The sequence below is a fragment of the Eulemur rufifrons genome, chromosome 30 (genome assembly GCF_041146395.1).
Source record: "Eulemur rufifrons isolate Redbay chromosome 30, OSU_ERuf_1, whole genome shotgun sequence".
NCBI classification, from domain to species: domain Eukaryota; kingdom Metazoa; phylum Chordata; class Mammalia; order Primates; family Lemuridae; genus Eulemur; species Eulemur rufifrons.
The window spans coordinates 111,934,934-112,079,112 of NC_091012.1; the positions used below are offsets into that span (position 1 = coordinate 111,934,934).

General features: G+C 37.3%; 1 protein-coding gene and 1 non-coding gene across 2 annotated transcripts; both read right to left on the minus strand.

Moving 5' to 3' along the window:
- Window positions 1–10,830: 10,830 nt before the first annotated feature.
- LOC138379334 (small nucleolar RNA SNORA16B/SNORA16A family) lies at window positions 10,831–10,965 on the minus strand. The gene has a single exon (XR_011232101.1). It is a non-coding gene; the product is annotated as a small nucleolar RNA SNORA16B/SNORA16A family (small nucleolar RNA).
- Window positions 10,966–23,631: 12,666 nt separating this feature from the next.
- Window positions 23,632–119,150, minus strand: SYTL5 (synaptotagmin like 5). Its single transcript, XM_069463933.1, has 16 exons — window positions 119,032–119,150; window positions 96,035–96,244; window positions 83,966–84,081; window positions 82,206–82,314; window positions 79,196–79,330; window positions 67,412–67,553; window positions 63,571–63,700; window positions 61,760–61,866; window positions 47,186–47,278; window positions 43,286–43,464; window positions 41,340–41,439; window positions 39,569–39,730; window positions 29,247–29,360; window positions 27,895–28,025; window positions 24,875–25,083; window positions 23,632–23,774 (listed from the first exon to the last, which is right to left on the minus strand). Exons 1-16 carry the CDS (start codon window positions 119,148–119,150, stop codon window positions 23,632–23,634), a joined length of 2,199 nt encoding a protein of 732 aa, XP_069320034.1.
- Window positions 119,151–144,179: the final 25,029 nt, after the last annotated feature.

A 144,179-nucleotide genomic window follows, 5' to 3' on the forward strand; every position in this document is an offset into this window, starting at 1 on the left:
CTCGTAGCCTGAAAGGTCCAAGCCTTGAAGATGAGCTGACATTTAAGGAACTGCTCTGATTTGTTCAAACCAGCCTTCCTGATGAACTTGGAATATTACATGCACTTTGTCCAACAAGGTACACAGACTATTTGAAGATGAATGAATGCACTGTGGTATTTAAAAATCAAATACACTACATCACAGTTTGGGGGCATTTCTAAAGATTAATTAATAGGCTCTTTCCAGAGAACTGGTGTCTCACTGGAAATCTCAGAGGACTTTTCTATGTACCTTTCAGACTGCATAAAAACAATCCCCAGTTCTGCTTGCTCATGCTGTTTGATACAGCAGAATTTTTACGTGTGTGTGTGTGTGTGTGTGTGTGTGTAGTGAAGGGGGAGGCAGTTAAGTGAGCTGAATTCACATGAAAAACTGTCTCCACTTCTGTAAATGGCTGCTGAAATCTCAGTTCGGTTTTTTTAACCTTAGCTGAACTGCTTGGAATCTGCACCCACTGCCAGTCTGCACATGCATGGTTCAGCAATTAGTCAGAAATGTAGGCAGCTTATACACAGAATTTGAGGCTCCCATGTCTGGCTATCTCCTTTCTAAGATTTCCCTCCTCACGTCTCAATTGCTATATCTTCCCCTACTCTCTCCTCTGGTTCTCCAAACCAGTAACACTGAACACTTTCTATCTTTATTTAAGCCTCGTACCTCCCCCAACCCCAGTTTGGTGCATACTGCAGCCTGCCCTTAGGCAAAACTCCCCAAAACCTGATGACTCATCAAGTTTATTTACCTTCTGCCAAGTGACGACTGCCTTCCATGATCTGCCTGCTTTTTGGTCTCTCTCCAATGTCTTCAGGTAGTTTTTTTTTTTAAATATGTATTTTGGTCAGATATAGTTGTTGTCTGTGCACGGTTTGTCCAATAGGAGTCACTATCAGAAAGCTAGTGAAGGATGAACCAGAAGGTGGAAGAGTCTAGGCCATTCCCAGAGAACTACAGAAACTTCACCTCTACAAACTCTCAACTCTTGAGCTTGAGACTAAATAATTGGTGAAGTATAAAAGAGAAGAAAGGCAATGAGGTCATCCAAAGCACACTGAAGAAAGGATTAATGCCCAGGTTGCTGAGAACAGTATTATTCATCTGTTCCTGCATTAAAAATTACCCCAAAACATAGTGGTTTAAAACATCAACAACATTTATTATCTCTCGCAATTGGGGAGATTTGGGAGCAGCTTATTTGGCTAATTTTGGCTTGAAGGCTCTCAGTTGCAGTCATACGTCAGCCAGGACTGTAGTCATCTAAAGACTTGACCAGGGCTAGAGGATCCATTTCCATTGTGGCTCACTTGCATGACTGGCAAGTTGGTGCTGGTTGTTGGAAGAGACCTCTGTACTTCCTCACATGGACTTCTGCACAGAGTGTTGCATGAGTGCTCTCATAACACATGACAATTGGTTTCTTCTGGTGGAAATGATCCAAGAGAGAGCAAAGTGGAAGTGATAATATATTTTATGACAGAATCTCAAAAGGCTCACTGTTACTTCCATGATATCTTATTGGTAACACAGGTTGGCCCCATTGAATATGGGAGAGGGCTACAGACGGGCATGGATACCAAGAGGCAAGGATCACTGGGGGCCATTTTGAAGGCTGGCTTCCACTGGTTGTCAAAGCTGGTGGCAACTTTTTAATAGGGGGCCATGGCATCTTGATAGTAGCAGACATGGAGTGGTTCTGCCATAAGCAAAAATAATTGGGATTTCCCAATTTGGTGGGCAAATTCCTAATTTTACAGCTTCTTAGCAGCTCCCTTGGAAGTCCCAAGTGGTTTAGGGAGTTGTTCTTGGAAGCTCAACACAAAGTATATTTCTTCAGCCCTCCACCAGATAAGAAGAGAATCCTTTCTCCTTAAAACTAGCTGGTGTTGATTCTATTCTCTGCAATTTAGTCCTGAGTGACACAGACAGCAAAATTAAAAGTGTAGTCTTCCAACATTGGATTTCTTGGACTTTCTTTCCTTGTAATTCTAGAGTTAATAGATATAGTCAAGTACCTCTTAGAGAAATATATTATAAGCCTGATGAAATCATTCAGCACAATTGACCATTTCTCTCCATCACTGCTTAGTCACAGGTAGAGGGCTAGAGAAGGCATATTGGATGGAGGACTAATCTAGGGGTGGATGATTATGGCAAAGTTGTGGTGGCAAGACAAAGGTGAGGGAATTGATTGCAATATTGAGAAAATGGATCATGTGATGACCACAAGGACCAGGATCAGCATGAAAAGCGATAAGAACGATAGTGGGACTGATATATTGAAAGAATCTAGAGAAGGGATAGCAATCCAAATGTGGTTGAAGAGTGAGTATAATGAGCATAAATATAGGAGAAATTTGGAAGTAGAAAGAAAACATCACTGTAGTTGGGATGTTAGGGAGTTGCATGGGTTATACACATGGATGATGAGACCTTCCAGGATACTGGCAAGAGTTAAGGCAGAGGAGATGTGAGAGTCAGGTTCCAAGGGTATATATCAGAGTGGAGGAGAGAACTGAGTGTAAATAGGTAACTATAAGGGGAAAGTGGTGGAGAGTGATATGGTAGATGGCAGGAATCTCAGGGAGGGTCTTTTGATTAAGAAGGGGCAGTGGGCAACATCATACAGAATGGGGAAATGTTGAACACATTCCCCCTAAGAACTGGAACAAGACAAGTGTGCCCACTGTTACCACTTCTATTCAACATAGTACTAGAAGTCCTAGCCAGAGCAATTGGACAAGAGAGAAATAAAAGGGTATACAAATCAGGAAAGAGGAGGTCAAATTATTGCATTTCGCTGACAATATGATCTTGTATCTAGAAAATCCCAAAGGTTCCACTAAGAGACTACTAGAATTGATAAATTCAATGAAGTCTCAGGTTATAAAATCAATGTACACAAATTAGTAGCATTTCTATATATCAATAACAGTAAGGCTGACAGTCAAATCAAAGACTCAATACCATTCACAATAGCTACAAAGAAAATAAAATACTTAAGAATATATTTAACCAGGAAGATGAAAGACCTCTACAAAACACTGAGGAAAGAAATCGCAGATGACACAAAAAAATGGAAAAACATATCATGCTTATGGATTGGTAGAATCAACATTGTTAAAATGTCCCTACTGCCCAAAGTGATTTACACATTCAACACACTCCCTATCAAATTACCAACATCATATTTCACAGATCTAGAAAAAATAATTCTACACTTCGTTTGGAACCAAAAAAGAACCTGAGTAGCCAAAGCAATCTTAAACAAAAAGAACAAATCTCTCACATAACCTGACTTCAAACTATACTACAAGTCTATAGTAACCAAAATAGCATGGTGTTGGTACAAAATTAGAGACACAGACCAATGGAAGAGAACAGACCCAGATATAAAACCATCTACCTAAAACCAACTGATCTTTGACAAAGCAGACAGCAACATACACTGGGGAAGGAAGCCCTATTCAATAAATGGTGCTGGGAAAATTGGATAGCCAAATGCAGAAGAATGAACAGGACTACTATCTCTCACCACTCACAAAAATTAATTCAAGATGGATAAAAGACTTAAATGTAAGGCATGAAACCATAAAAATTCTGGAAGAAAATATAGGAAAAACTCTTCCAGATATTGGCGTAGGGCAAAAATTTATGACTAAGACCCCAAAGGCAATTACAGCAACAACAAAAATAAATAAATGAGATTTGATTCAATTAAAAACTCTCACACAGCTAAGGAAATAAACAACAGAGCAAACAGACAACCTACAGAATGGGAGAAAATATTCTCAAACTATACATCTGATAAAGAACAGATATCCAGAATCTACAAAGATCTCAAATTAGCAAGAAAAAACAAACAACCCCATTAAAAAGTGGGCAAGAGACATGAACAGAAGTTTTTCAAAAGAAGATAGACAAATGGCCAAACAAACATGAAAAAATGCTCACCGTCACTAATCATCAGGGAAATGCAAATCAAAACCGCAATGAGATATCACTTAACTCCAGTGAGAATGGCTATTACTAAAAAGTCAAGGCTGGGTGCAGTAGCTCACACCTGTAATCCTAGCACTCTGGGAGGCTGAGGTGGGAGGATCGCTCAGGAGTTCCAGACCAGCCTGAGCAAGAGTGAAACCCTATTGCTACTAAAAATAGAAAACATGAGCAAGGCATGGTGGCATGTACCTGTAGTCCCAGCTACTGGGGAGGCTGAGGCAGGAGGATTACTTGAGCCCAGGAGTCTGAGGTTGAGTTTGCTGTGAGCTAGGCTGACACCAGGGCAATCTAGCCTGGGCAACAGAGCGAGACTGTCTTAAAAAAAAAAAAAAGAAGTCAAAAAACAACAGATGTTGGCATGGATGCAGAGAGAAAGGAATGCTTATACACTGTTGGTGGACCTGCAAACTAGTACAACCTCTATGGAAAACAATATGGAGATTCCTCAAAGAAGTAAAAGTAGACCTACCATTTGATCCAGCATTCCCACTACTGGGTATCTACCCAAAGGAAAATAAGTAATTTTATCAAAAAGACACCTGCACTCAAATGTTTATTGTGGCACAATTCACAATTGCAAATATGTGGAATCAACCCAAGTGCCCATCAATTCATCAGCAGATTAATAAAATGTGGTATATGTATACCATGGAGTACTACTCAGTCATAAAAATATGATGAACTACTTATTGTATTATCCTGGATGGAGCAGGAGCCCATTCTTCTAAGTGAAGTATCACAAGAATAGAAAAAGAAACAGAATATGTATTCACCATTACATTGGTACTAATTGATGAACACTAATATGCACATACGGGAAGTAACATTCATAGGGTGTTGGCCAGGTAGGGGGAAAGAGGGGATGGGTAAATTCACACCTAACAGATGCAGTGCACACCATCTGCAGGATGGGCACTGTTGTTGGGTGGTGCAAAGGCAATTTATGTAACCAAAGCATTTATACGCCTGAAATACTCTGAAATTTAAAAAAAATAAATAAAAATTTTAAAAAGTCAAAACTGGAAATATCCCATCAATAGCAGTATGGATAATCATTGTATATTTGTATTCATACAAAAGAATTCTATTCAGTAATAAAAAGGAAATAAATTAAAAACACATGGATGAACCAAAAAGGTATTATGCTCCATGAAAGTAGCCTTAAGAAAAGAGCACCACTTCATGATTTCAATGGAAGTTTTAGAGGAGTGAAAATTGAAGTATGCTGGAAAAAAATCAGAAAAGCGACTGTCTCAGGGGAGTGGTGTAGATATTGCCTGTAAAGAAGCAGGAGCAAATATTCTGAAGTGATGACAATGTTTTATATCTTGACAGGTAGTTGGGTTACACAGTTGTGTCAAAACTCATCAAGTCATATACTTAAGATTTGTTAATTTTGTTTTATGTAAATTTTACCTGAACATAAAAAAGAACTATAAACATAAAAAGGAACTTATTACATGTTAATATAAATAACATATTTTTGAACAAAACTAAATGTGGTTTGAAAAATAAAAATGAGATGAGCAGCATTATTTTATATTTTTGCAGGTTTCTTCAAAGTCTGGCATAATAGAAGATAGCTAGATTCTCATTTATTTTTTCCCATTCAGTCTCTTGCAATATGTTATTTTGATTGAAGTATAAGAATAAAATCTGGCTTCACAGAGATGTATATTACATATACATATTTGGAAAAGTGAAGAGTATTTTAATAGCATATTTATATAACTGTGGATTTTTTTTGAAACTTCACCAAAACTCAGTAAGTGGTAGTTCCTTAAAGATTAATGGCAATATGGAAAACTTTTGGACTCTGTTGCATTAAAATCCATTGGTCTATCTTGTACTTTGAATGGATTTTTTTATCCATGCATAATTTTGTAACTCAAACATTGGTTGTTTAGAAAACATTGGTTCACTGAGTTATGCAAATCTTCCAAAGTTTGATAAATTTTGTTATACAATATTGGGAAATGACATTAGATGATGTCATCACCAATCTCATCACAAAAGTGTATAAGTACTGGGAAGCAGTAACGCTCACAATGGTGGATACAAATTTTCCAAAATTCTAATTTTTGCTTCACAGTTTGAATTTTATCATTGGCAACAAATATTATCAGTTGTTTTCCCTGAAGTGACAGGCTCACTTTGTTCATTTTTCAGAAAATGTCTGCCAAATTCTGAAGCCCGAATAACCATTCCTTATCTGTCATTTGTTCTTTTTAAAATAAAAAGAATGGTGAAAATGCATTGTACTTTGGTATGTGTGGAAAATATTAAAAACACATGCACTTAAGGGTCAAAATTTAATAATAATAAATTTTACAGTTTCATCAAGGATATTCTTAAATAAAATTGGTATTTTTTTTGCCATGAGTGCGTGAAGGTAAATAAATATGCTGCCTGAATTCACGCTAAAGTGTTGCAGTTTTACACAGTGAAAAGAGCAAATAAGGAAGATAGTTTTGACTTTGCTGACCCCTTGTAAAGGTCTTTGGACACGCAGGGGTCTGAAGACCAAATATTGTGCTACCTTAAACTGAAGAGAATTGATTGTTAATATAATTCTGGAATGGTGATGGAACTTTGAGTAGAAAGGAGTGGAAGAAAAAAATTTGGCTTTCTCAACTCTGGAAGGACTCATGGAGACCATCTCTAATAGTGGTGTGTCTTGTCGAGACCCCGTGTACAAGGGGAAACTTGAAATTTACTGCATCTGCTCCTATTCTCTGCAGCTATCTTTCTTTTGATAAGTTCTATTAGCTAAATTAATCAGAAATGAATAGCAGGTGTGAGTGGACTCTTTGGCCCATCAACGTACTGTCTAGGGGATGGACATATTTGAAGCTCTGACTGGGGGGGGGGGGCAAGGGCAATATACGTAACCTAAACTTTTGTACCCCCACAATATGCTGAAATAAGAATAAAAAAAGAATCCAAACTGTAACACTGCACTCACATTATCTCATTTAATCTTCACAAGCAGTTACAAATATTTCCTCTTCTCCCATCTTTACTTGCTTTTTAACAGCAAGTTGGGACTTAAAGTAACAGAAGAAGGGACACCGTTTCTCATGTGGCTATATCCCAAGTGTTGCCAGTAAGGAGGGTGTCTGTGCCAGCAAGACCTGCAACCACCACACCATTGGCCCGCCAGTCCTCTTAATACCCTTTATATCCCTTTATGTCTTAACATTGGATGTGCATCAGAATTACTTGGGGAGCTTTGAAAAATACTAATGGCTTGCTGTTACCCCCCCCAACCCCCAGAGATTATGATGTAATTGGTTCAGGTGCAAACAGGATTTGGGGGATTTTAAAAACTTCCAAGGGGATTCTCATGTGCAGCCAAGGGTGATATCAACTATTACAGGTGAAATGAGAAGAATGATGGGTATAACCAATGATAGGAACACTCCCTACCCCTTTGGAGAAACACTTACCAGTCATTGCTTCTCTGCCTTTGCCAATGTTCAGTCTTTGCATCACAAGGTTGGAATTATGCTCTACTTATTTAAAATATAGCACATGTTTCTTCCTAGGGAAAAGGCACAGGAATGATGCAAAGTGCCTAGCTTTGTTAATCAGAAGCAATTTTACTGGTGAATGTGCAGCGTGCAGGTGCACTTCCATTGCTATGGTGTCATTTCTGAAGACGCTTAACAGTTTAAGGATCTGTTTTTCCGTTTGCTCTACGGCTACGTTGGAGCTTGAAGGAAATTTAATTTATGTGCACAGCGTTAGAAATTTTGTGTTGTTTCTCTTTCTCTCTCTCTCTCTCTCCATATATATATCAGAAACGACAAGTTTCCATGAAAAATTGTGTTGTGTTTAGGCAGCAGTGCTCTGAGACTAACAAATTGATTTCAAAAGGAACTGAAGTGCTATCATCTGTCTGGTCACAGATCAAATCTGAATCTCTCTCTCTCTCTCTCTCTCTCTCTCTTGCGTATCTTCCAATGTGTCTCTTTGTTTCATGAAATTCCATCTGACTCTTGGGCTCGTGTTAAGTGGATTTCTGATGCCCTCTGAGACTAAACACGGAGAAAGGTATTACCTTTCTCTTGGAAAACCAGAAAGGGAAGAAATGCTCTTATTTCTCAACAAGTGGCAGCAATTTAGAAGGTAGACTTGTGAAGAGACTGAGCTTCAAGACCCTCTAGAGCCATGCTCCTCAGAGTCTGGTCCTCTCACTGGTTGCTAGTCCCTGGACAATTTGTTACTGGTTCACAAAGAGATAAGGAGCTTACCCAAGAATGTAAATGAACAATTTCAATAAACACATTTTGTTCTGCTGATGTTTTTGGATAGCAAAACTTTCTCAGTGAAGGAAGCAGCACATTGATTTACATTCTGATGACAACTCTATCTTCTCATGTGCCAGCCCCCTGAGTAGCATTTTCCCTAGAAGAGCGCCAGAAGTGAGACACTTGTTCCTTTGTCTCTACAGGGACAATTAGGATATTAGGAATTAATAAAGAAATTGCAATAGACTTTTTAAAAGGCACAGTAGCTCTTGTTGTAGACTCAGTCATTACTGTTTTGTTTTGTTTTTTTTTTTTTTTTGGTAATAAGACAACCTGTGCAGTTCTGATTGGTAGTTTTGCTAAAGGGTTGGTAAATTCTAGACGAGAAGCCTAGACTAAGTAATGTCTTAGAAACAAAGGCAGTAAGCAGGACCCATGTCTGTTAAAATTCTGGCTTGGCCAGAATATCTGCCAGTTGTCTCACAGGGCAGTGAGTGTGAGTTAACTGCAACCCTGAGGTATGTGATGTGTTCCCAAACTAGTGGACCATTCTCTTCCTGCAGAAAGTTCTGAACTCAGTTCATGAAGAGTCAAAAACAACAGTAAACTTGTATTGCTCCGCAAAAAGCAAAATTGTACCCATGTTGGTAGCATTTGCTTTGGAATCATCTCATTTTATGAGACATGGAATGACTAAACAGCATTTTAATGCTTTGGGCCTGGTATGAAAACTAGGAGTCCTGGGGAAGGCCATGACTTTCTCATTAGTCACCAGAATCAAGTCTGAGAAAGAGCATAGAAGTACTTAGGAAGAAGCAGTATTGAATCTGATTTTTGAAGTTCATTCTGAACAACACTTAATCCATCACACCACTATACTGTATCGGTGTTTGAGATGAGCTGCACTGTTAATGCTAGTCCCTCATTCATTCATTCATTCATCAGGAATATATTGCCAACTAGCATAGTTCATTGATCCTAAGGGGCACTTTTTTTCACATTTTAATATCTCAGAAGTGGGGAGTGTCTTACAATTAGTGACATCCTTCTCTGTCAAGGCCCTGATGGAAAACATGACAGAATTAAATGGGAATTGAGGAAGGCATAATGAAAGGATTATTTATAATAGTGTGGGGTGGTAAAAATAACTCAATAAGTGGTGTTGAAACACTTCAAAGCTAGTAACATCACAGGATATTTTCCACCCTAGGCCTGAAGGGCAAGGGGAGGGAGTGATTACTGGAACCCAGAGAGAGCTATAGGTATAGTTTTAGGGGAGACCACCTGAGAGGAGCTGTGGCAGGGGAACACAGTCTTTAACAACCTTCCACCCAGCAGGGAGGGAGCATGGGAAATAAATGCCCTGACCTTTCTCTCCTGCCGTCCTCTGATCTCCTGCTATTGCCTGTAATTGGTCAAACTTGACCGAAAAACAGGGGGCAAAGGAACAAAATACAGAGCAGCTTGGAAAATTGTAGAGAGTGGGTCTGGTGGGGCAAAGAGAGAATATCCATCACGGTTTATCTGTTTTGCCCTCAGCATCTACTCTTTTCTTTTGTCTTAATAAAAATCTCGTGACCCCAGTACAGGGAACACAGAATTTCCCCATCATCTGCTTCAGAAGTCAGCAAACTACAGCCCACAGGCTGGCCATCTGTTTTTGCAAGTAAAGTTTTCATTGGAACACAGTCATACACATTCTTTCACTCATTGTTTATGGCTGCTTTTGTGCTACAACAGCAGAGATGAGTAGCTGTGACAAAGACCACATGGCCCATAAAGCCTGAACTATTTATTATCTAACCCTTTAAGAAAATTTTCTGAGCTGTGACTATTGTATCATTGCAAGATAATATTAGTTTGGTTACACTCCCCTATGAAACCTAAAACTTTAACTACCACCAGTTCTCTTCACATACGATAGCTGGGGAAGAAAGAGGTTGGAAGAATCAGTTAATCAACATAAAACAGAGATGTTTCAGTCCCACTTCTGAGGCTGGGATCCGAGCTGATAATCATTTCATATTCTTCTTTACTCCTTTAGTTGGATTTCTTTACTTGGGGGATTGACCCAAATCTTCATTCCTGTAGGACATGATTCCTTAATGGCCTTGTTTTTTTTTTTATATTTTTTTACTTCCAGAGTCTTTTATTGATCATCTATAGTTCAATATCAGACACAGACAGCATTAGCAAAAAACAAAGATCTGTGCTTGGAGTTCAGTTTCCACCTAAAATAACCTGTTATCTTTTTGCCTGCCTCTTCTCATAGCGATTCTCTCCCGACTCAGTAGCTCCATAATCATAGGTGAGGACAGCTTTACTGTTAACCCAGATCTTAAAGCACAGCCCTAGAAAAACGTGTTGGTCTCTCCAGTATCAGATACTGCCAGGAAACTTGGGGATAATCCAGGTGTCCTCAGATTGTTCTGTTTCATCACAGTCATGACCCCTGGAGTCCTCACGCCACCCCCCCAAATCAACTTCAGTCATCTTGGAATCTTCAGCTGGCACAGCTGAGAAATGGCAGGTGCAATGAAACTGTATTTTCCCAAAATGTTGCAGATCAGTTACAGCAAACAGAATGGCGACCGCCAAGGAAAACTGTCACTCTGGGCTCCTTTTTGACCACAGCAGCTATGTGGAAGCAGCTGCAGCTTTGATAAGGGTAATAGCCCTGCTTTTAATGGTTGTTGCAGTTTCTCACTGGCCAGGATTATTGATCAAAGGAGTGGTAGAGATACCTCAGTAAATATCCTGACCTTTAGACATAGTTCTCTTTGTAACCATTGTGTGTTAGCAACCCAATTTCCTCTTGATAATCACTCCAGCAAATACAGGTAACTATTTCTCTACCTATAGGTTCAGTGACATGAAGAATCCCAAATTGCTAAGAGGCATTCTCAGATTCCAATGAAATAGAGCCATGATTGTTTCCTATGTAAGTTTTCCTTCCTTGGGCATTGGAACATTTAGACACATTGAACCCAAGTTTATGGAGATATGTAGGAAAAATTCCTTAAGTAGGCTATTAGGCATAATCATAAGAGGGGTCATTTCCAGCTCTATATCTTGGTCCCTGAACCCATGCCTTTTGGCTATGAGGGAGACAGCACTATATATTGGCTGCTGGTTTAAAGCACATACTACATCACATAAGTTGTCACCCCAGCCTCACTAAATATTGTCTATCAGCTGACTCTGTAACTAAGCTTTGAGCAAGCCATGCCATTGTTCCATCAAACTAGCTATTTTGGGGTCATGAGGTATTCAGTAAGACCAATGAATTCCATAGCATGAGCTCACAGATGTGCTTTCTTCACTGTAAAATGAGTTTGTTGGTCAGAGGCAGTATTGTGTAAGATTTTCTTTGAGTCTAAGTATGCTGGTGAATTCACATGACAGTGAATTCACATGACAGTGAGAACAGTATATCATCTTTCCTATCTAAAGACCTATCATCTCTCTTGCCCTTTGTTATAATGTACTCCAGAGGGAACTTGATTGTCTTTATATAGAGAATAGCATGGTGATCCATCATGTTGATGACATTTTGAAGTTCCAGATGTGGTATCTTTACCAGAGCAAAACAATAAAGTCCCTAGTACATGGTGTCCATCTAATGACTGGAAAAATGCTTTATTTTTAATTCCCATCAGTAAAGGTAATCAGAATCAGGATGTCTGCTTTAGAGAGCACAGAAATCTTTTTGAGAGAACATATATCTTTAAATGATAATCTTTGCACATTCTAGGAAACCTACAAGGGAAATATCTCTTGATTTTTGGCTACATGATAATTCTTCCAGTGAACAGAGGCATGAAGATTGGAAGGTTTTTGTTTGTTTGTTTTTCATTCAGACACACTAACATTTACTAAGCACCTATTACTGTGCCAAGTGCTGAGAATGCTTCTCAAATATGTGAGCAATACAATCCTAAAATTGTATTTGGAGAGCCTGCTTCCTGGGAATACTTCTGATACAAATTACTGTATCAATTAGGGTTCCAACAGGGAAAAAAATGGAACACTTACTGTGGCTATGACATATAGGAAAGATTAATAGAAGGACTATTTATAAAGATGTGGTCAGAGTTAAGGGAGGGTAATAAGGAATGGTGAAGTTAGCAACAGCTAGGAGTCTTTATCACTAGTAGTCCTGAGGGGGTGAAGAGAAGGAGTGATTACTGTAGCTCTAGCTATAGGAGAAGGCCACCTGATAAGAACTGTAGTCTTGGTAGAGGAATGTAGCCTCTGTCATTGTGTGACCCAGCAGGAGCAAGCCAAGGGAATAACTATATAAATCTCACTTTGCTCCCACCATTCAATCTCCTACTGATACCTTCCTTTGTCCAAACCCAACCAAAATCCAGAGGGTAGGAGAGCCCCATGGAAGCACTTCATTAAGGCTCACCTCTTGGGGAATAGAACTATATGAAGAAAAACAAAGAGAAAATATTCTGGAATGGATGTAGAATATCCAGAACAACATTTTACAATTGGTAGCATTTGTTTCTTTCTTAGTGGTATGTAAAATAAGGCTGCATCTTACAATCATAAATGATATTTAACAGTAAATTAATTCCAGCACATGTTAGAATGTTAGAGCTTATAGGGAACTTGGATATCATCTAGTTCAAGTTCCCCATTTTATAGATGAGAAAATTGAGGCTCAGAGAGAGGAAATGTCTTGTTCAAAATCCACAGCAAGTAGCAGAGCTGGGAGAAGGAGGAGAAGGAGCTAGGTCTCTTAACTATCAACCCAGTGTTTTGTTTTGTTTTGTTTTGTTTTTTACATCACCTTCTTTAAAGGCTGAGTTAACACAAATGTAGTCCTGAGTCAGGCCTCACATTTTGCACTGGCCTAAGCCAAATTGGTATCCAAATGCTTTTCTCTATGACTGGTCATCAGCAGCAACACAAACACTGAATCTTAACTGAAAATAGAAGACGCAAGCTAGGAGATGTTTTATTAGTACTATGGAATAAAGCTTTCATAACAAAGACTAGTATTATGGAATAAAGACTCTATTTCCTCAGGTTTAAAGGAGATTGTATCCAGATTCAGTTGGTCCTTATTGTATTAGGCAAGTTGGCACAATCATTTAGAATAAAAAATATCCAGGTCTTTCATTCCAAGAACTCTGAAATGAGGTCAGACTATATGCCTAGGGAATGTCTTCAGGATAGCCGCAGGAGAACACACACACACACACACACACACATACACACACACACACACACAAAGGAAATTAGTAATCAAGCATGTGTATGTGGGGAGAAATCAAAACTGAGCAATAAAAAAGCCTCAAAGACTAGAAAATGGGGTGTCTTGGGCCAATGTTCACATCGACTAAAACTAACAGGCAATAGTTTTAAGGATCAAGATCAATTTTGCCATTTTCTCTACACTAATGCTTCTCCAACTTAATTTTTCCTGAGAATCAACTAAAGATCTTATCATAATTAGGATTCAATTCAGTGAGTGTGGGCTGGGGCCCCACATTCTGCATTTCCTAGTATTTATTAGCTCCCAGGGGATGCCAGTGCTGTTGGTTCGTGAATCACACTTTTAGAAGCAAGTCTCCAGATCATGACAGACACAAAATATCTATCTGGGTTGCAGTTTGGTGAAATGCAAAGAGAACGGGCTTTGGGATCAGACTAGGAAGCTCCATGTGGAGTGGGGCTCTATTCAATACTATCTTCGTAACTGTAGTGAGTAACAACTTCTCTGAGCCTCTTAGGTCTTTTTTAATCTTTTGTGTCTTAAAATACAGCTTTAAATTAGTTAACAATTTGTAAAGCACTTGACACATAGTAGGTGCTTAATAAATGTCACTTCTGATCCCTTCCCTTGTCACTACCTATGACTTACTGAAGGGAGGGCAAAGGGAATGATGGTGTCAGAGTTCAGGTTTATGAGAAGATAAGTGAACAGAAACCAAAATGAGGGGCAGACTCCATAGCTGAGCACCAAGAAGAGTTGTTCAATATTGTTCTAGCCTTAAAACCAGAAGTCAGACAGTTATCCAATCTGTGTGTCAATTTAGCAAAGACAAATAAGTATAAAAGCAGGAGGAACAAGTGACATATAAGGACATAGAATCCATCTTTAACACATTGACTGCTACACTAGAAAAAAATTTTTTTACCCCGTTGGGCCAACCATGTTTTATTACAAAAATAGAATAAGAACTTTGAAAACAAAATGATCCTTTCTAATTTAATGAAAAATTTGTTATTTTTTACTGTTTTCTGTGAGTTACATGCAACTTGAAAAATAGTTCAGGCGGCTTCCAAGTTGAAGAGACATATGAGTTACATATGCTTCATGAGGTCCCGGGCTCAAAACTAGCATGAGTTAAATACAACTCACATCGCAGTTAATGTGTTAAGAACTCAGAATAATTCATAATAAAACATGTTAGAGATAGGAAAGTGAATTTAATGCAAAAAACATTACAATTGCAGCAAATACAAGGTGGCACAAAGCTTTGGTCAGGGATACATATTCTATACCGAAGATTAGCAGTAGGCATGTTAAACATTTTAAGTATTGCTACTAATTTTGCACTAAACATGGTAATACAAGCAAATAGGAACAGTTGTTTGTAGCCAGCAATAACAAAAAACCACTAGCAAAATGAATGCAGATCTTCTATCATCTCTTGTGATTAAAAAAAAATGTTATTTCTTCCTCAGAGTTCTTCCATCCTTTCTTTTCTCTCTTCTTAAAAACAAACAAAAATACTATATTGTACACTTAAAAATTTGTTAAGAGGGTAGATCTCATATTAAGTGTTCTTACCACAGTAAACAAACAAATGAGCTATCAAGCCACAAAAAGATGTGGAGGAACCTTAAATACATATTGATAAGTAAAAAAAGCAAGTCTGTTAAGGCTACATGCCATATAATCTAACTATATAACTTTCTGAAAAAAGGTAAAACTATGGGGAGAGTAAAAAGACCAGGGGTTGCCAGGGTTTAAAGCACACGGGATTTTTAGGGTTGTGAAACAATTCCGCATGATAATGTAATTGTGTATATATGATAGTATGAATTTGTCAAAACCTACAGAACTGTAAAACACAAAGAATGAACCCTAATGTAAACTATGGTCTTTAATAAATCACGTTTCAATATTGGTTCATCAATTGTAACAAATGTACCAATGCAAGCAAGGTGTTAATAACAGGAGAAACTTGAGGGGGAGGGTAATATATGAGCACTATTTGTATTTTCTGCTCAATGTTTTCTGTCAACCTAATACTTCTCTAAGAAATAAAGCCTATTATCTAAACACAAACAAATAAAAGCAAGCAACTTACTATAAGAGCAAGAGTTTAGGAGAGTAAACTGGCAGCTAAAGCAGGTGGGTGCTGGAAGATAGCAGAAATGAACATACTCATGTGTAGGTGACCCAGCCTATGGCAGAATTTGGAAAATTACCACTCTCATTGCTTCCAAAGGAGAGCCCCCATTTCAATGTCCCAGTGACCCAATGATTCTTAGATGTTCTTAGTTATTGAAAGTATGTCCTCCTTCTCCAGCCCACTAAAACCCCTGGGCTCATCTTCAGGCCCCAGAGAAAACCCAGTGTGCTCATGACCATGACTACTCTGATCAATCCAGGAATGGAGACCTAGTGCACTCACAGAGCTAGGCCAATACTTGGGCTGATGATGTGGTGCACTTCTCAGATGCTATTTAGGGATTTACACATTTATTTTGGGGTGTACCTACCTGGTGGAAGGGATACAAAGGAAGTCCCCAGTGAAGGCAAATGGCCCTTTTTCCTATGTTCTTACCAATTCATGTCTGGCCCAAACTTGCATGCCCCATTCAGCAAAACAAAAGTCCCACCTCCATCCAGACCTGTTCTTAGAAGGCAATTTATCAACCATCAACTGCTCTTCAGGTATGGGGTTCCCACCTCATTTATCTACTCAAGCAGACATTATTTCTTCCTGCTAATACCATATTCTCCTGAGAGTTCTCCACCTCATTACATTGCCAGAGACATTTAGTCCCCTTATACTTTGGCACTCTGGGAAGCTGCCAGGGAAGCCCACCCCTCAACTTGGCTCTGCACATTCAGATGCTTTGTAAGCAAATGACTGTAACAGAGCTGGGTTCCGAGGTGACAGGAAAAAGGTGAAAATGAAGAATAACATTTCCATAAACTCATGTGGAAAAAGCATTAAGGGTATCTCCTAAGGTTCTGGTGTGCACCCCATCAGCCAGAGGAACAATGTAAGAAGATATTTAGATATTAGGGAGGACAAATTAATTGGGAATGGTGGGGAAGGTTAAAGGTAAGAATATTCAAGAAAAGCCCAGATATCTCTTTCATCACATCAACTAAAGCCAATGATCTGCCTTCAAAAACATCCACTTATGAATAATGAATACTGGGACAGGATAGAAATGAAAATATATTCCCAATCCCCAATCATTCCAACTATGGTTCAACCATAAATGATCGACATGACTGCTTTGTGATGGCTCCTTTCCTTCTTTCCAAATGAGAAAGGTTTAAAAATAAGTTTTATTGTTGGGACACATCAATTCCTGTGGATTGACACAAAAAAGGTTCAACTTTCTGAAGACAAAATGAACCATTGGCTAAGTAGAAAAAATGCTTGGAAAGAGCAATCAGATTCCTTCCCAAAAGTAAGTGTATCTAACAATAAAGACATAAAAATGAAAATATACAGATTTAAACACATATTTAATTATCTGCCCTCCTATAAGGAGACATCTTTTCCTCAGCAAATTCCAATGATTTAAACTTTTGCTTTAATTATTATAATAAAATATTTAATTTTAGTGCTGTGTTAATTTTTGCCTCATTCAGAGAAAAAGGAAAGCAGAGGCAAGTATTGTGCTAAAATACTGGAGAGAAAAGTATGATCTATCTTACACGAGTGTTTTGACATTTAAAGGTGAAACTAACTATATGTGCTACTTTCCTTTTCCAAGTATGAAAGGACCCCTCTGCCAGAATAGTTCAATAAATTCCAGTGAGGTAAATGAGGGACAATTGATAATCTTTGAAATGCTATGCATTACTCATAGTGATAACAGGATTTTGTTTTTTTATCTGATTTGTTTTGACAGAATGGTAAATTTCCTTCCATACATAAAAAGCAGATTTCTGAACAACATTCCTGTGAGGAAGGCAGGTTTCATCTCCCTGACGTAAGGGATAGGGAATGGGCCATAGAAAGAGATGGTCATTACACTAGAAGACAGTGTTGAGGAAAGATGGTTTGCTTGCAGGTTCCACAATCTGTGGACAAAAACTGCCCACAGCTTTTCTCTCCATTAAATTAAACATTTTCTATAGTATTCCTTATTTAATCAGATGAAGTATGAAATTCCAAGCTAAAAATAAATTACTATCACTCAGAATGAGAATAAGAAAAATGTGTTTTTCTTTAATTTTTACCCAGAAGTATCTACATTATCATTTTTTTAAGTAGTGTTTGGTATACTCTGGAGACCACTTCATTGTACCTAAAATGCTTAAGACCTAACCCAGCAACCGGGAAAAGAAGGTCATAAAAGAGATTATGAGCCACAGAGTACTATAACTATCTCACTAATAATGATATTTTTTGTACAGTGGGTTAGAATTTACAAAGCATATATATATGTATTACCTCATTTGAGATCTTCAATTACTCCCAGGCAACCCAATTATTCCTATTTCATAGGCAAATATGCCAAGGCCTAGATTGGATAATTGACTGAGGTCACAGTTTTGGTAGGTAATTAAATCAAGAGTTGATATAATATCCTCTGAGTCAAAGGTTAGCCTCTTTCCACCTCACCATGGTTACCCTGCAATTAATAATCTCTGGGTTATCCAAAAGAGAGACTATTCCAAAGCCAAATCCAAGCAACTGTCATGACATAGAGTTGGTCCGAATAATATAGTTGAGATAATTTGTCCTCTAATGCCGTGTTTCTCAAACTGTGATCCACTTGTACTAGAATAACTCAAGAAGCTTGACAAAAATGATGGAGATTCCTGGAGACTTTGTTTAGTAGGCTTGGAACAATGCTCTGAAATCACTGTGTTAAATTTATACACCAGATGATTCAGATAATCCTTTGGAATCCTTGATATAGTGATACTTCCCTGGCTATTGTTTAAATCTTGTCAGATCCTATTTTTATTATACTTTTGTCTTTATAAACTGCCACCTACTATTTATTTTCTTTAATTTCAGAGACCATAAACAACAGGATTGTGGGAGGAAAATCCTTCTGCCAACTTTGAGAGGCAATGTTATGTTTAATGTGAAATATTAATATCTACATGGAAGGAAAAAAAATATTGATCACAGCCCCAAATGCTACAGGTTCTCCTTTTACATGCTTCTGGGACTTGATATTTTGATCCATTTTGTTTCTAAAAGTGGGGTTTACCCTTATTTTTCCCATGACTTTCTCCTCTCCCACCAAATGGAAACCTTGATGTATCAGGTGATGATGGGACTAATAGGACTGTGAATCAGGTGGGCATAATTCATTCATTAGTTACTTATGTATTTAATGATAATTAGTCATACATTTGTGTATGTTTCTTAAGGGAAAGGAGGCCAAGAATTTGAAGTTTCATCAAAATAACTTTGTTTTCAGTGTTTTGTGACCTGGAAAATGTAGATACTGATTAATCCTGTGACAGTAACAGCATAAGTGAAATGAGAGCTGATTACCTGAATCTTCCGTGGCCTGCAATTTACATACTGCATGGATAAAGTCAGGCTTTTGAGCTTGCCCCTGTCCCTTTATAACATGTTTGATTCAACCGAGGGGAAAAAATGAGAGTTTAGATCTCCAAACAAAAAGTACGCTGTTACAGGCAAGACCGTGGTCTCTTCTTCAGAGAAACTGACATGCTGGGCTGGAGAAAGCACACTTTGTGCTTTGATCTATGCTGAGGTAAGCTGAGGTTAACTACAGTATTTGTAGAAAGGTTGCTTTTTAAAAATTTCATTTACTTTTTAATTGACAAATAATAATTGTATATATTATGGGGTACAATATGGTGTTTTGATACATGTGTACATTGTGGAATGATCAAATCAGGCTAATTAACATATCCATTGCCTCAAATATTTATCATTTCTTTGTGGTGAGAGCATTTAAAATCCTCTCTTTTAGCTGTTTTGAAATATACAATACATTATTATTAACTATAGTCACCATGCTGTGCAACATGGTGACTACAGCAAACTTACTTTTAAAAGACCAATCAGTAAACAAATTCAGAGATTTTTCTTGATCTTTGTGGGCCCCAATTTCCTTATCTGTTCATTGGGAGTTAATCTGTTAATTGGGAAAATGGCAGTTTCTAAGGATGCCTTACTGATCTAACCTTCTATGATGTTACTTCTTTTTGTCTTCACTTATTGCACAAATATTTTTTGATTACGTACTCTGAGCTCAGCTCTGAGTATATAGCTGTGAAAAATTATAAATATTGTCTCTGTCCCTCTGAATTTTACATTCTAGGGACATGGCAGGGAGGGAACAGACACAAACATTAATGGATTCATTACATGAATAATTTATTATAATTATGATGTGTGCAGTGAAGAGGAAATAGAGGCAGGCTGCTATGACCTAGTTCAGCAGGGTGATCAGGGGAGGTTTCCCTGAGGAAGTAACATTTAAGACCTGGTTAGTTCATGGGAATCAGACTGATGAGGAGAAAGACCAAGAGGCATTCCTGGCAAAGGCCATGGGGTGGGATCAAGCCTGGCACAATTGAGAAGCAGAAAAATGCCCTTTGTGTCTGAAGAGAAGGGGAGGGGACACACGGCCTGGGACAAGCTGGAGAGGAGGCGGTGGCCATCTTATGCAGGGCCAAGAGCAAGAATTTACATTTTATTCTCACGAGAATGGGAAGCCATGGAAGGTTCTAAAGATCACTCTGGGGATGGACAGATAGATCGATAATGATAAGCAAGTATAGTCAAATGCCAGTGGTAGAGCTGAATTTAAGTGGCGGGTATAAGGGTGTTCACTAGAAAATTCTTTCAACTTTTCTGTATGTTTGAACATTTTTTAATAACATGTTGGGACAAATCACTCTGGCTATAGTAAGGAGAATGGATTGAGGGAGGACCAATTAGGCTGCATAGACAGCAGCTGGGAGACTGTTGCAATAATCGCAGGCAGGGGTGATGGTGGCTTGGACTAGAGTGGTGCTATGGAGATGGTGAGACCTGGGCAGGCCCTAGAGATATTTAGAAGGTAGAATCAATAGATCTCCTGATTGATTTTGCCTCAGGGTAAGGGAGAGGCAGAAATCAAAGATCACTACCAAGTGTCTGGTTACTATAACTGAATGGATGATGGTACCAAAACAAAAAAAAAAAAAATGAGGAGCATTAAAGAAGGCCTCTATTGGTGGGTTTTTGAGTTGTTTCCAATATCTTGCAATGAATGCCCTTGTATGTACTCATTTCTCATATATTCATCTATCTCTATAAGGTAAATACCCAGAAGTGGAATGGCTGGGTAAAATACATACTTAATTTTAAATTTCAAAGTGTTTACCTTTGAAAGAAAAGATTGCTTAGAAAAGCCACTGAATAAAGATAGTTTAGTTAACCATATTTAATGTACAACTGATAGGACTGAATAAATAAATTTGATATATCCCTATAATGTAATACCCTGTAGGCATAAAAAAGAATGAGACTTTCAATATGCTCTAATATGGAAGGGGAGAGATTTACTTTTCACAATTTTGAACTATTTGAATTCTGTGCTATTCACATATATTACATATACTTAAAAATATTATTTGTAACTCTAGACCATACTTTGTAAAAGAGAGTGACCTAAAGATCAATTTGCCTTTTATTTCCAAGAGCAACACCAACAGGTTTCTGATAGACTTTTGCATGCTTGGGTTTTGTGTTATGGAAATACCTAGTTAGATGTTGGATTTTATGAAACCATGATACAAAGAATTGTTCTAAACCATGATACAAAGATCTTAACACATAAAGTTCATGCTCTTTTTGAGTTCAAGTTATACATTTTGAAATTTATTATTTTGCTAAATTTATTATTAGGAATAAATTCACTTTGTTTTATCTACATCAGAGATGTCTCCAGACTTCACCATCACCACCCTCTCACCTCCCCTAAAAATGTCACTGAAGACAGAACAAATCACATCAAGTCTGAAGACAATTTATTTTTCCTGTGTGAGAAGTGGTGATGATCTAACACTTTTTGTTTTCTGTTTTTAAGAAGGGCAGCATAGGGGTATGAGTGTGAATTTAAAAAAAAAAGTACCATACTTATTAAGCTATAGTAGACTAAAAACTTCAATTTTCTAGAATTAGATGGCCTATTTCTAAATAATATTGAAGATGGATTACTTATTCCCTTACTAATAGCACAAATATATTCTGAAACTAGTTTTCAAAGTTCAAGAAGATGTCTAGAAATATGGAACAACTAGCTAGAATAAGCCTGAAGTTCATTCTAGCTCTCCTAATACTAAAAATCAGCTTCTACACTTTTAAAGGTTTTATATGAATTCAAGTGAAAAAAATGGGCTGAGGGGCTAGAATGTGACTCCAGAACATACCTGAGCCAGGTATGTTCATGCTCAAGTAATCAGACTCTGTCCCGCCTTTCTTGACATATGCCGTCCTATCTATCTTGATAAGCATAGGATCATGCCAAGGACTGCAGTGAAAAGAACACTGGCCTAAGAGTCACACCCCAGATTTAAGTCTGGATCCAGTAACAGCCTCTATATGACCTTGGGCAAGTTATCTCAGCTCTCTGGGGTTCAGATTTGGAATCTGCAAAATGAGGAACTAGGTCTGAGGTCCCTTCTAGCTTTAACTATCTTTGCATGTAAGTTTGGTGGCTCAAGCTTCTGGAATTCCAGGTGACAGAAGGTATGATAGATTGAACCACTGGCCCAAATTCTGCCCCCTTCCTATGTGCTTACCATTCATGGCTTCATTATGGGCATAGCATATTTCCCTGCCTCTTGATTTTGAGCTTGGCCATCTGACTTCCTTTGACCAATGAGTATCAATAGACATGACACAACCAGGGGCTGAAAATGTACTCAAGCAGTGGGGCTCATCTTATTGCACCTCTGTCATCATCATGCTCTGGCTATTCCTTTGGCCTAAGGAGGATGAGACATGAGCAGCCAACCTAGACCTCCATGTCTGTAGCAGGAAGCAGAGATGCCCTAGCCAACCTCTGTAACCATGAGAAGAAAGGATTGTAATTTAAAGCACTGACAATTGGGGTGGTTTGTCATTCAGCATTATTGTCGAAATAGATAACCACTACAAAAGGAGATAACAAAAACTCAGGGAAGGAGAAAATAGGGGAGAGAGAGCAAATAGAATCCATGACTCTTTCCCTTAACGGGGGAGAGGAGAAACAGAAGTGAAACAGGAGTAGTATCTCTCTTTCATTAAACTAGTCTCATCAGTGAACAAAATGTGAAAAGGTGTATCAATTGACCATTATTTCTTATTCCTTTTTGATTAATGGCTTAGAACTTTTTATAAAATAAATGTTTACAACAGAGCTCTCTAATAGCTAAGGTCATCAGTAGGTGACCCTACATCCAATTTTCCCAGGTCAATCCTAGTTTACATCTGTTATTCTGGTATAATTACTTAGCTCTCTTCACTCTCAAAAGTAGGCTGATTTAGATGATAAATTTTTCAGTCATCACAGAAAGCGCTGTCAGTCCATTCTGAGACGTTACCTGGTTAATCCACAAGTTTACTACAATAACAGGACCACCCCCTGACCCCAGAAACCATCCCCACCATGTCTTCCTTGAATCACAGGCATTCCTAGGGAGAAAAGGGTAGCCAGTAGTATCCTTCCTCTTACTCTTCAAGTGATCTATCTTTTCAGTGGTCCCCTTTCTCCTCAAAGCGTTTGAGGAAATGTAAAGTAACTCATAATTAGAAAAAGCTTGGGGACCCCAAATCTCAATTGTAGTTTCAAATGAGCTTGTGCCATTTCTCTTATGGTATAAACCCTATGAGCCATTGCACAATTTTCTTGTTGATAGGACAGTGTAGTACACTTTCTGTCATCTATTTAAGAAGGCCCTCATGGACATATAGAGGTACATGTATTTTTAGGCACTCGGCAAGACCCTAAATGTTCATACTGACATCTTTTCCCTCATGTTCCAATACCGTCAGGTGAGAAATGGCAGGGAAGCAGAGTCCTAGGTCCCAGCTTGCTACTGGTAGGAAATGGCAGCCAGGTAGTCCCCAGAGGCCTCATTCTTGGAGAACTGGTCCCTTCAGAGCCTACGCTTCCCCATGCTGGAACGGAGCATGAGTACACCCTCGGCAGGAGTCCCAGGGTTGTTGGCCATCTTTTGCCAAAGGCGTTGCTCTTCCCCCTGGGAGTCCATCCAATCCACATTCTTCCCATGGCTCACACCTGAAGAAGGGAAAGTGGAGCATTACACATCACAGATGAAATGTTTTGATCTCCTAAAAGGCATCTATCAACCTCTGAGGGGGCCTTTCGACCAGAGAGCCTTTCACTGGCTTGTTCTCACTTAGCATATCTAGTGAGTGGTGGTAGAATGGAATCAATCCTGTGCAGCCTGCACTACTCTCTTCTGTCTAGATGACATGACACAAATAAGCATGGCCCTGGTGACTCATTTCCTCCCCACTTTGGTAGTTTAGCAGAGAGCTGGCTCATCTGGACTGAGTTAACATGACAGAAGAACAGGCTGAACTGGGCTCTGAGGCTCTCTTTTTCTAAAAAGGCCACTTTTCTGATCTGGGGGTATTTCATTTTAAGGGCATAGATACCCCTGGCTCCCCTTAATCTATAAACAAGTAAAGCATCATAGGGGTGGCATATTTCACAGCAGAAATGGTGACCATGGGACATGAAGACCATCTATGTCTGGCCTAAGCCATGGGGTAATGAGAGTTTGGGAGACTGCACATGACCTACTACTGTAATCCCCCCTCCCAATTCACCCTCTTATAGCTGTGTCTTGTGGCACCAGTGGTGGATTTCCTTGACCTGTTTTAACAATATTAGATGTTACTTTTTTAAGGAAAAAAATGGATTTCATTTCAATTCAACCAGTGTGAATAATAGCTGCAAGTCTTGAACAGAAATGAGAAGATGATGAAGCAAAGTTGGTCTTGCAAGTTCATCTCTCGCTGTCAGAAGACTGTGCTGTCTTGGTGAACCTCTCCCAAGCAAAACCTGAAGCGAGGCCCAAGAAAGTACTTGAAATTCACTTAGCCTAAAGTATAAATGTTAGTCTATGACAGGAATAAATATAAACATTATACCTCCCAAACTTCTAGACTAGGGATAAAAAGTCACAGTAGTAATGTTTGTATTTTAACAATGAACAGATCCTTAGCTAAAGAAACGGAATGTCTGTGGTAGTTTTGGGATTCAGCTACAGATAAAACTACATATACATCTATTGCACATCACACTTGCAGGAATCATGCCCCTGCTCCATGCCCAGTCACAGACCATCATAGGGTCCCCAAATCCCTCACCGCTTCCGGAATTCAAACGAACTCCTCCTAGAAAGATGTTGCTGGAAAAGGCCTCCTTGTCCCAGATGGTAAGTTCTAGGCAAACATTCTTTAAGTCCTGGAGATGCAGGCCACTGAACATGAAAGTATGATTCCACTGAGGGTTAACACTCTTTTTTATTACCAGAGTTTTGTGCTTGGTGGCTTTGTTATCATCAGGGAGCAGATAGCTGCAGGGGAAAAAACAATCAAGCCACCAGTGAGATAGTAGGCAGGACATGTCATCCTTGAGTAGTCATTTGAATTTACCATTATTCCTTGTGTGTGTGCGCAAGTGTGATATGTGTATTTGATTTTCTCTCCTAGGTTCGTATACACTCAAATCTGGATTTACTTAGAGGAATGGCTTATTATCTCTTTCAAGAGGGGCAAAAGTAAAATGCTCTCCTTTCTAATCCTATTTTGAGTCTTCTCCCCGTCTTGAAAAGAAAATATCTCCTGTGGTAGACACTATTGAATGCTCTGCTTCATATCTTCTTGGCCCTCCTGTGAGTTTATTTGTAGCCAAGATAGGCAGTTCCTGCATACTCTCAGCTGCCCACCTCAAGCACCTCTGTCTCTTGGCTTCTCTAATTAAGGATTTTCTCTGGTGTTGCATGAGCTCTTCTCAGCTCATGTGAGGGGAACTCAGAGATTTAATGCCCCTAGCAGCAACCAATAACCAATAAGTTTTGGAAATTGGTGGATGAATCCCCTAGCTTCCCTGTCCCTCAAAGGGACAATCCTAAGGTATATTCCACAGAGTTCCTCATTGCTTCCCCAGTGGAATTAAGCCCCAGTTGCCCACAGTGGTAACTTGCCCATTAACATATCTTTTTATCAGCTTCCCTCCCTTCCTTGTCTCATTTTTTTTCCCACTCTCTCACTGGTGTTTCCTGAAATTTCTTCCCAAATAAAATACCTGTACCCCAGGCCTTCTCTATTACGGTTGAAATACTGTACTCATCTCTAGGTTATGTGACGAATATAGACTTTTCCCTCCTTTAGGGAGCATATTTTAGGGAAGAAGTCAGATATATGTATGGAATAAGTACATGAAACAAAAATGAAAAATACCACAAGCAAATGACTTTACAATAAAGATACATTAGGTCACTTAAGATTTCATTTAATGTAGCAAGCAGAGATTGCTTATCTCCTAATATCTATTTTCCCCTTATTTTTCTCTAAAAAATATCCCTATGTTTTTATTTGGGTACAAGGTTGTCCAGAATAAAGACTATATCCTCCAGCCTCCTTTGCAGCTAGTATAGCCATGTGACTGAGCTCTGGCCAATGAGGTATAAGAAGTAGGTCTGTATAAAACTTCTGGGAAGTATTTTGCCAGCTAGAATTTGGATGGAATAGCTGAAACTTGAGCAGCTATCCTGGCCCATGAGGTGGATGTGATAATGATATAGCAAAAAACTGGGTGCCTGATAATCATGGTGTCATGATGTTTCCATACCTGCCCTGGATACCTTACTTTCAGTCTTTGTCTACATGTGTGAGAAAAAACTTTTGTCTTGCTTATACCACTGTTTTTTTGGCTCTCAGACAGATGTAATGTTAACTGATATATTTTGTAATATTAAACTTTACAGAAGGGTCTATTCTTGCTCTCTTACTCTTTCTTCTTTTTTTAAATTCTCAGGTCCTTTTAAAATCACATTAGTGTTTAAGTATAACTAAAGAGAGCACTAGAAAGTTACTTCCTTTTTTTCTTTCTAGAACAAAGATGCTGTCCTTTATTTTTTTTCTACTTCATAGATTTTCAACACGATAAAGTGAAAACTATTTCAGAAGATGTTAAGTACTCCTGCAAGGCCACAGTGGGGCCACAGGCCAGGAGCCATCCCCTCATCCCACCAAGCAGTGAGCATCAGAGGCCTGAACTGAATGGGGGGACTGCTGAGGCCAATTGCAATGGTAGGATCCAAAGAAAGCATTTTTCCATGCCTATGTCTACTGCAAGAAAGAGTGAAGGCCAGATGGATGGGGTTGCAGGCACTACACTCACCAGTGGGGGAAGCCCCTCAGACATCTGCCTCTCCTCACTACTGGCTTTACCAAAGTTAGAACAGGTGAGGGTTAAGGACTGACTCATTTTCTTGTAGGGAAAATACACTTTTCTAAGACAGCTTGAGGAGAGAAACAATATTATCCTTTGACTCAAAGAATGAACCTCATGGTCTGGCATCATGGGAATTTGTTTTACCTCATGTGCTTTATAGTGCTCCATGAGGGCAGGGATTATATCATATTTATTTTTGAAATCACAGCACCTGGTGCTTGGTACATATGCATTTGTGTGGTTATTTGAATGAATGAAAAATATCGTTCTAGTCCTAGTTCCTCTAATTCCAAGAGAAAAATCTCCAATAGTCAGAGATCAAGAGGGATTTACTGTTTGGGTTGCCTATAATTGGGCAAGAATATCCATTTAAAGGGCTGTATTCCCTCAGGAAACTTCCCTGTGCTCCACAAAGTGGACACGAATGCTCAGCAGGCAGTCCCAGAGCCTCTGCAAAGAACTCTCCAGTGGATAAGTCCAGGGAGAATGCTCTGACATCTCCATTTTTTACAATATTCCCCAAGAGAACAAAACATCAAGAATCTGGTATTTTGGTTGTTGTTGCATATTGCCAGTAACAAATGATAACAACACACAACATGTAGAAAAATTACACGTAGAAAAGCATACTTGCCCCCGCCCCCCCTTTGAGAAATGAATCTCACAGGAAAATTGCCAGTCTTGAGGGTGAGAGTGATGGGAACTCCTGAAATATGTTGGAAACAGAGTGACAGAATAGGCAGTTCCCTTCACCCTTGTATTGTTTTAGAGTAAAAGCCAGCATTTAAGGGTATTTCTCTCCCAATACATTTCCAGTAAGCAGAACATAAAAGACTCACAGCCATCATTGGCTTCTGGATCACAGATCGTTTTTTTTTTTTTTTATCTCCTATTAAGTATCATCTGAAATGAGCTAAAACAAAATTACCCCTTCACAAAGCTATCAGAAGTGCCTCCTGATTTCACTGCTGTCAAATTCTTTGCTTCTTTGATGAATACTTCTAGTATTCCTCCAGAGATTACAGGCGATTCCTTCTTCTTTCCTTTCTTAAAGGTCTTCTTTCCTGCATCAGCCACCAAAATGAGATAAGGATAGAGAGATGAGAGAGATGAGAGACAGACAGAGAGAGAGAGATAAATATCATGGGTTCTACTTCAAAATTTACAAAAATCATCTCCAAAGATTCACTTCATTTGCTGACAAAATCAGGCCTTTACATTATTGTATATTTTGTATTCATTTAAATGTTTTTTATCCCATGGGTTTCCTTCTGGATAGATCTTTCATTTGTGTTTGTTGAAAAAAACTGAACAAAAAAATTTAAAACTTTAAACACTCCCCTACAAGGCCTATCTTTTCACAGGGTATAAAGTTACGGAATGCAAAGGACCCTAAGAGTTTCCTAGGGTATCATTCCTGCTCTTACTGAGAAATAGCTATGATGAGAGCCACATACAAGTGACAAGACTCCAAAAAAGAAAATTCCTTGACTCCCTTCTTTGATATTTTAGTCTGGTAAATTGTTAGTTTCAGTTAGGGCCAGCTCTAGAGGCTACATCCCAGGCACAATGACGTTTTAGGGTAAGAGAAAACTGTTTCCCATCTCAAATTTTTATTCTGATGAAATATGCTCCACATGAATAATATCAACCACCACCATGACCACCACCTTTATTTAGTACTGTTTTAAGCACTTTACATGTATGAATCTATTTAATCCTCACACCAGCCCTTTGAGGTGAGGAAACTGAGGCCAAGAGACAGTAAGTTACTTGCACAGTGTCAAACTGAAGAGGGTGACAGTGAATGCGAGGACAGAGGAGGCTGCCTGCAGGAGCTGATGGAAAAAGAAGGGCAAGAGGGAGTTATAAGTTTACTCCATCTGGATTTTTCCCTTTGCATTCTGTGTTCTAGGTCAGCTTCCTCCTCAAGCCTCCCTGAATAGCTGTCAATGTCTTAAATCCATACAGCAGCTTCCTATACCCTTCTCCCAGCAGACTGTTCCCCATCCTCGGGGAAGATCCTATATGTCTGGGACTAACATAAAAAAAAAAAAAATCTCACCATCAAGGCTGGTTTCTAAGTATGAACTTTGTCCTTTCCTTGAAAGAATCCTGTGCCCTTCCCTATCCTTTTCAAATCTCCACAAAAGAGAGTGATTCCTAAACTTTTATGTTTCGTTTGTATAATGTGAAAGTAACATAGTCCAAATAATTTCTGATCCCCATTCCCATAGTTCTAGAAACAGAATGTCATTGATCAAAATCATTGATTTTTACACTACCTTGAAGTTGTTCTAGTGGAAACATCAGGTTCTCCTCTGGGGGAATGTAACGTAAAACAACTGTCAGCTCTCCTTTGTATTGAAGGCCAATATCAGGAGCAAACTCCACCTGGCCAACGGGAGACAGTTGAAAAGAAAGAGTGAGACTGCCTGGCTTAGTATGTTGCAGCCCCCATGTGAATGTACAATATTTACTTGGTGGCTTAAATGTGACCATTCATCCTCATTTCAACTATGTTGGCTCTTACTAGTTTTAAGAGATGCCTTAGGTATGAGAAAAGAGAGGCTAGAAAACTCTTTGAAAGCATTTGCATATAACTTTTAACATTAAAGTGAAAGGAATTTGAAAGAAGAAATATAACACAAATTTGGTCAGTCAATAGATATTGAGTGCCTGTCACTGAGCATACACATATAGTTTGGGATATGAGCAGGAATGAAGATTCCCACTGAAAGTACCTCCAGAAGTTACTTTTCCCTTGTATGTCTTTGATGTTTCAAAGCTTTCCTAAATGACCAAGGTGGGATTTATGTTGGGCTGCCAGCCACCAATTATTAAAAGCAATGTTGGTAATTCACATCATGAAAATTCAATGTAGAGAAAGTGGTTCACTCATATATTGCTGGTGGGGATGTAAAATTGTGCAGTCACTCTTGAAAACAGTTTGGTAGTTTCTTGTAAGACTAAACAGCCAACTACCATACAACTCAAAAATTGTACTCTTGGGCATTTATCCTAGAGAAATGAAAAATTATATCCATACAAAACTTGTACGCTAATATTTGTGTCAGCTTTATTTGTAATAGTAAAAATCTAAAAACAACTAGATGTCCTTCAACAGGTGAATGGTTAAACAAACTGTAGTACATCCATACCATGGAATGCCACCCAGCAATAAAATAAACAGAATATTGATACATGCAACAACTTGAATGAATCTCTAGAGAATTATGCCAGGTGAAAAAAAGCCAGTCTTAACAGGATATTACTGTATGATTCCATTTATGTGACATTCTTGAAATGACAAAATTATAGAGATGGAGAACAGATTAGTAGTTGCTAGAAGTTAGGAACAGGAAGAATGGGAGGAAGAGAGGTTTGGTTATGAAAGATCAACCTGATGGACACATGTGAAATTGTTCTGTAGCTTGACTGTGGTGATGGTTACACAAATCTACCCAGGTGATAAAATTTCCTAGAACTAAATATACACACACAAATAAGTATAAGTAAAACTGGGAAATCTGAATAAAATTGGTGGATCATATCAATGTCAATATCTTGGTTATGATATCATACTACAGCTTTGCAATATGTTACCATTGGGGAAAATTGGGTAATGGGTACATGGAATCTCTTTGTATTATTTCTTATACATGTGGATTTGTAATCATCTCAAAATAAAAGTTCAAGTTAAAAAATTCAATGTGCACATACACTCACAGTTTCTGTTATGTAGGTCTCCCACTTGACATTGAGTCAATTAAATGTTGAGTTTTCATACATAGAGTAGGAAAGGTAGAATATTTTCTTAGGCTTTTCCTTCAGGGATCTGACTTCTGAATCAAGGGCAGAGAACTGCTCTTCTCTAAGAGAGGGCAGACTGAAAGAGTTCAGAAACCCAGCCCACTCATAGCAAAGCCAAAGGCTATTTGAAGTTCAGCAATCAATCAATCAATAAATGAGTGAGTGAGTGAGTGAGTGAGTAAATAAATAAGTAAGTAAGTAAGTAAACTGAGACCATTGCAAAGAAAAGGAATCCTTGCCTGACATTCATTCTTTTTCATTCCTGTTGTTGGTGGTAAAAATTTATTAGTAAGGGTAGGAAAAATACTTAAAATATTTTATTCAACCTTCTTACCAGGGCAAAAATGAGATTGGTGATATGGTGAAATAGACTATTCATCTAATATTTAATCTGACTTATTTTAGATCAAGTTCCTTGTAAAAGGGCTTTTTCATGATAATTTCAGTAAATTTTAGTTTATATGAATGTCATCAATAGAAAATTATGATGGATATTATGGTATTATATATTCAAGATGGTTACTACTTTTTTGATACTATCATCAATGAGAGCTGGGTATTTGTCCCCTGTCTTTGGGTCTGAGTGGGCTCTATGACTGCTTTGACTAGGACAATACCACAGAAATGACAATGTGCCACTTTGGGGGTCTAGGCCTTAATATTGACAACTTCTACTTTATTTCTTGGAATGGATATTCCTGATATCCGTCTGGGAACCTATGCTGTGAGATTAAGCCGCAGAGAGAAGCCACAGGTATGTGCTCCAGTTGGCAAGTCTAGCTGAGTTGGCCAGCCAGCAGCCAACATCATATATGTGAAATGGGAGTGAGCCAACTTGAACAATCAGCCTAGTTGAGCCTTCAGATGATGTCAGACTCAGTCTGGCTACAATTGTATGACACACCCCAAGTGAGAACTACCTAAATGAGTCCAGTAAACCCACAGAATCATGAAAGATAATAATAAATTGTTGTTTTAAGCCGCTAAGGTTTAGGGTACTTTGCTATATAGCAATAGTTAGCCAAAGCAGGCTCTATTTGCTTTTGGGTGAGATCTTTGGGGTAGGATAATATGTTGGTAGGAAAAAACGGTATATGTAGGTGTCACATACTAATATATAGTATGTTAGTAGGGATCAAAAACTTAGAGTTTGGAAATTTATTAATGTTCCATTTGTTTTTAGCTTCAATTAAAATATATTGGTGACTTTGTATAAATATAGACCTCAAGTCTCATGAAAGTAGAACATAATAAAGATGAAGCCCTATGGCATTATATTCACACAGAAATGACATTTAAATGGGGGAGTCATCTTGTAGCCTGCATATATCTAATGTTTTGGGCTATTTTTGGTACTTTTACAAAAAAATGCAAGACAACACCCTCTCCGGGCATACTGCCTTTTCATTATCCAATCAGCTGCTGCTCAGAAAAACATAGTGGAATTCAATTCAACTCTACCAGCATATATGGAATGTTTACTTTTTTATGATGTACTTTGCTAAGTGCTATGGGGACATGTAGACACAGGCTCTGCTTTCAGTGAGTTTTCATTCTATCCAGGAGACATATTTGCAGTAAAAGCTCTATTAATCCACCCTTATTTAATGGACTCATCAGATTAATTAATGTTCTCCATCCCCAATGAATAGTAGGATCCTCTCTACAAAGAACACTTGTGTCTGCTTCCATCAGTTGAATTGTATGCTCACCAAGAGTCAGCTGCATTAGTCCTCCAAGCTCTTTATGCCAGACATAACTGTGGTTATAATTATATAATTTAATATTATGCAAATTGAGTGCAAAAAGATAGCTGTTATTATAAAAATTAGGCTGAATACTTTAGGAGAATTAAAGATTTGAAACAAAGTTGCTATTGGATTATATGTGAGCTTGAAGCTGTAAAATACTAGAAAAAAAATCATGAATATTTAAAAAGATTTTGAATTTTTTTTTGACAGAGTTGCTCTGTTGCCCGGGCTAGAGTACCATGGCATCAGCCTTGCTCACAGCAACCTCAAACTCCTGGGCTCAAGTGATCCTCCTGCCTCAGCCTCCCAGGTGGCTGGGACTATAAGCAGACACCACCATGCCCAGCTAATTTTTTCTATTTTTAGTTACTTGGCTAATTTTTTTTCTATTTTTAGTAGAGGCAGGGTCTTGCTCTTGCTCAGGCTGGTCTCGAACTCCTGAGCTCAAGCGATCCTCCTGGCTCTGTCTCCCAGAGTGCTAGGATTACAGGCGTGAGCCACCACACCTGGCCCATTTGGTTTATTTTGAAAGTATTCTTATATTCTTGTTTCACTTTAGAAAATCTCAAAATAGAGACTACTGATGATGCATTAGGGCTAGAATTTATGCCAAGAATATATGGCAGAATTTTAACCAATATTCAAACAAAATTAATTGTCTCTATATCAGAAGACTTACAAACAAATGTACATTTATTTGTTTTAAGATCTCTAAGGTATACATTGGGAAGTTATAGTAATCAAAACAGCATGGTACTGGCATGAGAAAAGACACATAAACCCATGAAACAGAATAGAAAGCCCAGAAATAAAGCCACACATTTATGGCAAATTGATTTTTAACAAAGGTGCCAATAACACACAATGGTGAAAGGACAGTCTCTTCAATAAATAGTGTTGGGAAAACTGCCATCTACAAGCAGAAGAATAAAATTGGACCTTTATCCCACACCATATATAAAAAATCAACTCAAAATGGATTAAAGGCTTAAATGTAAGCCATGAAACTGTAAAGCTAATAGAAGAAAACATAGGGGAAATGCTCCATGACATTGGTCTGGGCAATGAATTTTTGGATATGATTCCCAAAGCACAGGTAACAAAAGCAGAAATAGACAAAAGGGATTGCACCAGACTAAAAAACTTCTGCATAGCACAGGGAACAATCAACAGAGTGAAGAGATAACCTATGGAATGGGAGAAAATATTTGCAAATCATACATCTGATACAGGGTTAATATCCAAAATACAGAAGGAACTCAAACAACTCAGTAGTAAGAAAACAGCCCAGATTAAAAATGGGCAAAGGATCTGAACAGAGAGTTCTCAAAAGAAGACATACAAATAGCCAACAGGTATATGAAAAAATGCTCAACATCACTAATCATCAGGTTAATGCAAATTAAAACCACAATGAGATATCACGTCACACTTGCTAGAATGGGTATTATCAAAAAGACAAGTGTTGGAGAAAATGTGGGGGAAAGGGAACACTGGTACACTAATGGTGAGAATGTAAATTAGTACAGCCACTATGGAAAACAGTATAGAGCTTCCTCAAAAAATAAAACATAGAACTACCATATATATGATCCAGCAATCCCACTGCTGGGTATATATCCAAAGGAAATGATATCAGTATCTTGAACAGATATCTACAGTCTCATGTTCATTGCAGCATTGTTCACAATAGCTAAGATATATAATCAACCTAAGTGTTCATCAATTTATGAATAAATAAAGAAAATATGATATATACACACAATGAAATACTATTCAGCCATACAAAGGAAGGAAATACTGTCATTTGTGACAATGTGAATGAACCTGGAGGACATTATGTTGACTGAAATAAACCAGGCACAGAAAGACAAATACTGCATGATCTCACTTAGATGTGACATCTAAAAACATTGAACTAGTAGAAGTGGGGTGGGGGTTGGGGAGATGTTGGTCAAACTATACAAAATTTCAGTTAGACAGTCTGAGATGTCTATTATACAACACAGTGACTACAGTTAATATTAATAACAATGTATTGTATCCTTGAAAATTGCTGAGAGTAGATTTTATGTGTTCTCACCACAAAAATAAATATTTGAAGTAATGCATATGTTAATTAGATTGATTTAGCTATTCCACAATGTATACTTATTTTAAAACAATGTGTTTTATGTGAAAACATATACTAATATAATTTTTATGTGTCAATTCAAAATAATGAAACATGTTAAAAATAAAAAGAAATGCATTGGATGAATGTGTTTGTATGTAGGTGATTTCTGTGACTTTCTCTCTTAACTGACCTACTATTGGTCATGATTGCTGGGAGAAGAGAGCTTTTACTACACAGAAAGTTCAACGTCACACAAATGGTGACAGTTGCTCCAACACAAGTACAAAGAAACTACTGTGGGAAGAGGAAGATTAATCCAAATTGGTATAAGGAGGTGGCCCTTGCCTGGTCCCTAAAGGATGGGAGAGATGATGACAGATGAACATGGGTTGCGAAGAAGGTTACTCCGAGTTGAGAAGGCTGTAGGACCAAAATATGGTGGGGACTGTGTTGAGTGTGTTTATGGATTGGCAGAAAGTCAAATGTGATTAGGGGAATGTGTGTAGGTAGGCAGTAGCAAGGAGGATAGAAATAAGGTGTCTACTCTGGGTTCCCTAGAAGACCCTAAGGCATGAATTTAATTTATAGCATTTTGTTAGGAAGGATAGTGCGGAAGTGGGACTGACAGTGAAGGAAGCTTAAGGGTATGATATCAGGTGAAGTTCCATGGAGAGTAGCTTTTGTTCAGTCTCATAGGGGAACTCTGGAGATATGACAGATCACACCTCAGAGCTGTTCCACTCAGAGGCAAGGGAGTGGGGATGTTTATACTCCTTCACATAGGCAGTCATTGATCAAGGGCTATGCCCACTTCCAGGAGACCTAAATACTCAGAACACTCTGGCTTTTCACTCCCACAGACCAAGCCCACTCCGGCAGCCTGAGGTCTCCCCTCCTGCAATGATTGGCAGGGGTTGACTGGTGAGAGTGAAAGCCATGGGGAGCCATGTTTGCATGGATAGAGCACTGACATCTTCAGCTGCTGCAGAGGGCTAGGCCATATCAAGGGAGAACTGAGTGCCAGGTGAGGGTTAGAATTTATTCAAACCATATCCAAAAAGCAGTAGGGAAGCATTAAGACTATCTGAGCAAATGTGTGAAATAAGCAGATGGCTCCCACTATCTTCTGCTTTCTGAAAAGAGAGAGCCACTTTCCATCAGAGTAAGAAAGAGATCTCCAGTGCATTTACAGGTGTAAGGTGGAGTATGAAATTACAGACAACAGTCTACCAAAATTGTCAAATAAAGACACAGTCTTTAATCTAGGTAATAATTCCACAAGAACTTATATTTTCTCTCTGCCTGAAGGAAGAATAAAAGAATGTTTCCTTGAAAAACCACTGAAGTTTGCTGTTGATTTTCAGAAGTCCTCATTTTTATAATAGCACATTCTGGGAAAGCATGAAAAGCAATTCATACTGACAAACACTTCTTCTCTAACTACCTGTCTTTCAGAAAGATAATGAGTTATAGCAAATAAAATAATCTCGTGTCATGCAGCAAAATGGAAGTTATACTGTGAAAGTACTTTACAGTATGTTTGGCATCTCCAGTTCTTTCTCTGTCTGTACCAGCCTTCTCACTTGTTTAGTGTTGTAAGATGTAACCCATACAAAGGTAGGTATTTAGAGACTTTCACTAACACAGAGTTAATAAGCAATAAGGCGTTATGTCTTTCCAGCACTCTTACTGCAAAACGATGTCAGTATTTCTGAATGCTTAAGGACTATTAATTCTGATCTCCTATTACTAGGGAAATGAGTGCCTGTAGCTCACCCTTCATCTCCTCAGCTGAATAATCTACAAGAAACATCAAATCTCAGGGCTGCTTGTACTACATCTGCAGCTGATGGAGTGAATATTGCATTGAACAACTAAGACAAGAGACTGAGAATGAAGTGACACTTCACATAGCTGGCTAATAATGAACCACACAGAGCCCAGCTCAGTCTAAGGATGAGCCACGAATGAAGCATGAGGCAGCATAGAGAGCATGCCTTTGCACTGGACCTTCCCATTTTTGGAAGACATATTATCTAAGCAAGTCTGAGGCTTCAGCCTTTCCTCCATGTGTCAGAGGAAGGTTAGCAGAGGAAGATGGTGAGAATTAGAGACTCTAACTTCTGCTGTGTTTCCCAGAAGCAGAATCTAAGGTGAGGATTCTTATGCAAACGATTTACTAAGGAAGTGCTCCCCAGAGAGATAAATGAAGGGGTGGGGAAAGCATGGCAGGGATGCCACAGTCTTGGGCAAAGTTCCATCAATTCAGCCCGATCTTGCAGGGGTGCTCTGGAGTATAACTAGCACCTCTGAGTTTTTCCCACTCTCAGTAAGGGAAGTGGGCCTTCATACTCCCCCCACCTATCTGTTATTGACTAAGGGTTATCTTGTGGCAGAGGGTAGAAAAGCTCCCAGACTTCTGGCTGTCTGCTCATGTGAACAAAAAGCTACAGTAACCTGAAGGCAGGCTTCTAAAGAGAGTCTAAGGTGGAGCCTGCGGTTGGCCAATCTCCTAACAGACGTGGTTAGGAGTCTGAGGGGATCTGGCAGAGGACTAATGGTGTTCCACAGACAGTGAACACAATCAGAACTTTTCTACCTTCGGCAGGCTCAGAGAGACCCCGAGCTGCTTCTCTCTCATGGTAGAAAGTGAACCACACAATGGTAATGTGGAGGTGATTACTGTGGAAAATTGTTGGTCCCTAAGCACAAAGGATGCCTGGGAGAGGTCTGGGAGAGTCTAGATATCATTCCAGCAGAGTCTTTCAACCATTTCCAGGAAGCTGACTGGAAGGGTACTGTTTTTCCTTCAAAACTGGTTTCCAAAGAGCCCCTATGTGCTTTAATGTTAACTTCATGACAGATAAATTAATTTTATGTGCTAAGATGCATGTTACTTGTCCATCATCTGTGTCATGCATCATATGATGTCTTAGACATTTTCTAAATATGATACTCGTTCTAATACACAAAAGGAAGTGACTGACAGGAGACTGCAAAGTCATATGAAGTGCTATCTTTTATGGTGAGGCTTTTCATTCAGTTCCAAGAGACTTTATGCTGTAATGGCCAAATATTTTTTATATTTAAAGTCAGGGGAATAATATGCTGTTGTGGACACATTTGTTTTTAATATTGAACTTCCCATCTCTGTCACATTTATGTTGATCATGAGCTTGCAGTTATCTTATGCTTAAGGATTTTTTATTATATTTTATTATCAATTTTATTCATAGCCTAAAATGTACCTCCTAGAGATTTTCCATGAGTTATTTATAGCAAGTTTCAGGCCAATAGTTACAAAACCCCACCAGCAAGTTGTATTTAACTTCTGAGTCTCAGTTTCCTCATCTATAAAATGGGAATAATGACACTTACCTCATAGGGTTGTTATAACCGTTACATAAGAACAATGCTGTTGTTGATGATATGGAGGGCGTCATTTGTTTTTGCTGTCTAGTATCCCTCACCATTCCTTTAGTACCTGGATTTCCTTTGGGGAAATCTACCTTCAGGACCAGAGTACTTTCTTATTATCTTAAGCCAGCTAATGTAGTTTGCCACCCTGGCCACAGTCATTAACTCAAGATAGGCAGTGATATAATTAGAATTAGGAGAACCAGACCCAAGGCACTGGTTTGACTGTTGGAGGAGGAGGAACTTTCTCCTCTCCTGGACAGTGTGGTGTAAGGATGAGAAGCTTGCAGCCACTGTAGCCAGTAGTGCCCAGGAGAGACATGCCTGGAACTGGTGAGGGAGGCTAACACTGCATGGATCCTGAAAATGAAGCTAAAAAAGAGGAGAAGAGGCACGAAGAGACTCCAAGGTCTTGATAAGATTTGAGCATATGGATCAAGCCCTACCTGATCACCACTTGCCAATAATCTCCCTTTATTTTTTGAGCACTATGAGCTGGGCTTTCTGTCAATTGAAATACAATGACTCTTAAGTAAGATGTATACTGTTTAACATTTATCAAGAGCTTACAATGTTCCTGAGAGAAGGCTGACAGCCTCACATAAAATGCTTATTTAAGCCTCACAGCAGCCCTAAAAGCTACTGTAATGATTATATTACAAATAAGAACACCAAGGCCTAGGAAGTTAAGTAATTTGCCCAAGGTTACATAGGCAGTCACAGAGCCAGGATTGAACCAAGTAAGTGTGATTTGAGTCTACCATCTTTACCATAATGTTCTTTTGCCTCTCTGAATATAAAGAACAATTTTTGGCTTCACAAATGTGACCATTGTTCACCTCCCTATTGACTTAAAAAATTACTTTAAATGTAGACAGACTCCAGTTGCTTAGAATGAATCCAAGGCATTATTGGTTTAGATTAGAAAATGGTACATAATATTAACATTTAATGTCTAAGAGCCATGTCTAAGATTGTTTTTCTGAATATACTATGACTCAAGACCCAGGTTATGAATCCCAAAACTAGGAATGTAAAAAACCAGATACTTTAGCTACAGGTAACTCCCTCATGTGAGCCAAGGCAAGACCACTCCTGCTTGTGGTCTGAATTGTGGAGAATGAGAAATAATGTTTTGAGATTGGTCATGTTCTATGGATTTGGTTTTGCCTATGTGAAAATAAAGGTTTTCTCCTCCTAATAGGATCATATAATGTGTTCCTTTTGGTTATCCATAGAGAACTTCAAATGATTAATAAATTTTTAGTAAGAAAAATTAATGATACATATGCTTATATGGCTTGCATTATACAATCTATATTGACAGTTTCCAAAACAATGAATTTATAGTTATTATAATATTATTCCAAAATTTGCTGCACTGATTTTTGTAGATTATCACTTGAAATTTGGAAGTCTTCAGATTCTTTAGGCTTGTGACATCAATTTCACTCATAACTTGTCTCATTGCACAACTGTTTGACTAATCAGGAAGCATTTCCTACCTTGGGCTGAAGCACAAACCACTCGTCACTTGGATTATCAAAGTTCCATGAGTCAAAAGGAATCTCTACCTCCCCAAGGAAGCTGTTACGTCCAAATCGATCATAGTGCCAGACCGAGAGCTGCAGAGTTCTTGTTTCCAGCTGGGTATGGCTGATGGTATACTGCAAATGAGATTTATAACATCACACTCCACAAGAAGGGCTCCATCCAGTTCTAGGACAGGTTGAAATCCAACCATTCCAACATCTTTCAGATCATATGCATTAGTAATATAAACATAAAGAAAAGACTTTCTTTTTCTTTGTTTTTGCTACAACTGAGATTCAATTCCATAAACTCATTTTGTGCCAGACCTAGCACTGAAAGATATATAAACACATTATTTGAGGGGGAGATAAACTCCAGATGCTGTATAAAACAGTGTTAGGTAATGAAGCTTATCTTCTTTCCAATTATACCTGTTTTTCATTTGCCTAATTACTTTTCTTTCACATCTACTTTGTAAGCTCAAGATTTAAATCTCCAACTTCTCTTATTTTATTCATAGTGAGAACCCTCAAATCCAGAAAAGTATTGACAATGAGAAATTTGCAAACACCAAATTTCATAAAGACTGGCCTAAGTGCAGAGGTGAAAAGATGTACTCGTAGATTGAGCAGAAAGAAGATATTGCTGGGCTTGCTTTTTCTTTTTGAACAGAACGTTATCCAGAGCCACATGCCCATATACCCTCCAACCTTCTGCTTGTTCTATGCAACCACCATCTGGGACACACTTCAGACTGACTGATTCCTGATCTTGGATTTGTGTCTATTCCTGTCCTTGCCATTACTATCATGATTAACCTTGGCTCCCTGCTGCCTGAATTTACCCTCTCACTGTGCTTACCTGTTCTGCTTAGGCTCATCTTTGCTAGCCTGTTATGGCCATTGAATTTGCCCTCTGCCTGTATTTATTCATTTTCAGTTTATCTGTCTTAATATTGGCTCTGCTTCCATACATGCTCCCACTGACACATGTAGGCACATGGCTTTCTGCCTTCACCAACTTCCTCCTATAGTCGACTCTGATTCTATCACTCTGGGGCATTAAACTCATAAATTTCCCTAGGATTCATAATAACTTCCATATTCCATTCTCCCTGGATCTTTCTTATCACGCCAGATTGGTCCAGGGTGAGAGAAAGGGTTGTTATGTGGAAGCTCACTGGAAATGGAAATTTCTGTAGGAATAGGTCATATTTTATCTAGGCCATTCTCTCTGAGATTTCTCAAATCTGACCCTGCATCTCCACAGTTCATTAACCACACACCTAAATTTAGCCAAATTCCGAAACCCTAACAAAACCCAGCACATATCCATGCTGTGTTAGCAGAACAATGAATGTGTGCAAAGCGACTCATTAAGTTGTTGTCAAAACTGTGACAAATTTCTTTTAAGGGGGTCAGAAAAAGCACAGTTTGCCCAAGGGTAAAACATACTTTTTGACAAGCTGCATCAGCTGGGATGTAATTTTGCTGGATCCTCTCTACTTAAGGTACAAATTCAGCAGCAGCAGCAGAGAAGTTAACAGAATAAGAGTGGTTTACATTATTTTTTCCCAAAAGACGTTAGGAAAGCCAGGCGTATTATGATAATTTATTCAAATTCCAATTTTCTAAAACATATACAAGCCTTGACATACAAACAAAAGATTATCTGTAGTTACTTCTAAACCAGTGAGGTTATGAACAGTATCACATGAGTTACTATGAGAGAGTATTTATTTACCTTGAGCGTTTCATTGAATTCTGGATTGGTGCCTGTTCTGATTTTGGTCTTGCGCTTATTGTTTCGGGACTTGTCAGGAAGAAGGTATGACTTGACATAACTGTAGATAATAAAATATTAAAGTAATTATTGGGGAATATCTATTTGTAAGAAATGCTCAGGGACTTAAGTGAATAAAAGAGGCAAAAGGCCAGTGATCATAAGAGACAGGACCAAAGAGAATGTGGTCTATATAATAGGATAGCTTAAAATATAACTCTGGCCTTCCATTAGAAAGAAGCAATAAAGTGCAGTGGTAAAAGAGTGTAGGCTCTGGAGTCAAGCCAACTGTCTTTGACTCAATCCATGCCTCATAGGTTTTGGTGACTTCAAGATTTTACTTAACCTCTCTGTGCCTCAGTTTCCTTATCTGTAAAACTGGGATAATAACAGTGTGTAACTCATGGCATTGTGAGTATTAAATTAGTTGACACATATAAGGAGCTGCCATATTGTATTAATACTACTCAATAAATGTAGTCTATTATTATTAGCAATGGTCTCATAAACTTCTCTGGGGTTATATATCTCTCCATTCCTAGTCCTGCCTTCTGATGTCAGGGAGTAGGGTCAATGGTAATAGGTGAATAAAAGAAAATAGTGAAAAAGAAGAAATAGAAAACAACCTGAAGTCAAGATAGCGATTCTACCCAATACCTTAGCTTGAACTATCTCAGGAGCCTCTCAGAGTAGGGGCATCAAAGTAGGCTCAGAAAGGTATAGGATGTGCATGATTGAAATGTACAAGATGCTACCAGAGTTCTGAACCATATCTGCTGGGGTTTTAGATGATACCATTCCATGTGAGTCAAAATAATTATATTGGTCCTGTAGCCCTCTGAAATTTAGTTAAGGAGGCAGGTGAACCAATCTGTAGTCAGAATCCATCTATTTGTCTGTCTCAAGACCCAGCTTCACTGAGTTATTTATTGCACCTAGGCCATCTATTGTACAGAAAAGATTGAACATGGCAGGACTGAGACTGCTATCCTTCTAAATGCCTGTTTGCAAGGTTGGCCCCTGGGTGGTGCCTGGGAACTTGGATTTTGGGAGGGTTCCTACCATTCCCAGAACGGATAAAAGTGGCTCACTGTGCCTAAATTGTTTATACAAACAGTATGGCTTATTCTGAACAGATTTCCTTCTGGGAAACTGGAAGTTTGGTATATGATGAGCGAAGTTTCTAACAAGCTTCCCTGGTAGACAGCATTTAACAAGTGTAGTCATGGCTCGTTGCTGGGGGAATTAAGTGCATCCTAGGTGACTCTGCTAGGAGAGAACCCTTGGAAGCTTGAGCCTAGTGATCTCAGGCCTTCATTCCATATACCTTTTCCCTTTGCTGATTACAACTACATACAGAGTCCTGTGAGACCTTCTAGTGAATCACTGAACCTGGCAGTGGTCTTGGGGACCCCTGACACATCTTTATATCTAGCTTCTCTCCAATGTACCATGGTCCATACCTGACCTCCTAGGCTGATCCTTAGAATCCTGACAGCCTCACAATTGACCTTTTGAGTTGTTCGATTGGGTAACAGCTTGGTAATTTTCTCTGGAGGATTTCCCAGAACAAAAATCAACAGGATACTTTTGTACAACCTGGGTATTCCAAAATGTCTGTCACCCTTCTACCTCAAAGAGCTACCTCTGTGCAAACTACAATGATGTCAGTGCTGAATCCTGTTGAGTAAGGGCCTTATAAGAATCAGGTAACCAAGGACACAACCGTTATACATGTATTTTATAGAATACTAGAAGTGTGGTATAGGAGGAAAATGAAGTGACAATCAACTCTCTGAGAAGGCTCTGAATCAAGAGGAATGCTAAGATTTTTCTGAAAAAGAAACACACATACAGACCAAGAAGGCAGTGAGTGAAATAGTCTGAGGAACATGCTATGTGCTTACGCATCTGTCCTTTGTTTCCTTTCATCTCCTATGGCCAGATTCCTGCAATTCTTGACAAAAATGTAGAGCCCTCCAGTTTTGTAGCAGTAGCTGATATGGAGAAGGATTTCACCACTGACCTTCACGTTGCCATAGTCTCCTGTTTCACTGTAAACACTCATCATGCTGTTAAGGCTACTCTGGAATAAATAAACAAGATGAAAAAAAGGCATCCAGTGTTATTCTAATGATCTCTTCACAGAATCAACCCCCTTCATTCAATTACAATTCCTGTTCTTTATAAGGTGCAGGGAAGCCTAGAGTGAGGAAAGAAAGCAAAAGTCACTTGTTTTGTTTGTATTGTACAGAATCCCAGCCTGAGAAAAGACAACAGATCCAGTACCATTGATAAGGAAGGCAGGAAATTTGCTGAGAGCGGAAGCATGGCCATTTTGGGTTAGTGAATACCCTTTGTTTATTTACTTCTAATGAATACAGGGTCATTGAGGCATTTCCAATTCCACTTCTCCATCCCTGCAGCTTTCTCCTTTTTCACTGGTAGACTCAAGTTCAATCTACTTTAAGGTCTAGAAGACATTGATCAGAACAAAGAATAATTTATCTCATGCTCTGTGCTAGCAGGAGTCCCATGCACCCAGAGGGAGCATCCTATCAGTCTCTGGGGAGCCATGGCTGCAGCTTTAACAAAGACATACCAGGAGAACATCATATACACACAGTTGCCATGATTTCCCTTTAAATGAGTAGCTGTGCAGCCACATGAATAGTTGAGACTAAGGCTTTGTAAATCTCTGTAAAATTGCAGCCCACAAAATATAACACTGAATAATAAAATCACATACCAACAAATCAGCAAAATAATAAAAAAAAACCCCAGTCCAAATCTACCAAAATGATTGAGGCTTTTGACAAGACACTAATGATATGAGACATATTTTAAATTATAGTAGTCCCTCTTATCCACAGTTTCACTTTCCATGGTTTCAGTTACCTGTAGTCAACAAAAGTCCAAAGATATTAAATTGAAAATTCTAGAAATAAACAATTCATAAGTTTTCAACTGCATGCTCTTTTGAGTAGCATGATGAAATATTGCTCTGTCCTGCTTCATCCTGCCCAGGATATGAATCATCCTTTTGTCCAATGGATCCATGCTATAGATGCTGCCCATCTGTAACTTAGCTGTCTGAATTATCAGATCGACTGTGCTACTACTGTAGTGCTTGTGTTCAAGTCACCCTTATTTTACTTAATAATGGCTCTAAAACTCAGGAGTAGTGATGCTGGCAATTCAGATATATTAAAGAGAAGCCAAAAAGTGCTTCCTGTGAGTGAAAAGGTGACCTTGGAGGTCCTTGGCTAGGGTTCAGTACTATACATGGTTTCAGGCATCCACTGGGGGAGGGTCTTGGAACATATCCCCTGCAGATAAGGGTGACTACTGTAAATGTAATAAAATTATCCTTTAGCACTAGAAGCAAAAACTCTATGTCTTAGTAACTGCCACAAAAGACCACCTGGAAGGCTTTCGTGAATGACCTAGTAGTTTCAAAACCCCTCTTCTATGAACCACTGGGAAGAATGGTGAGTGCAAAAACAGCTCAGACTTTCTATATTTTCATTTTTTTTTTTTTTTGTAAAAGCCATTATGTCCCTCCAATTGCTCAGGGTTGAGATTGGTCAAAGAATAGGATGCGATGATGTGGCTCATATCTCTTCTAAGCTTAAGTCAAGGGCAAGAGCAAACCAAGAATTCCATAATTATTTGAAAATTACAGCTTAAAAAGAGCCAGTGAGTGCCTAATTTGTCTTTCTTATTCCTAAAAAAAAGCAATAGAATTTTCATGTTTAGCCAGTGGCTTTGAGCGGTGCTTTTCAAACTTTAATTGCTTATATATCACCTGGGGATCTTTTTAAAATGAAGATTCTGATCTCTTCAGACTGGGGTGGGGTATGAGCTTCTGCTTTTCTAAAATATTCCTAAGTCTGCAGTTCCTAAACTGTGTGTTGAGGTAGTCCAGAGCACCACAGCAAACTCACAAGGGCACCATAGAATATTTGAGATTTTTGAGGGAAACACAAGGACATATATAAGACACCATCTAAACTACTAACTAGTAGACAATGTTAACATTAAATCACATTTAATTCTTTTCAATGAACTCCTATCTGTGTGAAGCTGAGTTTTTGGCAGTTACCGCAAGGAAAAGCAAATATTGCACAAAAATCAACATGAAATGGGAAATGAAAGTGGTGATGTCCAATCAGACTGTAAGATTTAAGAAACTGTGTAGTGCTCAGTAAGCATACATATCCTATTAGTAAGTAATTAGGGCTATTTAGGAATGAAATAAAAATATTATTTTTCTTTTAATGTACCCGTATTATTTTTTTTCAAAGGCTACTAAGTTGTTAGGATATAAGTGCTTATCAAATTGTTTGGATCTATTCTTAAAGCCTCTGATACTCAAAACATGGTCAGGTAGTATTTTTGGCCCAGAAGTGGCATGAGAGAATTACTGAGACACTTGGGGCTTCATGAACTGAGAAAGTTTTGGAGTTTCTGTTCCAGGTGATGGAATGTTGCTGGTCCGTGGACCATGCTTTGAGTATCAAAGGCTTTAAGAATAAACTCCAACCTCTCATGTTATGAAAAAACTCTGGCTCATAAAAATTTTAGGCAGTTTAAAGACATAAAGCAAGATATCCAGGTTTCTAGTCTGAAGACCTTCCCACCATACCTCACTACCTCTTTATATCACTGACTTGTGTCTACACCACATCCCCTCTATAGCCACATCTTCAAAGAGGATCCTCTGTAAGTAGAGGGCCCCTATTGATAGAAGGCAATTTAAGAACACACAGATGCTGAGGCTTGGGAGAAATTAAGGCAGATATGGCAATTTTACTACTAACCAAACTTTATGCTCTTATCCAAGCCAAAGCTACAATTTAAAATAGAGATATTTACTCCAAAGGTCTTGTTAATGGTAAATCATTTTAGACCGTGTATCTTTTGACTGGCACTCAGATTCTAATGTTTAATGAATTGGAATACTTGGGCTCTGATAACCTCATTAATTTTTAAAAAGGGAATCTCTGGTTAATTGTATCCAAGTCAGAAAAAGATAAACGTGGGAAGAATTGCCCACCTAATCATGTTTCTCAGACCATGAAATTTACAAAGTGTGGTTGGTAAGAAGGAAAAGGAAAGGTTGAAAACTCACAGTGTCTGAGTCAGCATCAGGCACATTTAGGTAGGTCCACTTCCTGTCAGAGCCTGCTTGAGAATTCTTTAAAGAAGTTGTCCAAAGATCAAAAGAAAAAGAGAGTATTAGAGCAACAGAAACCAGAGAAGCCAAGAAAAAGACTTACAGACATATAGATAGATACAAGGACACAGGGGCTCCTAAAGCCTTCCTCTCAAGAAAGGCCCTGAACAATACAGTAAGAAAGGGCTTTATGTTGTAGGCAGTGAGAAGCTATGGATGGTTTTTTAATGGGATAGATACCAGACTGTGTATATGTTTTAGGAAAATGACCAACAATAGTGTGGAGAATGGTTGGAATGTTGAGAAAATGGCGTCAGGGTAGTTTATCAGCAGAAAAATGAAATAATTTACAGGCTTGAGCGGACCAAGCCTGAACTAGGGAGTAAACTCTGGATGAGGACTGTGGAAGGAGAAATAAAGAATGAATCAGAAGCCTTAGAAAAAGCCCATACAAAATTAGACTGAAAAGTACTCTGTGGGCAAATGGCAAGCAGGCACCTACAATAACTTTTAACTCATGATCACACGTTTTCCCAAGACCATTCATATCTCTTTTGGAAATGCATAGAAAATCAATAACAGAGAGAGAAGGAATTTTCTTTTCTGTTGGTGCTGGAGAACTGCTTACGGTTGACAAGCCGCTTGCCAGACTGTAGGTGTTTGCAGAAAACCGAGAGGACACTAAGGTATCAACACCTTTTTCAGCCTCTTCCAAGGAGTCCTAAGAAAGTAGGAAAAAATTGGTGGTTTGGTTTATTTCTTTCCTAGAAAGTCTTTTCAATTGAAAAACCACTTTCTTTCATAAATATCTGAAAATCAGATAAAAATATCAATAAATTATTCCTAGGTTTTTCTCTTTTCCTCCAATCTTTTTATTTCAATTTCAAAATATTAAGGGGGTACAAATGTTTTAGATTACATGGATTGTTTTTGTAATACTTGAGTCCTGGCTATAGGTGTGCCCGTCACCCCAATCATGTTCATAGTACCCATTAGGTTGGTTTATTCCCCTCCCCTCCTCTCCCCTCTTCCCTGGTTGCTTTCCACAGAATTTTATTTCCCTCTGTGCACATGTGTGCTCATTGGGTAGTTCTAATTTAATAATGAGTACATGTGGTGTTTGTTTTTCCATTCTTGAGATACTTCACTTAGGAGAATGGTCTCCAGTTCCATCCAGATTATCGCAAAAGGTATTAATTCATCTTCCCCTCCACTCAATCTTGACTATATCTTCAGAGGAGTGAGCAAGGGTTGGGGATGGGTGGAGAGTGAGGTTTCCTAACGGTGCTTGCTTTATGGAAAGAACATGAAATTTGGAATTATACAGACCTAGGTTCAATTCATACCTCCCTGACCTCTAAGGTGATTTCATGTTGGTTTTTGAAGAAAAACTAGCAAAATGAATAATCTTTGAGAAGATTTAATAAGGAAAAAGAGAGGGCAAAAATAAATATTATGAATAAAATGGAACATAACTACAGATAAAATAGATTCAAAAGCTAATATCAACAATTATATGCCAAAAACTTTGAAAACTGAGATGAAATGAACAAATTTCTAGAAAACTATAATTAGCCAAATCTGATTCAAGAAGAAATTTTTTTAAACCTGAAATTTTTTGACATGATTAATAAAATTAAAACAGTAGTTTATTGATGTGGGATTTCACTCAGGGCCTCACAGCCTTGAAGGAATCTGTGGGCGTGTTAGTTTACAGATTCCTTCAAGGCAAAGCCCTGCAAAACCCCTGAAACCTTTCATGTCTCTTAGCCCTATTTCCTAATAGTTCATGATCTTTTCACAAAGAAAAATTGAGACTTTACTGGCAAGCTCCATGAAACTTGCAAGGACATTATTATCCTAAATATTATACAAACTTTTTTACTGTGGTAAAATATACGTAACACAAAATTTACCATTTTACCTATATTTAAGTGTACAGTTTTGTGGCATAAATTATATTCATATTGTTGTACAACCATCACCATCATCCATCCCTGGAACTTTTCTCATTTTTTCATTTGTTTTGTTGTTCTCTATTTTATATTTATTTTGTAGTTGATTTCTGTTCTTAATTGTATCTCTTGGTTTTTTTTTTTTTTTTTGGTATCTTTCTTTTAACTTCAAGTTTAGTATGTTATTCTCCTAACTAAAAAGTTAAATTCATAATGAATAGTTATCAGCCCTTTTTCCTGTATTATATAAATATTTAAAGCTATAAAATTTCCCTTGAAGTAAGACTTTTTGCCGCATCCTGTATGTTTTTTGTAGTATTTTTATTTTCATGTTGTTCTTGGTTTTTTATACATTCATTATGATTTATGCTTTAAACCAACAATTATTTAGCAGTGTGTTTTTACTTTGCTAATTTGTGGGTATTTTTAACTTATGTTTTTGTTATTAATGCCTAACATAATTGTGTTGTGGTCAGAGAACATGCCGAGTATGATTTTTAATAGAATTTAAAGTTTGTATTATTGTGTATATATCCTCTCATTTTCATTTCTTTGATCTTAGACTTATATTTATTAAGACAACAACTTTACCAACTTATGTAATCATCTCTACTTTTTATATCCCTTCCAACAGTTCCTGGATTTCATTCTCCTCTTAAGTATTTCATTCAAAAATGTTTTCAATGTGGGTTTTTGTGCAGCAAGGTTTGGAAATCTTGCATTCTTTTTAAATGGCTGTAAAATTCTATTATATGTTCAAAATTGTTCTCCTTCAATACTTTAAAAACATTACTCCTTTTCACCTTGTATGAAGAATTGCTGTGAAAAACTCTGATATTAATTTGATTCTTGTTTATTTGTATGTAATAGAATTTGTCTCTAGAAATTTTAAAAAATTTCACTTGTATGTAATATGCTTAGATTTCACTATAATGTGCTTAGGCGTGAGTTGTTATTTATGTCTCATATTTGATGCTTTCAAACTGAGTCATACCTTTCTTTAATTCTGAGAAATATATTCCTATTATTTTTTCAAATAATCCCTTTTCTATATTTTTATGTTTGCTCTTTCTGGGTGTGCATTACCCAAAGCTAGCACATAAACTACCAAGATTACTTTCTTTTTAAAAAAAGGATATTATGAAAAATTTCAAACATTCACAAAAATAGAAGGAATAGTATAATGAACTCTTGTAACTTATTACCCAAGCTTTAAAAATTATCAATATTTTGCCAAACTTTTTCGAGTTATTTTCCTCATTGTTTACTTTTTCCACAAGTTTATTGAGGTATAATTTCCATACCACAAAATTTACCCATTGTATGTATACAATTCGGTGATTTTTAGCAAATTTATACTTTTGCAAACATCACTATAATTCAGTTTTATCACATATATACCAATCCATTAAGTTCCCCCATGCCTGTTTGCAGTCAATATCAACTTCCCCACTCCCTAGCAACCATTAATCTGCTTAATTTCTCTATCAATTTTCCTTTTCTTGACATTTCATATAAATATAATCAAGCTTGTTTCATTTAGCATAATGTTTTTAAGGTTCAGTACTTTGTTTTTGTTTTGCTGAATAATACAATGGAATATTTTATCTATTCACCAATTGATGGACACTGTTATTTCCACTTTCTGGTTATTATGAGTAATGCTGCTATGAACATTTGTGTGTTTGTGTGGACATATGTTTTCATTTCTCTTGGGTAGATACCTGGGATTGGAGTTGCTGCATCATATAGTAAGTTTATGTTGAACTTTTAAAGAAATTGCCAAACTTTTTTCCAGAGTAGCAATGTTTGAAGGTTCCTTCCAATTTCTCCACATCTTCAACGCTTATTAATATGTCTTTTTCACTATAGCCATTCTAGTGAGTGTGAAGTGATATCTCATTGTGATTTTAATTTTCATTTCTCTAATGACTAATGGTACTGAGCATATTTTCACATAGTTATTAGGCATTTGTAAATCTTTTTTGATGAAATATCTATTTAAATCTTTTACCCATTATCTACTATGATTATTTGTCTTTATAATATTTAATGTAAGAATTCTTTATATATTCTAGATACAAATCCTTTATCAAATATATGATTTGTAAATACTTTTCCAGTCTGTGGCTTGACTTTTCATTTCTATTATGCTGTTTTCTAAAGTGCAAACATTTTTAATTTTGATGAAATTCAATTTATCAGTTTTTTCTTTCTTTTTTTATTTTATTTCAGGATATTATTGCTTTGTTTGGGTGCCATATCTAAGAGCTCTTTGCCTAACCCAAAGTCACAGAGATTTTCTCCCAGGTTTTCTTATAGAATTTTAAGGGTTTAGTTCTTATGTTTAGGTATATAGTCCATTTTTTAGTTTGTTAGTTTTTGTGCATTCTGTATGGTAAGAACCAAAGTTCTTGTGTGTGTGTGCATGTGTGTGTGTGTCATTGGGATATCCAATTGTCCCAGTATAATTTGTTGAAAAGATTATCCTTTCCCTATTGAAGTGCTAAAAGGCAATTGGCCATAAATGTAAGGGTTTATTTCTGGACTCTCAATTCTGTTCCATTGATTGCCTATGCTTATGCCAGTACAGTGTTTTACTGAATACTGTAACTGCATAGTACGTTTTGAAATCTAGTAGTATAAGTCTTCCAAATTTGCTCTTCAAAATTGATTTTCTTATTCTGGGTGTCATGCATCTTCATGTAAGTTTTAGAACCATAGTATCCATTTCTACAAAACATCTTTGGATTTTGGTCAAAATTGTGTTGTCTATAGATTTATTTGGAGAGAATTTCCATCTTAGAAATATTGAGTCTTCTAATCCATTAACATAGAATATCTCTTCATTTATTTAGGTCTCCTTTAATTTAATATTTTTATACATGTCTTATACTGTTAAAATAAATTTATTCCTTAGTTTTGAAATTATTTTTCATGGTATTGTGAATGAAATTATATTCTTAATTTCATTTTCCAATTTTTCATTGCTAGTATATAAAAATACAATTGATTTATATATATTGATTTTATTTCCTGAAACCTTGCTGAACTTGTTTATTAGTTCTAGTCATATTTTTGCAGCTCCTTTAGGATTTTATTTTTTTTCCTTTAGGATTTTCTACATACAGAATCATGTCATCTGCAAATAAAGAAGATATTACTTCTTTCTTTCCAATAAGGTGCCTTCCTTTCCCTTTTCCTGGTTCTTTCTTTTTTTCCTTTTCCTCTTTTCTTTATTTTCTTTCTCCCTTCCCTACTTCACTGGCTAGAAACTCCCATACAACGTTGAATAGAAGTGGTGAAAGTAGAACTCCTTGATTTGTTCCTACACTTAGGGGAAAAGCATTTCGTCCTTTTTGCCATTAAGTCTGATGCCACCAGGTAGGAATTTATAGATGCCCTTTATTAGACTGAGGAAATTTACTTTATTCCTAGTTTGTTGAGAGTTTTATTATGAATGGATGTTGGATTTTGTCAAATAATTTTTTTCTGCATTTACTGAGATGACGTGGTTATTGTCTTCTATTCTATTGATATGTTGTATTACATTAATTTATTTTTGAATGTTAAATCAACCTTATATCCCTGGAATAAAGCCCACTTGGTCATAGTATACAGCCTTTTTATGTTACTGGACTTAGTTTACAGATATTTTATTAAGGATTTTTTTCCATCTATATTCATGATGAATATTGGTCTATATATTTTTTTTCTTGTGATGTCTTTGTCTAGCTTTGGTATTAGTGTAATACCGACCTCATAAAATGAGTTGGAACTATTTCCTCCTCAATTATCAGAACAAATTTGTGAACTATTGTTATTACTTCTTTTTCAACTATTTGATAGAATTCATTAGTGAAGCCATCTGTACCTGGGCTTTTCTTCAAGGGGAGATTTTAAATAACTAATTTAATATCTTTACTTACAGATCTAATTTTTTAATCAATTTTGGTAATTTGTGTCTTCCTAGAATTTGTCCATTTCATCTTTGTGTTGACATACAGTTGTTTGTAGTATTACCTTATAATCATTAATATTTCTGTTATATTGGTAGTGGTGTACCTTCTTTTATTCCTGACTTTGGTAATTTGTGTCCTCTCACTTTTGTATCGGCTAGTCTAGCTCAGTGATTTTTCATCTGGGAGGGATTTTGTACTCCAGGGAACATTTGGTAATACCTGGAGATATTTTTGGTTTTTACAACTGGGGGAGTGCTACTGGCATCTAGTGGGTAAAGACAAGGGATGCTTCCAGACAGCCCCCCATAACAAAGAATTATACAGCCCAAAATGTCAATAGTGCCTAGACTGAAAAATCCTGGCTAGCTAAGGTTTGTCAATTTTGTTGATCATCTCAAAGCACCAATATTTACCTTCATAAGAACTCTGACTTCTGATTATTTTTACCCCTGAAGGTTGTTGTTGTTGCTTTTCTGTTTGTGTGGGTTTTGGCTTCTTTAATGACTTGCCTAGACTAATCTGCAGAATCTGTTTCCTGCCCTATATGTGTCTGCTAATGTCTCTATTCATTTTACTTTTTTACTTTTTTTTTTTATATTTTAATTTTTTTAATACATTCCAGAGACAGTGGAACGGGTCAGGCTCCAGGAGTGGAGAAACCCCTTTTTTTTTTTTTTTCTTTTTTGTATATTTTAATTTTTTTCTTTTTTTAAAAAATATATTCCAGAGAGAGTGGAATGGACTTTTTGTTTTTATTTTTAAGCCATACCTCTTATGAATCACCGCTGTGTGTGCATAGTTTAGAGGCCAGTTAGTGATTATGAATAGATTGTACTCAAGCACCTCAAGCCACTCTTTTTCAATGGATCTGTGTGTTGTTATTAGAATGCATTCAAAATCAGGCAGTTTTCAAGTTTCCTCAGCTGTTAGTTGCCACTGGGAATTCGCATGTCTGATTTGTGCATATGCTCAGGCCCATGGTGAGCCAGAGATGACTAAATAGTTTGGGCCTACTAGTTTTTTTTTATTCCCAACCCCATTAATAAATGCTTGGAGAGCTTATCAAGGCCACATATAACTGTCATTGATTGGATTTCCTGTTAAATTTCTGGCCAATTCACGGGTCTATTGCTTGACTATAAACTCAGATTACTTGAGCTGCTGGTCTTCCCAAATTGTCTTATTAATTCTAGTAGATTTTGGTACTAAATCACCTAGAGTTTTCTCGGTATACAAGCATATTATTAGTAAAAATGTATAATTTGATATCTTATTTAATATTTATAAAGATCATTACATTTTCTTACTGCATTTCCAGAGCCTTCTAAACAATGTTAACTGGTAATAGTAATAATAGGAATCCCTGTTTTGTTCTTGATTTTAATGGCAATGGCTTTATCACATCAATATTTAAAATGACATATGCTGTGGCTTTTTGAAATTTAGTATTTTTAAAGTTTTATTTAAATGATTTCTATTCATTTTAAATATTTTAATTAGGTATGGCTAATTTTGACAAAAGTTTTCAGCATCTATTGACAGTTTTCATTTTCTTCTTTAATATATTAATATAATAAATTATATTAATAGATATTCTTATATAGATTAATTCTTCCATTCATACATAGAATAACATTTACTTATTCTTATTGCAATTTTTTATTCACTGCTAGATTTTACTCAATATTATATTTCAAGTTTTGCATATACATTCATAAATTAGTGTGACTTGTAATTTTATTTTTTAAACTAATTTTAAAACCAGGTCTGAGTATTAAGATTATACTAAGCAACATATGTAACATGCAATTCTGTATCACCCATAACAAGATGAAATAAAAAAAAAAAAAATCAGACAGCCAAAAATGCAGAACAAGAGGAGTGCTATAAACAGCTAATTAATTAAAATATTGTCTTTTCCTCAGTTTTGTGATATTTTTGTCAGTTTTTCAAAATTTGTGATAAATAAAAATTTATTATAATTTATTTTTATAATTCAAAATAATTAACTTTTATGCTTAATAAAAAAAAGTACTTAAATAAATGTCAGGATTAATTTCACTAATCTATTACTATACTTAACTATTGTTTCCCACAATAATGTAATTATTCCATTCTTTAGTCATACATGGCAACTAGTTTTAATATTAAATAAATCACCTTAAATAAAAAAAAGATTATACTATATCCACACTATAAATCTAAAAATGGTTTTTTATGATCAGGAATAGTTTAATAACATTGAAATTGGCAGTTCTTTAATGGCTGAGCACAAGTAAACTTTGAAATCATTTGATTCCATTGTCTACCTCCCTTTTTTAGAGTAGGAATTAGGAATTTTAATTTCCCAGTTTTTTTTGTACTACGGAAAGAACTATTTCATTTTAGAACTCTAAATTTCCTGGTTTGCCTTGGAAAAAAATGTTAATAGCATTTAATATTCGTGCTATATATTTCTTCCAAGGAGTTCAAATTTTATTATAACAATTATAGAAATCAGAACATCAGAATATTATCATGGGAAAGAATCTTAACAATAATATAATTTAACCTTCTCATTTTATAAATGAGCTCACTGAAACATTAATTTTCACATAATTTAGTCTTAGTTAAGAAGGCAGTTTATTGGAGGTAACCTGAGATATAACAATGTTCACATAAAATACATAGATAAATCTAATAATAAATATTTGGCTTAGGAAATGTTGGAATCCCTTGTTTCCCAGGTTGATATTAAGTGATAAGCCTTTAGCCAAAAATTGAAATCTCCAGCAGGTGTTTTAGAGATAATCTTCACTCACTAACCTGATTACCTGTAACCTTTTCTAAATCATTCTTTCTTTATACAATAGAAATGCAAAAGCTATGTAAGTAATTGTACTGTATTTTTTATTTGTATTATTTTTAATTGTTATAATATATTGTTATTTTTTTCCATTTAAAAAAATTTCAAAACATTAAAGGGGGGCCGGGCGCAGTGGCTCACGCCTGTAATCCTAGCACTCTGGGAGGCCGAGGCGGGTGGATCGCTCGAGGTCAGGAGTTCGAGACCAGCCTGAGCAAGAGTGAGACCCCGTCTCTACAAAAATTAGAAAGAAATTATATGGACAACTAAAATATATATATATATATACAAAAAAATTAGCCGGGCATGGTGGCGCATGCCTGTAGTCCCAGCTACTCGGGAGGCTGAGGCAGTAGGATCGCTTAAGCCCAGGAGTTTGAGGTTGCTGTGAGCTAGACTGACGCCACGGCACTCACTCTAGCCCGGGCAACAGAGTGAGACTCTGTCTCAAAAAAAAAAAAAAAAAAAAAAAAAAAAAAAAAAACATTAAAGGGGTACAAATGTTTTTGTATCATGGATACCTTTTATAATGCTTAAGTTGGGGCTTTTAGTGTGTCCATCAGCAGAATAGTATTCATTGAACTGGATAGGTAGTTTTTACCCCTCACTCCATACCCCCCTCCCCCATTCTTGGTTTCTAATGGCCTTTACATCTTTTTGTGCCCATGTGTGCCCATAATGTAGCTCCCAATTATTAAAAAGTACATGTGGCGTTTGTTTTTCCATCCCTGAGATACTTAACTTAGGGTAATGATCTCTAGTTCCATTCAAATTGCTGAAAAAGACATTATTCCATTCCTTTTTATAGCTGACTAGTACTCAATTGTGTGAGTGTGTGTCTGTGTGTACCTCACATTTTCTTTATCCACTCAAGAATTGATGGGCACTTAGAATAATTCCACATTGTTGCAATTGTGAATTATGCCACAATAAACATTTGAGTGCAAGTGTCTTTTTGAGGAAATGATTTATTTTCCTTTTGAGTACATACTTAGCAGTAGGATTGCTGGATTGAATGGTAATGCTATATTAATTTCTTTAAGGAATCTTCTTACTGTTTTCCATAGAGGTTGTACTAATTTGCAGTCCCACCGACAGTGTATAAGCAAGCACTCATTTCACTGTGCATCCATGCCAGTATCTATTGTTTCTGACTTTTAATAATGGTAATTCTGGCAGGGGTAAGGTGGTATCTAATTGTGGATTTAATTTGCATTTCTTTGGTGATTAGTGATGTTAAGCATTTTTTCATACTTTTTTTTGACATTTATCTATCTTCTTTTGATAAACTTCTGTTCATGTCTTTTGCCCATTTTTTGATGGATTTTTTCTTGCTGATTTGTTTAACGTTTTTATAGATTCCGGATATTAGCCCTTTACTGGATGTAAAGTTTGTGAATATTTTTCTCCCATTCTGTAGGTTGCCTGTTAACTCTGTTGATCATTTTTTTGTATACAGAAGCTTTTTAATTTTATTAAGCCACATTTATTTATTTTTGTTGTTGCTGTATTTGCTTTTAGGGTCAAAGTCATAAATTCTTTGCCTAAGCTGATGTCTAGAAGAGTTTTCCCTGTGTTTTCTTCTAGAATTTTCATGGTTTCATGTCTTACATTTAGGTCTGTTATCCATCTTGAATTAATTTTTGTATATGGCAATAGATGAGAGTCCTGTCTGATACTTCTGCATGTGGCTATCCAGTTTTCCCAGCACCATTTATTCAGTAGGGCTTCCTTTCTCCAGTGCATGTTGTTGTCTGCTTTGTTAAAGATCAGTTGGCTGTAGGTAGATGGTTTTATTTCTGAGTTCTCTATTTTGTTTCATTGGTCTATGTGTTTACTTTTATACCACTAACAGGCTGTTTTAGTTACTGTAGCCTTGTAGTATAATTTGAAGTCAGGTAATGTGATGCTTCCAGATTTGTTCTTTTTGCTTAAGATTAATTTGGCTATTGGGGCTGTTTTGGGTTCCAAATGAGGTGTACAATTATTTTTTCTAGATCTGTGAAATATGACTTTGGTATTTGGATGAAGATTGCATTGAATCTGTGAATCACTTTGGGCAGTATGGACATTTTAATAATGTTGATTCTACCAATCCATGAGCATGAGATGTTTTTCCATTTTTTTCGTGTGTCATCTGTGACTGCTCTCAACAGTGTTTTGTAAATCTCATTGTAGAGATCTTTCACCTCTTTGGTTAAGTATATTTCTAGGTATCTTATTTTCTTTGCAGCTATTGTATACGATATTGAGTAGTTGATTTGACTCTCAGGTTGATTGTTATTAGTATATAGAAAGGCTACCAATTTGTATAAATTCATTTTGTAACATGAGACTTTGCTGAATTTATTTATCAATTCTGAGAGTCTTTTGGAAGAGTATTTAGGGTTTTCTAGGTACAAGATCATATCGTCAGAGAACAGAGATAGTTTTTACTCCTCTTTCCTGATTTGGATACAATTTATTTATTTCTCTGATTGTTCTGGCCAGGACTTGCAGTACTGTGTTGAATAGAAGTGATGACAGTGGGCATCCTTGTCTTGTTCCAGTTCTTGGGAACTGAAAGAATTCTAGAAGTGCTTTCAAATTTTCTCCATTCAGTATGATGTTGTCTGTTGCTTTGTCATATATGGCTTTTATATTTTGAGGTATGTTCTTTCCATGCCTAGTTCATTGAGGGTTTTTCTCAAGAAAGGCTGCTGGATTTTATCAAATGCATTTCTGCATCTATTGAGATGATCATGTCATTTTTGTTTTTGTTTCTGTTTATGTGGTGAATCACATTTGTTAATTTGCATGTGTTGAACCACCCTTACATCCCTGGGATGAAACCCGCTTGATCATGGTGTATAATCTTTTTGATGTGCTGTTGAATTTGGTTTGCTAGTATTTTGTTGAGGATTTTTGCATCTATGTTCATAAGGGATGCTGGTCTGTAGTTTTCTTTTTGTTGTTGTTGTTGTGTCCTGTCTTGGCTTTGGTATCAAGGTGATACTGGCTTAATAGAATGAGTTAGGAAGGATTCCTTCCATCTCGATATTATGAAATAATTTCTGTAGGATAGACAGCAGCTCTTCTTTGTAGGCCTAGTAGAATTTGGCTTTGATCCATGACTTTTTTTGTTGTGATATTCTTTTATTACTGATTCAATCTTGCTGCTTATTATTGGTCTGTTAAGAATTTCTACTTCTTCCTGATTCAAGCTTGAGAGGGTATGTATTTCCAGGAATTTATCCATTTCCTCTATGTTTTCTAGTTTTTTTGCATAGATCTTTTTTAGTATTCACAGATGATATTTTGTATTTTGGTGGTTATCAGTTGAAATGTCTCTTTTTTCATTTTTGATTGAGCTTATTTGAGTCCTTTCTCTTCTATTTCTGGTTTAATCTGGCTAGTGTTGTATTGATTTTGTTTATTTTTTCAAAGAACCAACTTTTTGATTCAGTGATCCTTTGCTTTTTTTTGTTTGTTTGTTTCCATTTTGTTTAGTTCTGCTCTGGGCTTTGTCATTTCTTTTCTTTTGCTAGCTTTGGATTTTCTTTGTTCTTCTTTTGCACATTCCTTGATATGTGACATTAGGTTGTTGATTAGTCATGTTTCAGTCTTTTTGATGTAGGCATGTAAGGCTATGAACTTTCCCCATAGGACTGCTTCTGCTGTATCCCATAGGTTTTGCCAGGTTGTGTACCCATTGTCTTTCAGTTCAAGGAATCTTTTGATTTCCATCTTAATTTTAAATATGACCCACAGGTTGTTCAGCAGCAGGTTGTTTAATTCCCATACTTTGTGTATATTTGAGTGTTTCTCTTGCAATTGATTTCTAGTTTTATTCAACTGTGGTCTGAGAAGATACATGGTATGATTTCAAATTTTTTGAATTCACTGAGACTTCTTTTGTTGCCTAAGATATGATCAATATTGGAAAATGTCCCATGTGCTGATGAGAAGAATATCTATTTAGTAGTTTGGGGGTAGAATGTTCTATAAATGTCTGTTAGGCCCATTTGTTCTGGAGTCTCATTTAAGTCCAGTGTTTACTGATTTTCAATGATTTGTTCAGTTCTGTAAATGGGATGTTGAAGTCCCTGAGAATTACTATGCTACTGTCTATTTCTTTGCTTAGATCTAGTAGAATTTGCTTTATGAATCTGGGAACACATGTGCATATATATTTAGGATTGTTATGTCTTGTTGAATCGCTCCCTTTACTATTATATAATGACCATCTTTGTCTTTTTTGTTACCATCATTGTTTTAAAGTCTATTTTATCTGATTTGAGAATGGCTATACCTGCTTACTTTTGGTTTCCATTTGCATGGTATATATTTTTTCATCCCTTTATTTGAGTTTGTGTGAGTCCTTGCAAGTTAGATGTGTTTCTTGGGAACAGAATATATTTCAGGTGTGTGTGTGTGTGTGTGTGTGTGTGTGTTTAACCTTCAGCCAGTCTATGTTTTTTTAGTGAGGCATTAAGACAGTTCATGTTCAGTGTTAGTATCGATACATGGGATACTGTTCTGTTCATCATGTTGGATGATAACTTGTTTTGTTTTCCCTCTTGTACCATTGTTTTATAATAGCTGGAAGCTTTAACTTTCAGTGATTTTATACTGGGGGGTATCTGTTGTGTTGTTCCATGTATAATGCAGTTTTAGTATTTCCTGTAAGGCAGGTCTAGTAGTGACAAACTCCCTTAGTGTTGGCTTGTCTGGAAAAGTCTTTATTTCTCCATCATTTATTAAATTTAGTTTTAAAGGATACAAAATTCTTGGTCGGCAGTTGTTCTGTTTAAGAAGACTAAAAATGGGGCCCTGATCGCACCTGGTTTGTAAGGTCTCTGCTGAGAAGTCTATGTTTACCCTGATGGGCTTTCCTTTGTAGGTTAGTTGTTGCTCTCTTCTTTCAGCTTGTAGAATTTTCTCCTTCATTTTGACTTAGGCCAGGTTGATGACTATGTGTCTTAGAGATGTCTTATTTGCTATGAATCTTCCTGGTGTTTGATGACAATCTCATACCTGGATATCTGAATCTCTGCTGATACCAGGGAAGTTTTTCTCAATAATTCCCTCGAATAGCTTTTCCATATTTTTTGCTTTTTCTTCTTCTTCTTCAGGGATACCTACAATTCTTATTTTGGCACACTTTGCATAGCCCCATAGTTCTCTGAGTGATTGTTCATTCTTCTTTATTCTTTTCTCTGCATCTTTGACTGAGTTAGTTCAAAAACTTTTTTTCGAGCTCTGAAATTCTTTCTTCTCCTTGGTTAGCCTGTTGTTAAAGGTTTATGCTATATTTTGAAATTCCCAAAATGACTCTTTCATTTCTTTAAATTCTGTTATATCTTTCCTTATGTTGTCTAACTCTTTAGAGAGTTTTTCATCTTTTTCATTCATGTCATGAAACATTTTTTGGCTTCTTTCTGTTGGTTTTTATCTTTTTCTTCAATTCCATCAATCTTATTTGCCATCCATTTTCTGAATTCCATCCCTGACATTTCAACAATTTCCTTTAAGTTGTGGTTAATTGCTGGAGATCTATTGTGGTCCTTTGGGGGTATTGAAATTATTTGTTTGTTCATGTTGTCAGAGTTTTTATTCTTATTCCTTTTCATCTGAAATTTCTTCTCTCAGCTCAAGACAGATAAGCTGGCAGTGTACCTATTCTCTTCTGCTGGGAACTCTCCTACTTAGTGCAAAGAAGGAGAGGTCCCTGGATGGTGCACTTGTGTCCTACAGTGGAGGATTGATCCAGCACGAGATGGGTGGATGCACTGTGAGACTTGAACACACTGTTCTCCTGCATCTCCTGCATCTCCTGCCTCACCTTTCCCCTGAGGTTGTCAATGGCATTCCCTGTGTTGCAGAGTGAGTGAATGCCCCACCTAGTTCTGTCAGTAGTGGCGATTGTCAGCCTAACCTGGCTTGCAAGCTGCTCCACTCAGATCTGTGGGCAGCAGCATTTGGCAGAGTTCAGCCATGCCTGTGCCCATGGGTGACTATGATTATCTGCCCATGCTAGCTTGGGAGCTACCCCACTCAGATTTGTCGGTGGCAGCATTCATTTGTTTCCCCATGTGGCTTGAGCATAGTCCTGCTTGCTTCCTCTGGCAGCAGCAATTGATGGCCTGCTTGAGGGCTGCATCAGTCAGATCCACAGACAGCAGCGTTTCTTGGCTTGATGTTGGCTTGAGTGTAACTCTGCCCACATCCTTGGGCAGTCGTGATTGTCAGCCCACACTGGCTTGAGAGCTGCCCTCTTCCCTAAATAATTCTGTCAGTTGCTTTTATATGTTAACTGTGAAGACTAATAGGAGAAGATGATTGTACATCCTCACTTTAGTCTTAACTCATCATCACCTAAAAGTGGAACCACTTGGATGGAGCAAGATCATACCCTTCTTTCCTCATCATCATTAGACTCGCTTCCACATCCAACTTACCAAGTCTTTGTCTAAAGCCCCAGGGACAGATTTGCTTCTTATGTCTATGTTGTCCTCTAAGTCTTCCGTAAATGACTCACTCAAATCTAACTCAGATCGACTCCAGTCTGGAGGGAGGAAAAGAAAAAGAAAGATGTGAATCAGCTTATTTTGTTAGAAGATTTCATTTGTCACTGCAAATGTTTCAACATTATTCCAATTCTTTTTAGGCATAGAGCATAGGAAATGTCATGAAAGCAACAGTCAGGGTCAGTAACTTCATCCTGTTTATGTTAACATGCTTCCATTTGTATGGTATCTTGGAAATTGCCTTGGATTGAATTACTAACACTTATATGTTCATTTCTCCTTTGATCACAAGAGGTTAAATGCTCTACTATAAAATGCTAAGTTTTAAGTTATTTAAAGCTTCTGCTTTGCTCTTAGACTTAAACTCTTAGAACGGGCTTTTAAGCTTGGAAAAAATAAGACATTAACCATTCTTGATTTCAATACTTAGAGCATTCACTATGTTTTTATATTTGACATAAAATGCAAGTCAACCAATTCTAAATTGCCACTTTTAAATAATATAGCAAGTTCCTTTCACACAAAAAGTAGTGGCTATAGATAAATTGAAAGGATGTTCTATTTCTTAAGGAACCAGAACATTCTTTCATCAGAAGAACATCTTGCTTTCAGTTTTAATAATATAAGTTACAGAGTAATAAACCCCTAAGTAATGCTGTGGATAGCTTACCAGGTCAGGACAGCTTATTTCCACATAATAGTTCTATGCCAAAGCCCTACTGAGATAGATATCACTACTTATAAATGAGAAAGATTGAGAGAATAATAAAGTTTGTAAGTTTGAAATGGTAAAGGAAATAATGCAGAAGTGCTTCGCATAATGGCCAAAAGGAGCTGTTGAGTAGAAGTAGGAGAAGTAGACTCTATGATATTGTCTTCTAAGCTAGTTTGTAATTTTTCATTTAACAGGTGAACGGCTTTTCTTCTCCTGGGCAAAACACACACACACATTTAGAAAATAGAATGACAACACATATTTAGAAAACCCTTAAGGAGCTGGCTGGCTAGAAAGGACTGCTCAACTCAGCACACAGAATCCTGCCTTAGGCTTTATGCAAATATCACCATTAAGTATCATGTAGCTTTTTAATGTTGAAGATTTCATCACAATTTTAATTCTATATATAGGACATAAACTTCATGATTATGACAATTTTTTCTGAAGAGTTTCCTTATACATAGGTAGTAAAATTTCAACATACAAAATACCTTCTTCAGAGGACTGTAGTGGTAATGAAGGAAAATACATATTTGAATGTACTGTACAAATGAGAGGAGTAATTATTAACACCCTAATGCTGCTTGCAAATTACTTCTTATTTAAACCATGGAATGGTTTATTTGTCTGGATATAGGAAACTTCTGACCACCATATCAATTGAATTATCATTTCCTTGAACTCTGGGAAAGTCTTCTTGCCTGTCATATCAAACATATCCTGGAACCATTTGTATTTCCTACACTCCTACACTGAAAGTCTGGCATAGCTCTGAAACTTTGCAATGATGCCTGGCAAGAGTACAGACTCAATAAATGGTTTTTTCAAGAATGCAAGAAGCCCAAAGCATCACCTGGGTACACCTTCAAACAGTTCTCATGGAGTGGGCCTATTGCCATAGGTCAAAGAATGGACACTTATTTTTTAAGGCAAGGAACATCCATTTAATGCCATACAGAGCAATCAATTTCATCTGATTTTGATCATTATTTTACAACAGAGTAGGCATGTTGTAAATACCCACCTGAAGAGAGGGAGGCCCCAGACACTGCTATGGAAGGTGTGCCTGAAGCATTTCTGCGATGAGTCTTTCTGAGCTCCTCAGAGGTGCTTTCAATAGAAGCCAAACCCATGGTATTTTCAAAACCACGCTCCTTCCCACAAAGTAAAAATGAAAAAAAACAACATTATAATGACTAGAATTTATTTTAAAATCCTACCATATAAATATAATTTAGTATAAACACACGTGTATTACTCTTTAGGAGAAACTAATTGACAGTTGAAAGACCCTCATCAGGAGTCCATATAACTCCAAAACTTACTATTAGTAATTCCTATCTAAAATCTATTGCAAGAGGCTTTTTAATTAGCACAAAAGGTTTTTGAATTATTTTTCATTCATAAAATTAGTGAGTGTCCTAATATAGGGTTAGCAAGAAAGATAATACAGGTACTCCAAATCTTATATGAACTATGTGTAAGAATCTGTCAAGCTTTGCACCCTCAGCATAGCACTCAGGCTTAGAACTCTGTTTGTATATGGTCCTTTGTTTTTCTTCACTCTCAACATGCCCTCTCCTCAACCACTCCTTACTTCCTCCACTCCCAGTAAACAGAAGACCATGCAACTTTTCCATCTACAAGCCTGGCTGAAGAGAATATGGTTGGTTACATCTATGTTGTAATGATACTTTCATGCATGGTGATTATCAGTGTTTACAAAGGGATAAATAGTGGTTACTTGCCCAGGTCACAGGAACAGGTATTTGTGTGTGTGTGTGTGTGTGTGTGTGTGGCATCTGTTTGCTATTTATTAAAGCTTGCACATGTGGCAGAATTCAGGCTGTAACTTGCCTTTATTGTAACATATGATAAAGGAAAACTCTGTCCCAACTGTGCCTGTGGCCATAGGGACTTGAGTATTGTATCATCTCAAACTTGCTTGAGCATTAAAAAACTGATTTTGGACTGTTTCAAGAACTGGGCTGAGGTTAAATGTCTATGCAAATGATATCATGGCATAATAATGATCAAACATAAAAGAGACTTTTCAATTCTTCCTTCTGTAAATAATCAAAAAATGCCTTTCAAAGTCCCACGGGGAGGAATCCCCTACTTGTTGCCCCCATCTTAGACATTCAGACATACTTTGATGAGCTCACTCCGGAAAGATGTGCCTCTCAGTTGCTTTACATGCTAATCAATTCAGATTCAGCATAGACTGTTTTTAGTCCTTGATTATTCTCCACCACAATAATACCTGTAGCAGGAGGTATATATCTCCTAACTCCTCTAATTGCCATAGCTACCAATGTTTATCAAAAGAGTGTGACAGAAGTCAAATTGATAAATTAGTTTAGGTCAGTTTTCAGCACCTCTAATGAAGCAAGACCAAGTTCCTTAGTGGCAATTATGTTGATGGCAAATTTTCCCACAGGTGATCTGGGAGTATCATTAATATTGAGCACTAATAGGCCAATTAATATTGTACAGTAATTAACAAGCAATGCATGCCCTGAAGGTACAGGATGTCAAACCTAAAATTAACAGGTTACATCATAGTAGAAGACAGGTTAGAGACTTTCATGTTCTAATATTTTTCTATTTTAAAACTTACATGCGAAAACAGAGAAGAACATTGAAACAAAAAGATGCTAAGAAATGGGAGAAATTGAGAAGTTACCTTGGTCATCATTTAACACTATATACTCTTTCTATTGATCATGAAAGAGCAAATGTGCTTCATAAGCTACTGTACTGTCTTCTTTTTATTCAACAGAAAATATTTCTCTTTGTCTCTCTTTTTCTCTTAAAAAAGATCAGCTTAGACTAGCTAGAATGCAAGAGTGAGATCAACATAAACACAACATAAACACTGCCTATTTATGTACATATTCTCAACTCAATTGCAGGGAATTTCTGTTGGGGAGATCTAGGTGTTTAATAAAGAAATATGCAGGTAGAGGCTGTTAGTTTTGAGGGTATTAACATATGACAGGGGTGATTTTTTCCCCCCAATAATATCAAATGGTACTTGGGAAGATAATCCTTGTTTTGAGAACAAACTTGATTGATTTATTGGTTATTAGACTGATTGTCAGCTGCTACCCACTGGGACAGCTGTATCAGTTGTTCACAATTTTTAAATACTTCTGTTTCAGTTGATAAACAGCATTACTCCCAGTACACCCTCCCTTTCCTGTGCTCCCCCTCATCCACAACCCCAGGTCTCCCTATAATCCAGGTTAGTGTGTGGCATGAAAGAGCACCCAAGATACTTCCCCAGCCTTGTGCCAGTGTGTATTACAACTACTCTATGCTCCTGCCATAGTAGTTGCTAAATATTTTGAATATCATTTATTTTTAGGTTGCCCAAGAAGTGCATGACTTTTCTCGCTATTGAATGGAATTTGTTTCCTGAGCTTAGCATAAATATTTATGAAATTTTAAATATGCCTTTTATCTCATTAGCAACTGCAATTTAGACTATAAAGGTTTAAATGAATTTATTATTGTATCTCAATCTGTCTGAATGCCTTTTAGCTCTTTCTTAAAGATATCTACAGACTCTGACTGTTTACCGCCTCCACTGCTATCTCCTTGTTTCAAAGTCCAGTCTCTCTCCTGGGGCATGGCAATGGCCTCATAACTGGTCTCCTGGCTTCCACTCTTGCTCCCCGACATCTCCTTCTCAGCACAGCCACAAGACCCAGCTTAAACAGAAGCCATATCGTGTTACTCTTATGCTCAAAATCCTCCAACTTCCCTCTTCTTAGAGTGAATGCTGAAGTGCATACAGCCGTCTTCAAGGCCCTATTCAGCCCTATGATCTCTTTAAACTCATTTCCTAGTATTCTTCTTTGTTCACTCACAACAGCTACATTGACCTCCTTGCTCTTCCTTGAACATACCAGGCATGCTTTGTACTGCTGTTTCTCCGGAGACATTAAAAATATTTTAGAAACTACTTAAGCAAGGGCACTGACCATTCAAGATGGAAACCAGCCGTAAGTAAGTGAAGCAGCCTTCTCCATGTGTACCTGCCAAATATCAGCACTGTCTCTGCCTAGAGGAACACCTTGTCCCAGACATTTGCATAGCTAATTCTTTCACTCCTTCAAGTCTTTGCTTGACCAAGTCCTGTCATATAGTAGGCTCTCATTAAATATTGGCTGAATCAAAGAGTTGTGGTTCATATATAAAAATTTCTTAAATATAGATGCCAGCAATATGTATGGTTTCCTGCTTAATCAAAAAAAAATCTAGTAGATGCTAACTCATTCCAAGGATGACTTCCAACAGAATATTTAATAAAAGAATACTTTCCATTAAATACTTTCTCCATCCATCTTCTCCCTTAAAATAGAAAGTGTAATTTAAATTACAAAGTGTAATTTATCATATATAATGCAATTTAAGTCTTCACTATGTGTTGACCCCTTATTTTAACAGATGTATAGAGAAGAAAATAATAAAAAAGATTTCAATGTTCTACTCCTCCAGATTTAAATCAGTTTGGAAAAATTTTAGTGCAGTCAACTTATGAATATTTTCTCTGAGAAGTAACATGGAGAATCAAAATCAGAGCCTTCTAAAAATTCTTTATATTTGTTTAAACCATATAGTCATTTAAACCCCCACCATACAAATGCTGACCTTGAACCTGGTCTTTCCCTTTGCTTTTCACTTTGGGTTTCCTGCCAGGAGCTAAGGATGTAGGAGGTTCAGTCCTGATAAAGAAGTTTCTACCATTAAACAGCATAAACACATGCTCTGAGATATAGAGAGTTCAAACCCAGCCACACTGTGGTGGTGAGGTTGAGTCTCAGAGGTTGGGTGTCCCTTCAAGTTTGTGCACTTACTCTACTGCTGACTGAGGTCACACTGCGTGTGCTTGGGGCTGGTGACCTCTGAGTGCCTGGGCTTATACCACTGTTCCGGCTGCTCTTCAGGGTCCCAGGACCAGCATCCCGGTCATTGAGATCTGACGAACCAGTGCTTCCCCTAAATGAAAAAGCATATGCTGACTTTAATATGGAAGCAGAGCAGTAATCAAAGACACAGGCAGGAAAAAGCTGACAAGGTAAACACTGAGAACATGTGAACCACACCAAGTTCTTAAGAGCCACTGGAACTGCTCAGCAACTATCACATCACCCTTCTCCTCAAAGTCCTTCAGGGGCTCACTTGGTTTGACCCCATTTTCCTGACTTCAGGGATTTTATCCTGTCTTTTTGACTTTGTTTCCCACTGCTTACCAGCATTCTCCCAGCCAGTCCAGGTTCCTTACTATTCTCTCAACTCACCATGTTCACTTCCACCTCCCAAAGCCTTTGTTCACTTTCTCCCCACCTGATAATGCCCTCTTGGACACTCTCTGTCTTTGCAAATCTCCCCCAGTCTTCAAGGGCAGATAAAGGTCTGCTTTCTCCATCAAGCCTTTTCTGTTAAAAAACAGTCCATGTTAACCTCTGCTTCATGCAGTTCCTATTGACTTATGGTCTTTGCCAAACTACTGTATTCAGTGTTAGGCTACACAATGTCTTGTTTGGCTTCCTAATTGATCCACTTATGTAGGATTTGGTGCTTCTTTCCACTGTGAGCTCCTTGGGAATAGAGTTCATGTCGTATTTACCATATATGTCCAGCACCTTCATAGTGCCTTGGTGCGAAGAACCCACTCAGTACATGTTTAATCAAAGATTGGAAATTATATTTCATTTCTCTGTGTTGTTTTAGTGTCTGACTCATAGTGCACATTTAACAAATGTGATATAAAAATAATGACATTTGGTAAATGGCCTTGAATCACTTTCATGTTTGCTAAAATGATCCAATTCCATTCAATAGTAATAAATGAAAAAAAAAAAAACAGTTCCTGCCCTTGAGGGGATTGCAATTGTCTTATTAAATGGAGCTTCATAAGTAAACATAAGTTTAGACAAATTAGAGTTTAAGAGAAGTATTTGTTCTTATTTCATTCCTTATCCTCAGTAAACACAAAATATTCTAAGTGGTGAAATAGAAGCCTTTATAAGTTTCACTCTCTCAATTAATTACTACCTTAATAAGTTACAAGTGAACCTACAGTAGTAAACATCTTATTACTAAATCACACACCAGCAGTGGCTAATAGTGATGTAGATTTACAGTTGAGCCAATTATAGGAGAGACTAAATGGAATAAAGGAAGGATGCTTTCTTTTAAAAAGAATGTCTGAATGTGCACATATCGTTGCCAGAAGATAAATCTGGCAGAAGAAAGAATAGGCAATGACCATTGGGGCTATCAGTGACAACTCATAGATTTCTTCAAGGCTATACACCAGAGAAGCCACCAAAACCAAATATGTCTTTTTTTTTTTTTTTTTTTGGAGACAGAGTCTCACTCTGTTGCCCAGGCTAGAGTGAGTGCCGTGGCGTCAGCCTAGCTCACAGCAACCTCAAACTCCTGAGCTCAAGCGATCCTCCTGTCTCAGCCTCCCGAGTAGCTGGGACTACAGGCATGCACCACCATGCCCGGCTAATTTTTTCTATATATATTTTTAGCTGTCCATATAATTTCTTTCTATTTTTAGTAGAGATGGGGTCTCGCTCTTGCTCAGGCTGGTCTCGAACTCCTGAGCTCAAACGATCCGCCCACCTCGGCCTCCCAGAGCAAATATGTCTTGATTGAAATTACCAGCCACCATCACCTTCAATAATCACAAATAGCTGCATTTAGTATCTTCCATGTGTTAGCAAATTTCTGTCTCCCAACATCCCCTGTAAGAAAGGTATTAACATTTCTATTTTAAAGATAAAGAAACTAGCCGGACACAGTGTCTCAAGCCTGTAATCCCAGTACTTTAGGAGGCTGAGGCGGGAGGATTGCTTGAGTCCAGGAGTTTAAGGCTGTAGTGTGCTATGATCACACCATTGCACTCCAGCCTCGATGACAGAGACTCTGTCTCAAACAAAAACAAAGGCAAAGACAAAAACAACAACAAAAGATGAAGAAACTGAGTCCTAGAGAGGTTAAATAATTATTCCATGCATGTATACATGCATGTGTGCATGTACACATACACATGCACACATATCCACACACCACCATGCTGCCGCACAGTTAGCACATGGACAAAGTCAGGATAAAAACAGTATTGTTCACCCACCCAAAGCCTGTGACCATTTTAATTTCTCGTAATGCTTACTCATCATTTCACCAAGATTAAATCATTCCAGCCAGGCAGGTTCTATATTGATAGAATGAACTATAAAGAAGAAGAAAATCAAAGGAGTGGAGAGCTGGGAATGATTTTCTTGGGATTTTATTAAGAAAATTATGAAAATTTTCTGGGTAGCATTCCTTTGACACTACAGAGTCTCTACAGAAAGAATCTCTGGCTTTCTCTTTCCAGAGATGGCACTCTAAAATATAGTACTATGGACTCAGCTCAGAAGGGACCTATGACTGTGTCTGTTGACTCTCATAAGAGAATAAAATTTTGTCATAAAATAGATTGATACAATTTGGAATTCTCAGTTCCTTGGTGATTTTCCTAAGCCCTCCTACCTCAGGTGCTACATTTCTACGTTTGGCAACAGTTAACCATATTTATACCTTTCCAAGTATTTCTGCTCATCTCAGAGGTCCTACTTAGGAGGGGCTTAGAGACCTCTCCAGTGTTATACTGTACTATGACCAGAGGATCTCTAGTCTCAAAATAATATTACCACAAAAATATCTGTCCCTTTTGTTTTAGGTAAAATCTCCTTGAAAAAGAAAGGCTAGGGGTGGTGAATCTTGCAGAAATGAGCCAAGAAGTTATGCCCCAAAGGGATGTGTGGGTGTTTCTGCTTCTCTGTGTGCTGAAGGGCCTCCTAGCACCAGGTGGCCCTGAGAAATGTCCCAGCATGAATTGGCCTTGCTGAAACCAAAAGTCCTACTTATGTAGAAGCTTTGGCAGAAGTTGATTAATTGTGGTGATGACATTCAAGAGGCTATTCTGTTATAAGGAAAAAATTCTTGTGATTAAAAGTCAGCTACTGTAAAGTATTGTTGCCAGAAGCATTATCTCAAAAATGACATATACTTTCACATTTGTCCCTGACATTTACTGTGAGCTTCTCAAAAATATTTTCCTTTCAGTTGATTAGACTAAGAAAAGGTTTAGTCTAAATGAGGCATATCTCATAAATATTTGGGTACCAATTCTTTTAGATGTGTAAAATATGACATAAAATACATGAATCTTTGCCACTTAGGAGGAAAATAAAAGAGGATAAAAATTGAGAAGTTTAAGGGCCAACTTAAAAAAAGCTATTTTTGATTCAGATATCATGTAACTGAGATTTATATAGGAAGTATTATTAATAAAAATCAGCACCAACAAAGCTTCAAGCTAAAATGTGGTTAAGTAAAAACTGGCAACAAAGAGAAACATTTATCTCATTCTAATAGGGCCCAAGTGTGGGGATAAGACACTGTCTGGGGAGCTTGGATAGTGTGGGTTACTGAAAGACACGTTTTCTAGGTTAGGAAAGAGTCTTATTTACTTTAGCTTATAAAATATACTTTAAAATCCTTCCATTCTGTTATATTTAACTCCATTCCACCCCAAAATCTTGATAATAATTTCCCAGATATATCTATTTTGGGTAGAGAATCCAAGGAGAGGAGACAAGAGACTACAATTTAATGAGTTGTTTTCTGGTTTACATAACAGTCTCCTAGGAGTTGTAGCCAGAAAATAATTTTCCAGGATCTTACCTTCTCAGAGTGGCTGACAATGTTGAGCCTGTGCCTGCAGGGTTAAATGGCTGCTCCCCTAAGGCAGCATTGATCTGAGAGATCCTAAAACTCCCTGGGACAACAAGGCTAATGTGTAGCACAACACAGAGATGAGGCATAATATTCCTTCTGAGGTTTATGAGCTTTCCTAATGTTTTTTAGTTATTTCTAATCTGAAAAGAATACGTAAGAAAGATGGGCAAGGGAGGTTATGGTCGGAAGTGAGATGGTTCCTGCTAAATGGGAAAGAGATATGAGAAATGAGAAAGGAAAGGGGCTGGGCGCAGTGGCTCATGCCTGTAATCCCAGCACTTTGGGAGGATTGCTTCAGGCCAGGAGTTAGAGGCTGCAGTGAGCTATGATCCTGCTGCTGCACTCCAGCCTGGGTGACTGAGACCCTGTTTCAGAAATAAATAAATAAATAAAGAGAGAGAGAGAAAAAGTTGAATGTAGCTCAATTTTCCAGTCTTTGATGATCCCAAAATGCTGTCATTGTCAACAGTCTTATGTGAGATGAGTGGCCTTCGCCCTTGGCTGCACATTAGAAATACATTGGGGAGAGCTATTAAAAATCTCCATTCTAGACCATACCCTAGACTAAGCACATGGGACTCTCTGGGCATGACCTAGGCATCAGAATGTTTTAAAACTCCCCAGGTGATTGCAATATGTCGCCAAAGCCAAAAACACTGTGCCAACATCTGGATATAAGTTCTTCAATGTTAGATCTATCTCCTCCTGCATTGTCTCCTCCGCTTCTACCACTGTTTTCTTTATTCAGCATAGTGCTCACATAAGAGAGCTGAGCTGTCCTCACAGCTGAGAATGTGATTATCAATGGAAGGAAACTTTCTGTGTTAGTGAGTGAATATGTTGCCCAAGGGGTTAGCAAACTATGGCCTGTGGACCGATTTGGGATGACCAAATGTTTTTACATGGCCCATTATCTAAGAGTAGTTTTTACATTGAAAAAAAGAAGAAGAATATTTCATGACACATGAACATTGAAATTTTGGGGCCCACAAATAAAATTTTATTGGAATGTAGGCATGCTCATTCATTTATATATTTTCTATACTGCTTTCATGTTCCAACAACAGAGTTGAATAGTTGAAACAGAGACCATATGGCCCACAAAGCCAAAAATGTTAACTATCTTTACCTTTACAGAGAAGGTTTTTCGATCTCTTTGTGTGTGCTCATGCACATAGGTACACATACACACATATACGTGTGTCTCCATTTAAAAAACAAATTTTTTGGAGAGGCCAACACATCCAAAAGAAATGAATTTCACGTATTGTGTGTGTGTGTGTATGTGTGTCTGGGTGTGTCTGGGTGTTACACTTAGGCCCAGGTGAACCATCATGGGAGTTCTTGAAAGCAGAATTAGGGAAACAGAGAGATGAGAAAGACATGGAAATTCATCAGGCAGCTTCTCTTGTTGCAATGTCCTCTGAAGCTCCAGGCCTTCTATTGCCTAATTACACATACCTTCCTTCCTTCCTTTTCCTTTTTGGAGAAAGGACAAAGTGGTGGGTGCTCAATGAGATCGTGTTCAATGAATCTTAGGGTTAATTATATAAATAACCTTTATAATTTGACTTGATAAAACAAAAGCTGATGTTGTTTGGTGGTTTTAAAATGTTCAGTGTTTCCTTAAACAATCTATTTCTTCAAGAAGATTCCCTCTAAAATGGAAGAGACAGTTACCATGAGGGAAGGACTCTGGCTAGGTTTGAAAGAGAAATTAAGAACAGATAGTATTCAGTCTGATAATATTTTGGTCTTTTAGCATCTCAATAAAATTCTGATTTAATGTCTTCTTTCTAAATAATGATCAGAAGCCATTTGGAGGAGAGAGGTCAGTAGACTTGAAAAACCTTGGGTAAACTAGAAGCCAAGGGCAAGAAGAAAGCCAACAGCCTTTCCCTGTAGACACAAAGGAAAGCAAGTGTTTAGTAGAACTTAGCTTTCAGTAACTAAATGGAACAAAATACTTACTCTGTACTTAGTATTTCAGATTTGCTAAACTCTCGTTCTGCCTGGGATATTATGTTGCATATAAGAAGAAAGTTATCAAGGTATCCCAACCCATCCACATCCTGGACCAACTTACTTCTCCATCTCAATTTTTATATACCATACTTCAATTTTTACACTCTAAAAACCCTGAGCAGTTTGTTTTCCAGCACACACAAGGTTTCTTTATGCCGCTTTTCCTTTATACTTTTAATTTCCTCTGTCTAGAATGCTCTTCCTATCTTTCTTCATCTGGCCAAGTCCTCCTCATTCCTTAAAAGCTTCTTAGGAGTCATCTCCTTCAAGCTTCCATGAATCTTTCAGAAGAGTAAATGTAAATACTATCCTATTGTATAGAAATTATTTGTTTAGTTATCCCAGTATTCCTGCTAAATTGGATGTTTATGAAGGGATGGAACAGTATCACTGCTTAAGAACTTCCACATTTGACATTTGGTTTTGTGTATGTTGAATTATCCCTGCATCCCAGGGGTGAAGCCCACTTGGTCCTGGTGCATTATTTTTTTGATGTGCTATTGAATTCAGGTTGATATAGTACTAGGTCAAAAATGCTGGCAGAGCTGTGTGATGAATTTATTTGTATATATAAAATACATAGGTGAATAATTCATATATCTCTACTCGATGTGTGGAAGAAAGGCCATCTACTGAATTAATATCTTGGCTACACTGAGAATGTAACACATCACATAATACACATTAGGTAGCAATGAGTAAATGAAACATTTATTACATTGGAGGAGGGAAATGTGTTAGATTTAGTTTATTAGAAATAGAGCATGCCAAGGCTCTATCCATGGGAAACAATGGGACAAACAGACAAAACAGCAAGAAGGAGTCCTCAGACTTACAATCATTTCACCACAGCAATGAGGCAAGTCAAAAATCCAGTTGCAGTTCAACTAAAGTAAAGCATTATGGGTGTGGCTGAACTACTCAGCTTCTTACCTTCTCACATTATTGACATTACAATGAGGAAAGTCACACGTATATAAAATAAACAGAAATCAGGGGCTGAGCAAGTGATAGTCGGACAAATTGCACTTTTGAAGGAGGTCTGAGAGCAGTTTGGGAGGGATGTTGCAGCAGACTCTGTCACTGTCTCTGCCCATTTCCCCTCAGCACTCACCCATCTCTACCCACAGAATCTTGCTTACTGGAAACACCCACAACTCCCTGCCTGAGGAATTTTTTGGAACATGGGAGCATGGAGCTCCTGTGAACAGAGCAAGTTGGAAGGGCCCGGGAGTTAGTTCCCCAGAAGCAGCCCTCAACCAATGATGAACAGGGAGCTGCTGTACAAATACCCCAGATTCCCCATCTCTTGACTGGATAACTCTGAGGTGTGTTCTACACTGTTTCCAGTGAGGTTGAACTCTAGTTGCCCACAGTAGTAACTGGATTAATGACACATTCTTTTTGCCTTCTTTCCCTTCCCTGGCTCACTTTCTCACTCTCCTATCTGTGTATCCCTACACCAGATTCTAAACAAATTACTAGTTCTTGAATCCTTATTTCAGGGTTTGCTTCTGAAGGAACCCAAATCAAGTGTATATAGGTGTACATGGTAGGCAAAGGATGAGTTTTAAGAAAGGATGGTTTTGAGTTATAAATAGAAGTTTCTAGATGAAGAATTTTTTGGCAACTCCAGACTTCATCAATCTCCCACTAATAAGGTCACAGTCCAACTAAATTGAGTACTCTGGTGAAGCCATGTTTCCTCACCTGTTCTATTGTGTCCCCGTTGCTTCATGGAAGTTTCACTTATCTTGGGCCACCATGGTTTCGTGAATTGCTTTAAGTTTTTATAATAGCATTTGTGACAGCTTGTGGCTTTAATTGCCCACCCCTTGCTGCCTCTAAGGATGGCTGAGCTCAAAGGAGGTTAAAATAGAAAAAAAAAAAAGAATTAGCAGCACTGGACAAAGGAAGCTAAGGCACAGAAAAATGGTGAGAGTAATTTTCCTTCAGATGACAATCTTTATAGCCTTTATCCTCTTGAGTCATGAAACAATCACAGCAAGTATTATGGAATAAAATTTACAAACACTCAGAGATGTGGTATAAATACAAACATTTTTTTTAAAGCCTGGTAAGGAAAAGAGTTTGCTAACAGCATTAGCAACTAGCTATATAGTGTTTTATCTAATACACGAAACAAACCAGTGTTGACTTTGTGTATGTGGCCCTGACTCAGAGCTAAAACACTTCCACTTTGCTATGTTCAAATGATTAATAAGAGGCTGCTGCCTAATTGGCATCTTTATTGCAAAGATACCAATGAAAATTATATTTGGGACAGGAAAATAATTTTATTTCTGATGGAAAAAGGAGGAAAAAGGAGGTCTCATTTAGTGATGGAAAAGGTTTGATAAACTCACTTTGCCAAAATAATAGATATGAGGAAAGAATGATTTTTGTCACGATGGTATGCAAAATGCCACATTTCCATCAGGAGAGAGGGGGGAGAGAGAGGTGAGGGAGAGAGAGAGTGCGTGGGCACTTGAAATGCAGACAAGAACTAGCTAAGGGCTGGCTTGAATGGTGTGGTCTCTGCTTTTGGATCAGAGCCAAGCAAAACAGCTTGTGAAGCTTCAAAGAGACCATGACAATCAGTCCCAGGCCTCTTGGACAGCAATTAAGAATAACTGGATAAAACTGGTGTGGGGTGGGGGAAGGAATAGCGAGGAAAGATGACCAACTAGAACAAACAAGGTCACGTGGTAAAATGCTTGCCATATCCTCCAATGACAGGATAGAAATCATCCCATTTCTACTGAACAGAATAAATTTTAGGTTCAAAGTTCTACTTTTCCTTTATGTTTTTTCAGGAAACACTGTTGGCATCACATTCAGATCCCTTGTACCAGCTCTGGATGCCCCTCCCTAGCTTCTGATTGCTTTTCTGCTAATGGGTCGCACCTGCCACCTTCAGAGACTTGCCCTTTAGCAGTGGAGCTAAAGGCCTAGAAATGCACTGGAATTTGTTCCCTTCTCCTCACCCCTATAGCAGAGTTGTCAGATTAAATACAAAACTTTCAGTTAAATTTGAATTCCAGATAAACAATCAATAATCTTTAAGTATCAGGATGTCCCAAACATTGCATGAAACATATTTATACTACAAAAAGTTGTTTATCTTAAATTCAAATTTACTGGGAATTCTGTATTTTCCTTTGCTAAGTCTGGAGACCCTATATAAGGAATCCGGAGCTCCTTAAAATGGAAATATCTCAGGGATATAATTTGTGCTGCAGAGTCCTCTGCAGGATCAAGCTGAGTACTCATACTCAGATCCCACCTGAGATAGCACCATTGCTTTACTTATTCCCTTTCTCTGTTCTGTCTCTCTTACTCCCTTACTGGTTTCTCTCGCAATCATTTGATTAATAAATCACTTGCCTATGAATCCTTGTCTGAGGGTCTGTTTCTGGGGGAGCATGACTTCAGATAGTGATCTCACAAATCATGCCACAGTGACAACTCATTGCAACTTAGAAGGGATTAGAAATCATTGTCTTGAATAGTATTCTGTTTATTAACTATAGTTTACATTTATAGTCTTCAAAAAAATCTTCTTTGTCTCATATGTCAAGTCTCTAGCAACCAGTGAACAGACATTGGACATGCTCTTCTGAGAGGCTGCTGGACCTTTCCTGACCCATTCATACTTTCTTCTGCTTTGAAACTACTGAAAAGAAATAAAGTCAAAACCAGACATATGCTAAAACATCATTTCCACTCTGATATGACATGAGTTTTTAAAAGGAATGCCCAAGCCCAGCTGCTCCAGGAAAAGACCAATGAACCATAAGAAAATGCATTGTGCAGGAGAAAAGGGAATAACTGCTAAGCTGGGTCAGGTAATAAACTAAAAGGACTGAGATCTTACAATCTCTTTAGATGATTGGGGTTAAGAAAAGACAGGCTACCTCCTGCCCCAACTTTCTACAGACCCATTTTGGGATAATAGAACTCATTTCACTGTGGCAGTCCATTAATGAGTCATCATTGTGATAAATGCATGTTCCAGGAAAAGAGTATTTTGCTCTACTGATCTCCCGAGCATCTTTATTCTCTTTCTTAATGGGAAAACATTATTGTTGGCATGCGTAAGCCAAAGCACCCCTGAGTACTATATTCTGATTATCTGTAAACCATTTCAGGTATTTACAATTTAAAATAAAATCTACTTAGAGACTTTCTTCCAGATTACAACAAGAACAAGAAATCCCTGGGTCAATACACCAGTATTTGGTGAAACATGTCCATACAGCTGTATAGCTTTATGGTTATTTATACCTCGCAGTAGATAAGACACAAGGAGTAAACCCAGGCAGATAGAGTCAATAATGGTACAAAGACTGTGATAGTGGAGAGCATGCCCCTTATTCTTGTTGAGTAACTGTAAGAAAAATAACTTAAAATGACCTGATTTAATTTTGTTTGTTAGGCTAGAAGTCTTTTTTGCTTTTTTAACAAGAAACTCTTTCCTCTCTTCATATGTATTGTCTCTCTTAAATGCTACTCTGAAGTATAAGCCAAGATGGCTCATCCATAGAGTCCCCAGGAGGCTGAGCAAAGAGAATAACAGCATACTAGTTGCTTATCATCTCAAAATAATTTTGATCACTACTATCTCTGAGTTAGGAGTCCAGTAATCAAAAAAATATTGAGATTTTTATATAAAGTTTTTCTGGGGCATGAGAAGCCAAATAAAATTATTTCAAGGACAAAGGCAACCCTGATTTAAATCTTTTTTTAATTGTAAAGGGAATGTATTTGCATTCTTGAAAATTTGGAAAATACTGAATACAGTGATGATCTTTTGATAGTGGTTATAGATAATTTATTTTATGCTTCCTTATAATTTTTTTTCTGTAAAGTTTTACATAAAGTGACTCTTGCTTGTGGAAATGCTATAGGAAAAAAAAAACAGGTTATAGGAAAAAAAAACAGGTATGGAGAGTCACCATAAAAAACAACCCAACAGTCAAGAATTTGGGAAATTTTTGGTTTATATTCTGAAATGGATTACAGCAGAGAATGCAATTCTGCTTGCAGAACTTAAGGAGAAAAGAAAGTCTGCCAGTTTTACTACCTGGCTTAGCAGAATTACTGGAGCTCCGTGAAAACAAAAGGGAGTTAACACTTGGACAAAGCAATGAAACATGAGGGTAGATCTTTTTTTTCATGGCTAGCTTTGAGGATACAGTAATCATGAAAATAAGCCTTGACAATGCCCCAATAGGTTAAAGAAAATCAAGCCTGATATGAAATGACTTGTGCTCTTGGCTAACCTTTTTATTTCTCTTCACTTCTCTTCACAAGCAATAGTTCCATGCATAGGAGATTCTCACTTGGCCCCACTGATAACCAATTAGAGGAGGTGGAACTAGAAGAACGTGAAATTTATGGAAAATTCTCTGATGCAATTCAAATTATGAAATTATTAATATGTTTTTAAAGCTGCAAAGAATGTATATGACATTTTAAGATTTCTTTTTCAGAAGCTTTAACAGAAAAAGATTAATAAATCAATGAAAACAATTTGCTGGCCTTGTACATCTCCATCTGAATTGCAGCCCCAAGTGCCAAAACATAAAGTCTCATCCCTGCAGGTGACACAGACAATTCCAATAGCTGTGATTCCAGAAGGAGGGTAAGTGCTTTCCATTTCAACTAAAAAATATCCTCCTAACTTTTCATACTATGTGTTAGGAGTTCTCCAAGTGGTAATACTTTATAGATATCCCAGAAGCCCTCTTTGGATGGTAATGTATCAACTTTATCCTCAGGCTATATCATTGCCCTATTTATATGTCTCTTACCTGTCTGAACCGGGGGCTGACTTTAGACTCCGAAAATTTTGGCTGTCTAAGTCCAAACTGTAGCTCCGTCCACTTTCAGTTTTGGGAGTTATGATTTCTCCTCTGGTTGCCGATCTGAACTTGCTAAGAAGAAATCTGAAATTGTGTGTGTATGTACATATATATATATATATATATATATGTATTTTAAAGTAAGAAAAAAAGAGAAAGCATTAAAAATATTTCAAGAATACAGTTGCTAGTACTATCAACAATAAAGGATTCTTCAAGAAAATAATCCTGGGGCTGAGAGGTTCTGGAGAGTTCCCAGTGCCTATGCAGTAGAATGTCAAGGGTAGTCATGGAGGAGGTTATGACATTCTCCGAAGACCATATCACCTGCTGATAAGGCAGGCCTCTGTCCCTGCTAAGCAAAAGACCACCTAGTTTGGGAACTCAACACTGTCATCTGAGAATGGAGAAACATTGCTTGGGCTGGGCCTGTTTGCAGGGATACTGAGAAAAGGGACCTCAAACTCACCTTGCTTAGAGAGGGAAGCTAGGATGACCCTCTGGGACAAACTAAGTAGCCTCTTATTAGACTGTAGCTCCATGAGAGCAGTGACTCTGCCTTTCTAGTTCCCTTCCAGGTCCTTTGAGCATAGAATGATGCCTGGCACATACTAGAACCCAACCGACACTTGTGGAATGGATGACTAAATGCATGTGGTGGAAGCCATCTTTATATCTTCCATGACATTTCTCCCTGTGGTAATGAACTTTGAACAATGTGGTGCCTCATGTTGGATGAAATATGATTGAATTCCTACTTCACTAAATTATTTGGAACTTAAGCAAAAACAGCTTTTCAGGAACCTAGATTAAAGTCCTGATCTGGGATACTGAGTGCCAAGAACATGGGTATTTTCCAGCGCACTCTAATTAAAAACAAAACAAAACAAAACAACAACTACAAAGCTATATACTTTTTGTTTTTTTGGTGATGGCATTGGGAGAGAACAGTTCATTTATTTTATATTCTATAGTTTTCTAGAGGAAAAACTGGATTTCAAAGATACTGGCACAATCTTAATAGAATCTACCAAGTTGTCTCTGTTTCAAAGACCCCTAGAAGAGTGTCATTATCAAAGTGTCGGAAGCTTCAATCTACTGGAAAATTACATTTTTTTTGGTGAGAATAGTACTTTTGATATAATGTCAATCTATGCTGCTCTGAGAACCACCTCATGCATGTCCCCACCTCTGCACCTCTACTAAAAGTGTCTCCTCTGCCTGAAATCACTCTTCCTCCTTTTTGCTATCCTGCACCCCATACACTTTTCAAGCTCCTCGTCAAGTCTCACTTACAATTTGATGTCTTTCTGGGTGGCTCCTGTGCCCAACTACCATTTATTATCCAGCCACTCATTTAATACTTAATCACTTATTGCCTTATGACATCTCTTCTGGTTAATTAACACTCTGCCTTATTTTAGAAAGGCTTTTAGGCAGCTCATATTGCCATCTTATATTTTCCTGCAATTCTTTTATATTTATTAACTTTTCAGGTATGTACCTTTTCTCCCAAGCTAGATGTTATGTTCCTTGAAGACTGAAAATCATCAGATTCCAATTTTGAGATCCAGAAGGGCTCAGCCTAATGCTATGACAGTTTGAATGATTCAGGATTTGTATGATGCATTGTGCTGGTGAGTTAGTTGTTGTCTCCCAGCCCCAAGCCCACTTTTTTGTAACCTACTCTGTGATCCCTGGGCTGGGGTCTTCAAATTACAGCTCCTTGAGGCATGTGTGGGCTGTGAGTTACTTATTCAATCAAGCCATTAATTGTTTTTGATGAGTCAGGCACCATGCTAGATACTGCAACACAAAAGCAAAGAAGCTCCAGCACTAAAGGAGCTTCCAGTGAAATGTGTGTGGGGGGCAGGGATGTAGAATGCAATGTGACCTATGACGCACAGGCACAAGGCATTGTGGGAGACCTGAGGAGTGATAAATGGATTCAACATGGTAGTAAGGATCAATACATAGCATAGGATACATAGGACACTCTAGGCTATCTTTCCCATTCATGTCTGCTAATTAATGAAGGCATGATTTCTCATGAGTGCTTGAGTTAGAGGACATTTAGGTTTCATTCCCACTCACAGTTGAGGACTCTAAAAGAACTCTAGACTTTTTGTAGAGCCAAATAAAGGCTCAGACATTGGCACCGTCTCACGTTGCCTTCTGCTGAGAGAACAAAGTGCTGCATCAAGTGACGTGGTGCATTTTAGAATTCTCGTTACCTCAGCCACAAAAACTGGCTGATAGCTGCTTGAGAAGCAAAAACCACAAAATGCAGGGCTGTGAAGCAGCAGTTTGCCTTTTGATGTTTGTAGCCTGTGTTTTGGGAGCCACTTTTCTCCTTTGATAGAACTCTCCTGCCCTCAGCTTCCCAGGGCTGCCTTACATCTGGCTCCCTTATGTATGTACCTCCCATTCTTACTCACAGCACTTGACACATATATTTGCTCACTGAATTAAGTTATTGAGGTGGCCAAATGTGATTTTTTTTCCCTTAAGGAAGTCTGAATTTTAAACAGGGGTTATGATGCTTTAAGTTCAATTACTAAATCATTAATTTGGATATTTTATATATCAGCACACATGTTGGAGGGGAGGGATACTGACATTCTACAATAAAGGCAATTGTCACTTCTTTATAGACAAGACTGGCCCTGACATGAAACCTTCTACTTATAAGTAATGGAAGCTATATATGTACAAGACCAGATATGTCAAATGAAAGGAAAACTCTTATGTGCTCAGGTCAGAGGGGACTTTTATTTACTGAATGAATGTAATTAAAACTGCATTTCCTGAGGACAATGATAAGAAAGTGTTACCTTGGTTGAATCTCTGGCCTCCTCTGGGTCACTGAAGTGAAATCAAATTTGAAAAACTAAGGAGTCTTTATTTTAGAGGTGTCTGGAACACATATCAAAAATTCTCTTGGAAAGGTTTGTCTTACCCCTTTCTCTTGGGCCCGTCATGGCTGGCCTTCCGCCCAGCAGAAGGTGAAGTGTCTGACTTTTCTGCATCCTGGCAGGTTTGCTCTTGGCTTTGTACTTCTTCAGCTCCTCATTAAAAACAATCAGAAGACAGATTTACATACAAAATGGCCAAAAATGAGAGTAAATTTCAATTCTGCATTCACTTTCTTAGATTAGCTCAGGACCAAGAAGTCTAAAATAATTGGCAACGCTGTTTCCATCCCAAGTTTTCCAGTCACACAGTTCTTTCTAATTTGTTGAGTGTTCCACAGTTAACTGAGGACTAAGATCCAGAACTCATTTGCAGGAAGTTTGCTGAAATAAGCTTTCCAGGGATGACTGTAATGGAGGAATGAATTCATCATCTCTCTACAGCTATTTTTAGGGCAGGGGAAGCTGACCTCATGAGAACTCCAAATCTCTAGAGACTGAGTTGTAGCGTGAAGTTATAGAAATGATATCCTGATTTCTGAACATATAAACCAGACTTCCTGGGAGACCAGGCACCTATTACATACCTTGCGACTTTAGAAACAGTCTATACTCTGAAAGGCGCTGAGGTTTGAGTGGAGGGAAAAACCATAGCTGACTGCTTAATTCTCACTCTACTCCACTCCATTCCTTTGTGGCATCATACCTGATGTTATCTATCTGGAAAAGCCCTTCCTGGTTAGTGCCACATTCAGAAGCAGGAATGGAATCAGTTCCAAGCTTTCTAGCCTTACCTGCCAGACTTAAAACAAGAGCAATTGTCTACTGTGTAGAAAAGATGAAACAGCCTGAGAACAGACCAACAGATGCCTATTCCATTTTTACTACACCATACATGAGAAACATGCTCCCAAACACAAAGCTTCACATAATACTTAACCAATTATTTGCTGTCAGAGGGTACAGGAAAAAATTTAACCAGTTAAATTGTAGTTTGAATACACTGAAAAGCATTCTCCAACTGGAGTGTTATTTGCATTTGGTGCCAGTGAATGAATGAGTGTCCTATGCATTTCAGGTCATTTAATATCTCTGGCTCCTACCCACTAAATGCCACTTACTCACCTCAAGTCATTGTGACAACCAGAAATGCCCCCTTGCATTTCCAACTGCTCTTATTTTGGGTAAGGAGGGCATAGTGCACAATATCAACTTTTGGTTGAGAACCACTGGATTAGAAAAAGCACTATTTAAAAGCACTATTTAAAATATACAGGGGTGGTATATTCATACTTAATGAGTGCAGTGTACACTGTCTGGGGTCTGGGCATGCTTGTAGCTCTGACTTGGGCAGGGCAAAGGCAATATATGTAACCTAAACATTTGTATCCCTGTAATATTCTGAAATAAAAAAAAGAAATATGAAATAAACCCTGTTGAAAAATCAATGATTGCTTTCATAATGTGAATCATTTAATTCACCAGTTTTATGCTACTTTTTTAAATATTTATTAAAATATTGGAAGTGCATTCAGGAAAATGCACGATACGTGATGACGATACATGGTTTCTTTGAAAATCTCAGTGTGTCAGATATATGGAAAATCACTGTGAATTTTATTTTCCACTGACTTGCTCTTCCCTTGTATGAATTGCAGATTTAGATTTTATACTACCAAGTTGTGAAATGACCTAAGGGATTCAGGAAATTCAGTTGTGCTCATTTGCTACATAACATAGGGAAGTTATTTAGCCAGCCAAAATGGAGATTAAAACAGTTTTAAAACCAAATAATTGCTTTAATTACCTGGACTTCTTCGTAAGATGGATTGTCGGACAACATCAGTGCCTAGAACATTGACTTGCTTAAAACGTTTTGCCTTTTCTTCAAAAAACCATTCACCAGTTATAATCCTTAGCTGTCTACTCAAGGGAAGAAGGGAGAGCATCAAAATTCAATTACTTAGCCACATAATTAACTCTCAAAAATTCTTAATTAAGTAACAACAGCTGGTTATTTATAGAGTCCATCTTGATCTCTGGAGTATTTGATGGAGATAATGGTTATTATTAACTCAATATATACTATCTGCTAGGTACTTGCTACTTGCTCTTCATACTTCGTCTATTTTTATCCACATAACAACATTGTGTAAACATTATCATCCCCATTTTATAGGTGAGGAGACTGAGATTTAGAGTAATAAAATGATGTGCCTCACATCACACAGCTGGTAAATAGTACAGCCAGGATCCCATCCCAGTAAGTCTGGCCTAGGGCTCAAGTTCTTAACCACTGCATTAGTGGGTAAATGATCTTCAATGCAAGCAATGAGGGACAACTGAAGGTTCTGAATGACAAAGGGGCCATGATCAGACTCTATTTTAGAAAGATTCCTTGATGTAACATGAACACTGGGTTAGAGTGGCAGGAGAATGGGGCAAAGAGACAGGTTGGCCACTGCAATAGTCTGGGAGAGAGATAACAAGACTCATGATAGAACAATGGTAAGACTAACAGAGAGGAGGAGATAAATTCAAAATGCAGATGGTAGAAGTGCTTGCCTTGATTTTGCAGTTAATTAAAGGTGAGAAAGAGGGATCCTTGAACAGTCACATCCATCTTTTAAGCCCCATCTGAAAAGGCTACAAGACACCATCCCCCCATCCTCCCTCCTAAAATGCCTATAACCCTCTTTTTTGTCTATACTTCTCCCATTCTCCAGAGTTATTTCTGCCCAGGCTCTCTCATGTCTACTGGGCTGTAAGCTCCCTGAGAGCCTATCTCTCTCTGATCATCTTTTTCTCCCCTAATACCTACAAGAGAATCATTCACAAACTATGCTCTCATTTTTTAAAAGAAGGATTGACTACTTCCCTGTCACTTTAGCACATTATCCTTCTTTTTATATCCTCATAGCCCTCATTACTATCAGTGACATGAGCACAGGAGCCTTGGCTGTGTTGTTTACCATTCCTACGATTAGCACCTGGCACTGTGCTCAGTAAATATTTGTAGAATGAATTAGGATACCTGGAATTCAGCCTATAGCAGCTATGCTGCTACAAAGTCATTTTTTAGGCTTATAAGAGGAATTTTAACTACTATAGAAGTTCTTCAGTAGCTTAAATATATTTCTAATTAAAAATAAAGAAATGACATTAGCTAATTAGGTGAGCATTACTGTCCCAACACATTTATGGGGCATGTTCTGAGAACAGTAAATAGGCCTGTGTGACTAGGGTAAAGGGTTTGTGGAGGATTTTTAGTGGAAAATGAGGTTGAAAGGTAGAATTGGGGCCAGGTAATGGAAATCTTTGAATGCCATGCTAAGGAGCTGGAATGTCTTTCTGAAGGCAATGGAAAACTCTGGATATTTTTTAAAAGTTCATGTTGAATCATATAATCTCTAGAGAAATATATGGAAAGGAGAGAAACCAGAAGCAGGTAGGCCAATCAGAAAGTTATTGCAATAAACAGGATAAGAAAAATGAAGATGTGAATCAGGGTACCATGTAATAGTGAAGGGTACAAAGAAAGATATAGATAGTTGGGCTGTTGAGGATGAGAATTAACAAGAATTGGTGGCAAGTCTGATATGGTGGCTGAGGAAAAACAACTGAAAATCAAGTAGAGATTTGTAGCCCCAGAGTATTATATCCATGAGATTCAGCAACTGATTCAACTTGAAAATCAACAATTGGATCCAAACTATAAAAATCACTCCAGAAAAACATGTCAACTTTGTTCCCCACAATAATTTCCCAGAAATCCTGCTTCTGCATATATTAGACAAAGGCAAGTTATATGTGAAACATAGTTCCACTACTGGGAAAAAAAGTGAAAATGTTTACCTTGGAAAAAGTATTCATTGAAAGGCAGGACCATAGCATATCTACCTCAGATTTACTCCCACGTGGCTAGGTCACCTATTGAGAAGCTCAGACTACTAGATTAGCTCCATAACAATAACTATATAAAATATGCTTAATGAATGCATCAAATCTAACAAGACATAACCTGCCAAAACCCAAAGCTTGAATGGGTTAATTTATTTCTGGATACATCTCAAGTGATCTATAGAGTTATATACCACTACTTATGCTGGAAATCCAGGTGATAATTGTGGTATTCTAAATTCTAAAGATGTCCCCTCAAGATTACTGTTCCTTGGCTATTCAATCAAACACTAATCTAGGTACTCATGAGATCAGACTTTGCAGATGGAATTAGGTTACTAATCAGCTGACCTCAAAATGGCGAGATTATCCTGGATTATCCATATGAGCCCAAAGTAATCACATGAGCCCTTAAAAACCGAGGCAGAAAAAGAAGTCAGAAGAGACACTGCAGGATGAGAAATCAGACTGCAAATGTGAGAAATATCTGACATGCTGCAAAAGCTCTGAGATGTAGGGGTTCACAGACAAGACTGGAGAGGCCTCTAGGAGCAAAGGATGGCTGTCAGCTAACAGCCATCAAGGAAATGGGGACCTCATTCCCATAGCCACAAGAAACTGGATTCTGCCCACAAGAATGAACTTGGAAGTGGATTCTTCCCAGAGCCTTTTCATAAGAGCTCAACCAGCTGACACCTTGATTTCATCCTTGTGGAACCTGGAGCAGAGAAACAAGCCAAGCCAACCTAGACTTCTGAGATACAGATCTATGAAATAATAAATTTGTGATGTTTTAAACTGCTAAATTGTGGTAATTTGTTATGGCGGCAAATAGAAAACTACTATGGTAATTAAACATAGACATGTGTTTGTTCTAATACTCAAATCAAGAAATGACTTGCACAGGTTGTAAGAGGATAAATAAGGAAAATTTAGAAATGCAATAGGGCAGAGGTAGGCACGCTTTGGCCTGTGGATCAAATTTGCCCCACCATCTATTTTGTATGGCCCAAGTTAGAAATGTTTTTTACATTTTAAATGGTTGAAAAAAATCAAAATAAGATATTTTATGATACGTGAAAATTATATGAAATTCAAAATGCAAGGCCTATAAATAAAAGTTTTATTGGAAGATAGACATGCTTGATTATTTATGTATTGTCTCTGGTTGCTTTTATGCTACAACTGCAAAGTTCAGTAGTTGTAGCAGTAGACCATATGGCCCCCAAGGCCTAAAATATTCTCTGGTGTTTTATTAAAAAAGAGAAGTTTGTAAACTTCTGTAAGAGGGCAAAGAGTTTACACAAAAAGAAACAAGAACAAGAGGAATAGTATAGTTCATTGATTGAAAATCACCAGTTAGTGGCATGCCAAGGTCTTAACTCTCTTTTTTGGTATGTTCTTGGGATATAGGATGGGATAGATAGCATACTGACAGCAGTTTCAGGTGTTACAGGGGAAAGTGGACACATCCAGTCTACATTCCCCAGGAAATGTGCCTCCATATCACCTTTAGCACATACACCTAAAGCTGCCAACACCTAACACAAATAAGATCTTCCCAGAATTGTTAGTCATTACCTCTTGCTATCCTTGTGCGAACAATAACTATAAACCTTGTATTTGCTCAACTAAGATGTGCACTTGAGTCATTTGTCATTTCAGAGCTTTGAAACATCAGAACAGTCTCTTGAGGTTATGCTTTTGTTACCTTTTGAGGTTCTGGAAGTAAATGGAAGGCTTGGTAGAACAAGAAACTAATAGTGGGTGCATACTAGGCACCAAGTAATGTGCTAGGTACTCTCTAATACTCACTATAAGCCATGAAGTAGCTATTATTATCCTTAACATACAGAGAAGGAAACTGACAATCACATGGGTTAAACAGCTTGCTCAAAGTTATACAATTATTATGGCAGAGACAAGATTTATGTTGAAAGGCTGAATGCTTTATATTTGGCAAAATTGTCAGGAGACCTCATATATGTCAGACATAACAAGGCTTTGAGAAGGGGTGAAAGCCTATAGAAGCCAAGGAATAATACACAGCATTTTATATAATTGGTTGTAAGTATGTGTGTGTGTGTGTGTGTGTGTGTGTTGGGGGCACAGCTGTAAGAATAAAGGAGGGGTGAAAGATGAAAGAAAATAAACATGACATCTATTATAAAATTTATATCCCTTTCTGCCACATTAATCCAGAGTTTGAAAAACATGGGCTTGAAATAGACTTGTTTCCTCTAAATCATATTGTGAAGAATGAGATGACTGAAATTATAGTGGGGTACATTCATTTGTGAATAATGATTAGTGACTAGTCAGAATTTGTAAGGCTCTGATTTTCTTTAACATTAAACTCTAGGGACTTCAAACCTTCACTTGGAAGCTTATATAAATGTGAAGTCAAGGCAATTTCTCTTTAAATTTATAGGAAAAAGTAGGCTATCTTACCCTAAAGAGTGACTAAAAATTCATTTTACTCCTTTATCTTCTATTAACTATGGGAGACACTGAGATAAGATATGCTTATTAGATATGCTGAGATAAGATATTAGTTCCCTTCTATTATTCATCAGGAAACTAATTCAAATTATTTGTATAAATTTATTCCTTATACAGCCAATATTTATTGTGTTCCTACTATGTGTCAGGCCCTGTGCTAGGGCTAAGAATACTTAGCTGAAGAAGACAAATGAGGACTCTGGGCATATGGAAATGATGGTCTAGATTTATTCCTTTTCCCCTTCCCAAGCAGGAAAAGTGAAAAAAAAATCCATAGACATATTATGATGAAACTAGAGAACACTACAGACAAAGAGAACATCTTAAAAGGAGGTAGGAAAAAAAAAAAAGAGAAACAGATTATCTACAAAGGAATGACGATTAGAGCGACAGTTGACTTTTACCAGCAATAATGAAATACAGAAGCCAGTGAAATGGTATCTTCAAAGTTCTGGGAGAAAATAACTATCAACCTAGAATTATATATCCAGAGAAACCACTGTTCAGGAATAAGGATGAAATAAAGAAATTTTAACAAAATAAAAACTGAGATAATTTATCACCAATAGATTCTCACTAAAGTAACTTTTAAAGACTATACTTCAGGAGGAGGTAAAATGGATCTGAGGTATAAAAAGGAATGGTGAACAATGAAATTGATAAAATGTAGCTAAATCTGAATAAACATTGATGTATAAACACAATTAATAACATATAAATTGTTGGATTAAACAATAAGAGATGTCTAAAACACAGGAAAAAAATCATAGACCAGGCAGGAAAAAGATATTTGGAGTTTAAGAATACCAAGTTCCTTTTATTGATTGGAAGAAAGGTAAAGGTATTGATTTGCAAAGTTAAATATGAATGTTATAATTTCTACAGTAACCACTGAAAATAATAAAAAACATGTAATACCTATACCAGCAGAAGGGATAAAATAGAATGATAAAAATATACTTCAATATACAGATAATATAAATAAATGCAATATTGTAGCAATCATGAGTGTAAGTAGACTAAACTCTATAAGAAAAATATTGCCAGATTAAACTTTAAAAATTACACATAGCATATATTTATATCATGTGTGTGTATATATATATATATAGTACATATATGGGGTATATAGCAATGTATAACAAATATTTAAATACATATAACATATACTGTATTTTTAAATAGCACATATGGTATATACAAAAGACTCAAATATATGGAGACAGATAGGTTGAAAGTCAAATGGTGGAAAAATATGTACCATGCAACAAAAGAAATTTGATGTGGTTGTGTCAATAACAGACAAAATAGACTTTAAGGCAAAAAATTTTTTTAGAGATGAAGGAGGTCATAAAGAATACTTCAAAATTAATAAGAAAAAGACCAACAACCTAATAGAAAATCGTGCAATACACACAAATAGTCATATCACAGAAAAAGAACCTCAAGAGGCCAATAAACATATGAAAACATGTCCAGTCTCATGAGTAATCAGAAAAATGCAAATTGAAACCATAAGGAGAGATCCTTTTATATATATTGGTTTGGAAAAAATTAAAAATTCTCATGATACCAAGTGCTGGTGAGATCATAAAGTAAAGGAAACTCTTATACAATGCTAGTGGAGTTTAAATGAAAAAGAATTTAACATTATTTTGTAAAGCTGAACATGCTCATAATATTTGCCCTGAAATTTCATTTCCAGGTGCATATCCTAAAGTAGTCCTCTCAAACATTTTTGGCAGAGGTCACAGTAAGAAATACACTTTGCATCACACTTGAGAAAATAAATACACATATGCATACTAACATTTTATACTCTATTTCATTTTTTTAATGCTGGTCACCACCCACCAATGGGTCAACTCACAGATTTAAAAATCCCACCCTAGGTTGTTTCACATTTGTACATGTTTGTCAGGCCATACATACAAGAATGTCACAGCAGGATGTTTTGTAACATTATAAACTGAAACAATCTAAATATCCATCAATGAGAAAATACATACATTAAAGGAATATGATAACAACAGTGAAGATGAATGTAATGCTATACACACAAACAGGGATAGATTTCACAAAACAGTTGAGCCAAAAAAGTCTCAAAAGAATATGTACAGTATGATTTTCATTTCTGTAACATTCAAAAATGTAAAAATAGAAAATATATTACTTAGGGACACAACCAAATGAAGTAAAATTATAAAGTAACACAAGGGAATTAAAAATGGAAAACAAAAATGTTCTCTCTCTCTCTCTTTTTTTTTTTTTCCTTGAGACAGAGTCTCACTCTGTCGCCCAGGCTTGAGTGCAGTGGTGCGATCATAGCTCACTGCAGCCTCTGACTCCTGGGCTCAAGTGATCATCCTGCCTCAGCCTCCCAAGTAGCTGGGACTACAGGCATGCACCACCATGCCCAGCTATTTTTTTTTTATTTTTTGTAGATATAGGGCCTCACTATTGCTCAGGCTGGAGAATGTTCTAATTCTTAAACTGGGTGACAAATACACAGGTGCTCTTTTTATTATTGCTTAAACCATACATATGTATTAGAGAGTGTCTTTGATATGTATGATATTTTAAGATTTAAAAAAAAATCTTACTAGTTGATGTAAGTGTTAAGGTACCATACCCACAGTGAACAAAAAATTCTATAAAGGGTGGGGATTCTTGTATATAATTGATAGTTGATGCAAAATAGCATGTCAAGGAACTCAAAATAGCTTCTGACCATTCTAAAAATCTGTGGGTCAATGTGGGATTACTATGATGTGAATCTCTTCCTTGTAGGTAGATTATGGGAATTTGCTAAACTAGAGGTGATTTTGAAATGACTATGTAGTCTATGTCCATGCCCCCCTGAATGCACCTGATCTCATCTGAAAAGACTAAGTAGCAATTGTCAATACTGATCAGGCCAATGATCACCAGGAACCCACCTATGGTTGAACAAGTTGAGATTTTTGCTCATTGCAATGAAGGAAAACACACATCATGAGGAGTCTCACTTGGTAAGAGGGCATTTGAAAGGATTTATTATAGAGTTTGGGTTTATGTTAGGTAATTTTGGTGAGGGTTCAAGGGAATAGGGATTTTCTCTGTATTAGATAATGTCAGGGAGCAGGGACAATTCTATTATTGGTATCTCAATAAATTTTATTAATATCTAGAAGGAGGGTGGACTAGCACTAGCCTAAAGCTTTAACTGGTAAGGAAGCAGTAGGTTATTCACATTGACAAAGAAATTGGGGTATTTGGTACTTTGTGGCTTGAACAGTCACCTTGCTCTTGTCTGTGCTTAGATAAGATTGTAAAGTGTTCTTCTTTTGTCTCACTTTATTATGGCTGTAGAATGATCTTGTGGGATGCTGGTTCTCTGAGATTGTTTATGTCCAACAGGATAACACCATGGCCTACCTGTGAGTTCCAGGTCAGCTCCTAACAACATCAAAGCCTACATATAAGTGTCATACCAGTTGCCAGATGTCAGGGGTTGTAGTTCTCTTTCTCATAACAAAGAACTATACATTCTTTGCTGTACTCTGTGCATATTCTATCCATTGGCACTTTCTCAAATTCACCGATAGACAGTCTTATATTTCATCTATTTCAGTTATATTTCATCTATTGCAGTAATCATTACCAATCCATCAAAACCAAAAATATCAGGTTCCTTCTACTTTAAAAAGACAAAGATTTTCACAAGCAGCACAGCAGCATAAGATGTTGCAACACAGCGTGAACATAAGGTCAACCTATCAATACCATATCAGAGGTATTTAATTTTTTGGTTCATTCTCATGTAGCTTTTATCTTTTAGGTCTTTCTGAGTTCAGTTGGATGCTAATTAGGAAAAATGATCATTATGACTGTCTTTGTGTTTGGTGGCAACTGCCTTGGCTAACATAATCAATGTGGAATTTTGTAGGTCTTATTAATTTAGCAAAATGAATTAACCAGCTGTGTCAAGGTCACTTTCATTATAGAATCAGTTTAAAAACTAGACCTACAACAGCCAATTTATTAGAATCATAAGGGGTTGGAGAAAATGTCAGGGGCTGCTTAGCTTATTATAACAGGTAGCCTCCCTCTATCAGTCCTTGCTGTAATCATTTCTGTGCTACAGCAATAAAACCTCTTTACTTTTACCCAATCCAAAGTAAATGACAATAAAGGTTGTTCTTCCAACTGATTAGAGAAATGAGTCACCTTCTGACTCATCTCATCTCTTAGAGGTCAGGGTGGGAATTTCAATTTTACGGTCTATTAAACATGGAGACAGCCCAGTGGGGCTTCGGCATTCTCTCACAACAAACAAAGGGTGTTCACTGCCAATAAAATATCATTCATACTTCCTTTTTGAAAATCACTCCATGAATAGCAAACAAGATACTTCTAACACTGATGGATAGTTTGTCTCTGAGAGCACAGAGACTAGGAGCTAGAATATTGGAGAAATAATGTACTCTGACTTTCAGCTTTAAAAGTGAGAAAGGATTTTGATATGTCAAATTAAACATTCATCATGTAAATTTCCAGCTGTCACAGAAGGATATAATTATTAATATAAGTTGTTGCACAGAAGTATAAGAACCACACATTGAAATCTGTTTCTTCCTTAGGACATTTTAATGCATCAAGACATTCATTTGTGAATGAAATAATAATTTAATAAACTCATCTTCCTCCTTAGACTCTGAAACCATTAAGGGTAGTTGATGTTCTATTCAGTGTGGTATCCTTAACCCCTGTATGCCAACAGGTTATCAGTAAATATGTAGGAGGGAGGGTTGATGAATGGATCAATTGGGTTGATCCATCCATTCAATAAATATGTAGGAAGGATGGGTTGATGGATGGATCAATTGGATAGTTGGATGGTTGGGCTTATTCAACTGTTTCATCATTAAAAAAAGAGTATGATTGATTCAGAAGTTCTTTATTCATTGAATCATTAACATGTCTTCATGAATACATAGAACTTTATTTGTTATTATTTATTCTTACTCCTACTGACAACAACTTGTCTTATATCTTTCTGTGACAGCTAGAAATTTACCTTGTTTAGAAGGCAAATGTATTTGGCATGGTTTATTTTTTTAACCCCATCCTTCTGACAGAAGAAAACTACATTTTTCTACATTTGTTCCACTTGCTTAAGCCTAAAATGCTTTAAGTAGAAGCTGGCCACTCATTCATCCATTCATCTATTCATTTGTTTATCTATCCATCTATCTATCCATTTAACAAATGTCGATTGAATACCTACTACAGGCATTCTTTTAGGCACTAAGAACATCAGTGAATAGTATAGATAAAACTCCTTGTCTTCATGGTTATGAAGTTTATAATCTAGTGGAGGAAGAAAGATAATAAATAAGAAAAATAAGTAAAATATATACCATATAAGTATTAAGGTAACAAACATAGGAAGGGTTGTATTAGTTTGGGTAGGCTAGCTTCTATAACAATCTCCAAATTCCAATGACTTAACACATTACATTAAAAGTTAATTTCTTACTAATACAACCTAAAGTTAATCTGACATGATTTAGGGAGAAGGTTTGAATGAATTAGACCTCCTGTTACCATCCATACTAACTAGCAAATGAGTTGATAGCAAAATGTGTGAATACATAATCCCATTGGGGCTTGTATTAATATTAAAAAGTATGCCTCAGTAATTACAAGTGGAATTTAGAAGTTAAAGCTACAATTCCTCTCCCTATACAGAAGCTTGAGGCAACTTGTGACAGATTGAAGGGCTTTGAGTCACAGTCTCTAGTTACTGTTGTCTGAGTGAATGAAGAGTGTGGGATGTAAAGAAGAGGGTGAACAGAAATGGAATATAAATGGAAAATAATAAATACTAAGGCTCAAATAACATAGTATTGCATAAGAATTGGAGAAATAGTTATTAGGAAATTTCCCATCAGTTCTCAGACTCCGCAGTTGGAAGATCAGTCATTTGTTAAAATTTTATTTCTTTCTTCATTGCCTTAAAATGGAAAACCTCACTTTGGCAGAGTCTGGTGGAAAAACAGCTGGGTGAAGAAACACACATACAAATAAACAAAACTTTGATATTCATCTCAACTCTACTGACACACATTCTAACTCTTAGTGTTCTTGTTTTCACTATCTTTAAAATATAAAACCAATTGCCTCTCTTACCTAATAGATATGTTATAAGACCCTGAAGGACTATCCCCTAGGAGTAAATGTGGTCCAGAAAACAGATCAGCCCTCACAGGAACTGAGGCCCCAGTTTTGAAATTAGTTCAATCCCTGACTTGATTAAGGTAATCTTAAATATGCAGTGGCCATATTCTAGTTTCCTTCCAGAAGAAAAGTGTATATTCTTAATAGATACATATTATACAGTCTCAATAAACTTTACCATTTTTCATATATTAATACATTGACCATCAATCAAAAACTACCAGGTTTATGGGAAGAAAGACATGACCAAAATCAAGAAAAACGACAAACAATAGAAATAGTCCCACTGGAGATTCAGATAATAGAGTTATAATTCATAGGCTTTAAAATAAGCACAAATAATTGTTTCAAGAAATTAAAAGAATGAGAAAGTCAGAAGATAATTAGAAAGCACAGCAGAAGTAAAATGAAAATTCTAAAACTGATTGATTATAAGACACCTTCCAGAGTAGAGGAGACAATGGGACATTGGGAGGGAGAAAACATACCAGATGATTGAGAGGAGAAGTCTTGAAACGATGAGAGTTTGGAAGGCCCCAGGAGCAGTAGAGATTTGATCGTGCTTAAACTCTGGTTTAATTTAACTGAGAAGACAATGACTCCTGACTTGCACTCAAGTTGGTGGAGTGAAATTCGTGCCCACCCACAGGCTAAATAGAGAGGTGAATGGAAAGGTTCTCTCCCTTTGCCCTTTCTCAAGGACAAGTAGGATTGGAGGAGATTCAGGAACTGCTCCAGCTTTGCTCCGCAGCTAATGAGAAGAGCAGGCTGGACATTTGATACCCTTCTTGCTAGTCACCCCAAATGTCTAAGAATGCCTCAAGGGAATTGTCTGTGCCTTCTGAGAAGCCATGTGGAGCCAAGAGGGGCTCTAAGAGAAGAAAGATCGTGGATGCTCTTCAAATGCAGAAAGAGACCTGGTACTGTGAGGCTTCCGATTTTACTATGGTTCACAGTTTTTTAAAAATACTGTTATCTCTCCCTCTCTGTCTCTGTGTCTGCCTCGGTCTCTGTTTCTCTTGCTCTGTGTGTGCATGCTCTTCTCTCTCTCTCTCTCTCTCTCTCTCTCTCCTACCCCACATACACACATCCCAGAGCTTTGCCCAGGCATTGCTGAACTTGTGGTTGTGCTGTAGTTTTAACTCTATGCTTGATCCCTAAATTTAAAATACTCTTTGTCTTTCTTGATTTTTCCACTCCAGTCTCTTCAGTCATCAAATCTCCACTTTCTATGAAAAGACAAGAAACTCACGCGACTTTGGCACAGACAGTGCACTTCCAGCTGCCATCAAGACCTGTGACCCGACACTCACTGCACACCCTCAGTGAGCAGGCCTGGCATGGGTCTCCCCGGTCAAAGATTAAGCCCAGGTTTCTCTGACAGTGAACACAGACTCTGCTGGCCTCCTGTTGAGTCTTCCCACTTCTACGTTTTGCCTCTAAGAGTTCATTTTTCAGCTTCCTGGAAAGAGAGAAAAAAAAATTACTTAAAAAAAAAAAAACAAAACCAGAGGAGCAGAGCTATCTTTATTTAAGAGATGCTTTCATTTAAAAGAATATTTGAATTAAGAAATCACAGCCAAATACTGTCAGGAAATACAATTCTCCCTCCAGAGTCGACAATCCTTTGATACCAGCAGCTGAAAAATAAAATTTTGTGTTTACTTTTGAATTTTGGCATCCTTCACTAGCAGTGCTATTTTACTATTAGTATGTATTCACATTCTACGTTTCTCCAGGATATCTTTGATACCATTAACACTGGAGGATGGCCCCAGCCTAGAGGTATGCACAGTACCATGTTTTTACCTGCCTAGATACACTGCATGAGGCGAGAGTGTGAAATCAGACTGAGTAACACTGGTACTTTCCTTAAGTGATCCTGTGAAAATTGTGTCTGCAAAGATATTGCCCACCATTTTGGATCTAAATGCTTCTGCTTAAGTATTTGAGTTTCCAACAATTCCCATTAACCTATGACATATGCCTATGTTTAAATCCAGGTTTCATCATGAATTAACTATCCAACTTTAGGCAATTATGTACCCACTGAACATCAGTCTCTTCATTTCTTTTCTTTTCTTTCTTTTTCTTTTTCTTTTTTTCTTTTCCTTTCTTTTTCTTTTCTTTTCTTTCTTTCTTTCTTTTTTTTTTGAGACAGAACCTCGCTCTGTCGCCCAGGCTAGAGTGCAGTGGCATCAGCCTAGCTCATAGCAACCTCAAACTCCTGGGCTCAAGTGATCCTCCTGCCTCAGCCTCCCAAGTAGCTGGGACTACAGGCGCACAACACCACACCCGGCTAATCCTGTCTATTTTTAGTAGAGATAGGGTCTTGTTCTTGCTCAGGCTGGTCTCGAACTCCTGACCTCAAGCAATCCTCCCACCTTGGCCTCCCAGAGTGCTAGGATTACAGATGTGAGCCTCCTTGCCCAGCCAGTCTCTTCATTTCTAAAATGAAAATAATAATATTCTCCCACAGTTGTTTTTAGTATTAAATGTGATAATATATGTAAAGTTCCCAACATGGTGCCTGGCACATAGATACTAAACAAATGTTAGTTACATGTCCCTTCTTTTACTACCTGACATATAATTTATATATCTACCCTTTAGAAATTTGCTATTCCAAGTGTGGTACTTGTTCTAGCAGCAAAAACATCACCTGGGAACTTGTTAGGAATTCAGACTCTCAGGTACCACCTCAGACTGCAGTTTAACAAAATTTCCAGGTGATTAGAGTTTAAGAAGCATAACTTTGGATCATTTGTTCTCAAGTTTGGCTATACATTGGAATCACTTGGAAAGATTTAAAGAATACTGATTCCCAGGTCTCACGCCCACAGATTCTTTTGTAATGAGTTTGGGATATGGCCTAGGCAATGGTATTTTTAAAAGCTTCCCTATTTATTCTAGCATCTCTAGAGTCAAGGAGGAGATTCTCACTTAGAGCCTGTGGAGGGAGTGCAGCCCTGCCAACACCTTGACTTCAGCCCTCTAGTACTTCGTTTGGACTTCTGGTCTCCACAACTGTGAGAATAAATTTGCCTTGCATTAAGTCACCAAGTTTATGGTAATTTGTTACAGCAGCCACAGAAAATGAATATACCCTTCCTTTGGCATCATTTCTTAAAGAGTACAACATTCTTGGGCATAACACACCCAACTTCCAGGGCTCTCAGTTCTTTGATCTGCTCATCTTCTTTGATCTCTTCACTTCCTCCTGTCCATGTGAATCATCCACTATCACAGATACACCATAGAACCTGTCATCTCTACAAACTACATTATCTCCAAAATCATGAATTCAAATATCTTGTTAATACTTTCTGACAACAAGATCATTTTCTCCAAGCTAATTTACTCAAGACCACCGCTGAAACTAGTCTTCAATTTCAATGAGCCCATTGCTTCCACATTATCCATCAGTTCTCCTCTCAGCTGCACTTCCTCTCGGAGCCAGGGCAGAAGGAGCCCTGCTTGGGACTGTGCATATCCTACCTGACAAGCTCCCTGGAGACAGAAGAGCATGTCTTGGAACAAAAATGCAAATTAAATAGGTCAAGAAGACATCAACAGCCACATGTCATCAGCTTTAGATGGAGAAATGGGAATGACAACAAAAAGGGGACATCTTTATCCCATCACCAAATATTTTAGGCAGTGTTGTAGAGCTTTCTCTCCCCTTTCCTTCAACATAAGCAGGCCTAAGTCCTTAGTAGGAGAAGAGAAGAGAGAAAAATAGGTAAAAGGAGAGTGATAGAAAGCTCATCACCTCCTTCCATCTTTGTGGGTCACTGCAGTGGCTTGAAGTGCTGTGTGAGTTGGGAGGTATTCAGGAAAAAGATTGAACTGGATCATAATGAATAATAAAAAAATAATGTCTAAAGTAGATGGACTGTTACCCTGAAATAAGACTGTTTTAAACTGGGTACCACCATGCAACTCACTTAGAATTCTGAAAAGGCACCTATTTGGTCTCCCTGCTTTCCTTTTAGCTGACCTCCCAATCTATTCCCCATAGAATAATCACTGTCATTATACAATACTTTTCAAAAATATTTCTCACATCATGTTGTTCCTCTGCTTAAAACCCACCAATAGTTTCCATTTATACTTTGAATGAAATCTATACCTGTTTTCCATAGCCTATGAAGATCTGCCTAATCCAGCCCTTGCTGCCCCCTCCTCCCTCTCATCATCTCTCATCTACTCACTGCATCCCGGCAACACGATCCTACTTAAAGTTTCATAAATATGCCAAGTTTTTTTCCCACTTCAGGGCCTTTGAACATGCTATTTCCTCAGCTGGGAATGCCTTTCCTCCACACTCCATCACCCAACACAGTAGTCATTCACGTGTTCACTAATATTTTCTGTTCTCCTCACTTCTGGGAATAAGTTGGCATTAGATGTGGTCATGTGACTTGCACCAGCAAGTCTTTGCAGTACTAGGAAAGAAATAGCAGTCATTAATAAATACAATGTACTTTCTGAGAAAAAATATTTTTATAGATAAAGAGCCAGAAAGAGGATTCTGGTGTGTGGGAAGAGTCCAGATTTAAAGATTTAAGATCAAGTGCACGGTTCACCATATACTCTCTTCTTTCCATAGAGAATGGCAATGTCCTAAATAGTGTCTGTTCTGCAAGTCTGGCTTCTGGTCTGCAGATGCTATGAAGTAGAGTCCCCAGACATCCCGTTATTGGACATGTAGCATGATTGAGAAGCCTTCGTTGTTTTAAGCCACTAAGAGTTTGGGGCCATTACTGCTGTATCACTTAACTTATCTTGACTCATAAACACACAACCTAACTCTTAATCTGACTAGCTGCCATTCATCTTTTTAATTTTAGCTTTACTGCTACTTCCCCAGAGGGTCTTTCTCTGACCACCAAATCTACAGCAGCTTTCCATTCTTTAGTTTTCCTTTTCTGCTATATGGATGCATTCATATTAATATATAATTTTTTGACCTACATGTAGTTGAAATCTTAAAGACTGAAGGGATGAACTATCCTGATAGTTGTTGAATGATAGGATCTTTTCATTTCTATATTCTGGTGATATATCGAATCGATTTTTTCTGTCCTATCATCAAAAATGCTCAATATATTAAAAAGACTTCTCGCTTTATCATCACATAGACACATTGCTTTCAAATCAGGAATTGCTTTCATTAAAATTCTTGTCACATTTATGTGGCATTATTTTTCTTCTGTTATCTTGTCTAGACAAAATTGTCTGAAAACTATTTTGCACCAAACAAGGTAGGAATTTTAGAATGGAAGCAATTATTCTCCTTGAAGAGGAAGCCACGAATAAACAAGTTATGAAACCTCCTTGATTCTTTGATTCTTTCAAACAGTCTTAGCTAGCAGAGCACATCAAAGCCCAAGGGAGATAATGAGCAAGCAAGGAGGATATAGTGGCCCAGATCATAGGGCTCTGAAGTCAGACTGCCTGGATTCCAATCCTGGCTATGCCACTTATTTCCTCTGAGACCTTAAGACAATTACTTAACTTCTCTGTGTCTCAAGACTTTTAAGGAGACTTAACCTCTCTGTGTCTCAAAATAACCCCTCTGAAAAACAACTTAATAAGGTTGTTGCAATATTTAAGACAATGTTTGTAAGTGTTTAGCACAACTTGACACATAGTAATTATGGGATAGACAATTCTGGTATATCTCCCAATATCTGTTCTCCTTTGTCTAACCAGGCTTATGACCACTCGGAATAAATACTGGATTCCTCAGTGTCCCCTGCAGTTACGTTTTGTCATGATATTAAATGTTGGTCAAGTGAATGTGGTTAGAAATGATATAAGCAACCTCTAGATCATGCCTTTAATGGGATATCCCTTTCCCTTGACCTCTTCATCCTTCCCAGAGGCTGGGATGAGAACATAGGGGTGAGTCATTCTGGACCAAGAGCTAAACTCTCAAGATGGTGGAGCAACAAAAAACAACAAGCTCAGAGCCCCCATAACAATCCTACAAAGCTTCCAATCAACCCAGACTTTTACATTAGAGAGGAATATATTTCCATCTTAATTCATTATTATGTGTCTCTGTCACCTGCAGCCAAACCTATTTCCTATGAAATACAATAAGAACTCAGTAAATATTAGTTCTTATTATGTTGTCCACTTGCAGAAATGTTGCTATCAGGTTTTGCTTCAGCCTCTGCAGTAATGCCTGCAAGCTGAATACTTGTCTAGAGATAGAGTTTCATATTCCAATAAGAGAGAAAAGCCACAGTGACTGACGAAATATATTGTCAAACCAGAAACAATGAGATGATATTCACAGAACTAATATATGCAGGCAGAATAATGTTACAGCAGCCTGTTGCCAACAGCTGCACATCTCCTAGCACTCCCATCTTTCATTCACATCTAGAGGCAATGCCATAAATACTAGCGGTATCTCATATTTGCCTAAGGAAAATCCAAGGCTGACCAGACCTTCTTTCTGTGCTCTGGATATAAAAATATTACCATTTCGATTGTAGCTTCTGCATGCAGAACCTATTATTAAAACCTAAACATCACAACACTTAGCCACACAATGATAGGCATTTTGCTTTACATGTCATGTCATTAAACCTTGACAATGACTGATGAAAAAAACATTATGATTCCCATTTTATAGATAAGACAGTGGAATCTCAGAGAGGCAACTTGTGGGTCACAGAGCTATTTAGAAGTGCAATCAGGATTCAGATCCAGAATTTTATATTCCAAAATCTGGATTCTTCCCACACACCAGGATCCTCTTGCTGATTCTTCATCTATTCAAATATTTTTCTCCGAAAGGACATTGTATTTATTAATGTCTGCCGTTTCTTTCCTAGTTGTGCAAAGCCCTGCTAAGCATACTCAAATTTAAGTCTCAGTAAACGTGAAAAGTTTCTTCTGCCTGCCCTGCTTCTCCCACCATATGATATCTGCCCAAGTTGGATCTTATCACAAAGTCTCTCATGACAAACATTTCCCAACAGAGCTGTTCTTCAAGAAGAACAACGCTGATCCTAATACACTTTAAAAACTTTTGATCAGTTTTCATATCAAAGGCTATTAAAAAGAAGACACTCTGAGAATTGGGAAAAAGTTTTGCCTGGATAGAAAACTGCTTCAGAGAAAGGAAGAAAGAGCAGGGGTGAAAGAACACTTGTCTAGATAAAGAAGTTTTGTGAATTGTGCCAATTTCATGTTTAGAAATGGTGTTAAGAAAAGAGGGCATTGTGAAATCTTCATGTCTGCAGATGATACCAAGCACTTCCTGATAGTAAAAAGCTTGGCTCACAGGAGCTCTCACAAAACCATGTGAACAGACAGGCAATTGACCAAAAGAAAAACAAAACAAAACAGGCGTAATAATACTGAAAAGTAATAGACTTAGGGGGAATAATTAAAACCACAGCAATATAGGAGCCTAACCAACTCCTTACAACCCAAGAGAGCAATCAATGAATTATTATGGACTTTCCAGAAAGATTAAACATGCTCATATATACCGCAAAGGGACAATGCCATTCTGAACGCTTTTCAGAAAGGATCATGAAGACAGTAAACAATATCTGCCCCTATGAAATCATGCTGAAGGTCCCTCTGCCAAACTTCGCCTGACATCCCACCCTTACTTGACTTCTTCCCCTTCCCTGTCTTGCTTTCCTATAAGTACTTTATGGTTTCTTTTAATAAATCACTTGCACACCAATCCTGGGCTCAGGTTCTACTTCTGGGAAACCCAACCTAAGACAGGGATCTTATAAATCACATTAGAAAGACAGTTCATTACAACTCTAAAGGAGTTAGGAATCACTGCTATTTGATACTGTGATGTTTATTAACTATAATCTTAAAGTCATAGCAGAATGTGATCTCACATGAAATTAGCAAACCAAGTCTTCCACATGGAAATATCTTAAAATAAATATTGTCTCAATTTTCTGGCCCATCAAGAAACAAGGATGTGTTTTGCTAATCTGAAACCCAAAGAGTACCTTTCTTGAGTCTCAAAAACAGCAGAAAGTCCTGTTATCAATATGCTAAATTACTCAGAAAAAGTAGAGGTGGAGATGGAATCAGTAGAGCAAGAAGTAGGGGGGCTGCATTTCTTTTAAAAATCAACAAGGATAATAACGGGCTTTTAAAGATTATTGCTATTACAATACAATGATAGAATTGACTTGATGGAGGAAAATTATGCATTCATACAAAAATGATACTTTAAAGAGAACATGTTGCCCTTGAAAGATTCTTTAAAACTACTGCTGCTGCTAAATACAGGCACATACTTGAGGGTTTTAGTTTTAATTTTAATAGATATATAGCTATAAGTTTATTTCTAAAATGTATCTAAATTGAATTTGTGCAAACTGAATTATTTTAAATGTAGCAAGGAAGGAGTTATATGTCCTGAAAAGGCAATTATCAGTACTTCATTTTTCCCATTTTACCTTTTTAGGTGATACTTATAGGTACAAATATTTTCATAGATGAGGGTCATTAAAAACACACTTCTAGCAGTTTTCCTAGTTCTCAGTATCAGTATGTGATAGAAGAAATATTCAGCCACAATTTCTTTGAAATTTATTGAGGATGAAAATAAGCTTTCTTATGTGCTGTTTTTTTCTCTTACATGCTGCATTGAAAATCATCACTGACAATGAATTACATACTTTCAGATTCTATTAAAGGAAGACGAGATTTATGCTGAGCAATAAACAAATGTGATCCATAAGATGCTTGATCTCAATTGAACCCATTTTCTTTGTAGAGATCTTTTGCCTCCTTGGTTAAGTATATTCTTGGGTATTTTATTCTCTTTGTAGCTATTGTGAATGGTATTGAGTTTCTAATTTGACTCTCAGCTTGACTGTTATTGGTGTATAGAAATGCTACTGACTTGTGTACACTGATTTTGTAACCTGATATTTTCTGAATGTAAATATCAATCCCAGGAGTCTCTTGGTGTACTCTTTGGGGTTTTCGAGATATAAGATCATATCATCACCAAAAAGTAATAGTTTGACCTCCTCTTTCCCAATTTGGATACCTTTTATTTCTTTCTCTTGCCTGATTGCTCTGGGTAGGATTTCCAGCATATATTGAATAGAAGTGGTGACAGTGGGCACCCTTGTTTTGTTCGAGTTCTTAGGGGGAATGTGTTCAACTTTTTCCCATTCGGTATGATGTAGGTTGTGGGATTGTCATATATGGCTTTTATAATTTTGATATATGTTCTATTCCTAGTTTGTTGAGGGTTTTTATCATGAAAGCATGCTGGATTTTGTCAAATGCTTTTTATTTATCTATTGAGATGATCATATGATCTTTGTTTTTGCTTCTGCTTATGTGGTAAATCACATTTATTGATTTATGTAGGTTGAACGATCATTGCATCCCTGGGATGAAGCCCACTTGGTCATGGCAGATTATTATTTTTTTTTTTGATGTGCTGTTAAATTCAGTTTGCTAGTATTTTATTGAGGATTTTTAAATCTATATTCATAAGGGATATTGGTCTATAGTTTTCCTTTTTTGTTGTGTCCTTTCCTGGCTTTGGTATCAAGGTGATAATAGCATCGTAGAATGAGTTGGGGAGGATTCCCTCCTTTTTGATGTTATTGAATAATTTCTGCAATATGGGTACCAACTCTTCTTTGTAGGGTTGGTAGAATTTCTCTGTGAATCCATCTGGTCCAGGGCTTTTTGTTGTTGTTGTTGGAACATTTTTTATTACCGCTTTAATCTTGCTGCTCATTATTGGTCTGTTCAGGAGTTCTATTTCTTCCTGACTGAATTTTGGGAGGTTATGTGTCTCCAGGAATTTGTCCATTTCCTCTACATTTTATTGTTTATATGTGTAGAGATTTTCCTAGTATTTACAGATGATATTTTGTATTTATGTGGTATCAGTTGAAATACCTCCTTTTTCATTTCTGATTGAGCTTATTTTGGTAACTTCTCTTCTTTTACTGGTTAATTTAGCAAGATATATATCAATTTTTTTATCTTTTCAAAGATCCAACTTTTTGTTTCATGGATCCTTTGTATTTTTTTTTGTTTGTTTGTCTTCCATTTAGTTTAGTTCTGCTCTGACCTTATGAAGCACTGAAAAAGAAATCGCAGATGATACAAACAAATGGAAAAACATATCATGCTCATGGATTGGTAGAATCAACATTGTTAAAATGTCCATACTATCCAAAGTGATTTACAGATTCAATACAATCCCCATAAAAATTCAACATCACATTTCACAGATCGAGAAAAAATAATTCTATGCTTTGTTTGGAACCAGAAAAGAACCTGAATAGCCAAAACAATCTTAAGCAAAAACAACAAATCTGAAGATAACACATTAACAGACTTCAAACTATACTACAAGGCTATAGTCACCAAAACAGCATGTTATGACAGAAAAATAGGGATATAGAACAATGGAATGAACAGAGAACCCAGATATAAAACCATCCACATACAGCCTACTGATCTTTGACAAAGCAGACAAAAATACACTGGGGAAAAGAAGCCCTATTCAATAAATGGTGCTGGGAAAATTAGATAGTCACGTACAGAAGAATGAAACAGGATCCACATCTCTCACCACTCACAAAAGTTATTTCAAGATGGATAAAAAACTGAAATGTAAGGCATGAAATCATAATAATTCTAGAAGAAAATGTAGGAAAAATTCTTTTAGACATCAGCCTAGGCAAATAATTTATAACTGAGACCCCAATAGCAATTACAGCAACAACAAAAATAAATAAATGAGATTTGATTAAATTAAAAAGCTTCTGCACAGCTAAGGAAATAATCAACAGAGCAAATAGACAACCTACAGAATGGGAGAAAATATTCTTAAGCTATACATCCAACAAAGGTCTAATAACCAGAACTCAAGCAATGCAGCAAGGAAAAAAGAAATAACCCCATTAAAAAGTGGGCAAAAGACATGAACAGAAGCTTTTCAAAAGAAGATAGACAAATCACCAATAAATATATGAAAACATACTCAATGTCACTAATCATCAGGGAAATGCAAATTAAAACCACAGTGAGATATCATCTTATCCCTGTTAGAATGGCTTTTCATAAAAAGTTCAAAAATAATAGATGCTGGCATGGATGAAGAGAGAAAGGAACACTTATACATTGTTGGCGGACTGCAGATTGGTACAAACTATATGAAAACAGTATGGAGATTCCTAAAGAACTAAAAGCAGATCTACAATTCAATTCAGCAGTCCCACTACTGGGTATCTACCCAAAGGAAAAGAAGTCAATTTATCAAAAAAGACACATGCACTTGAATGTTTGTTGCAGCACAATTCACAATGGCAAAGATGTGGAATCAACCCAAATGCCCATAAATTAATGAGTGGATTAACAAAATGTGGTATATGTATGCCATGGAGTACTACTCAGCTATTAAAAATGATGAATTAATGCCTTTTGCAACAATTAGGATGGAAGTGGAGACCATTATCCTAAGCGAGGTATCTAAAGAATGGAAAAACAAACACCACATGTACTTGCTATTAAATTGGCACAAACAGAGGAGTACACATGTGCACAGAGGGAAGTAAAAGTCAGTGGAAATCAAATAGCGGGGAGAGGGGAGAAGAGTATGAGTGAAAACCTACCTAACAAGTTCAATGAACACTGGGTGATGGGCACACTTATAGCTGTGACTCAAGCATTACAAAAGCAATCCATATAATCAAAAATATTTTACCCCCTTAATATTTTGAAATAAAAAAATTAACCCATTTTCTCAGATAGCTGGTTGTCTCCCAATATCCTTTCTACCTTTTTACAACAATAAAACTCTCAAATGTTAGTTGGTCACATGACCACCAAGAATAAATACCACATTTCCCAGTTATTATAAATATGCAAACTCCCTTGTAGTTAAGTATGGTCATGTGACTATATCTTGGCCAATGTGATGTAATCATGATCATATGTGAAAACTCTCAGAAACATCCTTAAGGGAAAGTAACATGCCTTTTTTTGCCCTTTGTCCTCTTCCCTGCCAACTGGAATGAGTACAAGATAACTGGAGCTGGACTAGCCATTTTGGACCATGAGGTGTGACAAAGACCAGCTTCTTGATTAAACTTTAGACAAGTTCCTCTGAGCCCTCTTTTCAACTAGGCCTTATCATTTTCCCTTGTCTTTGGCCTTCATAGCCCAGCCTTAACAAGAATCCTGTTAAGTCAGTTTAGCAAGAATCTCTTTACCTTTGATGTCTCCTCTTACTAATTTTCTATCCATTGACTAGCTCACTTTGCTTGTTAGCCAAAAATACCTAGCTCTTGCCCATATTCAGAGTTGAGCCTGATCTCTCTCTTATATTTGGAAAGTCTTCACACCTATTGTAATACTCCTGAATAAAGTCTTTCTTACTATTTTAATAAGTGTCAAAACATTTTTTTACTTTAACAAATGTTAGCCCAAGTTGAAGATGGCAGAGCAACCAGTTAGAAGGAGCCTGGGCCTCTGATGACCATGGAGCCACAACTACCAGCTCTAATTGCTTTCCTCTTGACTTCATCTAGGTAAAAAACAAAACAAAACTAAACAAAAAATATTCTCTCTTACTTAAGCTACTATTATTTTGATTTTCTGACACAGCAGAATTTCTCTTAATTTCTATACACATAAATGGAATGTATATTATTCCCAAAGTAGAGCAGAATCCAAATTCTAGCTTTAAAATACCAATTGTACAGTGAGTCTATAAAAGATGTAAATTATTTATATTTTATACAAGAATATATCAATTTAATTTGAGTTAATGTGATAGTGGAGACTTTGAGTGTGAAATCTAATAAAATACCATTTTGCTTCTGTTAATTTGGAAATTGATTCATCTCCATTTCCTATGTCTTTCATATGATGAGTGCTCACTGAATTTTTGCTGAATCTTAGAAATGTGTTTCCCAAATATATGAGAAACAGAATTCATATAAATCAATATTGAAACAATACTTACACTCAATAAGAAATAGACAAAGGATGTGAATCAAAAATTCACAAAATAGGTGCTATCAACCATGTAAAAACAGTAATAACCACATAAATGCAAATTAACATAGTATACTAATAGAACATCAAATCAGTAAAGAATTATAATCATAATTTTGGTATTGGCAGAGTTATAATGTGATAATTTAGTGAAGAGGAAATTGACATAGTATTTCTAGAAGGTAATCTTTCAATGTAAAGGCAATATAAATCAAACTATGAATCACAATATAATTAAGACAGAAGATTTAAATATATGGATATTCATGGAAATTAGAACAAATACTAAAAAGTTAAGCAACATCTTTCACATCCCTGTCATATGCAATAAATCTTATGCTATGAAATCTTATCCAGACAATAAAAATGATGCTTCCAAAGAATTTTTAATGACATGGAAAATGTTCATGAAATAATGTTAAGCCAAAATAAGGAATACAAATTTACATATACAGTATGGTTCCAATTATGTGAAAATCATATGTATATACAGAAAAATGACAGGAAGGAAGTTCAACACCAATGAAAACTATCTCTGGGAAGAATTCTACATGAGATTTTAAAGTTCACATTATATGATTTACTAATTTTCTATAATAAACCTATTATTTTATGGTGAAAAAATGTATCAGAATATAGTAAAATACTTATGTAATTGAATTGAGGGTGCATGATATAAATAATTTTGCAGACATTGATGCCCATTGTAGCTTCTAGTACATTATGGAGTGTAAAAACTTAAAAAACTTTTGATGTGTAAAAGTTTTATTAATTTTAGTTATTTGCATTAAATGTTCACCAGTTATTCTTAATTAATCTACAATAAAATAATTATTAGAAAAATTATTAAATGCATGTTAACCTAATCTTATTACAGATTTAAGTTTATTAAACCATACATAACTCCTATTAATATAGGAACATTCTTATAAAATTACTGTTGATATAAAATGGTGATCTGCCTGAAATCTAAAATGTTAGAGGTGACATTTTTATTAGTGAAGTTGTCACATCATTTCTTTAGACATAAAATACCTATCTTCCCAAGAATATATAGTTAATATTAGATATTCCCTTATGAACTAACTGACTTACCTTTGGGAGGGCAGGTCTTCTCCACTCCCTCTCCCAACTCCAACAATCTGCCACTCTCTGGGTTAGGTGGGTTTTATTGTTCTGTGTTTCTGCAACTTACAGTGAAAGGGAATGGTAGTTTCTTGGATTTGAGTGAAAATTAACCCCTGCTGCCTACATGCATGTCATCTATACCAATTCTTGCTAGAAACAGTACACAAGGAAGGGAAAGTGTGCTAAAACAGGAATATGAGGAATAGTCAAAGATATACAATGCACTCTTGAACAACATGAGTTTGAACTAAACGGGTCCACTCATGCATGGATTTTTAAAAATAAATACAATGGGTCCTGGCCCTCCTTATCTGCGGGTTCCACATCTGAAACAAAACATGGATCAAAATACAGTATGCATGGGATGTGAAACCCATGTATACAAAGAGCTGACTTTTTGTATCCACAAGTTCTGCAGGGCTGACTGCAGGACTTGAGTATACAGGGATTTCAGTATACAGAGGGATCCAGGAGCCAATCCCCCGTGTATACTGAGGAATGGCTGTATAAACACATAGACTCTCTCTATACATATATCTATATGTCTCTTTCTATATATTTTATATATGTCTATATATTTGAAATAATATGAATATAATATAGATACAATTAATAATATGAAATAACATAGAGCCATATATATAGATACACATATAGACTCAGATAATTAACAATCTTACTTATGACTATGGTGACCTATTATTTCAAATACAAAAAACAGTCTGGAAAGTATAGGTTTATTTATTTGGACAATCCAATGTTTGACATGTCTCCAAACATCACGTATTTGTGGCCCTGTGCTTATTGTGAGCCCTACAAGTAGGAATTACTTGGAGGAAAATGCTGTAGAATCAAAATTTGTTAGTTTTCCTGTATGTATGTATATATTGAAATTAGTAAGATCTTTGGTAGGAAAACCCCCAAAGTTTTCAATTTGTTTAAGGGAGAGCTGGATTTCTTTTTTCATTTCTCTGTGACTCATAAAGAGTTTAGATTCTATTAAGGAGCCAGTATGTTCATGCTGGGAGCTTCTGTTAATCCATTAAGAAGCTTTGTAGCAATTCTATTAGGAGTACAACAAAATGTTTACCAAACTCGAAGTCCAGTCCCATAGTTCTTCTGGTGTTGTTATGGGGACAGTGGGTCTTCAGGCTTTTGAGAAGGTCAAACTAATTTTGTTCCTAGTAATAGAGCGGTAAGATTTGGAAAAACAAACAGCCCTGCAGATCAAACATTTGTAGTGTATTAAGAGAATATTATTGCTTGACACTTTATTGGTCCCCCTGACTTCCAGGCTGAATGTATAATTCTTGAAATCACTTCAAATCCACTTGAACCAAATACTTAGCTTATCTGCAGAATTCCAAATAGCTAATTTGAATAACTTTCTCCTCTTCTTTCTCCTTTCTTCTCTTCCCCCAGCACTGAAATAATGGAATCAATCACATTAAGACAAAACTATAAGGAGAAGGCAGTTGCTAGGCTGGGGTCTGTGGTCTCTTGATGATATTAAGTTCTAGCTTGCTTAGTGGCCCATTTTATTTGAGCTAACTGTACAGAAAAAAACATAATACATTTTCACTTTGGTTTTCAGTCAGCGTAAGGACTAGAACAACTTAAGGAACTCTGGTCAGTTTTTTATTGTGTAGGAGCAATGATTTGATAAAAATTATAGTAACTTTGGAAATGCTATACAGCTGTAGGTCAGAACTGTCAGTAAATGCTAGGCTAAAGAAACGTTTTCTGTTTTGTTTCATTTCTCTCACAGCTATTAGTAAGGCCGCGGGTGAGCTTTCAACAGGGTCAGAATAGGTGCAGTTATCACATAAGCATCACAGCACAAAGGAAAGGGTAGCAACATGGAATGAGAGAACTTCCACTCTGAGGTTTCCCTGCTGGGCAAATTATTTCATCTTTCCGTTTCAGGTACCATAGCTACAGTACATTATAATAGTACACACCTCAGGGATGACATGGTGATTAAGTCAGGAGACATTCATGACTTGAGTAATACCTTGTCTGGTATAAGGTAGGCATTGCATAGTGTCCTATTTTTTTCTGGGCCCCAAGCAAAGTCAGATATATCTCTCAGAAGTTAAAAGTGATCTAAGAATGGAGTGTGGGCTCTGGAGCCAGACCCTGGGGCTAAAAATTGCAGTTCTGCTACTTACTAGCTGTGCGATCTTGGATATGTTATTAAAATATTAACTTTACACTTCAGTTTCTTCATCTGTAAATAGGAATGTTAATAGTTCTTACCCCATTGGGAAAGTGAATTTGTAACCTGTCCTTCATGGTTTTGAAGAACCTTCTCCTATTTCTTGATATTTTCTTTTTTCTCTCTCCCTCCTTTTTTTTTTTTTTTTTTTTTTTTGAGACAGAGTCTTATTCTATTGCCCTAGGTAGAGTGCAGTGGCGTCATCATAGCTCACTGCAGCCTCAGACTCCTGGGCTCAAGTGATCCTCCTGCCTCAGCTTCTGGAGTGGTTGGCACTACAGGTATGTGCCATAATGTCCAACTAATTTTTCTATTTTTAGTAGAGATAGGGTCTCACTCTTGCTCAGGCTGGTCTTGAACACCGGAGCTCAAGCAATTCTCTCGCCTCAGCCTCCCAGAGTGCTAGGATTACAGGCATGAGCCCCTGTGCCCAGACTATTTCTTGGTATTTTCTATACCTGCAGATTCACTCTAGTGCTCTTCTACTAAGGCAATGAAATACATTTAAGCTGGTTCAGGACATGAGCTACTACAGATTGGGTGAGGCATAATCTGGACATGGTGGGACCCTGTGAAATAATCTAACCTCCCAGACAGGAGCCCATGCTCCATCTCTGACATCTGTCTCTAGTCCAACTCTATCTAATCTCTTGGACTACAGATGTTCTGCTTGTCCCTGAGACAGCTATCAGGGTTTTCACGTGCATGCAGCTATTCTCAAGGCTAGCACCTACCAAGGTGTTGTCTTCAACACCAGAGGCCAGCAAACTATGGCCCATGGACCAAATACAGCCCACTACTTATTTTTGTAAATAAGGTTTATTGGAACACAGCTGTAACATTTTTTCATATATTGTCTATTGCTGCTTTCTTACCACAGTGGTGATGTAGTTGTAAGAGAAGATATGGACTGTAGAGCCTAAAATATTTATTCTCTGGCTGATTATAGAAAACATTTGCTGACTCCTGGTCTACACCATGGATAAAGCCTAATCCATAACTGCAAATCTCTTTAAGAAAGCAACAAGTACAGATTGTATCTCTGCTCACCTCCATTATTCTAGCAATAAAAATAGCTCCTAGCCCATTAGAGCGTGCTCAAGAAATATGGATTAATTCTGACTCTTGGGGATTATAGGATGCTTTCCATTGCATGTAACAGAAAATCTAATTCAAATTGCTATAAATAATGAGACATATTATATTGCTTAAGTAAGAATTTCAGAGGTGTGGCAGGTTCTAGTATATCAGGATGCTGACAATAATTCTCTGCCATTCTTTTGGCTCGGCTTCATTGACTGTTCTGGCCTTCATCCTCAACAGCAAGTGGGATAACATGTTTCACTAAACATGTCCACTAGGAAAAAGAACCTCCCATAAAATCTAGGATACATGTCCAGATGGATCATCTTTGGTCTCACGTCCACTTCCAAACTGATGATAGTTGCAGAGGAGTCCCAATCTTAGTATGGTTAATTATCAAAAAATCTATTGCTGGAACTGAACAAAACTGAAATCTAGATAGGGAGGAAGAAAGGAGACATATGCTATAAGGCAACCAATAGAGTCTAGTATTGAGGCAAGCATAAGATTAGGTGCCAAAGAGAATGTAAGTCCAGATATGTTTTCATACATGGTGGCCAAATGAAAATGATGTCCTCTTAGTGAGAATAAAGCCCAAAAATGAACTGCTGAAATGAATAGTAACTTATAAGTTGAGGATTTCTTATATAGGCCAACACCACAAAGTAGACATTTAACAGTATTTGTTTTAGGTGCAGGAGATCAAGTACACTAAGAATTTGTTAATAAGATTCCTTGGAGTACATATTATGAACCATGTACACTTTTATGGTAGTCTGAGTTCTTCCAAAGTTAGAAAAATCTAAGGTACAACATAATCAACAATGATTTCTATTTTGTGCTTCCAAACTGTCAGCATTTTTTCCACTTGCAATCACTGTTGATAGCTCAATTTTCTTTGCAACAGTTCTTCCCTTTTTCTTCATTGCATTAAAGCTGTCAATAAATCTGAGTGACTTATTCTCCACAGAGGACATTTAAAATACTCTTACTCTCTAACAGTTAAATCCCGTGTCTAGCTATCTCCTACCACTCCTTCCTTCTTGGTCTAAAGAAGAAGAATATACATAAGTATATTTGAGCCTCTTGAATAAACCTAGAATGCAATGGTAGTAGGTAGATGCCTCTCCCCCAGCCTGTGACTTATGCCTGGAGGTAATTATTAGACTTTCCATATGCCTTCTGGGTGGGGGGCACCTTCATGGGCCCCCAGAGGCTAGTCTCACCTTAATTAATGCCAGACTTTAGTGGCTATGTGAACTGTGGAGCACATTTGGGTATTGGGCCCAAGATATGGATTCAATACAATTTTTACACCCTTTCATTTTTCAATTTTCTTCATCTCAAAGGACAACCTACTCAAACAAATAAACACTCAAACAAACAATAAATCCACTGCTTCCCAAACTCCAATTTACTAACTTTCCAGATCAGTTTCTTCTTTGTAATCTTTATAATTCTTAAATTTCTTTGGCTTTCATTTCCTTCTGAAACTGATTAGCAGAATCTAAAGGTGATTTTGTGGCTCATGGTAAACAGCTGAAACACAGTTCACCTATATTTTCCAATGTCAAAATCCTTTTCACAGTTCAAAGCCAAGCTCAAACCTTACCTCTTCCGTGAAACCATTCCTTCAATTTCTATCTTATTCATAGTTAATTATTTCTTCCTGTAGAGTCCTCCAAATGATAGTGAAAGTAATTACTGTAATAGCTAGCACCAAAGTTTACTATAAAACTATAAAAATTTTATAAAAAATAAAATCTGCTAAATACCTAAATTCCCTGTATTGATGGTTTTGGAGGATATCAAGGAAAAAGGAGTAAGTTCCCTGTCTGGTCTGGCAAAGACAAAGTAAGGAATAGCTGTAAGTGGTGAGATGCAAGGGGAGAGAGTTCAACAGAAGCAGGGATACAGAGCTGGGATTAGCTATGAAATTCACAAAAGTGTGGGAAAGAAGGCTAGAGCCAACTTTATATGAATCTCTGAGATGGTTAATTATATGTGTCAATTTAACTGGGCCACTGGGTGCCCATATATTTACTGAAACACTTTTTCTGGATGTTTCTTTGAGAGTGTTTCTTGATGAGAATAACATTTGAATCAGTAGACTAAGTAAAATACGTTGCCCTACCCAGTGTGGGTGATCCTTGTCTGATCTGTTGAAAGTCAGAATACACTAAAAGGCTCAATAGGAAAGAATTCTCTCTTTTTGTCTTCAAGCTAGGATATCAGTTTTTTCTGTCTTTGGTCCTTGGACTCAGACTGGAACTTACAGCATCAGCTCTCCTGATTCTCAGGCCTTTAGACTTGGACTGAAACTATACCATTGGCTCTCATGGGTCTGGACTACTCAGTCTACATATCATATGGGCCAATTCTGTATAATAAATCTCTTTATCTATCTATATCTATCTTTCTATCTATCCACCCACATACTTTCTATTGGCTCTGTTTCTCTGAAGAGCCCTGACTAATAAAATCCCCAAAGACAGTGTTCTCTGCTGATGTCTGGGTTACGCCTCTAGTGTGTGCTTATTTTGCTCTGCCTTGCACTGTCTTTAGTTTGTTATGTATCTGTCTCCCTCACTAGACTGTGAGCTTCTATATCAGGCAGACTAACATTTTTGGTGCTGTGGACTCCCCTCGCAGTCTGGTGAAGCTGATGGATCCCTTCTCAGAATCGCTTTTTTTCCTGCATATTATACAGTACACAGGTTTATAAAGGAAACAAATTATACTGAAATATAGTTATTAAAATATTAAAAACAAAAAATTATGCTACAATAACAAGTGCTTTATTTACCATTAAATAGCAAAATCCTGGGGCAGGTCTAAAAAGTACTGTGATTTGAAGTAGTGATGAGCCTAACTGGTGTTTTAAGATATTTGATTCATCCTCAATGTGACAATTACAATTTCTATGACTTCTCTGATGACAAAGTTACAGGTACAGTTCATAGTACAGTAGTCCCCTTTTATCTGTGATTTCTCTTTCTGCAGTTTCCATTACCTGTAGTCAACCATGGTCTGACGATATTAAATAGATAATTCCAGAAATAAACAATTCATAAGTTTCAAATTGCGAGTTGTTCTGAGTACAGTTATGAAATCTCATGCTGTCTCGCTCTATCCTGCCAGGATGTGAATCTTCCCTTTGTCCATGATGTAAACACTATCTGTCCATTAATCACTTAGTGGCCCTCTAGGTTATCAGATTGGACAAAAACATATTATATATAGGCTTCAGTACTGTCTGTGCTTTCAGGCATCCACTGTGGTTCTTGGAATGTGTCCCATGAATAAGGGGGAGACTACTGTCCTATGGTGTATTGTCTACTACATTCATAATTGAAGAAGATGCTAAAGTTCAGTTAAGGCTGGTAAAAATAAACATACAAATTTTCCCCCAATTCAAGTTCACAGAGCCCCTGAATTCTATACCATGAATCCAAGGGGTCTTTTCTTTTATATAATCCTGCCTTTCCCTCAGAGTCCAGCATGGTATATAGCATAAAGCAGATGATAAAAAAAATGTTTGCAGAATTTAATTGTCATGCAGACCTACTGGGCCAAAGTTAAGCTATCCTGAACTGATTTAGGTTGTATTTAAACTCATAATAAAAGGAGGGAGATTTAAAGGAGGATAAAGGGAGAAAATGAACAAAAAATCATTCTATCTGACCAAGATGCTTAAGCCTGGGCTATAGTGTCTCACATTTTTCTTTAACATTATATAAACTTCAATGATTGTGATAAAAATTGTTGGGAAGATCTTCAATTGTAAATCAAATAAACCCCAAATCCTTTACTTTAATGCTCACCACCAAAACTTATTATATTTATATATTCCCTTGAAACTATGTTAAATTGCAACAGCCTCAGTAATGTAAGCTTTATATTGTTTCAGGCTGGGTTTTCCAGAAGCTAATTCTGCAATATAGTTTTATGTGCACGCACACGTCTTATGGAGTGCTCTCAGGAGAAATCTGTAACTGAGTAGGAGAAGCAGGAGAAGGCAGGGGAAAGGAGCTAAGCAAGCGTGTGATTTTTAGGTGAAGTCCAGCTTCAGAAAGATCTCATGGGGATTTCTGGAACTTAAGTCGCATTGCAGAGTCTGTCATGCCTTGAGGCAAGGCGTTCCTGTACCTGTCAGCCATTGCCTTTGGGCTGCCCAATTTAAACTCAAGTTTACTTGGCACTTGTGGCTCTCTAATCTTATGGAAAATTCCAGTCACCCAAAGGTAATGCTTTAATGAGAATAGAAGGTGCAAGTCCTTAGAAGTAAAGCTAGGAAATGAGAGGGACCCCAGGGGATTGAGTGCAGCACTGACAGCGTTCACTGCAACTAGTACATCAAGGGTGACACAAACCAACAATAGGGCTAATAATTATAGCCAGCAATTATTGAGTGCTTCCTGTATGCCAGAACTGCTCTAAGCTCTTCATAATATTAGCTCATTTAATCTTCACAACAATCTTATGAGGTAGCTAATATTATTCCTATTTTGTAAAATGAGAAAACTAGATTTATCTATGGAAGCTCCTTTTCTAAAGTGACACAAAGATTTCATGGTGCAACTAAGATTTGAACTCTGGATGTGTGATTCAACAGCATACATTCTGAACACCATGCCATCCACTTTAATGTGATGTCTCAATACACAATGCTGTTAAGAGTGGCAGAGCTTGAGTCATCTGGCCTGAGCTCTTATCTCGGGAGCTCAGACAAAACAAGAAAACACATCTAATGCAGTCAGTGCAGAACAAATAATAAATTAGCCACTTGTTAAGAAAGAAGGGAGCAAGACATAGCTTTAAAAAAAATCTATGTTCTATTAAAGTATCTCTTGGGTCTACAAAAGCCTTTCTTCTGCTATTCTCCAAAAAGTTTAAAGGGCAAAGAAATCAATGACTTGACAGTTCTGTTGTATATTACACAATTTGGCTGAATTTATAGGGAATAAGAAAAGAAGACAAGGGAAGAAAAACAGAAAGAGAAAAAGGAAGACAGTATAATCATTATTACTAAAAGTTACGATGATGACAGAAACAAATATTCTGAGAAAAGTCCTATTCATTGTACTTCAGTGTTTCTAGGGATCTGGTTATTAAATTTTTCCTTCCTAATGAGAGTGATTTTTAATTCCTCTGAGACTGGCATCAATTACCAGTTAATATGCCATCCCTTATAAACAACATAACTTTTTGCAGTGCATTAGACAATTTAGCCACTATTTATGACTGGACTACTAATGCCAAAAATATTTCTGATTTCTTTAAAATCATTAACTGAATTTTGTTGCTACCTTAATTCTAAGCATAGAAAAATGTTTTCATCAAAAACTTTGTTTCTTGGATAGGTGTGGTGGCTGACACCTATAATCCTAGCACTCTTGGGGGCAGAGGTGGGAGGATCGCTGAGGCCAGGAGTTCCAGATAAGCCTGAGCAACATAGCCAGACCCCATCTTTTCAAAAAACAGAGAAATTAGCAGGGTGTGGTGGCACATGTCTGTAGTCCCAGCTACTGGAGAGGCTGAGGCAGGAGGCTTGAGCCCAGAAGTTGGAGGTTGCAGTGAGCTATGCACTCTAGCCTGGGCAACAGAGGGAGACTCCGTCTCAATGACCCCTCCCCCCAAAAAAACCCTTTGTTCCTTCAAGATTGGTTGAATATCTTGGAAAATGAGCTCTTTCCTATGAAATAATTATCAATAAAGAATACTCCAATGTATTTTCAATTCTAAGGATCGTAGTTGCTTCAAGCACATTGATTTTTGCAACATGTGAAAATAATCTGTTTTCTCCTCACGTGAAATAAATATAAGCTTCTGATTGTGGTTTGGGAGCCATAGAAGACACAAAAGCCACAGGGTGAATAGTTGGCAGTGACTGAGGCGACAACTCTGTTTATTTCAGCTCCTTTCTTCTGGGATGAAATGTAATAACCAAATGTATTTTAAAACAAGGACAGTACAGGCAGCAACCAATCACAATGGATGTTGCAACCAACCAATCAGAACAATGATATGACTATTCAGTGCAGATGGCACAACCAATCAGAATGGATGTTTTCTGAAACATAGGTGAGGTCGTACCCCAGAACCAGATAAGTATCAGCCCTCCCTACAATGGATGCAAAACTCACTGTGCCCATCTCTCTCCATTTTCTTCACACAGAAACTTATTTCAAGAAATTTAAGTGATTTCAGGGGTACCATGGGAACTTTTCAATCTCCAGATCCCTTATTCCTCAGCTAACATGGAGGCAAATCCCAAGTAAGACTGATCTTAGGCATTACAAATAGACATTAGCTAACATTCATTGAACACTCAGGTGCCAGGCACTGCACAGGTATTATCTTCCTTAATCTTTACAACAATCCTATGAGGTGGGGACTATTATTATCCTTGTTTTACTGATTGAGGAAACTAAGGCATAGGGAAGTTGAGTAGCTTGATCAAAGTCACACAACTAATACATGCCAGAGCTGGTACTTAAACTTGTGTAGCCCTTCCTCTTAAGTACTAGCTATGGTATTATGAGAAAATGAGTGTTCTCATCAACACCATATTATTAGCTCAATTCTATGCTCCCATCTGGCTAACGGGTGAAGTGCCAAAGACGTTTTCTAATATTTGGGCTACTGCCGGGAACCCATGAAGTACCTGAGCAACATCTGTCTCCAGTTTGGTTGCCTTTGCCTTATTTCTGATCTAAATTGCTTCAAACAAACAGAAAGCAGTCAAGGAGGGCTCAAAAATAAAAGAATTTTACCTTATTCTCTTGTCTTCCACTTTTTTCAAATATTCATCTCTTTTTAGGACTCCCAGGATCATTTCCTTCTCATGATCTAATAAAAATGACAGATTGATGAACTCCGAGTTCTTAGACATGGTATTTCAACAGCAGCTCTAAGTAGTAGTGGTTGATCGATTCAGAAGGTGAATTGATAGCTACACTTGATAAGGTTCCCCCGATCAACCCAGAGTCACTCAGCTGTTTGGTGTAAAGTGGTTTTTATATGGTCACTGCAGAATGGCTGGTAGTGATGAGGTATTCTTTCAGGCTATACAGAAAACAGGATCCACTGGGATTACACTCCAAAAAAGTCATTATTGTTTTAACTGAACAATATCTCCAAAGCCTTTTGCTGTGGCGTGCCGTCAGGCAGCAGCTGACTTTCACTAATGATGCTCAACTTCAATCCTTCAGAAAGCTACAGAGCAGGAATCAGATCCTCTGGGACAGAATGCAGAGAACACTGAAAAGGTGGAGAAAACAAAGGAGAGAAAAATTAATTAGGCCATTTTTCTCATAGCACTTGTAAAACTCCCTAATTTTTGAAATATTGATGTACCTAACTCAAAAACCTATTTTTTAAATTAGTAAACCCACATTTATTAAGTATTTATTTTGTGGTTTTTCTTTACCATGAAATGTTATTTATAGTTAGTTGATTGCTGGTTCTTTATGCAAATTTAGTTTCCTCCATTATAATTAGCTTCCTCTGTTAGCCGGATACCACAGCCACTCTCTCGGCTGATCCATGGGTGAATCGGGTCACCACTTTGGGATACTGAATGCACAATCTGGATTGTCCACAACAGGTCAGAGCCCTTAAGTGACTCCCTCCATCTCTTTCCCTTCCTTCCTCCCCACAACTAGGACTACAGCATAAAAAGGGTGGCTGGTTAAGCAAATAAAAACCAATGCTACATGTATCAACCTAAATATATCTCACAAACAATGCTGAATGAAAAAGTTAAGTTACAGAAGAATTCATGCAGAATGCTAACATATATATGAAGGATATAACTTGCAAAAAATGTTATATCTAATTTACAAATACATCTGTAGTAGGAACATAGGCAAATTCATGGGAAATTCAAGATCATGATTACCTCTAGGGGACAAAGAGAGACAATTAGAGAGGAGAACACAGGGGTGTCAACTGTATTGGGTAATATTTTTCTCTCAAGATGGATGTTTATATCGCATGATGTGCGTGGTTTTTGTGAATTATTCTAGGTATGCATTATATACTGCAAATTGGATGTTTTAGAACTATTCCCTTGTCAACATAAGCAGCTCACCAGGCCATGTCCCTCATTCTAACTCTTAAGCACATTCTTTCATTGGTTTGGTACCTGGATTCTATCTACACAGCCCCTTAAGAATGATGACTCTTAGGATGATCTACTGGGTTTTTGTTACTGGGCATCATCCCATGATACTATCCCTCAGCTTCCTCCCAGGTCTATGAACTGCAGGCTACATGCAAATTACACTTGGTTTGCTTGGCTCCAGCCAGGCTTCCAGGCATAACTAGATACATACCGAAAGGCTGCTTTGGGGCCTCCTGGTAACTATAAAGTCAGGCTGATCTCAAAATCTCAGGAGATATGAAAGGATATGTTCTTGTCCAGAGCCTCCCCAACTTTCCAAAGCCCTCATGTATTTATTCTGTACAGTGTACACCAAACCAGAACTTTGCTGAAATGACTCAAAATTGAACTGCATCCTACACACAAGAGCTAGCCCTCTCCGAGGAAAGTGCCCAGGTGATTGCAGATTCTCTGGATTACTCCAGGCCTTTCCCCTATCTCTAAAGTCCTAGAGGCAGCAGGGATCAGAGGGCTCCAAGATTGAAAAGAACAGAAAACAACCAGGTTAAGAACAAAAGGGCTCTTCAGAAAGGTTAATGGTTTAGTTTTTGCATTACTGTCAACTGCGGCCTCTTCAGATAAAGAACACAGTTGTTTTTTCCACTCTTTTTGTGTCTCATCTGGTTTTATGCTGAAATGGAAAAAAAAATAATTGGAAACTCAGTGAATAACTATGTTATCATTACAGCCAGGTTCACTGAAGAAATATTTTGTATTTTGAAATGTCAGATTTAGAATGTTCTACATGAATGTTCTGTAGAATTGTATTTAGAAATTATTTGAGGGGTTAGGAGATATAAAAATGTTTTACCTGAAGCTTACAGGTTGTAAATAAAAGTCTTCCTTCCCAAAATCAAAGGGTCTGTCCTATGAGGAGAGTAAAGAGAGGGAAATAACACTATGGGTAGCACGTGAAGATGACAGAGAAAATGTGAAATTAAGCAAGGATATAAGAGAAATAAAATTTCCCATTCAGAGCTTAATTAACCAAATTAGCCTTAAATGGATTTTCACCCATCTATACCTGGATTAACAGACTAATAGTACCTGGACTACTGTATAAATAAGTGGCCAAGGATATCAGAAGTAGGCAAAACTCTATCAAGAAAATCAAGATGTTTCCTGAAGAAGGCAGGATTGGATTGTGATTATAATTTAGTAAAATGGAATCTAATTGAGGATGACACAATTCTTCTGGAGAAATATGGGGTGGAGAAAAGTAGACAGCCTAGGCATAGACAAGGGAGATCTAAGGAGCTAGATGATGATGGTGCCCATCCAGACTGCGACCAGAGAAATGAATGAAAATGAAAATAACTTGTTTGTTCTCTGTAGCACATGTTCCATTCTGGGTGATGGAACCTTGGTCTGGCAAATTTTCATGCCATTAATCATTCAAATCATACAACTAATTCCCCTTCTTCTGATTTCACTTCCTCCCCGACACTTCTGATTGTAAGTTGGCTTCACATAGAGTTCTCCTTCCAGGAGTGAATGTTCTCATCTTGCCTACAGAGCCCTCCACATTTGGTTTAGTTTGAACCCATGTCAGATCTGTTTGCTGTGTGCGGATCAAATCAAATTTCACTGAGGGCCAGCATCTGGGCTACGTGATGAATTTACCCAAGGATGTACTATCACTTGCTGCCTCTTTTCAGTTAGTTCATAGCCCCACTTAAAGAATCCCTTACCCACTATGCACACACTTCAATCAAGTGGGAAAAAATGAATAGTTGATCCTCATTCTTTTAGTTAAATGTGCCCAATAAAACACTAGATAGATTTAAAAGGTGAAATTCATTTTTATTTTTTTCTTTAATTCCTTAACTTAAACATATCTCTCTCTTTAAACATTTCAGATGTAGATTTTTCCCCTCTCTGGCCAGTAGCCTTGCTGGACTATAAAGCATTTAGAAAGATGACAAGATGGGTTATATATCATTCTGCTGCCTACCAGCATAGCTTTAGACAGGTCATTAACTTGTGATAATCAAAAAAGATGCAGTAATCAAAAATCCTCCCAGCCTCCAGAACTGCGAGAAAATAAATTTCTGTTGTTTAAGCCACCAGTCTATGGTGTTTTGTTATGGCAGTCCAAGCTGACTAATACAACTGGATTTCAACACAAAAAATAAATAAATAAATAAATCCTCACAGCATCACACAGAGATAAGTTCAAAAAGCTGCTGTTTTGAGTAACACACACTTAAAAATGGTAGGGGTCAATATTTGAGTCAAAGGAAAGGATATATCTGAATATATCTCATTACTGGGTACTTGAAATGCAGCTTTCAAAATAGAATGTTTCTGGGAATACTCTTAGGATGAAATTAATAAAAATAAAGTTAATTTCCTGTTTGCCTTTTACTGTGTGACAGCACAACAGTTAGATGGATTTTCAGCACACCTAGAGGGATGTTTAAGATGCTTAGAATACAAGCTAAATAACATATGCAACATTCACTTAAGGGTGCCTTTCAAATAGAAGTGCAGTCATTCTATAGGGCAGCTGTAATTGCAGTACCACAAACACAAGAATCCACATGATTGTCAAAAGGCAAGAACTATAGAGCTGTAGAGAACTATAGCTATAGAGGCAAAGATGCTACTATGGGGAGAGAAAAAATTAGTATTTTACTATGAACCCCAAGCTGAAAGACTCAGGGGCAGATGCTATGGAATTGCAGGCATTCATTTTATTTTCAAGAGAGCAGTTTGTTCTCATGGGCAAATCTGTAGGGTACATTACATAGGAGAGCAGTAATCAAGGTTTTTTTAAAAAAAATTTCACAATGATATTGACTCTCCAAACAATAATAGGAAGGCCAACTAACAGTGCCATCAATCTTATATTGATGCTTCAAGAGCAACATTCCATAATAAAAACAGCTAACATTTTCTCAATGAATCCTTATGGCTCCTTCATGAAATAAATTCTATTATTCCTATTTTATAGATGAGAAAACTAAGGCATAGAGAAGTTAAATAATTTGCCCAAGGTCAAGCAGTTAGTAAATAATTCAGAGCAGTGTGGTATCAGGGACCCTGCTTGTAACCACTACATTTGACTGCCTCTCAGTGCCTCCATGGAAAAACAGTATCCCACAAGATGTTATTGGATATTCCATTTAATTTTTAAAAGTTCTGTAGTCCAACAAGAAATCTGGATATATAGAGTTAAACCAAGTTAGGTATTTTTTTCTTCTATGGGGCTTCTTTGTGAATTTTCACAGAACCCTCAGTTTGGAAAAAGATATTTAGCATCATGGGTTCTTACCTTGGCATCGTGTATTTTGATATTTTTAAAGAGAAGACTACTTCTACCTTAACAAAACTGGTTATGAGAAAGCCTTAATAACAAATTCAAGAGAAAGATTTGAAATAAAAATTAGAAGATACATTTACATTATAGCATAATTATTAATAGTGGAAATTTTGAAATAGTCTAAAGTTACAGCAATACCATGGTGCAATTTTAAAATAAAGTATTTAACAATATATTGATATGGAAAATATCTAAGCTACATTATTAGTTGAGAATAGGAAGATAATTATGATTTTATGCTTTTAAATGCATATTGATTTAATGCAATGCAATAGATATATGCATATATAATACATGTAAATATATAGGCAAAGACACAGAATGATACATACTGATGTGTGAATCAGGTCACATATGGAGATTGGAGTTGGATTGTCAAGGGTTAGATAAGGGATGAAAAGGTGCATGTTGTTCATTATTTTGGACATGTTCATATAAATAAGGTATGATGACTAGAGTTAGAAGAAAAAGAGAGAAAGAAGCCATAAATAATTTTAAGAATTGGATCCTAGAAGAATACAGGTGGCATTGCCAGCAATAGGGAAGTTGGGGGATGTGCTGGCTTTGGTGGGCAATAATGAATTTGGGTTTCAGACAGGTTGTGAATTAGGTGATACCATCCTGGTACATCACATCACAGTTTTTTGTCTCCATTCTTGCTCTTCTATATGGGATTACCCCAAAACACAAATTTGACAATTGTCACTATCATACTAAAAACCGTTCAATGTCTTTCTTTTGCTCTTAAGAGTTCAAATTGTTTAATATGGTTTAAAAAACCCTTTGTGATCTGGCCCTTTCCCACCCTACTCTCACATATCTATACTCTAACCACAGTCAACATTTCATTCCTGGCCGGGCGCGGTGGCTCACGCCTGTAATCCTAGCACTCTGGGAGGCCGAGGCGGGTGGATTGCTCAAGGTCAGGAGTTCGAGACCAGCCTGAGCGAGACCCCGTCTCTACTAAAAATAGAAAGACATTATATGGACACCTAAAAATCTATACAGAAAAAATTAGCCGGGCATAGTGGCGCATGCCTGTAGTCCCAGCTACTCGGGAGGCTGAGGCAGTAGGATCGCTTGAGCCCAGGAGTTTGAGGTTGCTGTGAGCTAAGCTGACGCCACGGCACTCACTCTAGCCTGGGCAACAAAGTGAGACTCTGTCTCAACAAAAAAAAAAAACAAAAAAAAAACAAAAACATTTCATTCCTCTAAAGAAGCCATAATTTTCCTCACCTCTAGATCTTCCGACTTGGAAGACTCTCTGCCTGCAATACTCTCCCTTCCCATCTCCATACCCTAATTCCTAAATATCCACAGGGATCTGCTTAAATATTTGACTTCCAGTCTAGTTTAGCTATTTGTGGTAAACTGAATAATAACCCTTGGAGATGTCCACATCTTTAGTCCCAGAAACTGTGAATATGTTAGCTTATATGGCAAAAAAATCTTCGCAGACGTGATTCGATGAAAAATCTTGAGATGAAGAGATTAGCCTGGATTATATGGGTGGGCCCAATGTAATCACAACGGTCCTTACAACAGGGAAGTAGTAAAGTCAAGAAAGGAGGTGTGATGACAGAGAAGTTAAAGTGATGGACTTTGAAGTTGGAGGAAGGAACCATAAGCCAAGGAATGCAGACAGCCTAAGGCAAGGAAACGGATTAACCCTGGATCCTCCAGAGGGAATTCAGCCCTGACAACACCATAATTTTAGTTTTCCAAGACTAATTTGGGACTTCTGACCTTCAGAACTGTAAGACAGTACATTTGTGTTGTTTTAAGAGAATAAGTTTTCAGTGATTTGTTACAGCAGCAATCAGAAACTCATACAGTTTCTACACAATATATTTGCATACTTCTTTTCATACCCTCTACTTCTCCCATGGTAACACTCTATCAGTTTGGATAGGCTAACATAGTGGTATTCAAAGTGTGGCCTGCAGACAAGTGCAGGTGTACAACTTACTGATTTGCAATTATATTAAGCATGGAAATTGAGAATAAGCATGGAAATTGAGAATAAGCATTTAGAAATTTTTATAGCAATTTGACAGAGTTATTTATTTATTTATTTATTTGGAAACAGGGTTTCACTCTGTTGCTCTGACTAGAGTGCAATGGTGTCATCATAGCTCACTGTAACCTCAAACTCCTGGGCTCAAGCAATCCTCTTGCCTCAGCCTCCCAGATAGCTGGGATTACAGGTGCATGCCACCACACCCAACTAATTTGTCTATTTTTGGTAGAGATTGGGTCTCACTGTTGCTCAGGCTGGTCTTGAAATCCTGAGCTCAAGCAATCCTCCCACCTTGGCCTCCCAGAATGCTAGGATTACAGACGTTAGCCACCACACCTGGCCTTTATTTTAATTTTTTGAAAACTTTTAACAGATTTATTGTCATATAAATGAAAAACAGTAAACTTTATATATGTCAAATGTACATTTTAATAAATTTTACATATGTATATACTTGTGAATCCATCAACAGAATCAAGATAATGAATATAACTTTCATTCCCTAAACTAATATTATGACACTTTGCAATTCCTATTTGACAGAGTAATTTTTTTTTTTTTTTAGACAGAGTCTCACTCTCTTGGCCAGGCTAGAGTGAGTGCCGTGGCGTCAGCCTAGCTCACAGCAACCTCAAACTCCTGAGCTCAAGGGATCCTCCTGTCTCAGCCTCCCGAGTAGCTGGGACTACAGGCATGCACCACCATGCCCAGCTAATTTTATATATATATATATTTTTTTTTTTAGCTGTCCATATAATTTCTTTCTATTTTTAGTAGAGATGGGGTCTCACTCTTGCTCAGGCTGGTCTCAAACTCCTAAGCTCAAACGATCCACCCACCTCGGCCTCCCAGAGTGCTAGGATTACAGGCGTGAGCCACCGCGCCCGGCCTGACAGAGTAATTTTAAATCTGTTGAATCTAATGACAATTTAGACTAGAATTTTTATGTATTTTATATCTCATTTACCTATTAACATATTTTACTTATATTTTACAAAATTGTTGGTCTGTAAGCAGATTGAAAATACAAATAAACAATCTGATCCTTCACCACAGATATTTTCAGCAGCACCAGGCTAGAATATGTTGTGAAACAAACAACTCCCAAATTTCAATGGTTTATAACAGCACAGGTTTATTTCTTGCTTATGCTACATATCCCTCAAGAACCCAGGCTGACAGAGTAGTCAAACATTTCCAGTTGCCACACAGAGCAAGAGAAAACAATGTTCTCAGCACAGGGCCTGAAAAGCAAAACTAAAAGCTCCTCAGAGGGTTTCTGCACTACTTGCATATGTCCTATTATTTGCAGTAGAGATTCATAAACCTTTTGGGGGACAGTTGGTCTCTTAGATAATCAATGAAAACTTCAGACTTTCTTCCTTGAAAATATACACATGTGTTCTAATGACAAAGGGAAGTAATTTCAGGGGTTCATGAACTGTGGTCACCACATCATTTATACAAAGTCACTGTTAATACAAATTCTTCAGAATCAAAGGCTGACTCCGTGTGCCTTCTCAGTGTTGGAGTTGGAGAAAGTGTGGAGTAATGGAAAGAGTATAGGCTTTGGAAACTAATGGAATTAAAATTCTACTCCCTGAGAGAATAACGTGGATGTGCTACTTTAAGTCTTTGCATCTCAGTTTATTTATCTGTAAAAAGGGAATATTGATATCTACTTTCTTGGTTTGATGTGATTATCAAAATGAGTTAATGTGCAGGAAGTGTCCAGCACAATGCCTGGCACATAATAGGTGTTCATAAAATTTTAGACCCCTCCATCCTTTCTGTTCTTACTGAAGTCAAGCATTTGAATGGATCAGTCAAAAACAAACCCTCATTCCCATTGATTTACAAAATACCCAGGGGTCTCTGGCTTCCTAGACTTTCTATCAAGAATTTATAAATTTAAGCAGTTATTTATATTTTGTATAAATAACAAAAACATAATTTTATTAATAATAGTAAGATTGTTAGCAATGCTAAGATTCTTTTATATATGATGACATGCTGGAAAGCTCACAAGAAGAAGGTCTGTAAAAAAATCAGGATATAAAACTACTTATGCAACATGATCCCAATTGTGTTAAAAGAAATACATGTGCACCTACATATTATAGAAGAAAGAAGAGGAGGAAATAAGCCAAAATATCAAGTCTATCTCTGGGTAGTTATGTTATGGATGTGTTTTAATATATTCTTTATAATTTTCTTTAAATGTTTTTACAATATGTACCTATTATTTATAAAATCAGCAAATAAAAATTCATCAAATGTCATTTATGTGAAAAATATTAATATATTCTAGCCATATTACCTCAGCTTCATATGTCATGATACGCAATGCATATATCTGCTGATTATCATGCTTGGCTACTGAGCAGGAAAAGAATAGCAGTAGAGTCATACAGCCTTGAGGTTAATAAATCTATTTTTTAAAATAATGTTTCATTCACACAGGCACGTTCAGCCTGAAAAAATAAAATAAAACCAAAGAACAGAAGAATAGGTTACAAAGCACATATATGTTCATGCAGTAAACATGTATAAAGCCATGTGTCAGAAATTATGCTGGATCTAGGGGATACATACATGAAGAATGAATGGATTCTGTTCTCAAGGGTCTATTTTCTACTGGAGACAGACATAAGCATAAAAACACAGCCTCGGGGACAAGTGCTAAACTTTAGGTAACATTTAATTTCCATATTTCTACCAACTGTTCCTTTGTGGCAATCTAGGTTTTTTCTAGCATGTACCTCAAAACTCCTCCAGCCTCTACCCACTATGAAGTTCCAAAGCTACTTGCACATTTTTAGGCATTTGTTACTTTATAATACCAAAACCTGTCTTAGTCTGCTTGGGCTGCCATAACAAAATACTATCGACTAGATGGCATAAACAACAAAAATTTATTTTCTCATAGTTCTACGGGCTAGAAGTCCCAGATCAATGTCCTGTAGGGTTAATATCTTGTTTTCTTTTTTTTTTTTTTTTTTTTTTTGAGACAGAGTCTCACTCTGTTGCCCAGGCTAGAGTGAGTGCCATGGCGTTAGCCTAGCTCACAGCAACCTCAAACTCCTGAGCTCAAGCGATCCTCCTGTCTCAGCCTCCCGAGTAGCTGGGACTACAGGCATGCACCACCATGCCCGGCTAATTTTTTCTATATATATTTTTAGCTGTCCATATAATTTCTTTCTATTTTTAGTAGAGATGGGGTCTCGCTCTTGCTCAGGCTGGTCTCGAACTCCTGAGCTCAAACGATCCGCCCACCTCGGCCTCCCAGAGGGCTAGGATTACAGGCGTGAGCCACCGCGCCCGGCCTAGGGTTAATATCTTGTGACAGTCCTCAAGCTGCCTTCTCATTGTCTCACATGTGGGGGGGGGGAGAGGGAAAAGGAGAGAGAGATATGTTTCTCCTCTTCTTTTTATAGCGCCACCAGTTCTATGGGAATAGAGCACACTCTCATGGCCTTATATAACCTTAATTACAATATCTCCCCTTTATACACAGCTTTGCTTTCTGTGGTTTCAGTTACCCATGGTCAACCATGGACTCAAAATATTAAATGGACAATTCCAGAAATAAACAATTTATTAACATAAGTTTAAAAAAAACACAGCCATACAAATCCCATTTTGGCTTTGAAAACACAAAGAAAAGAACAATTAGTAAGAAGAGGGTGGTCATTCTAGGTTGCAAAGACAGCAAATGGTGAATAAACCCAGGTCTGGGGTCTGAGTTAATGGTGGAGAAGTAAGAGAAGCGGGTGCCAGGATGGGAGGAATTTGGTATTCAAATAAAGTATACAGACTTTATCCAGTGTTTTTCAAACTTTATCTTCAGGAATGTTTTCTTAGGAAACACAGCAAAATAGTCTGAGTGGCCAAGCCCATGGCGCCGACCCCTGCTTCAAACCAAGCAGCTCTGTTTTCATCTGTTCTATAAGTTGGATTCCCTTGCAGGATTTTATTTGAAGAAAGAGTTCCGTGACCTTAAAAAGTCTGTAAACTGCTCCCATGTCATCAAGCTGTGGAATGCTTTTAAGCCGAGGAATAACACAGGCAGATTCCTATTTTAGATTTGTGTAGTGAAAGATCAGAACTCAGTGATTAGATGAAAGAGAGGGAGGGGGTCAGGCAGACAAAATGAAGAGTCTCTTGTAGGAGTGCCAGGAAAAGATTAGGAGCTAAAGCTGTGGTAGTGGAAAAGGAAATAAGAGGCATTTTTGAGATATTTGAGAATAATCTCAATAAGATCCAGTGACCCAGTAGATGTAGATGGTATGGAAGAGGAAAGAGAGTAGCGACTCTGATGTTTCCAGCATGCATAAATGTATAGGTTCTTAAATTTTAGTGTATGTAAGAATATCTAGGGGATTGCTAAAAGTAGGTATCTGGGGTTCCATCTCCAGAGAGTCTGATTCAATAAAACTGAGGTAAAGCCTAGAAACGTAGATGGAAAGTACAAGACAAAAAATTGAGAGAGAAAAAAATAACACTTAATTGCGATTTAGAAATGTTGAGGTCCAGGCACTAATAATGCAAGCATCAACAAAGATCTGTACAAAAATGCATTTGGAATATGGAACTTCCAATAAACTGTTTAGAGTTTATCAGTCTACACTAGAGGCATTTAATTGGGAATCATTGGTGCTTAGATGGTGGTGATTGATGCCATACAAGTGACATGGCCAGAGAGAGAAAAGAGAAAATGGGAAAGGATAGGACTGTGAGGAGCAACAATATTTAAAGAATGGACAGAGCAATAAATGAGATTACGAAAGGAACTGAAGAAGGATGATCAAAAGAGTGGGAGAAGCAATTGAATCTAATGAACTGGGAGTAAAGTATATCACGCAGAGTCAATGATGTAGGCCGTTGTTAAGTTTAGATTTCAACTAACCAATCAAGTAAACTGTTACAAATACTTCCAGCTGCAAGAAGTGTCACACTAAATCCAGAATCTGAAAAATGTACCATATCAATAAATTCAACCCAATCCAGTCTTATATCACATCTTCCTTGGCCTAACACTCTAGGTTTCTAATAATATAAATTAATAAATCTTGGAATTATTTTGGTGTATAATTCTTTCCAGGTCAAACTTTGCATTTGTTCCCATGGAACATTCCAAAATCTGAACACATTTATGGGCCTTGTGGCAAGAAAATGCTCAACATCTCCAATCATCAGGGAAATGCAAATTAAAACCACAATGAGATATCACTTAACCCCAATGAGAATGGCCTTTATCAAAAAGCTCCAAAACAATAAATGTTGGCGTGGATGCAGAGAGACAGGAACACTCATACACTGCTGGTGGGACTGCAAACTAGTGCAACCTCTGTGGAAAGCAACATGGAGATACCTTAAACAGATACAAGTAGACCTACCATTTGATCCAGCAATCCCATTATTGGACATCTACCCAAAAGAACAAAAGACATTCTATAATAAAGACATCTGCACTCGAATGTTTATAGCAGCACAATTCACAATTGCAAAGATGTGGAAACAACCCAAGTGCCCATCAGTACATGAGTGGATTAATAAAATGTGCTGTATGTATACCATGGAGTACTACTCAGGTATAAGAAACAATGGTGATATGGTACCTCTTGTATTTTCCTGGATAGAGCTGGAACCCATTCTACTAAGTGAAGTATCCCAAGAATGGAAAAATAAGCACCACATGTACTCACCATCAAATTGGTTTCACTGATCATCACCTAAGAATACATTTAGGAATAACATTAATCGGGTGTCAGGCAGATGTGGGAAGGGGAGGGAATGGGTGTTTACGTACATAATGAGTGCGATGTGCACCATCTAGGGGATGGACATGCTTGAAGCTCTGATTCGGGGGGTGGAGGGGAGACAAGGGCACTATACGTTATGTAAACTTTTGTAACCCCATAATATGCTGAAATAAATTTTAAAAAAAGAAAATAGGGGGTAGATGTTGAGACTGGGCAATCTATTGCATCCAAAAGAAAAAAAAGGCCTAAAATCAATAATTAGTTAGGAGATCTAAAGTTTTCATTGATTAAGACTAAAGGAAACAGCTCAAGATGGAGGGCTTAGAGCAGTGGTCCCCAACATTTTTGGCACCACAGACTGGTTTCATGGAAGACAATTTTTCAAAGGACTGAGGGTGGGGTGATGGGGGGTTATGAGTGGTGGGGAGATGGTGCGGAGGTGGTGCGGAGCTCAGGCAGTGATACAAGGCCTGTTACCTAACAGGCCACAGACGGGTACTGGGCCACGGCCTGGGGATTGGGGACCACAGTCTTAGAGGATGCTCTGTAATAGAGACTTCTGGTGCAGAAGACCACTTGAAGCCTGGGGAATTTTGAAGTCATGCATGTTCAGGCATTAGTGTAGTGTAGATTCTTTTAGCAGGGGTCAAAGTGAGTTAGTGTTGGAAAATAAGCAGAACTGCCTTCATACATATGAAATGTATGGTCAGACAGCTCTTGAAAATTCAGTGCTCTGAACAAGTATTTTAAGTGTAAGTAGCTTGAAGGCTGATGTAAGAAGCTGCAATATTCTACCCATAAGTTTGGCTGGCCAGCATCCAATCTCAATTAACCAAACTCTCTATTTGGACTGCAGATTACTCCTAGGGAATCTTGCATCCAAGATCATAGAGACATGACCTAGCTGAGAAGGCATGACGGTCCTTTGTGGACACCTACCCATACTATTACCCAGGAGAGTAGCTTTCAAGGTCCAGGGAGATCTATTTTTAAACTAAACCTAAAGTTGATTCTCACCTGCCCAAACCTTTCTTCTAGAGGAGGAATCATCTGTAAGTACAGCCAGCTTGTTACCCCTCATATTTGGTTAGGATTCCTATTAGTCAGATTGGTTATGTCACATGTAGCAAGGAGCTGTGGAACATAAGATATACAACATTTCTACTTCTTACAGGTGGCTTTACACCACGGTCTATACCAGGGGCTTGCAGACTTTTTCTATTAAGGTCCAGCTAGTAAATATTTTAGATTACGGGGGCCAAGAGCCAAAATTATAGCTATTTTGTGGATACTTATGTGCCAGCCAAGAAAACAAATATCTAAAAATATTTTATTGACAAATTAAAAATATAATAATAATTGGGTAGAGATTTTTATGTAAAACATAGATCTACTAATGAGAAGAATGGAATTTTAGGACTCATAACCTTTAACTTAATTGGAGTCCAAAGTTAGTATTCTTATGAAAATTGATGATAGTGGGTCTGGCCCCACCCAAGTCCTACTGAATCTGAATCTACATTTTAGTAAGGATCCTCAGTGATTTGTACGTATCTTAAAGTTTGAGGCCAAACTAGTCTAGAGTTCCTTAACACTTTCTTGGCTACATTTCTATCCCTTTAGAGAAGATAGTGAAATCTGTAGATTCTAGAAAAGGTTCACGAACCATCTGAAGTTCATTAAAGACTCCTACAGGTCTGTGGCTTTGAGGTTAAGACCCCAGGAACTCTGTTGTCAGGCTCATACCAGGATGAAAATGTTCTAAAATTAGAGTGTGGTGATGACTAAACATACTGTGAAAAGACTAAATAATAATGCACTGAATTGTAGATTTCAAATGGGTGAATTGTATGGCATGTCTATTATATCTCATTAAAGTTATTTTTTTCAAAAAACTCAGACTCTCAGAGTTTGGGTCCCAGGCATTATTTTTTAAAAACTTCCCATAGAGCTCCAGTTTCTTCTTGCTTGTAAGGTTTGTTGGTGTGGATGCGGAGAGACAGGAACACTCATACACTGCTGGTGGGATTGCACACTAATGCAACCTCTGTGGAAAGCAACATGGAGATACCTTAAACAGATACAAGTAGACCTACCATTTGATCCAGCAATCCCATTATTGGGCATCTACCCAAAAGAACAAAAGACCTTCTATGAAAATGGCATCTGCACTCAAATGTTTATAGCAGCACAATTCACAATTGCAAAGATGTGGAAACAATCCAAGTGCCCATCAATACATGAGTGGATTAATAAAATGTGGTATATGTATACCATGGAGTACTACTCAGGTATAAGAAACAATGGTGATATAGCACCTCTTATATTTTCCTGGATAGAGCTGGAACCCAATCTACTAAGTGAAGTATCCCAAGAATGGAAAAATAAGCACCACATGTACTCATCATCAAATTGGTTTCACTGATCATCACCTAAGAGCACATTTAGGAATAACATTAATCGGGTGTTGGGCAGATGTTGGGGGGCAGGGGATGGGTGTATACATACATAATGAGTGCGATGCGCACCCTCTGGGGGATGGACATGCTTGAAGCTCTGATTCAGAGGTGGGGGGCAAGGGCAATATACATAACCTAAATTTTTGTACCCCCATAATATTCAGAAATAATAAATAAATAAAAACTTCCCATGGGGTTCCAATGGATAGCTCAAGTGGAAAATTGCAGACTCCAGGTTTTGCTGTGAGGAAGCCCTGAGTTCAAATCCCGGCTTTGCCAATTACTGTGCTATAGAAACTAAGTTACTTCACCTCTCTCAACTTTGGTTTCTTTTATGTAATGTGGAGATAATAATAATACTCACTTCCTGAGATTATTGGCAGGATCAAAAAGAACCTCTAATGCAAAATTCCTAGAGCAGTCCCTGTCACATACTGCTTTTTCATGTGACATTATGGGATTCCTTAAACATCAAATGCAAAACCAAAAATCAAATTATTATATACCTCACATTATCCAACTCATAACTAATCACACATGTTCTATTATCCATGTTGTATTATGTTTTATATTGGATTGCATATTTCCTACTCCATTATTATACTTACATTAACTCCTTTTCTTTATGGCTCATGGTAATAACAATAGTAAACACATAGCACTTATATACAAGTGTCAGACCCTGTTCTGAGGTCTCGGTTTACATATATGAACTACTACAATCTTTACATCAACACTTTGATTTAGTTACATTCATTATTCCCATATTACAGATAGGGAAACCAAACAGGGGAAGGTTAAATAGCTTGTCCAGTGCCACACAGTTTGTAAGTGGTGAAGCTAGGATACAAACTAAGGAAGTCTGCCTCTAGTGACTGTGTTCCTGATCACTGTACTGTAAAATTAAATATACACACACATACACACACACACACACGTACACACACATATATATATACACATAATATAACTACAACATAACATTCAGCATAACATATAGATATGTGTGTGTATAATTTTGTCTTAGTCAATCTTATACCAGTGCTCCTGCTTTGAAGGGTACACATTTGTACATACCAAAGGACTATACAAAGATGTACAGCTAGACATACAGGCACACCTGAAAATGAAAAATGGACTGCAATAACTCTAAATCCTTTAGTTGTTTTAGTTCCTGAGAAAGGTGTGATCTCTATGGCAGTGGTCCCCAACCTTTTTGGCACCAGAGACCAGTTTCATGGAAGACAACTTTTCCACGGACTGGGGATGGTGGGATGGTTTCGGGATGATTCAAGAGCATTACATTTATTGTGCAGTCAAACCTCTCTGCTAATGATAATTTGTATTTGCAGCCACTCCCCAGTGCTATCACTGCCTCAGTTCCACCTCAGATCATCAGGCATTAGATTCTCATAAGGAACGCACAACCTAGATCCCTCGCATGTGCAGTTTACAGTAGGGTTTGCACTCCTATGAGAATCTAATGGCCACATTGATCTGACAGGAGGTGCAGCGTATGTGGTGATGTGAGTGATGAGGGGTGGCTGTAAATAAAGATGAAGCTTCGCTCGCTCACCTGCCACTCACTTCCTGCTGTGTGGCCCGATTTCTAACAGGCCACGGACTGGTACCGGTCTGTGGCCTGGGGGTTAGGTACTGCAGCTCTATGACAATGCTACTCTAAAGTGGGTCATGAACTGGTGCTGGTCTACAAACTGTTACTGGTCTGAGATAAGATATGCATAGAAATTGAGAATGTTTACAAAATTTTATGGTAATTTGACATTGACATGGCGTAGAATGTGTAATCAGTGGACCCATCTCATTGTACAGTGTATTTTATAATAGTTTAAGGTGGTTTGGAAAATTAAAACAAAAAGCACTTTTTTAAACCCCAGATAATTTGGGAAACACCACTGTAAGGTAATCGTAAATATGTTTTCTTTTAATGTACCTCAAACTAGCATTCTTTCTACCAAGAACTAAGTTTGGAGGTCTGAACATCGAGTTTTATTATATGACAGAGTACAGAGGATGTAGGATATGACATCAGAGCAGCTTCCCCTGACTGAGGAAGGAAATAAAAGCTGCAGTAGTGGTCAGAGTGAGGAGAGGGTTCAAGGGAATGAAATTGGGAAGGGCCTGATGCTACTTGGCTCCTATGAGCATAAACCGGGGAGCTAAGCTGAGGGAGGAGGACTTGGCAACGATGATGGAGTGGGAGTACTAGGAGCCTTGAGTAATGATGAGGGGCCCAGAGAATGTAGGGCCCCCTTAATAAGAGATCACAGAGAAAAAAGCCAACCAGAGAGACACTGAGGACAGAGCCAGATCAGTGAGAACTTCGCAGATACTAGCACAGATTGGGTGACCCTGACAACCAAGGAGAAAGGTAGAAATAGGAGCAGCAGGAAAAAATATCCCAGGAAGATGTCTTTAGAAACTACTTTACTTGATAAGGTGATCCTGGTACAGAGCAGTAACTCTGGTTCAAATCCAGGCTCTGTCATTTGTTAGAGACATCACTGAACCTCTGTATGCCTTAGTTACATGGAAAGCACTTGAAAAGTCCTTGAGTTATGGAAAATCCTCCGAAAGTGTGAGCAGTTACTATCATTATTATTGGAAGTATTGGGCCTACATTTCATGTTTGCTGAGCCATGTTCAATATTTTTCCTAGTATGCTCAATCAAAGATGACCAGTAGATTTTACCCTTATTGTTTGGGAACCTACTCTATAGGTCTGAGTTGAGCTAATATTTAGTTATAACCTATTGCACTTAAGTATAAAGCAAACATATGACTATTACTCAAAAGAACAGTGAGAGTCAGACAGGAATTCACTTGAAAGAAAAGCATTTGATTTTTTTCTCTTCATTTTTGTAAATTTCAGAATATTACAGGGGTACAAATGTTTTGGTTACATAAATTGCTTTTGTACTGCTTGAGTCAAAGTTATAAGTGCGCCCATCACCCAGATAGTGTACATTGTATCCATTAGGTGTGATTTCACCCATGCCCCCTCCCCCCTCCCACCTGCATGACTTCCGCTGAGTTTTACTTCCGTCTGTGCACATGAGTGCTGATCAGTTAGTTCCAATTTAATAGTGAGTACATGTGGTATTTGTTTTTCTATTCTTGCAATACTTCATTTAAGACGATGGTTTCCAGTTCTACCCAGATTGCTGCAAGAGGTATTAATTCATATTTTATGGCTGAGTAGTACTCCATGGTGCACATATACCACATTTTTTTAATCTACTCATGAATTTATGGGCACTTGGGTTGACTCCACACCTTTGCAATTGTGAATTATGCTGCAAAAAACATTCTAGTGCAAATATCTATTTGAAAAAAAACAACTTTTTTTTTCCATCAATAGCTATTTGGTTAGTTGTATATAACTGATTTAGAAATAACCATCCTATGTCTGGAGCTCAAACTATGGAGCAGCCAACGAAATAGTTAGATGACAGCTGTGAATAATTTGAGGCAAGTTAAATTCTTCCTTCTTGAACATGGATAATGCAAACAGAATATCCCAACCTCTTTTTTTCCACGTTACTGGCTGGACTTCCTTATAGTTAAGATCAATAGTAGTTTGCCCGTGCTGGTCTCTCATTACAGAGAAGTGATTCTTTATCACAAAATGGGTTTTTAGCACATAGTCAAAATATGCAACTTAAAAATTATACAATTGTTTGTGGGCACAGACATCTTTGGATATATCATTATCTGTTGAAAGTTGGAAAATGCCTATTTTATAATAGGCTCTTACCGCTTTGTTTGAAAACTCTTCCTGGATATCATATCACTTCATTTAATGAAAGTAATTTCAAAACTTTTAATTATATACTAATTTTAATGTGACTTCACACCAGGAAACTAAAGACTATTGCTGTCTATGCATAGCTCATGGGAAGGTGTTTTAATGGATTTGTCTATACTCTGCTACTTGAATTAAATAAATATTTTTGATATGATCTCTCTTGGTCTGTGTTTACCAAGTGGGCTGTTGCTGAACTTTCATTTTTATAATCCAGATAAAAGTATGTTTAGATTTAAAGTCTGTTTTCGAAGACTAGAACATCATAATTTGATGGCTGTGTTCCAAGTTTCATTTTTCTACATATAAACCCCCCTCCCACCCCATCTCAACTATATTTTCTGGTAAAACCTATCAGTCCCATTCTTAGAAAACATTATCAGTGTTAAATGGTTTTTTAAATTATATTGTTTGGTCTTTAGGATTTTACTTGCTTTAGAATGATACATATCTTAGAGTTGCTTTTTAAATCATTTTCTTTGTTTCCCTCTGAGTCCTAATACTCTTAGAATTATTTTCTTACTGCACAACACCAAAATTAAAATGCTACTGAAATCTATTTACATGAACCACAAACCCTTAAATGAATCAGATGTGTTCTTTATGTAGGAACAGAGTGTTTCCTGGCATTATGTTAGAAAGATTAAATCAAATTAGCCTGGATAAGTCAACTGTTACAAGGACTGGAAACTGCTAAATTAAACTTTAACAACAGTTACAAATGGCATTGTTCCTACTTGGAAATGAATAAGGTTATTAAAGATTCAATGAATATAAGTCCGATTTTAATATTCTTATTCAGTGAAGAAGAAAATGAAGTAAAAGTCCATTAAATTATTTTTCTAGCTGATAATGCTTAAAGTAAAAAAAAAAAAGAGAGAAAAACCTAAGGTAAGAGAACATTGAAATGGACAAGTGTTAAACTAGGAAACAGAAACAAAACAGCAACTCCAAGAATTGAACCTGAACTTTTGAAACAACAAAGACAAAGACGGAAACTAACATGTATCCAAGAAAATATCCCCATGGCTAGCAGCATCAATTAAGCACAGGGTAAAGCAGTATAATATACTGTCTAGGAAACAGCTTTAGTATTTGAGACTTTTGTTTGATGCTCGAATAACAGAATCATGGGTAAGAAAAATCAGACTCTTCTTGCACAGCATTATTGGAGATTGGGAGAGTGTAAATTTTATTTAAGTAATTTTTATCTGTTATGAAAAACTATCAAACATTTAATACCACTTGCCAAAGAAAACCGGAGCTACAACATGTAACAGCAGCCCAGGACTCCAGAACATACCCTCTTAATCAGATGCTGGAGCACAGAGTTGCTGAGATGATAGTACTGAATTTCTGAGAAAATTGGCTCTGGTGCTGGGCTGCCTAGGTTTGAAACCTGGTCCAATTACCCATTAATTATGCATAATCTCTATGATACTCAGTTTATCCTTATGTAAATGAGGTGATGATAATGATGTCTATCTCATGGGGCACTTGTCAAGATTAAAGCAGTTAAAAAATTTAAAGCACTTAGAATGACCCCTGGACTATTCATATTTTCTTAACATGAAAAAACAAAAAAACTTCATGAGGTATGTTAGTAAAAATATATACGCTGGACAATGATTCTATAAATTGAGAGGAATGACATTTCTAAGGTCCCTTACACTATGAATGCTGTAAGTCTATGCTTGTTTTAAAAAATATATAAGGGATTTCTAGCTCTGTGGCTGTGTTCTTTCCACAACCCCCATGATTCTGTTCCCAGGGGTTAGAAAAACAAGATATCTAGGAGGAGTGGACTTTATGGTGGAGGTAAGGTCTGAACAAGACTTGAAATCTAGGTAGCTCTTAGACTGATGGAGGAAAGGATGAGAAAATAGAGACTAAAATAAAAAGATAACAGAACATAGAGATTAGAAAGGATGGCTGCTAGATACATTATAGTGAAAGAAATGAAAGGACTTGGTAGTGGTTCGGGTATTGAGAGTGAAGAAAAGTTAGAAATAAAATTGGTTCCAGGGTTTCAAATGGGAGAAACCAGTAGATCATCCATGCCATTATCAGAAACATAGATGAAAGAGGAAGTGGCTTAACATAAAAGGCGTGAGTTTGGCCACAATCATAATGAATATCAGGAGACAGTTGGACAAGTAGGAAAATATATAGTAATGGAAAAATAAGATCTAGAAATGGATATGTTGGAGGCATCAACTTTGCAGTGATATTTGAAACTATGGGTTGATGAGAAGTCACAGGTAAAGGAAAAAAGTAATAGATTATCAGCTAAATGCTAAAACTTTGAGGGAAACCCACACTTGGTGGGGGGAGAGAAAAAAGTAGACAGGAGGGCTAGTGGTAGAAAAGTAGTTGAATAAATACTGCAGAGTCATGGACAAAAAGGAAAGAGAAAATTCAAGAAGTAGGAATTGATTGTGTGGTCACATACAGCAGAAGAGATAAATAGAGTGAGGATTTGGAAAAGTATTCTTCATAGCCCTTATCACAATTGTAGTGAATTATTTGCATAAGTTAACACCTTTCCTAACTAGACTGAAGATACATAAAGGCAGACCTAAAATGTTCCCTACTGTAATTCTGGTGCCCAGCAGTGCCCAATGCATAGCTGTCACTAAATACATATTTATTTAATGGATGAATGAATGAATAAATAAATAAATGGATGTAATTGGATTTCCTAACAGCACTACAGTGACCCTTGGAAGTACAATGTTAATAAAGTGATTGAGATTGATTTTATGTCATAGGGTAGTTTAAAAGAAAGATTTTTAAAAAGACAGTGAGCCAGTAGAGGCATGTTTTATTAACCGCCTCTTAGAGAATTGTTTTTGCTGAAGAAGAGAAACCAGATCAAGTGAATTTCATATCCTAGTACACTATATATTTATCACATTTTGTTCCTCAAAGAGCTTTGCCCTACTTCCAGATGATCTTCCCGAATTTAAGGTAGCCACTACAGTTGTCAACTTTACTAGTAATAGAAGCAATGGGCCCCATCTGCTTTATTGCTGTGTTCAGTAGAATCAGAATTTCATTGGCTAGGCATGATGGAAGATGTGGAGAAACAGAGGTCAAAGGAAATGATGATACTACCCACAGAAAAAGATAACCAGGAATGGAACCAGGTTGGAGAGAAGTTCGAGTTCTGTGAAATAAACAAAAATGAACGTGTGTGTAGGGGCGGCGAGACGGAAAAAGAGTGAGAGAACACGCACAAGTAACATATGGGATGTACAAAAACATAGTTACAAGTAGATTCTAAATAGAAAGAATTAAAGATGATTAGCTAAGTGTTTACATATGCTGGCAAAATAGTCATAAGAAATGCCATCATATAATAGAGCTTAGGTAAAACAAACTGCTCATTTCACGTATTAAAGCTGCATTTCCTTTTCCTTCCCTTAACATACTAAATAATTATAAGAAAGTAGTTTCAACAAAAATACTAAATTTGCCTCCAGGACAAAAGATGTACAAACCCAGTAATTTTATTCATTAAACCTATTATTAAATAGAATACCTTTATCAAATCTGAATAAATTGATGGACAATACAGCTAACCCCCAAACTCAGACTAGCAGAGAATTTTAGAAAATCATAAATACATAGGAAAAAATATAATTCACCAACTAAAAGACCAATAAGACATTTTCTCACCTTTTCCCTTATCCATTTACCTGAAATTAGTTGCCCACATGTAAGTATATATGTATATGTGGGTATGTGTGGATGTGTATATGGATTCTGAGGGATGTAGGGACCTATTTAAGGATTTCACTAGAGTCCAACTGAATGGCTTTATACACTTAAGTCATGGAGTATGAATTCTAATAGTCTTGTGTGTAAGCTGTTGTCTAAACAGCATATAAACCACTTACCATAAAATGAAAAAAAAAAACTCACTTAATTCCTGTGTTTAAAAGACTTTTTAAAGAGGCTAGTAGTATCTAAGTAGTATTTTTATGTGCATTATCATGTATAAGTAATATTTTCTACAGACTATTTTGAATGCTTTAAATATGCAACTCCTGTTTTCTCCAAGTATGTAGCTTGATACATTACATTGCAAAAATATATTTTTCACTTAAATGAGGAAGATAGCATTTCTAATTAAAACAATGTATATTAAAGATAAATAAAACAACCCTGATGCATCTTTCCAGTGTATATTCATATTCACAGTCAATATCTCATCTCCTCATGCTATCAAAAATACCACATTCATGTTGAAATTATTCCAGGGTTTTCAGATTTTAACAATCCTTCTACTGAATATATATTCACACTGGATATTTGTGCATATCAAGAATAGAACTGAATGCAAGAAAATAATTCAATAATGCCAATGAAACATCTGAGTTTTCTAATGAAAGAAAAAAAGAGGACTATCTTATACATAGAGGTGTGAGGGATTTTTGGCGAAATGACACTTCTGCTGTGAATTTCATTTTTTTATGTCACTAAGATGCATATTTGTTCCTGGAGACACTCATTGTTCAGTGGGATCTAGTGTAATGCTTCACTTCATAGATTGAATTAAGTGCTAATAACAAGAAGATACTTATATTTCCCTCCTCAACCCATCATACTTATAGAAATCCAATGACCAAACTGCCCCTCTGTATATATTTCTCCCTTTCTCTTTTTGTTGTAAAATCCAATATCAGATGATGAAAGGAGTTGTTTTCTTCCTGACCAGCAAACCCCAGCACCACAAACGCACATAAAATACAAAAATCACGGAAACAGATATCACACTGGAGATCCCTAAACACAGCAGTCTTACCTCACTCTGAAAGTTAGAATGCTGCTTCTGCAGGCTCACTTTTCTTTTCAGACACCCAAACTGTAGACTGCTGTACTACTTGACCCTCATGAAGGGCTTGGAGCTGGAACTTGAAAAACCAGCCTCTCCTGTTCCCACAATCTATTTACACGTTGAACACACCCAGTAGCACAGAGTAATGTTTATCTGTGGTAGACAGCTATTCCATGAAGCAGGCAGTGTCTCCACAGCTGAGCTTTCAAAAAGCAATGCCTCTGTTGATTAGCAAGGGAAAGGTAATAGATTTCATCTTCTAAAGCACATTTAGAAAGATTTTGAACATGAGATACTTTTTACACCTTTTTTTTTTTTTTTTGAAACAGGGTCTTGCTCTGTTGCTCAGGCTTGAGTGCAGTGGTATCATCATAGCTTACTGCAACCTCAAACTCCTGGGCTCAAGTGATCTCCTGCCTCAGCCTCCTGAGGACCTGGGATCACAGGAGTGTGCCACCACACCCAGATCATTTTTTTCAATTTTTGTAAAGATGGGGTCTTGTTATGTTGCTCAGGCTGGTCTCAAACTCCTGGCCTGGAGCAACCCTCCTGCCTCAGCTTCCCAAACTGCTAGGATTACAGGCGTGAGCCATCGTGCCTGACCTCCCTGGCAGATCTCATAAGGGCTGAGTTTTAGGATTTTTAAGGGTATGTCCATTGTGGGTCTTACTTTAGGGCATGGTCCTAAGGCTTCTGGAGTCTTGGCTGGATGCCCAAGATATTAAATGAGGTATCATCACGATATCTTTGCTCTTGCTGGGCTGGGGCTCCAACATCCCCCAAACTGGTCAACTGGTCCAATATATCTGTTTTTCTTTCAACCCTACAGCAGATACTCTCTGGTCAGTCTTAGGTAGTACTGTCCTGTGAAAATGAAGCCCAGCCCTCAACCAAAGACTCTTAGAAAACCTTGATATGGTCTTTTTAAAGATCTTGATTTGCATATCTCCCTCCTCTCTGATGCCCTGTTTAGCAAATTCCAGCTTCTTCAGGTCTATTGAACTCTGATTTCAGCCTCCTCAGCTTAGCTGGTCCCCAGTGTTCTGCCTGGAATCCAGCTCACTGTGTCATTGCAAAATTTTTCCCAAGCAGAGCTCTAAAGTAATGGTTGAATTATTGTGTGAGTTTCTTTTCTCTCCAGAATCACTGCATTGTGCTGCCTGTTGTACCATGCATGCTTGGATATCAGCTCATATACTTTTTTCAGTTTTCTGATCATGTATGGCAGGGGGCTAGTCTAGTACCAGCTATTTTATTACAATCAGTGAAAGTCTCCCAAGGGGATTCATTTTTGACCAGATTTAAGTGTCATAAGAAACCCATTTGCCGTGCTCAACCTTAAAGCCTTTCACAATTTTAATCCCCCTAAAAACATAACCATATGCATCATGTGACAGGAAGGTCGTGGGGAACAACATCAGGAGAGATGAGATAAATTAGTTTGCTGCTTCATCCTTCATCCTTACCTAGTGTCTTAATTTGGGTTCCCTTAGAAGCAGATGCTGAGGCAAGAATTCAG

Coding starts and splice junctions, on each gene's coding strand:
- SYTL5 (XM_069463933.1), bottom strand. CDS start 119,150: ATGTCTAAGAACTCGGAGTTCATCAATCTGTCATTTTTATTAGATCAT. Junction 82,315..83,965: donor CATCTTACGAAGAAGTCCAG/GTAATTAAAGCA, acceptor GTTTTTAATGAG/GAGCTGAAGAAGTACAAAGC. Junction 43,465..47,185: donor TGGCAAGCGGCTTGTCAACC/GTAAGCAGTTCT, acceptor TATTTATTCCAG/AGTAGCCTTAACAGCATGAT.